Genomic DNA, 134,713 nt, shown 5'->3' on the forward strand with positions numbered 1-134,713 from the left:
TGGCCGTTGACGTTTTATATCTATTTTTCAGTGGTGGGGCGGGGGAACGACAGTAAATGTCATATCATTGTTGTCTTATCCTGATAGAATAACAGGCGGTATACAAGTGTCAGCATCATCCAACGAACAATTGTTTCGTCGATAGTCAACAGTAGCTTTGTTCCTGGAAATGGCCATCGAATTTATTTATTTTATTCTATTTTCGATAAACTAAAACTCCCGAGTTACGCTATCTAGCTCGCTACAAATTTCAATCCGTTTCTATGGTGTCCTGTTTGAGGCAGTTATAATATCAACTGTCAAGTTTAAAGATTGACTAAATCTCTTGTGATTGGTCGACTAGAAGACTAGGTAGCGCTTTTTTAATTTCTCAGGCGTCGGTGTAGACGGCACACTTTGGTTAAGTATTTGCGTGCAAGTTGGTATCTCTAAAACTACTAAGAGGAAGGATTGAAACGTATTTGGAAGCATTATGTGTTATATCCAAAACCCGTTACTCTAATATGGATTTTGAAAGAACTAAGGCCCTATTTGACCCAAGAAAATTCCACATTTTCCAGACTCTTGTTTTCCTACCAAGCACTAAGAATGATCGAGTGCACTCCTCTTGTTAATAGTAGTACTTGTAAAGTAGCTATATAATACATTCTCATAAAAAAACTACATCCTTTATTGTAGTCACTGGTACTGTAAACAAGTAACATGCGAGAATTAATGTTTATCTTCGCGAATGATTTAACATCTTGATTCTCACAAGGATTTAGTTAAGCATGCGACAATATTAACGTTGAATGGCGCCAAAATTTTCATTTGACAATGCAGAAATCTCGCTATTCTTATTTATAAAATACAAAAGGGCGACAAAAGACTTCAAGTGAAAAAATCTTGCATTTTAATACATGTAATATAACTGGCAAAAAACAGGACACCGTATAATGCAGCTGCACTAAATCTACATGGAAGGTAACAGTTATTTACAAACGTAAGAAGACAATTTTTGAATAGTTATGCTGAGGGTAAAGTCGTATTTTAATCTATTGTTAAACAAAGTGTCACCTTGCTGGATGTAGATAAACAATATAAACAATTTTCGTGAAATTTACTTTAATTTGCACAAATCCTGAAAATAAAAACAAACATAACAAATTAAGGAACAAAAGAAGAAATATGGCTTGATGGTATAATCGCTCAACATCTGTCATTTATTTCAATGCCTGGGGATTAATAAATTAAGATTGTATGATCAAGTATTAAAATCCATACAAGTAGAGGTTACCATGACCAAAATCAAAAATAAGACAAAACTAAAAATGTGTCTATAGGACACAGATACCCCCATTCATCCAATGCTGATATATACAATTATATGCCTAGACACTACATTTCTCAAGTGCTACTTTTCAAGTATATCTCTTTTATATTGATATAAAATGACAAACCCAATGATAAATGAACACTTCAATAGTTCAATTGTACAGACATGAGCTACAAGAGAGAATAAAAACAAAATGAACCAATGGAGAAAGGTAAAAGTTTATCAAAGACGCAAGTGTGTAAAAGGGAATTATAAAATAATGATTTCAGAAAATATAATTTGTAATAACAGAGTGAAGGTAAAAATAGAAATAGAGAATTGTTGATGAAAATCTGATGTATTACCTAGGTGCACATGCTCATAAACATTCATGTAAAGTTTTTTGACTAGCACCAGGGCTTTTTGAGTTAAATGCGGCACAATTCAAGGACCATAACTCTAACAATTCTATATAAATCTACACGCGAAAGCTCAGGTGCTTAGCTTAACATGCTGATCAACATGCATGTGAAGTTTTCTTTTACACTAGCTCCAGCAGTTTTAAAGATAAGGCGACACAAGTTGAAAATTGCAAATTTTGACTACTACGTGAGAGGCCATTACCCTAACAATTCCAAATTAATCCACATTTGAAACCCCGGATGCACCACAACACCACACGCTGATCAACATTCCTGTGAAGTTTCTTGACTTTAGCTTCAGTACTTCAGATATAGGCGACACAAAATTTTTGGACGGACGGGCAGACAGCTAGACGAACAAGTGCAAATATAAATGCCCCCACTCTGAGAGGCATAATTAAAGGACAATCAACGAGGTATATGTAAAATGTTTGATTTACATTAACAATAAATAAAATTTATGAACAAAATTGAAAAATAAATCCATTTAATTATTACAAGGGGGGGCGGGGGACAATTTGAAAACTTAAACAAAGAAGAGTTATAGTTCTCGGTTACTGCAATTCCTCTGAGTGATTCAGGTAAATTAAATTATTTTCCCTTTATCTCGGAATATGAGTGACAGATAAATGGACAAGGTGACCAGTATGTTCACCCTATCTCTATAATAATATACATGTCTAAAACAAGTGTCTTTGTTCTTTTCTACATTCTACTTTTGTAAGTAGTCAATAATTTTTAAAAGATAAGTATCTTGTACAATAGGATGCACTTTTGCACATGCGTCTATAATAAAGAATAATTTCTTACATATGAAATAATTTATGTGACGTATTTAATATAAATAATATTCAAAATTTCCACTGATGGTGATTTATACTCTCACACACTTTCAACTATTTGAAAATGGAGTTTTCGGATGTCAAAATTGATCCAAACCTATATTTCATTGTGTTTCATCAGTGAACCAATAATAATTACAATTAATTGCCTTGATAAAGGAAGAGTTTAATAATATGCCAAACATAATTTTGGTAAACACAAAAGGGCAGATACTTAAAAGAACAAAAATCTTCTGACGCCAAATTGAATAAAAAGACCAAATAGACTTAGACTACCTATCAAGAGTTATAAAACTTAAAAAACACAGTGCAGCGTTACATTGTATTGATATTTCAAGTTCATGTTAATTTTTCTACCGGTTCTTAAAACGGAATGAGATTGAGTAGGACATACAATATATGCAATAATTAACTTGTAGCAATTCACATCAATTTTGTTTAGAAAAAAAAGATGACTGGACCGGAAAAAAGTCATTTATGAAGCAGGGTTAACTTGAAAGTATATCCTCAAAGAATGTTGTGTCCATGTATATAGACAAATTCATTTATAGATAACTTAGCTAAAGCCACTTAGGTACATTTTTTTGTGATATTTTCTACCCTATATAATTCATATAATTAACAAACTAACTTAAACTGTCAGAGTTATGAAACTTTACACGCATACGCACATACGCATACGCACGGACACGCACACACACACACACACACACACACACGCAGATGCATTGTTATATTATATTGAAATGCCATTTCTGTCCAGGTATTTATAATTTCCATATACATGTTTACTAGTTTCACAGTTTTATGTCTATCACAGCAAAAAAAGTGAGAATGACAAGTCAAAGTTAGTTTGATCGTCATAAATGTTTTGTCCTAAAAGATTTTGAGTCTAAATATGAAGACAGTCCATTTATTAACTAGAGCTGCCACAGGAGTGACGAATACCCCCACATGATCTCTTTGACACAGCCTATTTGGTGATTTTCTTAAATGAAAACATTTACTTCAAAGGTGACTTTAATTTTGCACAGAAATGGCATGGGATCTGCACATTGCCTTATTAATGTAAACATTAAAATGAAGTTTAAAAAATTCTTCAGAATAAAAGGATTTCTACAGTAATTGTCTGATAATTGAACTTTGCGTTTACATTAAGCCTGCAAAGCCATGGCATAGGTTCTACTCATTGCAATGCATGGATATGATCCAAATTTTATGGAAACACATGAAGGGGTAAGAGACTTTTAGAGCAAAAACAAAATTGAATGATATTTGACCTTTGACCTGTAAGGGTGACATTGACCCAAAGTCAGCACAAAGTGGTATGAGTTTTGTATAGCACCTTATCAATTTGAGCATTTATGTCAAGGTTGAAGACAATTTTCGAATTGTAAAAGAAGTACTGAAGAGCATAAAACTTGTTTGATCTCAAATTGTAAACTTGACTTTGAACCAGCAGTTCTCTCCGCTGCATGGCCGACGACATATCCTTATCTATAGTTCTCCGCGTTACATCGTATAGCGGAGAAATATTGTCTCAACATAGCGTGACCAAAACCGGTTTTGTCCGTTATTAGGTCTATAAATAACTAGTTATGTGATATATTGGTCACTTCTACGAGGTTTCTCTTACGGGTTACATCTTACATTCTAATTCAATTATATATTTTGTGAAAGTTTTATATTTCTGAGTTTTTTCTTTGAAAAAATAGAGATAGCACGTCTGGACAGAATTCCGTTAAGTCGAGGAACAGTCTGAGAAATGTGCCGATCACCGGTATATTTTGTGCATGCTACGGATACACGTTTCCTCTCGCCTAAAAAAAAGGCGACGGGTTTTTTCGTGGGCGGCCAGTATTCCGATGACAAAAATACAGTCAATGATATTTTCGTTAATTCTGTTAGAATGTTTACAAGCTACAGTTATAATATATAACCATTGATTGTGACGTGTATTTCAAAAAGTAATAGCTGATACATGTATATCTATATGACATTACTCTTTTACTATTGTATGGGACATGTTTTCCCACAGTTAATTCAAGTTTATATATACATGTATAGTTCACAAGTAGCAGATAACATAATACATTACCATTACGAATGAATTTAGTTTTATTGCAATATCAATGCATTGTGTTAAACAAAAATAAAATTAAAAGATTTTGTATTACTGCATAAATCTGTTTCCATGTTACCTAAATAAATGCGCCTCGTCAACGCAAAACTGTTTGTTTGTTTTGGTTTTGGTTTAAGGTGGTGTTTGAGACCTGAAAAATATTTGTAGTTTGCGTACAGTGACATTTTCAGTTCCTCGATCACTCATAAATGTTGGAACGATCCTGCATAAGCTGGTTATGGTGTCCAAGCAGCATTTTTCAATAACCTGTGGATTATTATTACTGGACACAGAGACACAGAGTTTTACAGCTGTATTTTTCTACGGCCCCATGAATAGCAAAAGGTTTTTATCGTATCCATCGATGTGCCATACGCGGTTTGGACCTTGACACGAATACTTCCTCTGCAGACGCCGTTTAAGTTTTCTTCTTTCCATGTCATCTTGATCTGCTATCCGCATGAATCTTATCACTGCTGGACGATGTACATTGCTTTATAACCAAAACATTTACCACTCCCACATAGTTCTGCATGAATGACACGAAAAAATATCTTCATTATTCGATTCTACTGTTCGACTATGAAAAATTAGTTTCTTTATGATTACTTTTAAGTGACGATAACTTTTATTCCATGAATCAATAGAAGACTAGATTATATCTCTTAATATTTATATCTCATGAATTTATATCTTAATGAACTATCAAATCCATCATCGTTTTTTATTTACAATACGTTCTCCTATGGCTAATGCAGTCAACGCCTTAGAAATAATGATGAAAGAGATAACACCAGCATCTGCAATTAGATGAAAAAATACAATAACCTACTATATTATATCTTGTACACGCAATTGCAATTCTGACAAACAGATGCGCAGATTAAACCCTGATGTATATTTTTGGAGTATTTTAAACATGTTAAAATAACAACGTTTGGTTTAGACCCCGGGTTCCAATTCAGGATATAGCCAGATTTATGTATTCTAGATCCCCATATTTTTTCTTTTTAAACCAACTTATATGAATATATTTCCTACTAATACTTTTAACCGATTTATAATGAAAATAATGATATATTAAAAACTTATATAAGTAAAAGGTCACTAACATTTTTTTCACGCAACTTCTAAGCTATCTTATATGGAAACAAATGACGTCACGATAACGTGGATTATACCTTGAAGTTAACCTCGTGAATATCGTGAATTCATGAAGTTGAAATCGTGAATTCATGAAGTTTAAATCGTGAATTTGTGAAGTTGAAATCGTGAATTCATGAAGTTGAAATCATGAATTCATGAAGTTAAAATTGAGAATTCACAAAAATGAATTCGTGAAGTTGAAATCGTGAATTCATGAAGTTGAAATCGTGAATTCATGAAGTTTAAATCGTGAATTCGGAAATCGTGAATTCATGAAGTTGAAATCATGAATTCATGAAATTAAAATTGAGAATTCACAAAAATGAATTCGTTAAGTTGAAATCGTGAATTCATAAAGTTGAAATCGAGAATTCATGAAGTTGAAATCGGGAATTCATGAAGTCGATATGGCCCTACCGGTCTTTCGTAATAATCGAGTCATAATTATTAAATAGTGACGAATGATTATTTCAATATGAATTTTTTAAAGATAATTAAAATACCTTTAAACATCTATTTCTTCAGAACTAATTGATGGATTATCATCAAACTTTGTCTGTAGCATTCTTAGGTAGTATTTTATCAAGTTTGCTCATATTAATTTGTTTGACCCCTTTAAGTGGTCTCTAGAGCTAAAAATATAAAAACCTTTAAACGTCTTCTTCTGGAGACTTAATTGATGGATGATCACCAAACTCTGTCTGCAGCATTCTTGGATATACTTATAATAAATTTGCTCATATAATTCTGATAAACCCCTTTAAGGGGCCGCTAAAGCTAAAACTTGAAATACCTTTTAACGTCTATTTCTACAGAACTAATTGATGGATTATCACCAAACTGTGTATGTAGCATTTTTTGGTAGTCTTTTATCAAGTTTGCTCATATTAATTTGATTGTCCTCTTTCAGGGGCAGCTAAAGCTAAAAAAAGAAATACCTTTAACGTCTATTTTTACATACCTAATTGATGGATGATCCGTAGCATTCTTAGGTAGTCTTATATCAAGTTTGCTTATATTAAATTGATTGTCCCAAATTAGGGGTCTCTAGAGTTAGAAATAGAAAAACCTTAAGACGTCTTCTCCTACATAACTAATTGATGAATGATCACCAAATTTGGTCTGAAGAATTCCTGGGGAGTGTTTTATCAAGTTTGCTCATATTAATTTGATTTGCCCCCTTTAGGGGCCTCTTAAGCTAAAAAAAGAAATAACTTTTATATTTCTTTTTCTACAGAACTAATTGATGGATGATCACCATATTTCGTCTGTAGCATTCTTGGGTAATCTTTTATCAAGTCTCATATAGCCTCTTTCAGGGACCGCTTAAGCTAAAAATAGAAAAACCTTTAAACGTCTATTTCTACAGAACTAATTGATGGATGATCGCCAAGCTTTGTCTGTAGCATTCTTAAGTAGTTTTTTTATCAAGTTTGCTCATATTAATTTGATTGACCCCTTTCAGAGGTCTCTAGAGCTAAAAATAGAAGAACCTTTTAAAGTCTTTTTCTACAGATCAAATTGATGGATGATCACCAAACTTTGTCTGTAGCATTCTTGGGTAGTCTTTTATAAAGTTTGCTCATATTATTTTGATTGTCCTCTTTCAGGGGCAGCTAAAGCTAAAAACAGAAAAACCTTTAAACGTTTATTTCTACAAACCCAATTGATGGATGATCGCCAAACTTTGTCTATAGCATTCTTGGGTATTCTCTTATCAAGCTTATATTAATTTGATTAGCCCCCTTTAGGGACCACTTAAGCTTAAAATAGAAAACCTTTGAACATCATTTTCTACTGAAATAATTGACAGATAATCACCAAACTTTGTAGCATCATAAAGTAGTCTTTTATCAAGTTTGCTAATATTAATTTGATTGGCCCTTGTTTAGCTAAAGCTTTACTGCCCTAGGTCATGGCATTTCTTCAAATTATTGTTTGAACATATTCTATGCTCAAATCTAATATTAGAAAATATTGACAATGGATAATTTCCAACATTGAAAAGCAGTTATTTCTGGTGAGCGACTCAGATACACCATAGCCCTATTGTTTAATATGCAGGATTCATAACCTTTTACCGCCTTTCAAATTATATCTTATTTAGGTTCGTCATCGTTTTTTCCTCTAGGGCATATATTAGGGTTCATTTGACGCTTTTTATAGATTGACACTATTGTCTCACATTGAGATCACCTGATGAACTAAATGACCACATCTTTGGATGTTTCTGAATTCAAAATTGTACTATTAAATGTTAATGTTGAGTTCTGCTTAAGCCGGTGCTGGAGGGTTGGGGACGTGGACGGTAGCTTGCACTGTCCAGTACCGTCTATGAACAGGCAAATGAAAGCGAGCCAGCAAAATTTAAAATTTATCCGTTTAATGCGTTCTTTAGGGGTTCAGTTTGTTTTATAGTTTGTAAACAAATAAACAGTAATTGTTATCAACACGTAAAAGAAAAAATTTGATTGGGATTGCTTTGTATGGGTTTTTTATGTTGTTGTTTTTATGTGTTCTTTTCTCTACGCGTTTTTTTTGTTAATTGTTGTTTTAACTTAATTATTTATGATAAGTACAATTGTCTTTTTAGAGGTTATCTCTGTCTTCGTAAACAAGTTGCCCTTTTTGAAGAAATAGTAAATACAAAAGATGTCTTTAAACAAGTACGCAGTCATTACATAAATTAAAAATCTGAAATATTTTCTACCACCGAGAAAATAAAATGTTCCTAAAAATTGAAGAAGTGTATGGCCTTTTAGAGAATCGGTTGCTTATTTGAGTGCCCGTTTGCTTCAATTAATAAAGTTTCGCATATTAAGTGCGTTATGAAATAAAACCACGTTGCAGTAATGTTGTGTTAAAAAGTCGTGTAATAAACCACAATAATTAAATTGCAGTATCTATGCAAATGAAGAGCCTATTAACAGTATTCCATGTCATCAAAATAAACAGAAATGACGGCAGTCGACAACAGAGCTGAGTACTTTTCTGTTCAAATTAATTTCGAATCTGACCTGATCTATGATCACATATCCAATGCCTGTAGAGACGGCAATAACACTGTCACGTGTATTTGATCACAAAACGCCGTATTCGTACATGTACTAGGATCCCCGATGTGTTTTTAGACAAAATTTCAAATTTCAGATACTCGTCATACCAGCGTCCTAATTTGAGCGTTTCCAGATCTTTTCTGAGTTTGTACTGTGTTTTCTCAGTGTTTAAAGGGCGTTTATATGGTTTTCTAATGACGTCAATATGTTATATGATCTAAAGGGGGCTTTAATGCATTCGCAGGGTGTCTACTACTAATCAACTAATCAATGTTGTTTTACTTGACCGTTTTAATTTAGATAAGATGTTATGTAATAGACTTAGACAAAAATGTGTAACTGAAAAATTCTACAGCTAAATGCTTTATATATAGCTCAATATAAAATAGCTAAATTTAAAACTCCAAGGACCACCGAACACAACAAAATTTGGACAAATGCTTAATATTACACCAGCAACCTTAGCCGATTCATCAGTCTAATAACTCACATAGGTGAAGTCTTCAAATGATACCATATAAAATACAAGAGCAATCAGACGAGTGATCACTTGTCGCCTGGTGACAGCCATTTAAGTAGTTATATTGAGGGATAATTCGACAGTTTGTTCCACATATATCGCGGATACTTTGAAGCAGCTACTGTGAATCAGACGACACAAAATCATTAAAAATACCAAAACGGCTTTTTATTCAAGGGCTATAACTCAGCAAATAATCGGGGGAAAAAACAATTGAAAAAGTACTCGGGGTATCGATCTATCTAGTATAAGGAAAGTTGAAAAAAATCAATAACAGTAAAAGACCACAACTCATTAAACTGGAAAATACTGACTAGATTTAATACTGATACTTCCTGATATATTGGAAAAAAAGTTTTGTGTATGACAGACAGGTGGGCTTATATAGAGACAGACAACGGAAAAGCGAGTCCGATAAGTCATGGCTACATTGTTGCATGTAGTGTAGCTGCCACACAAAAAAATATTGATGGTTCATAACGATTTTTTTATTCAAGGGCCATAATTTATGCAACAATAATTCAACCAGAAAACCGGTTTAACAGTTATAAGGTTTGTTAATAGAAATAAATTAGTATTGAAAAACGATTTAACGATACGTGTAGATGAAGTTGAAATATTACATACCATATCAAATAGGTCAAATGTGCATCAGATTTTACACCTCGTGCTGAGACTTACTTTCCGTATTTATTATAATATGATAATCTAATTACTATTCAACTGAAAGATTAAGGACAAACAGACGCAATCTTTTAGGTATATGCAGTACAAAATGAATAATCTGTAGATGCATATAAGTAACATGCGATAGATAAGGTAATAAATAAAAAGTCTAATAATTTATAATTATGATGGTTTGAAATGAATAAATTTTATATAACAGATAAATAACCGCTCATGTACCTCCGTCCTTTATTCGTACAAATATTCAAATGAAACAGTCGACATACAGGATATATAGCAACAGCTCTTATGATTGGGGTTTTAACACTACATATATTGAACGGAATGCACAAAACGTGCCATTTAGTTTGATGTTAAAATAATACAAAATATACTCGATTTGATATAAAGCGTTTATCATATACTAAAGTAAACAAAATATGCACGATCTGAGTTAAAAGCGTTATAACGCTTTTAATGTTTGAACATTTTTACAGTCAGTTAAAGTAATTATCCTGGAATAAGCAAATTATTTAAAATTTTGCAGACTAGTATTTGGCATAGATCCAAACAAAACTAAAAACTCCAGTCCATGTCACAAAAACAGCAACAAAAAATAACTGGAGTCGCTGTAAAAACGTCTGCCTGTCTCAATATGAGATGTTTATTTTCAAAAATAAATTATTAGATTTAGAGCGCAAATGCTATATTCATGCAAAATGTTAGAGGATAACCATTACAGTATGGAACCGTGAAACGGAAAAAAGTCATGAAAGAATCGGTATCTCAAATTATTTCTCGGGTTTGATTTCAAACATACAAGATAAAATACTTGAAGTGCAGAACTATTCTAATAACGATCCGATGTTACTTTGTAAAACTGTATTGCTGCTCAAGAGAAAAATTGGTGCCTAAAATTATATGTTCACTTTTAATAAAATTGTCCGTACTAAACAAAACAATTATGGGTATATTTTAAAGACTCTTATGTATTCACAATCCTAAGCTATTATCGCATGGGAACAGTATACAATTACAAACTTGTTGTACTTCTAAGTGGATTTTTGAACTTGATTCTTTATCTAAAGCTACAGGGCTATATTTCAAGTATTTGATAAAAATGATTTCAGTGGTGTTCATCCATACACGTGAATGGTTGATTCGTGAAGTTTAAATCGTGAATTCACGAAGTTGAAATATCGTGAATCCATCAAGTTGAATTCATTTCGTTGAAATCGTGAATTCATGAAGTTAAAATCGTGAAGCCAGGAATTTCAAAAGTTGTCGCCGAAAGGTTGATACCCGAGGGACGAATATTCCGGTCGGAACAATAGACGCATGTCATATATCTTTTCCTGTATATCGGTATTATACTAGTTTATTTCATTTATTGATATGCGTTTACCATTTTTCATATTCATGCATGTAAATATTTGTTGTATATGAAGATGAGCTGTTTATGCTTAGTTCAAAATAAAATATATGTTCTGTTCTGTTCTTGTATTATACCATACTTTAAATAGTTGACGTAAACAAATTATTATTCTTAGAAATTATTGTAATTTTATCTTTTCAATAATTACAGCATCCTATACACGCAATTTTAGAAAAACACTGCAATAACGACATTTGATAAATGTACGCATCACATCTGGCGACCAAAAATGTCTTAAATTCATTTATTACGTTATGTAATTTCCATCCAAAATTGATATGTAAGGAAAAGAATCAAACATTGGCAAAGCAACACTGGTAAGCATAAATTAAATCACAGTATTTTACTTTAGCAGCAATTGAAAAGAATTCCACTGGTCAAAAAAGAATTAAACTTTTCGTTGTTTGTGTAATCTTGAAATAGAATACTAACCTGTCGCACATTCAAACATTATTGGCGACGCCGGTGAACGGCGTCGTCTCTTATGTAATGCTTTTTATTTTGGCCTATGGAAGGAGCTGTTATCATTAGCAGTTAATGTCATGTTATGTTAATTAGTTTTATTTAGATTCGTAAAAATCAAGTAAACAAATATGTTGTTATATTTGTATTTAATAACTTTATGTAAAAAGCATGTGCATTGTGATATTATTTTCACGAAATTGCAGGCTCAGTTTAACAGCTTGTCCCTTAGCTTTATTTGCGATTCTAAAATCCTGATTTCGAATATCGTTGTGGTCTACATTGATGCCGTATTCTTTTTCATTCATTTATATTTTTTTTAAATTTTCCTACAAGAAAACAAAGGATTATTAAGATTGGTTATGGAACTGTTGTAAACGATTATCCTATTGATTTTATCCATATTACGTTTATCTATTGCACAGAATGATTATTTTTACAGTGTACCTGTATCCGGATGTTGAAAGCTATCCGATTTTCTGCAATTACTGCTGTCACATGGCCATCTAACTTTTTATGAATACTTTACCATTACTTTGCATGGCTTATAAAACTGAGCTTGCATCTCATAATTTTGCTGTTTAGGGTGTTCATTTGGGTTTAAGGTTTTCTCTATTTCAAGGGGAAGTAACTCATGTTTACTAAATTATTTGTTCTTTTCTGTCTATCTTAGATATTACTTACTATTTTTGTTGTATCAAATTTACCAGTTGTAAGGTCATCAAAGGCATAGAGGCCCTGAGGAGTGAATATTAATAGATTTTTTTACCAGTTGTAAGGTCATCAAAGGCATAGAGGCCCTGAGGAGTGAATATTAATAGATTTTTTTACTGGCTTTATTTATATACCGTATAGACTGGATTTTTCTAGTTTGTTTAGTTAGTACATGCCTACAGGTATTCTGCTACAGGAATCTTCTAATCACTATGTGAAACTAATTATTATTTTCTTGTGTTTGTATATAAATTGTTAATAAAATAACCTTTGGTAAAAATGAAAGTCGGAAAATTAAAGCTATGCATTTAGATACTCATGTCCATATATTGAAACAGAGAAAGGATAACCACCTGAAGTTATCAATTTTAAACACGTGATTTACAATGTATATGCAGTTAGTTATATAGTTAAGTCTAATAGAACAGTATTTGTTACTGTAAGAGATATGCATTTAATGTTTAGACACTCACACAACTCAATCTCTATTAAATGATATAGACTATTTTGAGTTTTTTTTTTACTTTTATATTATACATAATAGTTTTCTTTCAACAAGATTATGCATTTCCATCCAAGTACCAATGCTAATAGGATGTTATATTTATTTTTAATGGAAAATGGGATTACTTATGTAATGTGCATATATGTACGAGTATATCTTAGTATATGGATATAATGTGACTTACAATATTTCTGTATTTAAAGACTTACAGTTATGATGGATGAGACTTGCACTTAAATTTATATAAAATAATTATACAGGTTTTGATTGGTCTACAGGTTAAAGGTGTTTATACCCAGTGTTAGCTGGCTAATAATAGTATCTATAATAGAGTTTATACATTATAGTTTTCTTTCTACTAGATTTTGAATTCCATCCATTAGTACCAATGTTAATGTTAGGATTTCATATTTATTTAATAGAAACTGGGAATTGTTAATGTTACGTGCATACATGAATATCTTAGTATATGGATATGATGAGACTTTTAATATTTCTGTATTTAAAGAGTTACAGTTATGACACTATTATTAAAGTGATGGAGGACTTTCATTTAAAGTTATAAATGATAATACAGGTATTGCTTAGTATACAGGTTAAAGGTTTATACCAGTGTTAGATGGCTAATAATAATATATATAATACAGTTAAAGGAATCTTAGCCAGGATGTTGTGGTTTATCTTCTGAACTTGTGAGATTTGGTAGGTTAAAAAATGACCTATACAGAATTGAGGTTAATTAGTGTCCATTACTAGTCACGGCAGGGTCCATGGTGCAATTCCACCGGACAGTTGCATGGCAATATAGATATATATTCCACACTCTCTGTGCTACTGGGTCAGTACTGGTCCTTTAAGGGAAGAAAATGTCCTTAAATTTCGATCAAGCAATTTTTAAAGTCTCAAACAATCGTATTCTGAATTGTTATTCTTTTTTTTCTAACATGTGCATAGTTTGAAAAGGACGGCTTCTGTCTTATCTATTTGTAATGGAGGGACACCGGTCTCAAACTCCAGGTCTCAAGAGTCAACCCAACTATAAACTTTTCATAGAGTAAATTGTAACTTGCACTTGAATAAACTTGTGCACTAAATTTTATAGTGGGTGATTTGTGCCACATGAAAATAGACAAAGTACAAAAAGTAACCGGGCGCCAGATGAAAACATGAAAATACAATCTACCACAAAATGGTTCGTTTGTTGTATTTTCTTGTTTTCGCCCGGTGCCTCCTGATGCAAAATACAAATCAACCTCCATAAAATTTCTTATCAAAGAAAAAAGTTTGTTTTTTATCTTCAAAAAAATAGATATTGTATATGTATTAGTACAATTATGTTTACTTTCAAATTGACCTGTTATGAATAATGGCACAACCAATAAATGTATGAGCCGTTTTTTAGTAAAAATAATTATACAATATATAAATTGTTATTTTGATTAAGACTATGAGTATGTAAGTTTTTTTTCTTATTTGTTTAATTAAGAATTAATCTACCTGTTAATTAAAAAATCTAAAAGTATCTGTCATGGTTAAAAAATGTTCACAATTTAGGGGAGAAAATGTGTAAGCGGCCAGATAGCTCAATCGCTACAGCTGCGGTCCATTATTCTGTGGGTCACATACTCGATTTCAGGTCAAGCTGAAAGTTTTACTTATCCTGTGACTGCATATAACCCTGAGTTTTATTCACTATGCTCTGCAAACATCAGAATTTCAAGGACACAAATCAATAAAGTGGGGAAATATGTTGTGGTTTAGAACTGTTCATTATTAAAGAGAAAATTTGTAGCTGGCCGGATAGCTCAATTGATCTTCTGACAGTCATGGGTTTGAGTCATGGTCAAGCAGTTTCAGTCAGGGTTTAGAAATGGTTTTTCAACTGACACATGTTTGATTCATTTACCAGATTGTATTTAATTTGAAATGGACAAAGGCAGCCTTGTATGCATGATACTTTTAGATCTACAAAAGGCATTTGATACAGTTGATCACACTATACTGCACATGAAGAAGTTTTTCTTCTTCTTCATGAAACTTCTAGCATCTGCTATAGGTAATGATATTCTTACATGGTTAAATGCTTATTTGTGATGGACAGCAGCTAGTGGATGTGGCTGGTACTCATTCTACTACTGTTCCGAGTACCTATGGTGTTCCCCTGAGGTTCATGTAAAGTCCTATTTTATGTCTAATGTATGTCAGTGACATGTCTTCAACCCTAAGCAATAAGCTTTTATTATATGCCGATGACTCAGGTATCCTTGTATCTGGTAAAACAAATCTGAAGAAATTCTCTCTTATGGCATGACTCTTATTAGTGATTTGTTTATTGGCTAAAAATTGTCTTTGCATCTTGGCAAGACAGGGTCTATCCCTTTTGGTTTAAGTTTCAACTTAAACTGAGCCTAGCCTCCAGGTCACGTAGTACTGCTATAAAGTACACATCTTTTGTTAATTGTTTAGGTGCAAAACTTGATCCTTTTTTTTTGGCGTCGCCTTTGATGCTTTACATCAATGCTTTTCTTGTGTACATTATTGTTTACTCCACTTAATCATCAGATGCCCCTGTGATATAACTGAAAAACTGTTTTTCACAAGAAAGTCATCGACATGACTAAACGTGTATGTAAATGTAAATATATAACATTTAGTTAAAGTTGTATAATGATTTACAAGCATATTTAGATACTTACGCAACCGCTATATCATTAAAACACTTGACATTTTATCACGTTGTCAATTGACCTTCATAATAAGGAAGCAACTTTCACTTAACTTGACAAGGAGACAATATAAATATTTAACCCCTAACTGAAGTTTATAAAATATGTTCAACTGAAATGGGGACTTTTTCAAGCAATAAACTAAAGATTGATCAATCGAAAAAAATATCAAATATTGCTGTCGGTAAATTGTTTGATGGCAGTAAACTGAAAATATTTAATATTCATCGATATCTATTCACTATATCTATGACAAAATCAATAAAAATGCGCGTTCAAGTGATAAATTTGATTAGGTTTGAAACCTTCCCCATTAGACTACCTTTTCACAGAACAAAATAAATTGTACTTTTACCGAACTAAATAACCAGCTTGCGGAAGAACCTTTCACCGTATACAAAAAAAATTAGATTGTAATTATGCCTTATTTACCACATTACAACGGCAACAATACTTCAGCATATGTAGAAGCTTAATTCAAAATCATGAAAAAGCTGAATCGTTACAGTAGATCAATCAATATTCGACAATGGCGCTTAATGCTATTAATTATATAAATTATAATTTACATGGTGTTTAATATAACGAAAATGTCGGAAATAATACTTTGAAACTTGTGTGTGTATTATGTGTGTTCTGTTTAATGTATTCGTATAAACGATTTTTTTATCGAACCAGAGTACCACGATTACCCGACCTCTTACAAAACCTATTGCGATCATTGCAATCACTTCCCCATCTTCTTTAAAAATATCTTTGTTGTTTTTAAGTTCATAAAGATAGGTTGCTTTTTGTTCTAAATTATTATATTTAGATAATTTGATTAATAAACGACAAACAGACTGTTGAACAAAGGAATACATTTAGAATTCAGGCAAACATAATGGTTAGCATTTTATTTACATATTTGCAGATTATTGAAAGCGCACAATCATGGATAATAAACAAAAAGAACTCATCGTTGAAGCCTCACTTAATTTGTTAAAATTATCTACAGAACACCTTTCACTATGAATGTACTGTATGGAAAGTAAATATCAGCGTTCAATCTGACTTTTTTGAACTCCAACGCCTTAAACTTAACGAACATATCTAGATCAACAAACAGCGTACTTTATTTGCTTCAACAATGTTATCACGATATTGATCGACCTACTTAACCAGGAAGTACTCCAAATTTAATTTAAGACGTAGGCAACATGAATTTTAAATGCCTAACCGAAGCTTTTAAATTGTGATCAAACTAATCAGGGACCTTCTCAAGCAATACTATTTGTATTATCAATAACCAAATGACAAAATACCGGGGTTGTAATAATGTTTAATGCAAGTAATTTGCAAATAACCAATGACTTTGTATATGGTTGCAATATATTCATGTTTATTTAGTTCAAAATGCATGTGCAAAAAAATAAAGTTCAGCTACTGTGATAACTTCCCTCCTACCTAACTATACACTCATAACCCGGATGAATTGAAATTATGTACCTAACTATTGAAAAGAAGATAACTTTCCCTCTTCCTTTTTCAACTGCAAAAAGAGTTAAAATTTTGTTGAGATGCGTAATTCACTTAAACGAGCGCATGAGGTCAAAAGGAAATAGATTAAGGGAGTATCAAATTGAATATCATAAAGGATAGTCAATATAATAATCAATGATTAATGTATTTATCATTACCAGACAATAACGGTCTGGTCTGTAGTGATTATAATAATAATGATGATAATAATAATAATAAAAATAATAATAAAAATAATAGTAATTATAATAATACTACTAATAATAAAAAATAATAATAATATTAAAAGTAGCATAAATAAAAACAATAATAATTATAATAATCATCATCATCATCATAATTATAATTATAAAGGTAATAATAATAATAATAATAATGAAGGTAACAATAATATTATTATTATTATTATTATTATTATTATTATTATTATTATTATTTATAATAATAATAATATTAATAAAGGTAATAATAATAATAATAACATAAACCAAGAAGAAAGAAAGCATATTTAAAAAAATCTTTAACTGAAATAGATATCTTACAGATTTGAATAAATAGAATAATAACGAAAAATGACTAAAAAAATCAAGATTTGGAAATGCTGAACAAAAAATAATATCTTAAGTTCTGAGTTGATTGAGTGATTTTATTCAGGTTAAAAAACACTCTGATACAGTTCTATGATAACTAGGAATCCAAATTCATATTTAAAAAAAATATATAGAACTTATCTATGGATACATGCCACCTGTACAACATATTTTTACCCAAAAGACAATTTTATATTTTTAGCCATGTTGACTTCTTTGCGACGTCGATGAACTGCGTTGTCGCTTATTAAATGGCACGTGGTAATTCGCCACAAAACACAAAGTCTCTGTTAGTCATTGTTGAATATGAATCATGAATATTTTTAAATACACAACATTTCGTCTCATATAAATGACAAATATAATTGACAGTATTCAAAGGCCTATTATGCCTCAGGTATGCTATCATTTCATTTTTTTAAATATTTTGTTGTTGGTATTTTCCTACTCATGTTTGCTATATAGGTTAAGTATATTTTGCTTTCGTTCCTCTGTTAGCAATTGGTATAATTTTGGTGAAATAGTGTTTGTATGGAAAAAATAGAGTATGGTTATTGAGGCATAATGTGCCTTAAATACATGAATCAAACATATTTGTACCTTACTTGCTAGGAACAGCAAAATCGACAGAACATAACAAATCGTTGTTACGCAGTTAGATACAAGCTCATATATTAGAGTTAGCATTAATACTAAAAAACTGGACACACTCGCGCATAACATTTAAAAAAAGCAAATAGTACAAATGTGCAGTTCATACTTTCCAACGTTTACCAATTTATTTAGAACATTGTATTGTATTCATCAGAAGCAAGCCAATCTGGATAAAGAAAGTCATTTCAATGTGTTTATCCTCTTGTCGAAGGGAAACTATCAAATAGGTATAGCAACTAGAGGTAACTTGGATTACCTTCCTTTGGTCAACCAAAAACGTTTCATAATTTTGAGATTAAAACAAACCCTGAAACATTAGCAATTCTGTTGAACAGTTTAAAATATGCAATATCACTATTTGAAACGAAACAAAACACATGCTTTGAATATAAAAAATCGACACACATGACACATAGCATCCCGTCAACATAAACTATAATCAAGGTTTTACGAACGCGTAAAGTGACTGCGAAGGAATGGCAGCTGTACATTCCTTACGTAAAGAGGAATAAAATACCTACGTTCAGATCTGCGCAGTTGTGAAAATTGAAATTAAAGGGGGAGCTTTATGACATAGACATATGACATTACGTCGTACACGTGGTATACTGTGACAGAACGTGCACGCTTTAATCAATGTTGTAAGATGAGTTAACCAACAATTGTGCCAGGAATCCGACATAAGAAGTCCTATCTATATAATAATAAATATAAAAAGAGTTCGATTACAATCGTAATAGTTTATCATTAATATGTCTTGGACTTTAATTAAAAATTTTCTGCTCAAACGATGGATAAACTTTAATAAGCAAATGATCATCAAAAAAGCCATAGATTCGAGAATAAACGTATTTGAAAAGCCATAAAAGGCATCAGGCCCGTTACAAAATCTAACAAAATGTGTGACCATGCTTATCTTTTTTAAAAGGTGGTTATAAAAGTTATGAAACCGAAAACAATGTCTGCACATCACTATCTCAAGCATTTTACAAGAAAAATACAATATTATTGAAGATTTATACATTTAAATTTCTTGAAAACGAAATTTTTTTCTTGTTTTTTGTTTAAGGTAAAAAACCAAAAGATTGAAAATAATACAGATATTTTATGACATTGCAATCCATTATATAACGATACTTTTGTCCAATGCAAAATTTTTCATATTTAGATGGAGACAACGCGTTAACGCATGATTTGAGCCTAGTTCTATGATATCAAGTGTTGGTAAACTACCATCATTACTACATCAGACATTTGTACAGTCCATTATTTGTATACGGAGATAAGAGAAAATTGTTCTTCCAGTTAGCGAAAATGGAAAAATAATTTTCCTATTCAATTTTGTAAGCGTTCATATGTTGTCCTTTCATTGGAATAATGTGCCAACTCTGTATATAGTGGTGAAGGTAATGATGTTGATTCATTTGCATCATGTTGTGCCATTCTTACATCAGAGATATTTCCCAAGTTTTCATTCCTGATAAAACAATGTGACTTTATATTTCATGTCTCGATGCTAAAATATCAAAGGTAACTGTTTATTGATTTGTTAACATGTAGAAATATTGTCGTTTCGTTTAGACAAACAAATATTCGTATCTTGACACGATTTCATTAACTCTATATGTATATCGGGCACTGATAAAATAAATTTCTTCTAGGCGCATTATCCCTCAGAGACGAATTTTGAAAAAAAGTGCAAAGATAAATAAGGTAATGGGTCACTTTTTTAACTATAACAGGTCACTAAGATAAAAAAAAAATGTTTTAAGAAATATAATTTAATGCATTTCTGAGACATCATGGGCCTTTAAGAAATTGTAATTAAAAGGTCATTACATATCACCTTTGTAGACATTTCAGGAAAGTTTAACAACAATATATATATAAATGGCAATTATTAGTCAAATATATATATACTAGAGTATTCAATAATCGTCTCAGTGTACATGGGCTGAAAACTATGAGGTTAACACTGAGGCTCAAACGGGATTTCGAACAGGTATGGGTAGAACAGACAATGTTTTTGCACTTAATAGTCTATTTAATCATGTCATGGATATTGGAATAAAATTATATTGTGATTTTATAGACTTCAGCAAAGCTTTTGATTATTTTAGCAGGGACTGTCTTTGGACCAAACTTATAGAATTAGTTATTAGTGGTAATATTTATAATAAGATATAATGCGTTCGATGTATCAAAGTGTTAAAGCTTAAAATACATGAATTAAATGATAGTTTCGAATGTATCTTAGGTGTGAGACAAGAAGAATGTGAAACCCCATTTTTATTTTCTATGTTCTTAGTTTTCTTATGTTCTTTCTATGAAAACCAATTTTAGTGTGCTTTTATAGTGTGCTTTTATAGACTTCAGCAAAGCTTTTAATTATGTTATCAGGGACCAAACTTATAAAATTTGTTATTAGGGGTAATATTTGAAATATAATGCGGAAATATAATATGTTCGATGTATCAAAGTGTTAAAGCTGAAATACATGAATTAAATGATACTTATGAATGTATCTTAGGTGTGAAACAAGAAGAATGTGAAACCCCATTTTTATTTTCTATGTTCTTAAATGATATCGAACACATCTTTGTTCATAGTAACCTTAATGGCATTAGTTTAAAATGTCCCTTATTTTATATGCAGATGATATTGTTATATCTGCTGATAGCGAAATAGATTTGCAGTCTAGTTTACACTTACTATATGATAACTGTTATAGACGGAAGTTATTAGTAAATACACCAAAGACTAAAATACTCATATTTAGAAAGGGTGGGTGCCTTCGTGCAAATTTGCAGTTTAAATATGGTGAAAATAACACTGACATCGTAAATCGTTTGTATATTTAGGTATTGTATTTACGACATCTGGTTGTTTTGCTGATCCACAAAATACTGTAGCTTGCTAATGGTTAAAAGCAATATTTAAAATTAACAAATACATTTACTTATATATACATACATTTACTAATGTGTATGTAAAATATAGATTATTATTGTTTGATAAGTTAGTCTTACCTACTTTTAATTATTGTTCTGAGGTCTTGGGATTTTACCCCGGTGCTGCTATTGACAGAGTTCACACACAATTTTGTAAACGTTTACAATATATTGGGTGTAAAGAAATCCACTCAAAACGATTTAGTTTATGGAGAATTAGGTCGCATGTCGTTACAAAACTTTTTTATTATTTAAAAAAAGAAGATTTTATTACATTATTAATACTGGATAAAACTTGTGTATATGTCCCATCGCAAGTATGTTAAAAAAGTATATAATATATTATACAATGATGTTCTGTATAATCCCAATATGAGGCATTGGTGATTATTAGTTAAAAACTTACTTTGTGAATTGGGTTTAATAGACACATGGATTTTTCAAACAGTTGGTGATGTTGATTTGTTTTTATAAAATGTCAGACAAAGAATAAGAGACCAGTTTGCTCAAAAGTGGATTGGTAGACTAAACAATTCCAGTAGAGCAATCTTGTTTAGAGACATAATTAATTTCTGCTTGCAACCATACATAAATATTTTTAATTTTAAAAAGTTACGTGTATCTTTGTTATGATTACGTATGCCATCACACAGATTATTAAAACAGGGAGATCATACCGGCTCAGTGCTATTCCTAATGATGATCGCAATTGCTCTGAATATAATGTTTTAAAGGACGAGTTTCACCTTGTTTTACAATATAATAGATATATTAACCTAAGAAACAAGATTATATCGCCATATTATTTGAAACATCCAAATATGATACAATTTATTGCTCTTATGAACTCTGAAAATGATACTATTATAAAAACGTCTTGCATGTTATATTGAAAAAGCTTTAAATGTTAGGACCGACACTTTTTTCATTCAACGTAATTAAGGTGCTGTCAACTGTGCAACGTAAGTAATTGTAAAATGAAATATATATATATATATATATATATATATATATATATATATATATATATATATATATATATATATATATATATATATATATATATATATATATATATATATATATATATATATATATTATCATTAAAACGTGATAAATGTTATTGTGCTGCGTTGAAATAGATAAGTAGATAATATAATAATGTTTATGAAATAACAATAACCGAATATAAATAGAGTTTGTTATTTCTTAACATTATATATATACTGAAACAAAAAAGAAACTTTCTCCAAGTTTGAATGTAGATATGTGAGTACAGTTTTTCAATCCTTTTGAAACTCGATTTTTACGTTGAATAAACATATCGGGCTTTTATACGGGGATTAGCTGACCGATTTTGCAAACAAAACGAGTTTTACAAGCTACTACATGTATATAAGTGTGTTCATCTAAGTGGTACCCTTGAACAACTGGCACATACTTTGCGAAAGTTTCTTTTTTGGTTCAGTATATAATTATATATACAATGTAGATATTGAAAAAAGTAAAACTTCTTACACGTAGGTTCCATTTGCAGAATTTGATGTAGTTCCTGAAATAGGATTATATTTATAACTTTTAAAAAGCAAATTATTGTTAGTATGAGATGGTTTATAGATTATTACGATTTTAGTACAAATAGTCGTCACATAGAAAATAAAGACATCAGCCAAAATGGAGTAAAATGTGTACCTTCTTTTTTGGTTTTCCGTTTATACATAATTGTTACACCTGTTGCATAGATCAACACGGCAATGCATACAGCCCCAAGAATTATTGCCATTGTATAATTTGTCTTTGTTGTACTTGTGTACATGTCAGATCTGAAATCTTTTAAAAAGAAAATATAACGTGTAATAAACATTTTAGCTTGCTTTGTTTATTATTGGTTTTGTTAAGTGCTGCTGAAATATTTAAGTATTTGTTGCAATTGGTCACTTCACATATGAATTCATTGCTAACAAAAAAGGAGTGTGATCTATGATGTATATTGATGTTTTATTATCTTTAGATAATCTACCAACACGTTAAATTCTTATGAAAATTCGTAATGTTTTATATTATACTAGCAGATACAATAGAAAAGACCAAATAAGCAAAATGTAAAACATTCTGGTGAAATATCAACGACATGTGTCGAAGAGGTACGAGTATTAATTTTATAAAAATAGAAAGGTGACCATAGCGTTTTCAAATCTATTGTTTTATGTCAAAGTTAAATGTTTTATAATATGACATCAGATCGTCTGAACATTTAAAACAAGAAAGTGTTTCGAAAACGAAAATCGTAAAAGTTTCGCCGTGCACTGGTTGGCCATTCAGCGAATCTTTAAATAAAAATTATTTTTAACATATTTTCCCGAAAGATTGGTCTGAAGACAGATATTTCAATAGCAATTACTTACATCTTTTCAAAAATAAAAGTACTGCGTTATATTTAAAAAAAATGGAATTTTCATGCGTTTTTTGGAAAACCCTCGTATAATTCGGGTCAACCCTGAATGTTTCCTGTTTTTAAACCATTCTTACTATTAAATTCCCCCGACACGACCTTTCAAAACATGCATGTCAGTTGTTTTTTTTTTAAATCCTGTAGGATAAACAACTTATTTTGTTTAAAAATTGATGAATGGTATCTGTGATCTTTTGTACCTGAAGAAAATACAATCAATGATGTTGAATATCGACTGTTTTGTTATGAAACAACATTGCATAATTATACAAATATGTTGGCAAAGAATCTTTGAATTTAATTTTAATTCATTTTTTACAGATCTGATTGTTGTCTAGTGCAAAGCATAAATGTATTTTAAATTAACCATTCTATGTAACAATGGTCTTTTAATCTGTAAAATTGTTCAAAGAGTTACAGCTAAATTATGACATGATATTAAAACTATACTGAAAGTATATATCATACACTATACGATAAATATGTATATTTGTTGGTTGTTCTTGACAAAACTGTAATGAAAAATATAACATACAATACACGGTTAGCTGCATGTACATTTGCTGGTTATTCACGACACAAGTCCAATATTTCTTGTCGTCAGAGCTATGAAGATTAGTGATTTTAATTGTAACGCCACTGTTGCTAGAGCTGAATTTATGTCTGGGTTGTGTTCCAAAACAACTTGTTGGGTAACAATTGGCTAAGGATTGAGCAGTTGTTAAATCTGAAGTGGGGATGGAGTCAGTCTTATACACCCTGACAGTGTCTGCATCGCTAAAGTGTACAATGTCACAACCAATTTGGATTTCTCCACCTTTAACAGGTACCTTGTTGTCTTTAATATAAATTTGTTTCAGAATACCTGCATAGAACAAATCAAAAATATTTTAGGTACGGAATTGGCCATAAATATTTCATACTATAACTCTAAAAATGTATAATTTGGATATTATTTAAATAAAATATTGCTTGAGAGAAAAATGGTGATAATACGAGGGATGTCCCAAAATATCGTAGACAAAGTCTGTTACTCTATCAATTATAACACAATAGAGTCTTCCAGCTAGGGAAAAGTCAATATACCTTTTATGTGTGTCTATGCGAAATAAAATCAAAATACCTCCAAGGTTGACCAAGTTATCAAAATTTAAAGAATGCTACCTATAAATACCCGGCGCACGCCGTCATAAACGTCATGACGTTATAAGATTTTTATAAATGTTTTTCAAAGTATTCTCCGTGTTTCTCGATCCACTGTCGGTGTCGGACGACCCATTTATCATAAACATTTTCAAAATAGTCCTGCTTCAATATTCTCAATAGAGTCAATGCTCTCGTAGATTTTCCTGGCTGAGTTTGCTGAAGTATTCGAACATGTGACCTCGTAACTGTGATTTCAATGCAAAGTCTAAGGGCGTATGGAAGTCTCTGAAAACCTATCACATCAAGTTCAATCTGTGTCTCCTTAGATCTATGGGAAGGTGCATTATCTTGATAAATCAAATGTTCTCCATATTGTCAATTAACGCTGGACGCTTCTTGAACTGAACACAGTATTTTCATCTGACGTCGCCATTTTGGGCATTTTCAAAATAGCACTGCTGTTACATATTATGCTACAGATTTTTTCAAAGTAACATTACATAAACGTCTGTTGGTGATATGACGTCAAAATGAATAACGTCATTCCACAGGAATGTATTTCCCATAATTATTATTATGCTGGAAGTTAAAGGCATGTTTTTTAAGAAGCATGCTCTCAACAGTGACTAATATTTTATCGTGCTCTGGGTATGTTGTACTGTTAAATATAAAACCCTGATAAAAAGCGTTACCTAATATATTGGCTATTGACTTTAAGTAGGTAAATTAACGAATGACTAAGGAAGATATCTGGTAAATTTTATTAAGTTATGACCTCAGGTTGAAGAGAAAATAATGTAGTTTACGACATTTTTGGACAACCCTCGTACTCAAAATGATTTTAAAAATAGGTATATAATGAGCGTAAGTTTAATACTGAATTTTATGAACAATTTCAATAAATTTAGTATGTAACTTACACTCTTTTAATATTCTTCATGTATTTATCACATACCCAAAACAAAAATGGTTTAACGTGAAAAGTAACTTTTTCAGTGACGCACCTATAATGTAACGCTTACATTTTGCGCTTCTTTACACTATGTTTGTATAACGGAAAAGACGTCATGTCAAAATAAATGCACAGTCTTGCATCACCGTTGTAACGGAGTCGCAAAAGCGGCCCGCGTATGTGATATGCATGTACGAGTATATTGTATTTAAGTCCTGGACATAAATCACATTACGCAATCAAATTACATACCAAACGAATTTAACAAGCCAATGGTTGATATATTTTCATATTATTTTTTCTTGAGATTCGAAGACTTGTGTAATAGTGCATATTACCACCGTAGGGAACGTGTTACAGTATCGCGTTTTCCAGTTACAGTATAGAATTTTAAAGATGGAGGATTATTTGTTGGGAGGACAGGTAGGTGATTTTTATTCAGGTCCATTCTACAAGTAGTTTAGTTTTTAATCTGAAAGATGTTTTTGTGCTTTGCTTGTAAGGAACTGAATCCGGTATCTAGTCATATATTTCTTCAGACCCTGCGCCGCAGATTTATCGCTATAATGTCTCATAAATATGCAGATTTGACGGTTTGAAAATTTGAATCGAGAGACCAACGCATTTTTCTCCAATTTCGACATTATTTATGCATGCCTAGAAAAAGTTAATCTGCAAAACATTAGTCCTTCATGTTAGGAAACGTTTATAAAAGTAAATGACCAGTTAAACCTATTTTTCTGTTCCTAAAATGCGTTTGAAAAAATAAACAATGTTACAGTATAGAGCGAGTTGATTTGTGCAGGGTTACAGCATAGACTTAGCGATTTGTATCCAATTTTGTTACAGTTTATACCCAGATTTCGGTTACAGTTTAGATTTTGAAAAAGATTTTGAAGTTACGATTTTTTTGTCATTATTAAATTAAAAGTCGTTTTTTTTATTTCAGACATCCTGTATAGCAGTTTTCATGTTTCTGAAAAAGAAAATAATATTGAAAGTTATAGAGTATAAATTAAGGTCAGACAATTACAATATCTTCTCTAGTGAGCCTGATGGAGGTACATAATAGTGGCAGAGTCGGGATAATGCCGTCGACTTCAAATCATCTTTCATTTACTGCTGTAGTTGAAATCCAATCATTGGGATTCTGTTTTTCTCTATTTAATTGTCACATCCATGTTATTTGTGACGTGTGGCGGCTGTACAAAGTCTCCCCGTACTTTCAATTAATGATGTTATATTTTCGATCCTTGAAGATAGTTCAGCACGACATGCACTTTCCAGTACCGTCCATGAACAGGCTCAATCAAACCGAGCCTGCAACATTTTCAATTTTGGCGTGTTGGACTTTCTGTAGGGATTCTGTTTTTCTCTATTTTTTTGGATTCTTTGTATGTGAGAAATCTATCAAGCTAATTTACGGAAGGTCAGTGGTACTAGTCAGGTGCCCGCTCGTGTCTGAAATGTTTCACAAAGGGTATCTGGGGTCTTTCTTTACACTAAAGCAGGAATGTTTTCACATGACCTCAGTGTCGTTGAAACTTAAAATCCAAGAAAGCCAAACGTAACAAACCCTTTTAAATACTAATAAAATACTTTATGGTAGATGGAAATTCCAACTTAAAATAAAATTCAAGGTTGCAGTGTTGCTCACTTAAATACTGTTTAATCATTCTTAGGGTATTGCCTGCTTGTTAATTGTGACTTTTGACAGCTTATCTATGGTACGCAGGATTCATTACCTCCGATCCCTTCTCAAAATTTCATTTTGTTTAGTTTCACTCATTGTATTCTCGTTTAGGGCACACGCAATTTTTAACCTGGGGGTAATATGCCGCTTTTCATAGAATGGCACATGGCAATAACGTGTCACATTGAAGGTTTCATGAAAACCGCCATATGAACAGTCCACAGATGTTAAAAAAAATCTGAAGTGTACCAGTTACCACTACCGTCCATGAACAAGTTTAATCAAACTGATCCTGCAACATTTTCATGTTTTCCGTGTTGGACTTTTGTTAAGGATTCTTTTTTTTTCTCTATTTTATTACTAATAGGCATTATTATAATGTATAATGAAATCAGGCAATAATCTTTCTTCTCTCAATACAATTCGATAAAAGTAACTGTTGTTGTCGTGAAAACAGTCCTTACTTGGGACATTACTTATTCTGCAAAAAGTCTCAATTTGAAACTTAAAGTAAGAAAAATAGCAAACTATAACTTTTCTGCTGAAGAAAAAAGTAATACAACCTTTCAAGAATGTATTAAATAGAAAGGTATGAGTTATTTCATAAAAATAATGGATACACGAACTTTGTTTGAAATTTGGCAAGAATCTAAACTGTAATAGAAATCTGGGTATAAACTGTAACAAAATTGGATCAAAAACGTGAGGTCTATGCTGTAACCCTTCAAAATTAACCTCGCTCTATACTGTAACATTGTTTATTTTTTCAAACGCATTTTACCAACAGGAAAATAGGTTCAACTGGTCATTTACTTTTATAAATGTTTCTTAACTCAAAGGACTAACGTTTTGTATATTTACTTTATCTAGGCGTGCTTAAATAATGTCGGAATTGGAGAAAAATGCGTTGGTCTCTCGATTCAAATTTTCAAACCGTCAAATCTGCACATTTATGAGACAATATAGAGATAAATCTGCGGTGCAAGGTCTGAAGAAATATATTGCTAGATACCGAAATCTGTTCCTTAAAGGCAAAGCACAAAAACATCTTTTAGAAACTAAACTACTAGTAGTATGGACCTGAATAAAAATCACCTATCTCTCTTCCCATAAATAATCCTCCATCTTGAAAATTCTATACTGTAACCGAAAAACGCGATACTGTAACAGGTTCCCTACGGTGATTACATATATATCTATATATTTGCTTTTTTGTGTAATTAATTATCAATAAATCTTGAGAAAATGACAGGTACAGAATGTTATGCAAATATATGTTTAAGGCTTAACTCTTACCATGACCCCACGTTGAAGATATTGTAGTTGTTTCAGTTATTGTATCTGTCAAAAGAAATAAAATTTATAAACATCAATCAGAGTCTCATTATGTAGACAATTATCAGAAAAGTTCCGGTATCGAACTTATATTGAATGTCATGTAACCTTTGTATTCTCAACTCCTAGCATTAAAAATCTAAAAAGAAAGAAAATGATAAATGTATGAAATTATATTTGATACAAAACAAACATGTATAAATGCAAACAATGGACACATGAATATTTCTGTATGACTAGAATGCGTGCAAGTGAAAACTATTTTGAATTAAATCTTAATTGTAAACAATACGTAAGGTAGCAAACTGTTTTATTATGTCAGTTTTCGCCCTCGCATTATACAACTCAGTGTCTTTATTCATACGAGCTCAATGTTGCTACAGATACACAAAATATGCGCGATACAAGATGGTGCTTACGATACCAGCATGTTAAGTCAGTGAGATCCAGCGTCGGCGTTGGTTTGATTAAAGAACTACATAGTACAGTTGTTCAACGTTTCCTGTAAACTTTATTATTCAAAGTTTCAAAATTATGTTGTCATGATTGTTTGAATATTCGCCTTCTGTTTTCTTCTCCGATTTTCAGCTATAAAGCCATTATGTTAACGGACTTTTCAATCAGTCTTTGTGTAAATATAATACTTGTATTATAACGAATAAGTTTTATCAGCCTATGTGTTCTTTTGTAGATTATTTTATGCGTGACATTGAACTTAAAATATCTACTTCAATCTCCTGGTCATGAATATTCTAAATAATAATCTTTGGTCTGGAAGCGCACATGTTTTAAGGTAGTGGGCGGAAAAACTCTCAGTACTTAGGACCACTGAACTACTTACCTAAAAATCGATAGGTCATTTTACGAGGGGTTATCAAGAATTACGTAGACTGGTTCAATATCTTTAAAACGGACCCATATAAAATATTTTTATTTATATCACTGTCGTGACCTATCTCTTTGCCATTTACAAAGAGCTGTAAATCAGTCATGCATTATTCAGAGCAGAATAACTAGCATAATTGTAACTATAGTAACGCGTTACCGGCCCAGGTGCTATTTTTATATATATGATTGCTTTATTCAATGCATTAAAATTTCGACCCTGTTTATCAAAATAACAGAAAAATGCGGGAATATGATTAAGGACGTTTGTATGACGTCATTTGACGTTAGATAAGGAAAATAAGCAACGTTTAAACCATAGTAGTCCGTTACGCAGCTACGTTAAAAATGATATCACAAGACCGCTTTGAATTGCGTGCCCACATAAAGTTCTGCATGGAATTATGTGAGACACATATAAAAAGCTGCAGAGGACCAGAGAAGAGAATGCTGTTTCTCAAGCACTCGTTTTTAGGTGGTTCCGGCAATTCTCTGAAGGGCAGAAGTCACTTGAAGATGATGAAGGGCGTGGATGAAGGTCGAGCGTCAAGCCGTCAGATGTGACGTCAATTGAAGATATTATTAAGGAGGTCGCAAGAGTGACCGTTCGAGAGATATCAGAAGTAACTGGGATGAGCTATTGAACCACGCACACAATTATCACGTAGAAATTGGACATGCGAAAGGTATTTTATGTGCATTTAGTTATGATTTTTTTGGTTTTAATCACCATACAACCTATTCAGTTTCGAATATAAAAATTTTAATTTTTCGCGCTAATTTATGATTTCTAAATAATAAAATGCACGGAAACACATTCATTTCAAACATCCTGCGTATTTCAAATTTATAAACAATGTATCAAAAACTTAAACAATTTTACAAAATACCTTAATATTTGCTTATCAAGGAAGGGCCAGCGCTTTGAGAATTTGGAGGAGTTACAGTCAGCGAGAAACACTATAATACGTTAGTATCCAGCAGAGTATTACATGAAAATATACTCTCAGTGGCCTAAGAGGCACGAACGTTGCATTGCATGTTCTGGCCCGTACTTTGAAAAAGAGTGAATGTCATATGCCAGTTGATGCTTTTCCTTAAACACTGACTACGCTGCGACGTCGCTGACGTCGATAGTTTTTTGACGACGTGGGCCGGTACCGCGATAGGGACACATTTTCATGGTTTGTTATTCCGAATTATGATAACATATTGTGAAACAAAATTGCATGTTGTTTGCTGATAAAATGTACTTTCATGTGATATAAATTTTATGTACGCCTGTCAAACAATAAAGGAGACATTGAGCTGTCTACGTAATTCTTGATCATCCCTCGTAGTCATATTCAACTTCCGAATCAATTTGCAAATTCATTACCATATTATTCTTTACCTTTAATCTTCAGAGTGTAAAGTCATCTAATATTCAATACATACCAATATCTACACACAATTCTGAAACGTTTTGAAGCCTTCACTTATTAATTTGTTGGATGAGTTTTTAGTGGCTAATGGCATGATGACCTTTGAACTATAAACCGTTAATCAATATGGTTTGTGTTATGACACTGTGAAAATGTGACCCTGACCTTTAATCTACTGACTCTCTCAAATGTAATTGATGCCATATTGTCACGGTCTAGGCCGTGAGGTAAAAACCTTTGGTAGTGTGGTCTGTCAGTAGAGATTTATTTATGTAGTCTGTAAAGGGAGTTGGCTGGCTTCTATAGTGATTACTATTCTTTTATCATTCAGCAACAGATTCTATACGATAATGTATTAATAAGTAAAAGTTTGTAGTAGAAATCATCAGAGTTTCAAGTCCTATTTATGTTTAAACCGTTTTCTAAATGATATATCTCCTTTAATGTAATGCATCTTAATGTCTAACGCGTGTACCTTCTTTAATAGTCAACACGGAATATAGCGTACCAGTGAACCGTGACTAAATTCAACAAGCAGTTAAATAATCTATTTCAAGCAGTAAAGTGTTAATAAAAACGTGTAATAAAGATTAAATATCTAGAAAATAGCTCAGAACTGTTTAGTCTGAATAAATAAATCGTTATTTATCAAGAATAGTTTAATTAATTTAAAACGTATTTAGTTGCAGACGGCATTTATAAAAAATTTCCGCCCAAATTTGTAACTCAGCAAAACGGGGTTTTGCCTCTGAAGTTCTGGTCAAGACTGAGCTGTTCAACCAAAAATCTGGGCCCTTTTATACCCAGACAAATCCCAACCAAAATAAAGTGGTTGAAGTGGTTGGTTTACCAAAGTGGTTGTGGTTGGAGCCAAAAAGTGGTTGGTCCGACCAAGAAATATTGGTTGATTTACCAAAAAGGTTAGAAATGTAAACATAGACTCTTAGACCTATGAAATAATAAAAATGGACATAGAACATATTGTTACAAATATTATGGCATTATCTTAAACATGTTATACATTTTCAATGAAGAAAATACACAAAAATCAGATCGCAGAATTTCGTCAATAAATTAGCTGTAGCCGGTCGTCCCTAGTAACGTACCGGAAACAGTTCAAAATGGCATCATGAAGCGAAAGTGGACGCACGTTTTTCTAAGAAAATGGATCATAACTACAAAAATACATGGAATTAAACATTGTTACTTGGCAAAACAGTAGCTTAATTAATTTACAAACAATAACAATAGGATTTATAATCACAGGTAACGAGTGAAAGTGACAATTCCCCTAAGAAGTTAGATTGAGCTGCACATCGTGAAAATGGAGGATAAACAAGGAAACATGTTGGATAAAATAGGATAGATTAAATCTGGCTCATAACCCGTATACATGCGTTGGTGTTTTGATTTCTAGTAAAACACAGCTCATTATAAGTTTTATGGCTAGAAAATGTCAACATATCCTCACTATTAAAGATTAGAAGAAAAGTAATTTCTCAAGTTCAAGTCAATTAAGGTAAGGAGTTGAGTTCATGCAGTTCAGTTATATTACAGTTATAGTTGCAAATTTCAGATCACTACAATATTCTAGCCATGGCCAACTTCCATAGCAAATAAAAGGACTGTGACAATAAGCGTCCAAAAGAGGAAAATGGAACATTTGCTAGTTATGACCAAATTTAGCGCAAAACTGCAGGCCTGTAGGATAAAGTGCCTACTAGTTACACGTAGGGAAACATTTAGAACTCAAGGCCATGGTGTTTTGATCCTTAATCCATTGGCTACACCATCAATGGATCATTTTTTTAATGTTTGACTTCATTTTTGGCTATGATTATTTTATAATGAACGAAATTCGATGTTCTACCACAAGTTAAAATTGCACTCTTTCCTGCAAAGGGTAAAATTTGACACTAGTTTTTGTTTGTTAATCGAACAGAAAGAAGGGAAAACAATCTAAAATAATGTTAAGAAGTTATTGGCCTGTATAAAGATGACAGCCATCGTGTACATTGTGTATCATTTCCAGCACATCAGTGGGTTAAAACATTTGTAAATATCATCGTTTGTGATTAAACAGTGTCCGCTTTTATCTATCACATATTCAGAATACGTTGTTTTTTACGACTTTGTAATATCCAAAAGAGTATTCATTAACTAATAATTTCATCTATCCCATATTCAAAACAAGTTGTTCTTACGACTTTTTGATGTCCAAAAGAGTATGTCTTATTTAAGAATTAAAGAAAAATTGTGTTTATATACTTTTTGATTCTTCAAATGCGTGCTATGTTTCATGTTCTCAATTAAATGTATTTTGCAATGTTTTAATGAACCAATACAACAAATATAAAATTGTGTGTTTTGTTGTTTGTCTACATTGTTGCTGTTGTTTTTTTTTCGCCGATTTAAACACATTTATCTATATTTCGGCGTATGGTCACTTAACCGACTTTCAGTGACCAATATTTCCATGACCAACTGTTAATTGCACACTATTTCTGAATCAGTACATGACCATTAGATGCGGTGTTCGAGGTCAATGTCTCCTCTCTTTAAACAAGGTAAGAGACCCATAAAAAACAAATCCTATCTTTTCCTTATTGAGTTTGGCGGCGTAAAACACTTTCAAAAATGTGAAAGAATAAATCAGTTTAAATCGAAATATGTTTAAAACCGAAAGAGAATTAAAAGAACAATCAAATATGCAACCAGCTCATTGTAGTATATTTAGAATTATTATGTATTAGAAGTTATGCCTACGAGTATTGTTGTTTACTGTATTTAAACGTTAAAAGCAATATTTTGAACATCGCTTATACTAATGCAAACTATTAATGCACAATGTACATCATTTTTGTGTCGCCTCTACGGAGTAGTGGCGACATATAGGGATCACTTCTCCGTCGTCTGTCTGTCCGTCTGTCCGTTTGTCTGTTTGTCTGTCCGTCACAGAACTTGTCAGGACTACTCCTCATAAACTACTGGTGCAATTTCATCTAAACTTTACAGGAATAATCAGTATTAAGTCCAGTTGTGCATATATTCAGCATTTTCCGGTTCAATGATTTTGTCAGAGTTATGGCCCTTTAATAATTTTTATTTTTAAAGTTTGTCCGGACTACTTCTCTTATACCACTAATGCAATTTTAAGGAAACTTTACAGGATTGATCTGTAGCTCAAGTCTTTGCGCATATTGCACGGGTTTTCCGGGTGAATGATTTTTGGCTGAGTAATGGCTCTTTGATAAAAAGGTGATATTTTCTGTGTGTTGCCAGATACACAAAAGCTTGTCCGGACTATTCCTCATAAACTACTGGTGCAATTTCATCCAAACTTTACAGAAATGATAAGTACCAAGTTTAGTTGTGCATATTGTCAGCATTTTCCGGTTCAATAATTTGTGTCAGAGTTATGGCCCTTTAATATTTTTTTATTTTTAAAGTTTGTCCGGACTACTTCTCTTATACCACTATTGCAATTTCAATGAAACTGTATAGGATTGATCTGTGGCTCAAGCCCTTGCGCATATTGCACGGGTTTTCCGGTTGAATGATTTTTGGCCGAGTTATGGCCCTTTGATAAAAAAGGTTTTTTTTCTGTGTGTTGCCAGATACATAAAAGCTTGTCCAGACTACTCCTCATAAACTACTGGTGCAATTTTATCCAAACTTTACAGAAATGGTCAGTACTAAGTCTAGTTATGCACTGTCTGTCTGTCTGTCCGTCTGTCCGTCTGTCACAGAACTTTTCCCAACATGAAATAGGCCATCATGAGGCGACACATGTGATCACTTATCGCTCTTGTTATACATAATACTTATGTTTCTAGAAATGTCTAAAATATATCATCACTAGTCTCAAACCTAAGGTATGACACTTACTATCAATTCACATAAATATAAATAATCATTCTACTTTTTCAGACTGTTTTATGTCTTTTAAATATTAAATGTAGAGTACGTCATTGCTAGATCAAAGTATTCAAGCATTACGTAATATTCCTGTTGGTAAAACATCCCATATTTTCTCGGTGTTTACATATTTAAACAAAATCAAGAATGCGATCCATAAATGTTTTCTTCCACAATGTTTTAAAAGGATTTCAAAGAAGACCGAAAGAAAAAACCTATGATTTTGACACTAATCTGACTACATAATATTTGTTTGATTAAAAGGCCCACTATGCCTCAGAAATAATGTCATTTTATTCTTATTTTGGCTCTAATTTTGGTATCTTGTTATCCTTCTTTTGCTCTTTTTGTCTAATATATTGATTTAAGTAATTTAAAAATAAGTATTTAGTATGGAAATCAAATGATACAGTAACTGTAATTACATTTTGCTACCTTTACGACACTTTACCGCATATCCAGCGCTATTTTTTCAGCTGATAAACATAAAACATGATTTAAAGCAATTATCAAAATGTCATTTAACAAATGTTGGCATTTCTTAAGTTTTATATATGTATTGATTCCTGAAGCATTGTGTACCTTCTGTACATTTACAATATTTCCTATATGATAATTCATGCATGTAAAACAGACTTCCGCATTATTTGATGTGCATTTCCATTTCTAAGATAAAGACACCGTGTGTGAATCGCCGATAAAAGGTTCAAGTATTTATCGTTTGAAAATTATAGGACAACACTTATTTTAAAAATGAGGGTTGGAAAATGAAAGATATTAAAATAAATAAACAAACATATTTATTTCTATTACATTTGAGTTCATTTATATTGAATTCAAAATGATATTGTCATACAAACTCATGAAGGTAGTTACATATGGTTTTAAACTTACCTAAGATATACACATCTACACATCCTTCCAACTGCTGTATACCCTGAGTCACCGAATGTTTGTATCTTCCTCCATCTGATTTTTGCAAGTTGTAAAGTCTGATAGAGAGGTCTCCTGTTTCAGCATTGCCGGTAAATGTACAATTGTTACAGGCACTTATGAAAGTATTTGCACCATTTTTATAAAGCGCTGATAGTAATGGAAAGTTTTTATTAGACAGTATTTGGTTGGTTACAACTACAGATGAATCTAAAGAGTTAACTGTCCTTGCTTGAAACTGTAACGTGACATTATTTCCAGGTATTACATACTTAGTTGTTATTGAAGTACAACCAGATACTGAAACAGAACGTTGCATTCATTAAGATGACTCTTGCAAAACATTTCCTTCACATTTTTATCAAAATAAATGCATCCTTATTAAACTTTCATCAAACTTGTTCTTTAGCAACAACATTACAAATTGATTATCGGTTAAATATTCTCTTTTTATCATACAATATTGTAACATATGACAAAATATTATATCAAGATATTTGAAAACGACTTCAAAGGCATTTGAACAATTTCGAGCAATTAAATTATGCAATGCATCATATATATTTATGAGAAAATATAAAACAAATTTGAAATGAATAATACCAGATAGATTTATTTTCTCCAGAATTGAAGAGCATGAACATATATACAAATTATACTACAACCATATATGCCGGTTCAAATAAATGCAGCTACATTATAAATTATATGACATTGAAATTCAATGCATTTAAAATATCACTTGTACATGTATACAGACACATTAACTCGTAATCGCAATATCAACATTCCTATAAGTTAACAAAGACATGTATATGTACATATATGACGAAATCTCTTGCAATAAGTAAGAAATATCAATGCCAATAAATTATATCACTTGTGACGATAAACATGAACTAAACATAACACTGTATGTTTATCATATACAGTGCTAAAATAGTTTGACTTAAATCAGATCAACTTAAGTCTTTCATGTAAATCCCTTACAAACACTTTGAAACTGAATAATTTAGCAGCATTTGATCGTCATCTTTTATAGCAAGCTGAATAAAACGCTCAAAAAGTTCATAATGCAATTAATGTTATAAATGTTTCTATACAGCAAGTATCTAAAACTGATTTCAAAAGACAGAACATGTTTTTTTTTCATTCACCGCATAAAACACATAACGTGGGTGATAATATTATCACAAAATAATTTACACTCCTTGCATTTGAACATAAGATGGCGCAAAACAATATCTTATTGTCTCTATCAAGAGAGGGCATACATATCCAATTTTTTCTTTCTTTAAATGATATTTACCATAGAAACGCCGGCTTAATACAACGTATGACATCACGTTTTTCTGGTCGTATTAAAATATCTATCAACTCTTTCTGTGCTTGCGTTAATACCAACAACATTCTAAAGTGTCAATTTCCAAGAAAATTTGAACGGAAAAATTCAAAATCCAGTGTAATACTGTGAGTTTAATGTTTCTTCAATAATCTGAAAATATCGGGTATGAATCCTGTGCTCTATTTGTTAACATGTAAATAGCACATCAGTATATGAACAAATATAGTCCTTGCTAGATATTATCCCGGTAAACGACACAATTGCCTAAAGAATTGTATGTTCCGGTATACTTAATGTTCTCTACATTGTTAATGCATAATGCACTTAAAGCAAAGTCCATTACGGTATTGCTACACAATAATTTTGCAAATCTAGGAGATGTTGCTAATTTCCGTATCTCTGTTGGTGAGTATTTTTTGCATAATTCACAGCCGTATAAGGCTTTTAGTATCACAATTGAGAAATAAATAGTTCGGGATGTTATCAAATTAAGTTGGTGTGAATGCCACTGTAAATTATTGATAAAAAGGTCCCTGCTTCAGTTAGGGGTTGCCTTGTTGATAAATACTTGTCATATGCAAGACTTAAATGAGTGTATGATTCTGTCTCTTTTATGATTTCTTGGCCTTGTAAAAACGTCTTATGGTTGAGTCCAATGATACATTTTCATTAACACAGTAACACTTATCAGCATTATACCTGTACCTTCAGTGCCGGGAATACGTATTAATGTCAAGTAATTTATCCATGCCTGACGTCAGAAAGGAGATAAGGACCATATCATCAGAAACAATAGGGGAGCAAATATTCATATTATACATACAAAAATCATGAATTTACTTTTCTAGCTGTTTTATCAAATTATTTATGAATATATTATACTGTAGGGGTGTGCTCTTCCCGCCTTGTCTTGTCCCTTAGATAACAGGGAAAATGTTTGATGTTACGCCCTGACATTACACTTAGCGTGTTGCGTTTAGAAATATTACTCGAAAAGCAATGAGTGGTATGATCAATGTTAGATTTCATTAATTTATAGATTAATCCATTATGCTTAATATTGTCAAAGACTTGTTGTCGTCCACCAAAGAAACATACAAAACAGTATAGATGAATTTTTACAAGCGTACTATATGCATTCTCGAAGAACAAATGACGTCATCAAACGTCCTAGCTGTTCTGGAACTCCAACCCCTTGCTGAAAACTTAATGACTGACGTAATACATCTTTACACCTTGATAATAATGTGTATTTACTTTAAAAAATAACTGATGATAATGTAATTGTCCGATAGTAGTTCGGATTGGCTCTACGTTTTGTAACTTTTGTTGTGATTAATGCTTCAAATGGATTACGTTTTCTAACGAACTTTACACATCACAGCAGCATGTGTCAAGTGCCATGCGACAGCTGTAAAGAGCTTGTCCTTCACATTAGTAATATTATATTTTTTTGTACTTCGATTGATTCCGGCTCTTTTCAGTCGCTCAAGCCGGTGCTAGGAATTTGAGGGATGTTGCACGTATATTATAATCTTCATGTACAGATCCAATTAAACAAAGAGTGAAAATTGCATGCATTATCTTGCGATTAATGCTTCCAAGGGATCACATTTCTTCTGGATCTTGATGTGTAGATTTAACATGTCAAAACTGGTGTTATATAATTGTATTTGATTTTATAAAAAGGTAACATAGCTTTAACAATGTCGTATTGGTAAAACGAGTCCTCCAAAATCTCAAATACTTATACTCTTCATGGGGACTCGACAATAACGTCTAACAGTTGGCGAATATAAATCAATTCAAATACAACAAAGAAAGTCTAAAATGTTGTTGACTGGATTATCAGTATATTCAAGAATTTTCTTTTAACTGCTTGCCTTTATTGAATAGCACTGCTTTAATACGAGGGAGAAAATACATATATACAAATTTAAAATTTGGCATTATGAGTCATAAAAATTACTCATATTTTTTCTTCTGATACTAAATGATTAATTACAAAATATTGCTAATTTGTTCAAAGTAGTACATGGTTTAAAAGAACATTCTAACATGTCTCGTGATTTAGTCACTATACACAAAGAAGAACAAAACGTTGTAAAACTGCCAATAAACACTGGTTAGGGAATACATGTTACAAATAAAGCTGTTATATAATCTCCTTCTATAAAATACTTAACAAAGTATATTTTAAGGCAAAAATAATAACGTATTTTTACTGATATTTTCCGTCTTTTTGATGCAAAAATAGCATCTCACATTCAGTGAAACCACAGGTTTGACCTATAACAGTTGATTTTATAAGATAAGTCGGCGCAAACTCATAAGCAGTGTAATGACGTCGTCCTAAGTATGCAATCGTTTAGGCACCATAATGACGCCATTTTAAACTGACATCAATGTGGGATTTGAGAATGATAAAAAAGCACCGATGTAAACAAAATACAATCAAACCTGACGCGCAAGTTTAATAATGTAATACGTTACGTTTCATTTCTTTTGTTGTACAATTTAGCAGCAACAGCGTACGAAACAAAACAGCGCTATACGAAAAAGTGGCAGCTGAAGTAATCTCTGCTTGAAAAAAAAGTGATCTCCCTTATTTTGTTTTGTTAGAATCGAAATATTATTGGTATAAGCTGTTTTCGCTGTTTCGCTGTTTTCGTCGTTTTGTTGCAAAAATTAAGCACGGGCTTCGTGGAAAATTCCTAAGCATAAAAAATCCAAACCGTAATTAAATTACCGATAAACACCGCTGATACCGATATTATTTCTAAAATAAATATAACAGATCTGGGATGCATTTATTTCTTAAATAAATATAATAAATCAAGGATGCATTTAGTGATAACGCGATATATGCAATTTTGTTTATCAGAGTAATCATGACATATATTAAAACAAAATGAAATAAGCAAGACTAGTGGGTGTTTTGGTTTGTTTTATTTTTGCTCTCTTTTTTGTTGTTCATTGGGAGTATATGGAGTAATATTTATTCTTCATCATTAAATTGATACATACATATTGATATGAGTAAGTTTGCAGTATGGAACAATCATATGCAAAAAGGGTAAAACCAAACAAATAAACACACCAATATACTCATACAGTCATAAGACGAAGGTTATACGCTTTAAAATTATAATCAAATTTTGTAGGAATATCTCTAACATAACCGGATAAACCGTATAAAACATTGTACTTCATTCAAACTACACAATGTTAAGTTTATACTTAAACTCGTGTGTCTATATTGAATGACTTTTTCAGTTTATTTCAGTCAAATATTTATATTGAATAACTTTATATACAACGCTTTTATGATTGCGTTTATGCTCGACTTCCCTTCCTTTTTAAACGAAAACTATAAATTACTTTTTTTTTACTTTTTAAGGCATTTTTGAAAATTTGAATACATAACTCTAAGTGGGGTGAAATGCTCTTCTCTAGCACTTTTTTGTGTTAAAGACAAGTTGACATTCGCATGTCAATATTATCCACCTTATATAAAAGTTATTTCCGCAGGAATTTATTATATAATCCCATTTTAAAGTACTTGGTGTAGGTGATATTAATCAAAAATTCATATATGATCAAGTAAAGTTTCGCATAATACTGAGCACTTTTGACAATGTTCGGTATATCTTCCTTATTGTTGACGCTACTACATAGCACATGGGACTTTGGTACACTTACAGCAATTAACGAATATCATGGTGTTGGTAAGTAATTCTCTGCGCCCGGTCTTTGGCGTAATATAGCCTCCGTTAAATTTCAACGATACTATGTGTTGTTTATTTTACATGTTTTTTGCAAGTATTCCTTGACGGAAATTAACCAGTTCTTACAAAGTTATTTTACGCAGTCAAGAGGTTAGACTTCTGTAACAATCTGTATGAATCTGGTATAAAGCCAATGTATAGCTTGTCATTGGTTTAAAAGCAAAATAATCGATTGAGGAACACTTTTTGGCACGTATCTACATGGAATGCCGCATAGCCGCCCGAGAATTGTCAATTTCCGAAAAGTCTACATTTATTTGTATTAAATAGAGAGAAATAATACATATTTCGTTTCTGTTCAACCACTACCAACATATTTCACAATCGTTCATTTCGTGTTATTTCTTTGTTAGGTAGATTTATTTTCTTCAAATCAAAAGAAAAATTATTTGTCAATAAACAAATTCACCGATTATTATTACGTTTGTATATTATAGCGTGATGCAACATTTAAATAATATATAACTATCAAGCCATAGCATGTTGCTATAACATGTAATATATTTCTTAACAATCCTTGTGCATTAGCTACAAACTTGTATGACCCAACGAGTCGGTACTGACAACATGGCAACATTTTTTGAAAACGATGTTGATTAATAGATAAGTCGAAAAGGTTTATACTCAGTAATAAAATATTTTACAACTACCTTTATAACTACAGAAAAATATCCAGCAAAGCACATTGAGTTTATTTTCCAAAATAACACACATTTTTTTATGTTTATATGTTACGGTTAATGCTATCCGTGCAATTTATCTAACACACTTCAAAAGGAAGTAAAGGAAGCTTATTTTAATATCTATGATATAAACTGTATCGGTTAAACCCAACGTGGGAAAACCGTATGAAAATACAAGTACGAATATTTTTGACTAAATTACAACACGTATATAGGTAAATTATAAATTAAATATCCAGTATGTTGTCCAACATTATCGATGTACAAGAATAATTTAGGGCTGATAAATCCTTTACTTTGAACAGGGAAAATCCTAAGGTGTGTTTGGGTAACATCACTTAAATAGCATTGACCAAATTAATGGCTCCCTCACAAAATCGTATCGTTATTACTTTGTTTGATAACACGTGCATTTCAACGACACACATATTTTTTGCTATCCTTTTCAGTATAGTTTCAACCACGAATAAGAAACAAAACTATGGTATTTGCACTGAAGTTTAATAATCATGAAGAATATTGTCTAGATGTGGGTACAACTCTGAAATATTATACCAAAAATCCAAATAAAACAGTATTACGTGTTTAAAGCCATTTTGATAGTTTTATCTTTAAAACAATCTAATAATGTCCATTATGTAATAATACGTCATCATATTTTATTGCTTCATAACTTTAACATACGTAAAATAAGTAAATTAAATAGAAACAAATAATACTACAAAGGATAAATGAATGTCAACATAGTAATGTGTTTGCAGAACGCGGGTTTGGCCTTAATGTTTACCAATATTAATGATGGCCTTTACCAAAACAAATTAATTAGAATTGACCCAAACTTATTTGCGTTACTGTCCATTCTAACTCCTGAAATTATTTCAGTGAATATGAAATATATAACAATCTATAGATAAAAAATAAGATTTGCCAATATGCAAATTACATTTATTTGGCAACGATGTCGTCTCTCTTGGAAGGATCTATTATGTCATGTTTTGTTAATGATTTTTTATTTTCAAGTAAACAAATATGTTGCTATAATATTTGTAGTTGGTTAGTGCATTGTAATATTTATCTTTTTGAAATGAAGGGGTCAGTTTCACAACTGATCCCTTATATTTGCTACATTTGTAGGGTTAGAATCGATGACCTCTAATCCAGTTACCTTTCTGGTGTGGGTTCGATCCCCGGGAGATGCTTTGGTCTGCGTCTACCTCTTGCACTACAAGCAAACATTCTATTTTATTGACGTCTTGTCTGATTGTCATTAAAACACATGTAATTAGTTAATCTATCCCAGTTAATTAGATTCGTTAGGGCTTGTAGCCATGTAAAAGATTTTAACGAACGGACTATTTTCAGTACTAGCAAACTTCTCGAACAGGGCTATCACTATCACTTATAAATAACGGAAATATTTTACTAAATCTTATCATCGTAATTTCAATTTAATTTCAAAATTCAATAGCAATTTCAAAACTCATCTGCGACTGAGGATCAGCAAGCCCGATTTCTATTGAGATGTGATTTGTATACTTCGCTTGGGTCATGGTAATTTTTCTGCTGCCTTTTCTCAATATATAATCAAACGTTTTATTAAAAGAGGTTATGACCATACTATTTTAAGACATACTTCATGTTAAGTGTTCAACGCTTTTACAGTTATACACTACGCTTTTTCCTTTTGATTACATCTGATAGGCAAAGTGGGACACCCGTCTTAATTTGCGTATTCTGTCTTGCTTCGTCGGGCATTTGTAGGTGATAGTCTTGCTGATCTGTCTTCTTTTAAGACACTGATTATTTTTGTTATGGTCATTGGTTTACTTTTAAACGTATCCACATGATCATTTCTGTGTTTTACTAATTTCAGCTTTTGTAACCATACGACTTTGAGAATTCAGTTTGACGGGGATTCATTTCATTTGCGTTGTCTCGTATTAAAGGAACATGGTGGGGCTAAGGGTAGGGTTTGTAATACCAATAACAGTTTTAAACTCCCCAGCAGTGCATTTGCTGCTGACCGGTCCAAGGCGGTGTCCCTATGTACTACTTATACATATGTCTTGTTTTTTTGTTATATACAATGTTTGTGGCACTATTGTGTCACTTATGTTTTTCGTCCACGGTAAGTATCTCACCTTCCCTTAAGATGTTTTTTTTCTATTTAACTGCAACCCGTCCTAGTGCCACCTTCCCATTCGCCCTTATCATTTTGTAAGTCTTTAGATTAATTTTGATTAATTAATTTTCGTCTTTAATTACCATGTAGCCTTTTATGAATTTCTGTTTTATAATAGCACCCAGCCTGTATGTTTGCCTGTGTGCATTGTGCTATTTGGATTCTTTCTTCGATTATAACAATTTTAATATGCTAAAAAAAATCTGGAAACAAAGTGATCCCTCGGAAGTATTAATCATTACAAAATTACATGAAAATTGCAGACTCAGTTTTATTGAATAATACATAAGAATAAGAATGTATAGAATCTCAGGTCTTAATATTAAAATGAACAAACCAAGATGTATCTAGTTAGGTAAGAAATAGTGATATATTTCTTTGACCAGATAATAATCTGTCAGGGAATGATGCATTTTTTTCCAGTCTTTTTTACTACAGATTTATCTGAAATAATATACAAAATCCCTTGTCGTTGTTTTGGTAAAAGAATAAACTAAACTGTGCTTTTATAGATAACGAGAAATATTTTGACCTTATTACCTGTGATTCATTGTGGACAAAGTAAGTAGAAATTGGTGTAAGTTGTAAATGTTTGAATATTGTTAAATCACTATATGAGAGAGTCACGTCATGTGTTAAAATACCATCTACATCTTAATTGTCTGATTTTTTTTTTAATTTCACTGGTTTAAAGCTAGGGGAACACCTCTCACCGTTGCTTTTTATACAGTTTGTTAATGATGTAAGTGATTCACTAAATTTTGATAATTTGACAGATAATGACTCACAGCAACTTTCAGTATAACGTTTGCTTTTTGCCGATGATATAGCATTTTACAACGGACAAACACAGTTTACAAGCCCAATTAGATAGTATTTACTTGTATTTACTCAAATAGAAATTAAAAATGAATGTGAATAAGACAATAATATGTGTATTTTAAAAAAAGAAAACAAAGACATGGTTTTAAATGGTTTCTTAATAGTGAAAATATTGAAGAAGTTGACAGTTTTGTTATTTAGGCATTAAACTTGTTAAAAAAGGAAATCTTTGATTTGCTGTTAAGGCCCTATGTGACCAGGCGCTTAAAGCCATGAATAGTTTATTATCTCTTTTTAAGAAGATAGGCATTGATTTTTAGACCAAACTAGTATTATTTGATAATCTTATTGTCCCATTTTCTGTATGGTTCAGAGCTTTGGGGAATATACAATTATAAAGAGATTGACAAGTTAAATATAAGGTTTTGTAAAATTGCCATGGGTGTTAGGAAACAAACTACAAATGCTGCTGTACTATGAGAACTCGGGAGATTCCCGTTATCTATTATAAGTGTTTAACATTCATTAAGGTGACAACGGAGTCAATTATCACTGAAAATACCTAAAATGAGATTTTTTGCTTAGTAGATTTATCAACCTTTTCTGAACACATTCGTGATTTAATTTTGGAAGCAGTTAGTCCAATAAATGTGTTTTTAAACGTTTTAAAACGGTACCTGTACCATTTTATCTGCTATTCGCGTAACCTGTCAATTATCGATAACGCTCCGCCCCCTGTTGAGGCATCAATGAGGGAAATCGGTAGTTCCATATATCCGTGAATTACCGATCCATACTGGTCCATACTACTCGTAATGCATGTATCGTACAAATACCGTACATCTTTTATGAATATCGTCTACCTTTTATTTCGCATTTTTTATAAAATAAGAAATTGTCGGCCAATGTACGTAACATGATGTATGAAACATAAATAATTAAGCATAGCGGCAAATCGCACGACCACGGGGTTGATTAAAAATATAGTTGCTAAAATATCCATAATGTGTGAAAATAATTTGTCTGTCCCGTTAATCGGATAGATATTACATTGAGTTTATGGACTTTTGTACGGATTCAACGGCTTGCTTTACATTCAACCTCGTTTTCTAACAATGTCAAGTTTCAAGTAAAACAACAACAAAAACAGACAACATTTTTTTATGTGAACGCCTATATGACTTGTGGTAAGGTGTCCCTGACAAATTTCTAAACCATTTTAGATTGTTTAAGGATGATTATTTCTCTATGAATCAATACAAAAAGATATTAATATAAATTATCAGTGAATGCTTTGAATAAATTGTTCGCCAGTAAATCGAACACAGTACTAATAAACCTGGGACAAAGCATGGAATTTATTGTATATCCCAGTAGAAACTGGATCTCTATGCCGTGCATAAATGATTTTCATGATAATAGAAGTCAAGAAGGTCAGATCATAATGATCGAGTGATACCTTTTTTTTGTATTAAAATATGTGAAGCATTCATATCAATTTGGAGGAAAAAATATATAATATCCCGTTCTTATTTGTACATCTACCATGGCCTTTTAAATACCGTCAGAAGCTCAGTTTTTTGTTATTTTAATTTATATTTTAACGGAATTTCATACACGAATACACAGACAGAGTGACACTGGTATAATATAATAATGCTGATGATAATAATAATAAACTTCAAAAGTGAAACAATTAAATACCCCGCTAGCGGTGCGCAAATACGTTCCATTTCCCCCCACCGAGTGCCTCAAATTTTACCGAAAGTCACGTGACATGTGCGACCGATACCACTGTAACCTCAAGCAAAAATGTGGACTGTAAATCACGTTAAGATTTGAAGAAATTTCTGTTATAAACAGATATTAATCAGCAACTTTTTAATTGGTCAGATTGCACTGGGTCATAAAATGTTGTTAGAGTATGTTACCGCAACTTGTGACCCTCTCTGGTGCGATATTTGTGTATTATGCAATTATTTAGCGTGAAACGTAGGGGTCCGAGAGAGAACAGCCGATTTAAGACACTTCGTTTGATGCGGGTCGGACTAACTTTGAATCGGCATAACTTTTTTAATAATCAAGCAATTAACATGCAGTTTAAAGCACATGAAAGGGAATTCATTTACGGAGGGAACAGTGTCAGGGATTTTTGTTTGCTCAATCAGCGACTTAATTATCTTTAATTACGTAATATGTATGGTGAAAAAAGTCGCATACAATGTTTGACGTTACGTAATATTTTTTTGAGAAAAGATAAAAAATATTTGAGACACGGTTCCCCAGATATTATAAGTATGTTCATTTTCCAAAAGTTTGATAACAAAAAAAATTAAAAATGACTTTGATATGACGATTTAAAATTTTAGGATTTTTATTAAAAATCAATCATTTACAAAGGCATTTTTTTCAAATATGTTATTTTTTATGATGATCAGCGACATTTAATGCACAAAGATTAAATAAATAACAATTATTACTAAAATAAGTTGGTTTAAATGACATTTATGTGAGTACCACGGAAAGTGTCTGTTGTCACCTTAAAGTATTTGATTAAACTTAAGAACAATAATAATAATTCTGTTTTGTGTGACATTTTTCTACAATGTACATTGTCACAATTAAATGATAATAATTTGGTATTTAGGATTAAACAAACTCTTGACAATCTAGGTATTTCACAGTTATTGGATATATTTCATCCTGATTTGAATTATTTTTCTATTATACAAAGACGATTGTATGGAAACGTCCTAGTGCCAATTTAACATGTTCTATAGAAACATAAATCCTACGTAAGAGATAAAAAAGCCTAATTAGGAGTTTATAACTCCCACTTAGGACTTTATAAGTCCTACGTAGGACTTTTAAACTTCTACGTAGAACTTTATAAGTCCTACGTAGGAGTAAAAAATATAATTAGGAGTTTACAACTCCTACGTAGGACTTTAAAACTCAAACGTGGGACTTTTTAACTCCTACATACGTAGGAGATCAAAAAAACCTTATTAGGAGTATATAACTCCTACGTAGGACTTTTAAACTCCTACGTAGGACTTTTTAACTCCTACGGAGAACTTTTTAGCTCCTACGTAGGAGATAAAATAGCCTAGTTAGGACTTTATAAGAAATCTGTCTGTAAGCAGGTATCCCGAAAAATTGCTTCACAGCTCTTCGAAATATTTACTCGGCAACAAGCATTTAAGTGTCTAAGATATTAATACACATACATCAAAAATTTAAAAGCCTTTAAAGATAACAATTTTTCATTTGAACTAGCTGAATTAAACGAGAAATTTATCCATTTTCAGCCGTTTCGAATAATTTAATCCTTATAGGGGCGGGGGTGACGTGTCTTGTTCCAGCTCCGAAAAGAGTCGATTTAAGTAACGTACTTAATACAGAATCATCATTTAATATATATAGAAAATGACATCTTTAGTAAGTTCAATTTTCGGAACAAGTTGTATTGCTCGAAATAATTCAGATTATTGAGTTCTTGTTATTTCGCACAAGATCATCTCTGGCTACAGAATAAGAGTATTTACTAAAGTGGCTTGCCACAATTACAATTTGCCACATATAATTTATTTTCCTACATAATATGCTATCCTAGGTTATACTCTAGCATACATTTGTAACATTTCAATCGCACTCAGCTTTCAGCACTTTGATATGTATCCTACGTAGGAGTTATAAAGTCCTACGTAGGAGTTATAAACTCCTAATAAGGCTTTTTTTATCTCTTACGTAGGAGATATAAAGATCTACGTAGGACTTTTAAAGTCCTACGTAGGACTAATAAAGTCCTACATAGGACTTATAAAGTCCTACGTGGGAGTTATAAACTCTTAATTAGGTTTTTTATCTCCTACGTAGGAGTTATAAAGTTCTGCGTAGGAGTTATAAACTCCTAGTTATGCTTCTTTTTATCTCTCAGTTCTAAATGTAAATCTATTTACATTGTATTGTAATGTTTATATGTTATGTGTTTGATAAATCATATGCATTTGAATTATTATTGTACATTGATATGTTATTTGGTCTTGACAATATTCTAAAATTATTTACTTGTAAATGGCCAAAGGCATATTTATGCCAATTGCTTAATAAAGATTGAATTAAAATTTGTTGTAAAATTAAATCATTATTTTTTAGTTTACCAAGTCTACTCTTGGCCAAAACTAACACTATATAAAACTTTTTTTAAATTCATGTCGCATAATTCTAGATAAAAAGTCGAAATTAATATTAAAACCCCAACGTCTGGAAAAGGTGTGATCCATCAGAAACATTAAATACAACACAATTAGATGACTTCAAGTTTGGAGAACTTAATAGTTTAAAAGTTACTTCGACACGAAGGCTTAGTTGTTTAGACAAGCAATTTTCATAGTACTATTAGCATTACAAAAGAACCGCATAAAATATGTCGGCAATATTCTGAAGGGCCATGATCATTCAATTTTGCCATTTTGGAAGATATGATTCTTACTTTTTTAGTGTTTAGTTTGTCTGTATCATAGTAATGTTTTTAACATATACTATGCTCAAATTTGATATTAGAAAATATTTATGACTGCTACACAATCTCATTGTTAATTAAAATAGTTATATTTTGCATGAAGAAGATATGTCATGTTTAAAATTCTATATGTGGTCACAATATGAATTCAAAAAGACACTGACAATTTTTTATTTAACTTTACTTGACTTGACTTTTAATAAGGAACGCAGCCAGCTTCCCTTACATTGTTGATTCGTTCTTTTAATCAAATTAGACATATTCAGTAAGCATTTCATACATTTCAATAATTTTCTGTGATTAAAATAGTTAACCCAATGATAAGCATATTATATTAATTATTTAAGTTTCCCTGCCCAAGAAAACAGTTTTTAAACATTAAATTTTTAAAAATGTTTTTACAACAGATGATCAAATGATTCAATTTTCTCAGGATGAATTCGTATATTTTATGTTTCAACAATTTTCTCTATTTAAACTAAATGTGTTGGAAATGTTTCAACATAAACTTCAAATTTTAAGGTAGATACTTTAAGAAAGACAGAAATATTTTTAAAAAAATACAATTTTCATGGACATTCCAAGGATGAAAATTCTGAGAATAAAGGTGCTAGAGTTATTAACCGTGGCACATATAACATGGGCGATGATAAAAAATATATTTGAAAAAAAAATCCGGAAACAAAGTGATCCCTCGGAAGCATTAATCACAACAAAATTACAAGAGAATTAAAGTTTAATGTAGATACATTAAGGTATCATAAAACAATACAGTTTTGCTCAACTTCTTTTTTTCGAAGAAATAAAATAGAAATATGTTTTTACACTCATGGCGGCGTCCCGTTGCCGTCCGAAAACATTGACTTTCATCATAATGTTTTAAGTTGTGTGTGTACTGTCTTCTTACATGCTTATAAGTCATAGGCACAATACTTTTAACTAGACCTGACTAAACTATTATTCATTTAATTTTTGCTTGAGGTTGCTGATTCACCTGTTATATTTAAATTTCGAGGTAAAGTAATTGAATGCTAGTTAAGTTGTCATAATATTGCTACCTACGTCTGATTCATTTTCAACATAAGGAGTAAAAAGATGTACAAAATCTCCAGACTGTCATTCACCCGCGTTTTAAGTTTTATGAAAACAATTTCAGTACTTTTTCCGTTATTATGTGATCTAATTTCATGGACGGATTGACAGACTGACATAGGTAAACCTTAGGTCTCCTCCGGTTAAACCGGAAAGAGAATTATAGTAAATTCAGTCTGTTATTGGATAGCGTATGTCCACATGTAAACCATATCTCCAAGTATGGATCTGATTATTGCTCCTCGCCCACAGGCGCTGAGCTATTTGTGTTTACTATTTTTTTGGCCATGGGCCCGGATTTTATCAATAAATCCCTTCGATTTACAGCTAAAAATAAATTCAATTTAATAACTCCTTTCGATTATATTGGTTCCCCCTTCGGTGATTCGCAGCGTGTCGTATTAATAAATGAAAACCGGAAAGCAGTTCTGCTGTACATGATTTCGAAAGCTATAAATAGCTATTAATGTTCTGATTTTTGACACTTAGTAATAAATTTGTTATTTCCCTTTTTTAGTGGTACATGAAATTATAATTAAAATTTTATTACATTTTGAATTACATTTACACACAGCATATCAAGTATATGTTAGTGATTGAATTTGTTAATATAAAGAAGATTTCAGGCATAAGACTTTAATAATTTTGCTTTTGATAATTATTCTTAATTTATATTTATGAAACTAAATGTTTAATAATAACATGTTGATATATTGGTTGTTTTGAAATAATTATAACTTTAGTATATAAGGTTACATTTCTGTGATGGTCTCATTGGCTTCTCACTTCCCCTCGGAGCATGCACGTCGATGAGAAGGCACAGGGCATCGGCAGAAGATTTACAGCTTGGTTATCGACAACGTAAACTTTGCCTTAAACCGTGGGCGTTAACTACGGAATTCCTACTTCGTCAACAACTGCGGAACAGCTGCCGGTGTCCTGACTAATGCCGAGGGGATTGGCCCTACAAAGTAGGCGCTTGGGTCGACGAGGATGGTGTACATACATACATACATACATACACACAACACACACACACACACACACACACACACACACACACACACACACACACACACACACACACACACACACACACACACACACACACACACACACACACACACACACACACACACACACACACACACACACACACACACACACACACACACACACACACACACACACACACACACACACACACACACACACACACACACACACACACACACACACACACACACATACATACATACATACATACATACATACATACATACATACATACATACGTAACATTGGTAATGCACGCCATTGCACGCAGGTTAATTATCAACACTCTGTGCTTCAAAATTAACTCTTTAAGGGCATGACTGGTGACATGTCCGGGGTCCGTTCTCGACAGCGAAAGCTGCATTTTGTGCCCTTAAGGGCGGAAGGACCCTCATTAAGCATAAACTATAGATAGATAGATCAGAAACTTTGATATGCAGTTTCAACATGAGGTGTATTGGTTTTTTATGAATGGTTCAATTCCCAATAAATCAATTAACAATAGCTTTTTATGATTCACCAATGTCAAGTAGCTTTTATATCTTTGATTCGCATAGTGAATTTCCTCATACCTGCCTAAAATTCAGGTAACAGTCTTCTATCAGTATTGAAAGAAACCATTTTTTTTTTAATTTGACATAACAAAATGCATGTAATATAACTATATTATAATATAAGTCCCTTTTGTTACTATTTGTATATTTGTTACAATTATGATAATAATAAAAACAGACTTTTATATTTTTATCATCTTATGTTACTGACTACAGTAGTGACACAAATAGAACACAGTACAGTCATGTCACATAACATTTAGTCTTGTAAGTCTTGTTTGTATTCAGTGGAATAACTTTCCTTTCCAGGTAGGCATCAGTGAAAGCATTTTTTTCAAATTAAATATCTGGCCCCTCTTTTTAATTATAGACAGTGTATAAGATAAGTATAGTTATGCAAAAAATGGTTTACAAAACATTCGGAAAAAATCTACAATAGTACTTACTCTGAATATAACATGACCTGTGCGTAGGAATAATTTGGTAAGTTATCTGTAATGAGCGCATTTTTTGCGCGGAGCTTCTCAATTGCTGCATTGCAGCAACATTTGTACTTGTATAAAATCGAAACGGCATTTAATATTAACCCATTCTGAAAACACGTTCTTTTCAGATATTATGTTCTGTCTCTTAACGTAGAAACCATGCAAATGGCACAATCTTATTCAATTCATGTATGACTAAACCCTGGAATCAAAGTTGGAAAAAAGTATAAACAGATGTATCTACAAGTGGAGGTCTCTTTTTAGTTGATCAATTAAATCAAAATCGAAACTTTTACACGAGAGTTGTACGGATATGTAAAATACTACTTCATTTTTAGTCTAAAACAATACATACGTTTTACAAATTTTGCCAGCAAAATTATACATATCTAACAAACACACTTTACAAAAAATGCTGTGATCAACGTTTGCATTCAAGCATACATACACTGTGACAACATCAACGGAGTCAAATGAACGTCACGTTCTCTCTCCTTAAAGCAATACGTGCACACATAAACACCAATCTCTCCCGTGAACATAATAAGTGTTAGCCCTTCACCCCTACTCATTTCTGATATCAAGTGTTGGACGTGCACACATAAACACCAATATCTCCCTTGAAGAGCATAAGTGTTAACCGCTCAACTGTTAAACGGCAAGCAAAATAAGAATCATGTGTACATATTTCAGGAATGTGACATTGTTAAGATGTTTATGTAATAAGTAATTGTTACAGTAAAATACTGTCATTTTGAAATGCATGTATATCGCCTAATGTAAATAGTAAAATGAATCAAAAATACCATCAGAAAGCATCTACTTAAATGCTAACAAATCCAATTATTAAAAAACTGTTTATAGAAATACAGCAGTCAAATAATACAAACATACCATAGTAACCCACAATTTAATAAAACTTATTCAACTAAATAAAAAAAAATCTTCCTCAAGTGTATGAAAATCGCGCTTTTCCTGGCTGAGGGATGTTATCCACCAATCAGAATAGAAATAAAACCAAGGTTAAATATATCTTCATTACAGGACTGTAACCACTCAGTAAGATCCTGATTAAAACTTTTGATGTTTGCCGTAACGAACAGCGGAATATGCAGGGATTATATGCCCCCGCCCTTATTTGGTTGTATTTATTTATATTTGATATAGGCTGCTTATAATATCTTAACTAATTAAATTTTATTATAACCTTATCATTTGTGACATTCACTCTTTTGGAATGCTTATAATGCATGTACATATTTTGATATAACAAGTTGATTTTGTTTATTTTTCCGTTGCTGACATGATTTTGATTTGTTTTGCACCGGATTGATTCAACATCAGTGATCCAAAGAGGTTAGAGTAACTCGTTACCCTTTCTTAAATAATCAATGATTTAGTCATTTTGATAGAATGATAGATGAGAACATGGTACAACTGCCATCGCAGAAATAACAGTGTTTATTTTATCTTTTAACACCGATATTTTGCTATTTACTAGTTTAATTTGAAAGATTTAGATGATATTGTCAGAATATGAGATGTAAATCATGTGTAGTTAATTTTATCCTGATTTCTGAAGAAAGGAAATATACCAGTAGGCAATTATTTATATGACCAGGTAAGTAAATCAAATCAAAGCGAGGCATAAAACCAAAACAGTATTAAAGAAACTGGAATCAATGTGATTTTCTTAGTAGAAACGGGTGACCAGAGGATCAGAAAACGGGTTGATTCAATAAAAGATCCAATTCACTGAGTCAATTCGTAAATTATTTTTGTTATATGGATTGTAGTTGTACATGTATTAGATATGACAAAATAAACATATGAAAATTTAATAAAATGTATAGTATGCTTCATGATTAAGAAATCGACAATTGGTCACTTAAATGCTTTCATTGCAGAAGTATTTGTTTCGTAAAAACGAAATCTTTAATCGATCCTGATTCCAATTTTGCTTGTGAACAGTTTAATGCTATATATTGTTTTGATTATTTGTTGGAGTAGAACATTAGGATGACTGATGACGTTGTAATCTTATAATATTAATTATTCCAGATAAAATAATTTTCCTGTTTATGTCTATAAGATCTTGTCAAACTAAAAAATTAAAATGATAGGTTATGTATAAAGCAAGAGAGTATGTTGTTTTGTTTTTTTTGAAACCATAACAAGATACAAAAATAAACAATTTTTAAGAAATCTAAATGATAGCATTTCTGTGGCATAATGGGCATTAAAAATGTCAGTTTATTAGCGAGAAACCATCGTCTTACCTACTAAAATAAAATATTAATGTTTCTTCCTAAACATTCTATTTCTGTTTACGTAAAATAATCATGTTTATCACATGTCATAGTCGTTTCGTGTTACAAATCTTTTAATCAATGATCATAAAGTGATGAAAACAACACGATTTTATTAATATTTGTGTGTGTTTTTCTTCTGTGTTGATTTTTTTTCTTTCTGCTTTTTTCATTTTTTATCAAAAATTTCATTCGATAAAGCTTGAAAAAAACAACAATTCATATGTCATCCAATAAATACATTTTTCATCTTAGGCAGAATCAGTTAAGACAGACATCTTAAAATCAAATGTCGTCTACATAATCGAAGTAACACATTGTTTCAGAACAACAGCGAGAGGTAAATAATTATCGAAGATAAAGAACGTAATAGGACACAGGTCATATGAGCCGAAAACTACGGTAGCCTTTTTCGTCCACAAAATTTCACTTGAATGTAAACACGCGATATATATCGCGTTGAAGGGAGCTAAGTCTCGAACGAGAGACTAGCAAAATTTAAAATATGCCAAATTTAGTCCAAGATGCGATAATTATCGCGTGTATGAATTTCGCTAGTCACTTATGCGATAATTAGCGCCCTTCGAAGCAATATTTCTCGCATGAAGAAGACACAACATACGAAAATTCAGACAATAATTATCGAGGCGAAATTGTTCGCTTGTATAAGTGTCCCTGGTCTATAGAAAGGGCTAAAATGATCGCCAGAGAGACTAGCGAAATTTACAACATGCGCAATTTAGTTCTAAATTTCGCCCATTAGCGGCGATAATTATCACGTGTTTACGAAACGTTTATGTTCACTCCGACCAATTTGATTTCACACGCTTTAAATATGTTGTCCAAGTGTTAAGGCCCGGTCACACAGCCCTCCACGGGCGTATCGCGGCCGAATAACGGCCAAGACTTACTGCCCGTAAAGCAGACGCTATTGGACGCTTTCAGGTCGCGATAAAGACGCGATACAGCCGTACTTTACCCGTCGTTGCACGCGGTAAGAAATACACACGCGGTTGGCCGCGCGAAAAAGTTTTGGACTGCCCAAAGATTTAGACCGAGGGCAATCGCGGGCGGTACACGTGGTACACACGCGGTAAAGACGCGGTACAGACGCGGAACGAACGTGCTAGGACATGCTACGGCGGCGGTTAAGACGTGGTTACACGTGGTAGGACGCGAAATTTAAGCGGGTAATCGCGGGTGCAGCACGGTCATAGCACGTTTGTTCCGCGTCTGTACCGCGTTGTTATCACGTGCATTAGCGTGTGTTCCGCGTGTAAGCACGGACAAACGCCTTTCTCCGCGTAAACAGCGCGCCCAAATTCCGGCCTAATCACGTTCAATTGCGTCTTGTACAAGTCCCAAATACGATTGTCCATGGCCTTATCGCGTCCGTACAACGTCTGATTTTAGGTATATAAAAAGCGCGATTAGCCGAGCATTCGTCAGTTGTGCTCCAGACGTCAAGGGGTGAACATGGATCCCCGTCACCGTAATGACCTCGTCTTGCTGCTCCAGCAGCATCAGAACCAAGTTGTACAGGTCCATCAGCTCCTCATTGACAGAAGAAGACGAAGGAGGAGGAGAAGGGTGGTCCGGAACATCTGGGTGCGCGACTGGATTGGCCGGAGACCTGAGCTCCGTAATGAAGATCCAAGGGCCTTCCAGAACTTCATGAGAATGCCACCTGCCATGTTATCCCTTTTCGATTTGACTGTGATGCCAAACATCTTGAGAAGTTAAGAGCATTTCCCAGATGAATTTCAAGCACTCTTCTGCTTCAAACATTACTATGACAAGGGTAGATTTGTACTTGGAATTTGGATGAGGTGAAAACTTACATGAAATCAATCTTCACAGATAAATGTATGGTATTCGTCCTATGTAGAATGAGCTTATGGGTGCTATCAATATACTAAGAAAGCAATGGAAGGCAACATATACAATCAAGAATATAAGAGCCTGGTTAAATTTATAAAGGTGTTGATTTAAATAATTAAAATTAAAATACGTGCGTTCTCCCAATATTCTTTAATAAGAGTGTTCAAAAGCTTAATTAAATAGGTACGAATTAGATGTTTTAATATGTTTCACTGTAATACAACAAACGAAAACAACAAAATTATTACATAAATACTATGGCAACACTTCCAGTCGCGGCGCGCACCAAATGTATAGCCTAGATTTAACATTCCTTTTGACATTCAATGCAAAAACAGTATCACTTTTCGCCAAGTAATATCGCCGATTATAGACGTTCACCATGTGGTTGTTAGTCACTGTTGAATTGCAGACATTAATTTCTCGCTAGAACTGTACTTACGGCCTTGTTACAGTTGCTCTAGCATTGAGATATCGGTTTTCCTGTTTTGTTTCCTTTTTTTCACTATCGGTAATGCAAAACCTTATTTTCATTCAATTGTCATGTCGGACTATACTGCTAAACTGTATTAGATGTAACGATTTGACAGTTGTCATTCTCAAATACTCACAGACCCGGATAAATGTTCTCTGCTTTTCAGAATAATTTGACAAATATTGAATGAAATACTAATAGATTTTATATGCGTTCGCATTCAAAGGTAAAATTCTTACCATGCATTGTTGTAGCTAGTGTAGTTGTAGCTGGTAGTGATCTTGTTGTTGTTGGCAGTGGTGTTGTAGTTGTTGTTGTATCTGTCAAGAGAATATTCACAAACAATATTTAAATATATAGCATTTACTTACAAGTGTTCCAAAATGTAGAAAATTAAGGGATCAACAGGGAAGTTTAAATAAAATCAGTTGATAACTTCAACATTTACATGACATAGTTATTTGTTGTTAGTATAAGGTACCGTTTACATTGATTAAGAAGATGAAAACGATATAGTAAATAAATGAATGTTTGACGATATGTTAAAGAAACAGTATAACCTAGTTCACCTCTTTAACATTGAAGAAACATTGAGTTATTTTCACATTTGAATTGGTTACGAGAGTGATCGAAACGTCTCGACACTTCGTTAACATAAGATACTAGTTATGTAGGAACGCAGTCTGGCGTTCGCGTCCGTTCGTTGTGATGGCAGGTCGTTCTTGCATTAACATCCGGTCTCCAAAGAGATTTTCATAGCTTTGAAGCTAATATGTTTCGTTACAGCCTTTAAACATTATTCCGTAAGTATTTATTATTACGTGTTATTTCACAAAGTAAACCTTCAATTATATCATTTAAGATTGTACCCAATTTGTTAGGCAATATGCTAGGTTGAGTTCAACTGCCAGCAGTAGCCAAGAGCTTTTTCTGCAAGTAGTTACCCGCTTTTAAGTTTTATGACATCTAAGCCCAGATTGTAATGTTGTATAACTAGCAAAATACTGGTAGACAAATCTCCTAGGAATCAATCTTCGATTGTAGTACAGGATATATACAAAGCACATCGCTCATGTCTCTGTTTACATTACATGGCTGAGATGAGAGATGACTTTAAAATTAAACTGTAAAGATTGAAGCGAACTAACTTTGGTATGTCTTTGATTTAAACTTTGACAAAATTTATAATTAAACTGAAACGTTCAGTAATTCAAATATGGCTTTGACCGATTAATCACCACAACAATCAAGGGCAAATGTTGAATTTAGCTTAGAATGTCATAGGTTTGTAATTTATTTAGGGGTTAGATTTAAACTAGGACACAATTACCCTTATGACATAACCCACATATTGAATTATCTAACAAACATGACCTTTATTTGACCATGATCGTCAAGGTCAGTTTATCAATATCAATTTGTTATTTGATGTATATTTTGACAAAATACACATTGCAAAACCAACCTGTCCAATTATTCTGATATGACCCTGACCTTTAATTGGTTTTGCTTTATACAAATTGTTTTAGCTTTATTGTGTAGGAGGCTTTTAACCAACCAGCACTGTGCTAACGCCGATAGAGATACTTAGAATACCAGTCCTTTGCTTAAACTGCTCGCCCATGCCGCCAAAGTAAAATGATTTTGAATTGGAAATAGCCTTTACCTTTAAGGTAAAAATAATAAAACAAATGTGAAACTTATACAAATGCGTTATGCGCAGTGTATAGCCAAAACGGACAAAGGCTTTAAAACAGCACTGTTATAACCTTCGTTCCGGCAACAGACAAAGTGTGTTTCAATTTTGGTTGAAGAGACCGACACCACAAAAGATGAATATAAAAAGTAACTTTTTGAAATTAAAAATAAAAATGCTACAGATCTTCTGCTGTATTGGTCTAAAATACATATAAAATATATTTCTTCACCAGGAAACGATAAAACAGAAATGCATACTTTTTAGATTGATATGATTGATAAAATTTCTTTAAAGACTTATTGTTAACGATTTAGCCTGCCGAAGTCAATGTTTGTCATTGTTTAAATATAACGTAATGTTTTATCAGGTATCTCCGGCCGTCTGTGTGTTATATTTGAAACGGCTCATTATTTTATGATAGAAATTTTTGAATATGTTTTGAAACTAGATGTATCTCGTCAATGTAGTATGTAAAGGTACGTTTACAGACAAATTGTCATATATTCTAACACTCACGTGATTTTGTCACTATAGACAAAGAAGGAAAATAACTGGTGTTAAACTGCCAATAAACACCGGTTAGGGACTACTTGAATATGCGCTATTATGTTTTCACCCTCGATTGTATAGTTTACAAAGCAGTTTAAAGCAACAATAAAAAGCATTTTTATTTATATTTTCAGTTCGTATAATGTTTTCTTTTCATACAATACCGAAATAATATCTCACATACACTAACGCCACATATTAGATCCATATCAGTTAATGAAATATTTTGACAAAACGGCGCCAATCCGTAAGCAGCGTAATGACGTCATCCTAAGTAAACAACTCATTCATAAACAAGCTGACGTTATTTCATACATACAAGAATGACAAATGGGGCACTGATGTTAACACAATACGACGTAAGTTTTTATTGTTGAAAACTTTATAAAATAATGTTTTTTTCTTATTATTTCTTTTGTTTAATAGTTTCTAAATCTTCGCAACAGTAGGATGCGAAAATCAAACAGCGTTATACGAAAATCGACACCGGAAGTTATTTCCGCTTGAAAGATAACATTAGTGATTTTCCTTATTTTATCGTGTTAGAATCGAAATAACATCGGCCGGAGAGGTGTATATCGGCTATTTAACACCGGTTTTGTCGTTTTGATGCGACAAAATTAACCACTCAGCCTACGGCCTTCGTGGCCAATTCCTACGCATCAAAATTCCAAACCGGTGTTAAATAGCCGATATACACCTCTCAGGCCGATGTTATTTCTTAAATATATATATATGTTTCATTTCTTCTTTTTTGTGTTCAAAATGAAAGATTTGTACGCAAAATGACCGTGCTCATTGCTAATATTTTAGCTCAACTGAGCATACAGTGCTGAAGTAGAGTTGTGTGATAGCGCTTTATACGTTCATCTTAGAATAATATTGTATACTAGAAATCCCTTGCAAATTAAGTATAAATATCATGACCTTGAGAAAAAAAGCCCGGCCTAAGGTCGCTGTCTTTACAAAGACCTAAACGGAATATGATTTTAGAAAAACTCTTCTTCTTTTACATTACGGGCCTTGAAATGAGCTTATTTTTACTGTAAAAATTATGCAACAACAATAATTATAATGTCACTCGTAAGAATGCTTGTTTTTAAAGCTCACTCGATGAAATAAAACATTTTCTTTTCATAATGCTTTAAACACAATCTGATCAAAATCAGCTACTGAATAAAGTTATGCATTAAGATCTGACGATCATCAGGAATAGAGTGTCAACTTCTCGTGATTTATCAAACAACTGAAATAGTTTTCTCGGGAAATCCGAATCATTATGAAGGCGAAACATATACAGTATCAGATCTACTTGTAAGAAATAAGTAGGTCTGAATTTTGGTCAGATTGGCCTAAATAAAATTGAAATGCAATTCCCTCGTTATCAACTTGAATAATAAATTTGTTTTCCCCACTGGTAGCCCTCAATTCCAGAAGTATTCCTCCTCAATAAATAACGTATTGAGCAAAGCAATAAGATTTAAAAAAAAAAACATTAAATGGTGATATTAACTATTTTACATAATAGAAATAGAAAAAACAGAATACCCAAAGAAAGCCCAACACGGCAAAATTGAAAATGTTGCAAGCTCGGTTTGACTCAGCCTGTTTATGGACGGTACTGGATAGTGCAAGTTACCGTCCACGCCACCTAGCACCGGCTTAAGCAGGATTCAACGTTTAAACAAACAATGGTGAAATTTTGAATTTAGAAACATCTGCAGATGTGTTCATACGGCGGTTATCATGGTACCTTTAATGTGACACAGTACTGTCATTCCATGAAAAGCGGCGTATGGCCCCCAAGTAAAAGAATGCGTGTGCACTAAACGAGAAAACAATGGGAGGAACTAAATAAAATGGAATTATGAAATTAGATTGGAGGTTATGAAGCTTGCATATCACCGACAAGACGCCAAAAGACAAATATAAAAAGCATGAATGATCGCTTGGTTTAATAGTTAAAATAAACAACTTTAAAAGAAGAATAAGTTACACCAAGCCGAGCTTATTTCCGTTATATATCGTGGAAGCTGATATTAGACTAGGCTTTGAAATATAATTGCCATTTTAAATTTGTTCATTAATTTGGATTTGTTAATTTTACATACATTCATAAGACTGAAGGAATACTAAACTTATTTAAGTATTATTTACAGTTAATATATGTTGTTGACAGATGAGTTATCATTATCGAAGCCAAAAGGAATTTAGAAAACATGGTCTTTTTGAAAAGCTGTATTACGAACACTCGGTTGATTACTTATCCGTCGGGCTGATGACTGTTATTGCTCTAACATATTGTATCATATTTATTGCTATATATTAGATATGCCCACATGTCGTCAAAAACGATTTTGCATGTGGAAGAAAGTGAAATTTTCAGACTGTTAAAACACCGTGCATATCCAGTAACGCCGGAATTTCAAAATAACGCACGATTCGTGCAGTAAGTATCGCCGAATTGTGCAATAAATGGCGGATACCTGACAGGATTTCCAACACGGTAAGAATACTGGCCAATATATTCTTTATTTAACCGAACTATAAAAAAAACAATAGTCGCATACGGCTGCGGAGACATAACTCTTTATCCCTCATTAAGATTATTTCCACGACTTTTTTTTGCTTTTCAAGATAGTTCGTGAAAATGATAGCTTGACCATCGTTTTAAGCGAAATTTTGGCTTTTTGTAGGCCCTTGTAGGTACAACAATGCATATTATTCCGTATGATTTAGATTTTCAGTAGGCAAGTGACATAAACTTATAAACTCTTGTGATATAGAAAATTGAAACTAAAATGATAAAATATGATTCAATCCGTTTTTATGAGATCACGCCGATGTACGTGAATTGTGCTTTGCGGTAACGTCGGAAAATGTGATTTTTTTTCTTTTACGGTACTGGGTGTCGTTTTATCAACGGTCGTACGCCCGGTCGTAGCTAATATTTGGTCGTACGACCGACCTTACGGCTACGTCGCGTTTTATCAACATGGTCGTAGCTAAGACGTCGTAGATTAACGTCGTAACTTTAAGGCTGCTTCAGACCAGTCGTAGGTAGGCTAAAGATCTTAAAAATGGCGGCCATTTTTGCATAATTCCCGATAGGAACTTTCAACACAAATATTTGAACAATTGACGTTTTCAACTAACGTAGGTTTTCCGCGTACATGTTTATGTACAGTGCTGATCCTATTTTAACATCCCAGGGACGCAACTATCACTTCCAGTTTAATCTCTGGATAATTTCCACGAAGAAGCTATGGTTAGTTATATTACTTTCATTTAAGTACAACCGACGTTTAATATTACTCCTGTCACATCTGTAGCCAGATTAGCAAATAATTCTTACAATATTCTATACCATTTTCTACTTTTCATTTCGAAATATTTTAGTACAGAAATTTCGGACAGTGCAGATTTCGGACAGAACATAGATCTAACAATTGTCAATAATAATTGTGTAATTGTCAAGATATAAAACCAATTTGATTGTTATAATTAGTCAAGTATCTTCTTTTGTAGACCTTTCAATGATGTTGCTACAGTATCTAGGTGAAAGACATGTATTAATAATGTGAAATCAACATGGCAACATTATGTTAACCTACAGTACAGTGCTGTTATGGGAATGCAAATGAAACTGGAGCACTGTTGTTTGGTAAAGCATGTAAGTGAATGCGAAATTAGCATCTTATATCCAATTTGGTGTATCACATGAAAAGAGGATTGTAAACAAAGGACAAGTAACTTGTGCAGACAGGTGAGTTTGAAATAAAGACAGTTTTAGAGTTCACTTCACCTTAGAGTTCACTTCACCCCTCTTTATATGAAATCTGATTAAAAGCACTACACCTCCCTTTTTAGTTATGTGTTGATTTGTGCTTTACACAAATTAAGGTGGAACATGTGAAATGCAATCAATTATAGTGATTAAAATATTCATTGTTTTAACACATTTCTTGTTATATAATAAGTATGGACCAAATCAAAATACTGTAGAGATATTACTTTTCCCCTATTATATTTATATGGTATTAATGATAATCAGTTAAGTACATTATATTTTTTTCTAAAATATAATTATCAAAATAAGTTTGACTATTTAAATAAGTTATTTTGTATTAGTCATTTAAAGTTGGTGACCTACTATCGTAGATATGAGATATATCTTTCACCTCTCATTTGTTCTAACATTGATACTGGGAAATACATGCATGTCCCAGTTTGACAGTACATTGATAGTTATGTTGAAAATCACACATAATATTTTTTATCAACAATTATATAGCAGATTTTTCTTTATTTTATGTCACATTGATACTTAAAAATTGTCTTTCATGTAATGTTTCAGAAAATGGTGTAATATATCAAAGTTCCATGTTGCAAGTTACGGTAACTTGTCAGTGTTAAAAATATTGAAAATTGCCTTGAGTTAAACATTTTATAAAAAAATATACTAAAAAAAGAAAATTAACAAACAAAAAGTTTATTTGTTGATGAAATATTTATTCTAGAAATAATCAGGGATGATGGGTGAAGTGTCTTAATGATTTTGGGATGTGAAGTGTCTTCAGAGGTTAAGTGTCTTGTTTCCACATTTAAACAAATACTATTGTAATAATTATATTGTAGTAATGTTAGATTTGTGGAAATCATTATCATATTTACTAATAGGTTTGTTAAAGTTTATGTAGATATTATCCTAGTAGGCTTCTTTTCAGGTATCACTTGATTTTCTTTTATACATGTACATGCTATATAGAGTCTATGAAATTGTAGCTGAATTTTTATCTGATTTTCCTTACAGATATAAGGCAGCATGAATAGTTAGAACTTGGTGCATCTGCTGATCAATGTGTTTGTAAAAGAGGTCATTAACAATGATGAGGCTGTATATCACCAGGGTCAGTAGTGACAAACTTATTTTAGAAACAGTATTATAAAAGTAAAATTACCTTACTCTGTCAGAAAACTGACAGTTATAGAGGAATATAAAAAAAAATAAACAGTAAGAACCTATTTAAAAGCTCAATGACTGTGACTGACAAATATTATTACAAAAACATACAGAATTATTGAATAAAAACTATTAACATTTTGTTATAAGGATTTCATTTGAATTATACATTTTCATATTTATCTGTTCATGACATTTCATATGAGATAGTTTGTAAAAAAAATATTGTATCAAATGACAATGTTTATTATTTGATTTTAAGTCAGATTATTCTCTGTAATGTTTCAGACCACTGCTGAATTATGGAAGATTTACAGCTAAACAATCCAATGGTTGGAATCAATATCCAGGGACAGCTCTCCCAAGTGTTGTGACCTTGTTATATGGCCAACAAAGGACATAAAAGTCCTAAAGATAGTTAAGAAGAAAGTTATATAGACTATTAAACATTTCATCAATTTATATTGAATAAAGTACATTATGTATAATTTAATACATTCTATAATAACTTTGTTTCTACATGCACATGAATAAAAATAACACTTAAGTATGGTCACAAAGGGACAGTCAGTGATCTACAATTATTACCCTGAATGCATGTAAGAAGCTTTTGTGAATGCTTTTTTTTATTAATGATTAATGAAAACATATACATAGGTTAAGGTCTTTCAGTTGTTTCTGAATGTATACCTTGGATGGTACATGTTTGTACTGACTGTATATTCACTTGTCTTAAGTGTCAAAACTATAGCTAGTAATGTATGTCAAAATCAAATATTTATATTTCTTGAAGTGATAACTTTACTGAATCATTCTCTTGAACATTATAAAATGTTTGATTCATGTTCAAAACTTGAAAGGAATACACAGCAAAATGATGTTTTTCTCTGTATTCAATTTAATTAAAGTGACTTTACAAAAACAAAGATTTATGTGTTACAATTCATCTTAAAGTAAAATGACATGAGATAAATCAATGTAACATATGTGTTTATATTGATATTTATTGATTTATTGTTACTTGAATGCATTAAAAATTGTTGTGATGAATATTAAAACACAAAGAAAATAACACAAGAGGGACAATAATGAAAATAAACAATCTTAATGTAAAGCTGTGAAACGTTCTACAGAATTCCCTGGAAGTGACATTTTATATTTAATGTGCTAAATTTATTCTTTGTCTTAACTGCTCTTGTCTGAATAGTACCCTGTGTCTGTTAAAACATATTGTTTTATATTGTTATCTAGCTTCAAGATTGTTTTCTAGCAGATATGTACATCAATTCTAAACAGGTATTAATTTTTATTAGAAAAAGTTTTAACCTGCCATTTCAATGTCATAATTTTCTGTGCAATATGTATTCTTTGTCATACTGGAATAATAATAAAAGACTTTGTAACATTCTAACACTTACTGTTCTGTAAATACTTTTACAAATAAGCCAGCCAGATTGTTTTCAACTTTTCCTTAATCTTAGCTGAAACTGCTAAGAATAATAATATCTGTCATATTTTGCGGTTCGGATCGGAATATCCGTCCCGAGGTGATCCGCCCATTGGGCGGTAACGAGGCTTGCCGAGTTACCGCCCATGGGCGGGTGACCGAGGGACGGATATTCCGATCCGAACTGCAAACATATGTCAGATATTTTTTCTTGCATATTCTACCATATTCCATTATTTTTTAAATTATTTATCTTTATTTTCAATGAAAATTTATATCATTACAACCGTAACTACTTTCATTCAACAGCGTATGAATTACAAAATCATTCATAACGGTAAAATGACGTCATCTTTATCGTGCCATTGTACAGCACGCGACTCATCTGGAACCCCCCATGCCAGATGAAATTTCTGGCATGGGTAAAACTAACGGAAACGCCAGTCTGATATGCAAGAAAGACTCTTCTAATGTTTGCAGATGTTGTTTAGCATTTTACCTCAGAGCCCTGTACATATATTTTTCATTCAAGCTGTGCCACCTGTTACTTATTCAATGTCGTCTCTGTATTCAAGCATCAACAGCGCTTTGGTCGAAGTAAAAAAATCTTAAAACACTAGCTATGCTTTGGAAGCCTTTTGCTTTACTCACACAGTTAGGACAAGATACTTTACAGTTGACAGATCATAATGATGTATACTATCACGTTCTTTGACTTTTATTTAGAATATTCTTATAAATACAAAATACAGGGATGTAAGTAATATATTTACATAGTCATTGGTGATATTCAATTGTATCCTTAGCCGTTCTTAGGATGACCAGAATGACGCTACCGCTTTTATTGGAAATAATGTGCCTAACATGCAGAAGGGATTTAAAAAATTTGACATCGTCTATAACATGTTTTGTAGACGGATTTATGTCCTCCTTTTGATGCATCTATATATTTTGATCCGCATTTAAGTATTTATTTGTATTTATCAATGATTTACTGTTTTTTTGCATTTAATAAAGATCAATATACAATGTACTCCATGTATTTTTTTAAATCTTCTATAAGAAAAGAAATCGCATTCTAACACAAAAAGACTTATCGTTTTTTTGTACTTTATTCAGTTAATTTGGAAAACAAAGTATCCCCTCGGAAGCATTAGTGACAACAAAATTACATTAGAATTGCAGACCCGATTTGGTTGAGTCTGTACATGAGGGATAATGAATACGTGCAACATCCCTCACGCCCTTAAACGTATTTAAATGTCCTTTTTGATCCTCCCCCATGCTTTGCCTTTATTAAAGCTACTTCGACGAGGCATACACGGTATTCAGTTTATGCAAAGGTTTTTTTATAGTATATATATATATGGGATTTTTTTTAAATCGTTATTTCTTTGTTTTGGATAGAATTTCTGGGTCCTGTGGTTTATCATCTTTATGCAGTCGTGTTTACATTGACAGGTGCGCGGGAAATCACGTGACCCGGAAACGTACTTTCGACTGTATGGTTACTGTTTATACGGTCGTACGACCGAAAATGGTCTTAGCTGCGACTGAGGGCGTACGACTGTGTTCATAAAACGGTCATGAGGAAATCGTAAGCTCCGTCGTAAGTATCGGTCGTAAGATAAGATCGCAGTTACGACCGTCTTTGTTGATAAAACGGCACCCTGGATTATTACACAAGTTTAACGCCGTTTATTGCCTTAGTTATTTGCGACCTATAGTCAATATGTTTCTTCCTAACACATTAAGAAATATATGATAATTAGATCTTGACAAACTTTCAACATTTTGATTCCATATTGAAACTTAGTACAATTTGACAATTGTTTCCTGAAATAAAATTATTATTTTTGAACATGCTGCCAACGTCGTTCTTGTTAGAAAATAAGAACAATAAACTTAGTTTGCAAATAAATTGAATATAAAAATTATAAAAAACAATCAAGAGAAAAAGTGTCTGTATATTTTCAGCCTGAAATAATGCACTAGTAAAGCTTGAAAATCTACATATGTCATTTTTAATGTTGGTGTGATGTGAAACCCAACCAAAACAAATATTTGGCTGTACCAATTTGTCTGTGAAAATGGATTATTTATTTAATTTATTTTTTCTCTTATATAAGAAAGCAACTTGTATTTTAAAGATATTTTACTTAGAAACTATAATGACCAAAGCTTGTAAAAGCATAACCTTATTGTCCTCTGCTAAGGTTAAATAAATTATAACCCTTGAGGCAAAGATTTACCTTACCTATATAATTTCTTTATATATGGTAACTTGTCTGGGAAAATCAAATGAATCTACCGAAAGAGTTTATGGTAGGCATTACTATAGACGTTTACAAAACAGAGGCAGTTCACATCAATACAGAGTGACCATTTGCTAACTTACATAGTTCATTTGTACAAATACCTTAAATATCTAATACCAATCTCTCAGACTTTGAATGAACTGTTCCAATGTCACAGCTGAGCAAATCCATTTAATACGTTTACCAGGTAAAAGGTCAGATAGACTAAAGATACGTTGAATATATTTTGGTTTCTTAACTCAATGTGCATGCATATGGAGAGCTATTAGAGATGTGTTTGTGGAAGAGTTAATCCATCCAGGCCATGAAGGTCTGTTTTAAAGTGGCCTTCTTCATATCAAATAATTAATGAAGAGTTAGAACAATGAAAAATTATATAATTTTACAAAGCCCATTTTCATAACTACCATCTCAATAGGTATGGAGAAATTGTTACCCCGTTGTTTCTTGAGTAAGAAATTTTTCACGCTTTGCTTCTTACTCACTTCAACAAAGACTTTAATTACCAAGCTTATAGCTATGTTGTTTCAGGGACGCAATCAAACTAGACTAAATTCTGTATAAAATGATTTAAAGTTTCCCTCACAAAACATATTTGAAAAAGTGCTGATACTCGCCGATTAATGGCGTTAAACCTGTGTAACAGTTCAGTACCATAACTATATGAAAAAAATCACATTTCCCGGCGTTACCGTGAACCACTATTCACGTACATTGGCGTTACATAATAAAAGAGACTTTGATCCAATTTTATTAACTTTTTTCAAATTTTTATATCACCAGAAAGTTAGTAAATGTCACTTGCCTTCCTAAAATCGAAATTATACGGTATAATATGCATTGTTGTACTTCAAATAGTCGACAAAAAGCCAAAATCTCGCTCAAAATGGTAGTCAAGTCATCATTTTCACGAATTATCTTGAAAGTAAACAATTTCGTGAAAATGATCATGATGAGGGATAAAGAGTAATGTCTTTGCAGCCGTATGCAGCTATTCATTTTGTACATTTCGGTCGCATAAAAATATATATTGACCAGTTTACTTACCGTGTTGGAAATCTTGTCATGTATCCGCCATTCATTGCACAATTCTGTGTTACTTATTGCACGAATCGTGCGTTATTTTCACATTCCGGCGTTACTGGATAAACACGGTGTAAAATGAGATATAAATGATGTTTGTGTTATTGGTAAGCTAAAAGAATTGAGGTAGATTGTTGTTTTTGTTTGTTTGTTTTTTCAATTTCAGTTTCGGTTTGCAATGTTGGAAGTATAAGCAAACATAAAATTGAGGTATCACATGTGGACAAATTGTGAAATCTTATTTTGATATTTTTCACTGTGAAATTATCAAATATAACATTCACGGCTAAAAAAGTATTCCACTCATAAGCATAAAATAAATTGTATCTTCCAAGCAGAAACAAACAAATATTCTCTATGAATGTATTGCTCTTATAATCACACAAACACAAACAGTGCAAGAGCTTGTGTCAGTATTCAAATTATATTATCCTAAATCATTCAGTTATGTTATGAATAATTTGTTTGAAAGGAATTTAATAAAAAAAAATATGGCTATATAAGAAGCAATTATAATTACTTACAGCTGCAGTCTGAAAAATAAAAAGAGAGAGGGGAGTTAATTTTAACGTTTATTGCTTATAATATAATTCCCAAATTAAGATATATCTTATATTGTTGATATATCATTATAAAATGTACCGGTCTATTTTTCGCCGTTCTTGTAGGTTTTGTTCAGGTTTACTCTTACATGTAAGATCAAAATTTCATTTAATCTATGTTGCACATATCAGAAGCCGATTTCTAAAAAACAATCTCTTGCAAACAATCTCTAACAAAAATTAACAATTCTTATTGGTCGTTTATATCTCTTTATATTTTGTTTTCATTTTCATTTTTCACTTTTTATAACGTTTTTATATATTTACATATATGATAATTGGTATATAAATAATGTTAGATTTAGATTATGTGCTTATCAAATAAGTATATGCACATATAAACGTGTGAAGCATAAGAAAACTAATTCTTACATTATTAAATTTTTACGTATTTTTCTGCTAGTTTCCTTTAAAAAATGAATTTAGTTCTATTGACATCTCTTACAGGGTATAAATTTATATCCAATGATAATAGATAAATACACGTCAGAGTAGGGCCGGAAGGTGATAATCGACCCGCAAAATGAATAATGGCCCCGAGGGCTTCAGCCCGAAATACGCTTCAGCTCTCATAATAAAATCATGCGATTCATTTTCAATATTACTATTACTATTTCACATATTTAACTACAGTTAACTGTTTGATGACGTAAAATGTACGTCATTGTTTCAGTTTGTGCACGTGCACATGTTCAGCGGGCCCCGGGCCGCAAACTCATAATAGGTCACTTGACACTCATAATCAGTCGAAATCACATGCTATTTTGTTACCATATATAGTAACAAGTGTATTAAGATATTTTAATAAAAAGTTATCAACAGTAAAATTATATTAGTTCCATTATTATATGGTTAATTCCCGAAAAAGTTGTAACATATAATATTTCTGTTATTTCATGCACATAAATAATGTACGTAAACAGAATAAAATAATCCGGAACAAAATTTTATTTTGCAATTTAAAGTATTGTTCATCCCTTTAGCTCTAATTTTGTGTATATTCACTTTTATGGAAATAAATTATAATATTTATTTCATACAAGCATTTTGGAAAGTATACTTATTTTAAATTCAAACAATTATCCTTGCATCAGATATAAATCCTTATACACTTTAATGGATTTTTCCTCTGCAGCTTTTCAGAACGTTTAATATAATATAAATATATTCTCATTATCATTTGAGTATGTATTAACAACACGAAATTTAGGCTATGTGCTCGACAAATAAGTATTGTAACATATGAAATGTAAAACATACGGAAACTGTAGCAAATTTCACAAAGAAAACTTACGACATATTTTAATCGTAAGTGAAATCTTGCGATTCACCTCCTTTTCACAAAATATCTTGAGAAAATCTTAAATGCAAAATCTGTTTTTAGTGCTGTGTGGCAGCTATGTAAAAAGTTGCCCCGTACTTCACTTCAGTGTTGTTATATTTTTCTGGGCCTTCGGGATCATTGATGCTATCACTATTGAGAATTGAGAATTGAGTACCGTTCAAGCCGGTGCTATGGGGCATAAGGGATGTTGCACTTTTTGAGTATCTCTCATGTGCAGACTCAATAAAACCGAGTCTGCAATGTTCAAGTGATTTTGTTGTGATTAATGCTTCCGACGGATAACTTTGTTTCCAGATTTTGATGACGTCATGGTGGAGAGGGTTATGAATAATTTAAAATTATGTGAACTATATAGAATTGTTTGATGACAAATGTTTTGTACAATTTGGTTGGTTCCATCATGTATTTGTGACCCCAAAATCAATAGAGGTCTTCCACCCAATATGGACAATCATCTTATGATCTTTGAGTATTTTGGGCCAAATGGAACTTAAGTTATGCTCCGGCAGCTGTTTTCAGTTTTAATGTAATGGTGACCTTGACCTTTGACCTGGTGACCCAAAATCAATAGGGGTCTTCTACCCAATATGTACAATCATCCTATCAAGTTTGAATATTGTTGGCCAAATGGAACTTAAAGTATGCTCCGGAAACCAAATTTTTAACAGTCGGACAGACAGACGGACGGACGCCAGGGGGTATAACAAAATATGCCCGAAATTCTTTCTGGCATATAAAAAGTAAGCAAAATTTTGTATACCAAGGAGTAGGAGAAGAAAAGAAAGATAGCTGAAAAGAAATGGAGATATATTGTCTCACAATCATGTGAAAGTTGTTTTGGTGTTCAGACATATGTATGAACGTGTTTGAAAATTAAAGCATTATCAATGTTGAGTGTTATGTTGAAATTTCCAAATTTTGTGGAAGCATTTTAAAGCGTCATCATTCAAAAATATATCATGACTTTGTATCTATTTGACCGCATAAACGTATTTGGCATATATTGCTTATTACATGCCAGATTATTTTTGACCATTGAAAGGTTGGCATACTTTGTATATTTAAGGGTAAATTGTGCCGTTGTATTGCAGTTGGGAAAAAGATTTTAAATATAAAGAAAATCTAGCTATAATATATAGTATGCTGGCTGTATCGTTTCACTTCCTTTTCAGCCTATGATTGTAATGTCACAACTGTTCAAATGGCTACATATTTTAAAAGATTAAGTATTGAAATTAATATTGACCAAACAATGATATCGGAAATGTCGGGGATAAAATTTGAATAATTAAGTTAAAGATATACTTTGCTCAAATTTGATACTTAAAATATTGATAAGTTAATTAATATGAAATAAACATGTTTCGACTTCATACAAAGAAGATATGTTATGTTTTAACTTCTGCACACTTAAGGGGTCACTATATGAATATACAGTGACATTAAAAAACTGGGAATTTCTTTTTAAGAAAATACCAACTTTACTTGAGCTGTTATATGGAATGCAGCCTCCAGTACATAGTTTATAAGTTATGTTATTCGTTTGTTTGTTTGTTTTTTGTTTCATTTTACGCCTTTTCCCAACAGCACTTACAAACTTGCTTGCATAATTTCAGTCGGCCATATTCCCTAGCCATGAAAGATAACTCCCTGTTTTCCCTGTCTAAAATTCCACCAAATTATTCCCCTTTCAAATGAACTCGAAGAAGGGACTTTTTAAAAAGACTTTGTATTTATTTATTCGATTTTTTGTTCAGAAACGGACAATTTTTTCTTTACCTTTGTTTAATTTGCTTTCTATCAATATATGGTTCCTATGGTAAACATATGAGTTTTGATGGTAAACAAATGAATTTTCTGAACCGAAAGTAATCTAACACACAGCGTTGCTGTCATCACATGTAAACAATACATTAAATCAGTAAAAATATTGAGATATTTGTTTGACTATCAGTTTCAAATGCAAAATATTAATATTGAAAACAACTATGTGTAGTCTATGTGTATTGTTTTTATGTGTTTGTCTGATATTTTAGTTGTAAAAGCCATGTACACTTAGTGTCGCTTCATAGCAACCGATTAAAAACGTGAGCGGTAACTGAACGAGATATGGCAAAGCGCATGCTCGCGCACTGACTTCCGCTCTATCGAAATATTGCATAGACGTATAGCGAAAGTTCGTAAGTGAACAGTGTTTCAGTCATATAGGCGGGTAGTTTCCTAACCATCGTTCCTGGAGAGTTACACCAGTACTAGACTCCCTTCCTCCGTGCTAAACTACCAAAGCATCTCGCGGGGATCGAACCAACGCCAGAGAGGTAACTCGATTAGAAGTCATCGACTCTAACCCCTCGATCACGGAGGCGGTTTTATGTTATTCAAATTAGACACATCCAGTAATAAATTCATGTATTTCAATAAATTTCTGTGATTAAAATATTTAACTCAAAGTTGAGCATAGTATATCTTTAACCCATTGTTTTTGAAAATTGAACATTACAATACAGTAAATTTTGATGGATGTTTACAGAACCCACTTCGGGTCACGCGAGATTATATCGAATAAATGCGAAATAAATTACAAAATTTACCTGTTTACTCATAACATACCATTTCATGGACATAATTCCATTTCAATTTTTTACGTTTATTTTATATTCTTATCGTTTGCTTTTATTCATTAAATTAAAAGAAAACACAATTAAATCTGACTAGTACCTTTGACAGCTACGGAAACAGTATCATTATCTGATGAAGCAGATAAGTAATTTACGATAATAATATAAGTTCCCGAGTTTGCTCTTGTCACCGATGCCAAAGTAACACCACCATTAGTCTTATAAAAAATATTGAAATTGTTATGCACTTCCGTATCTCCACCAAGTTCTTGAGACATAATCTGTGTCAAAGTTGAAGACTTTTGAATGAAACTCCAAGCAACCGACAGAATGTCATCAGCGTCACCGTATACCCAATCTAGATCCACATCTTCCCCCACGCATACTACTTGTGGACCGGGCGAACTCAATATCTGACATTCTGAAATGAAAATTAGTTAGGAAACATTCAATATTGATGCAAACTATTCACCATTTTCTTATACATGGAATATTGCAATTCAGTTTTATGTCCCAAACTGAATCAACTGTATGCATAGGAATAAAATAAAAATGATAAAATAAAAATGAACTTTAAAAGGGATAATTATGGAATTTCAAGAATAACAATATTCTTATCATAGAGTCGATGTATATTACCGCGCAATTCATAACAAACCTCAGTATCTATGAAGTACAATGTGACGTCGCAACAACTCGCCGCACGACAAAGCGCCGTTTGGCTTGCATCGTTAGCGACAGGACGACAAGACGAAAGTCTGACAACGCCGTTTGGCACTTTGTCGTGCTGCCGCTAGCAACAACACGACGGACAAAAGTTTTCTAAATCAGCCATCATAGCTGAGTGAGCTTGAATGATGAGGTTTGTGGTCACATATTTTCAATTAATTTCTCGGTAGAGACACTGATGGTTTAAATCACATTACCATACACTCTTAACGAATGGATCAAACATTGATTGATCATTTTCTCTTTCTATCAAACAAAATTATACAATCTTCTTCTTAAAAGTAAGGTTATAAAAACAAACGTTAATTTAGTCTTGAAATTAATCAACGACAAATTACATGTAAATAATTCATAGTCAGTTACTCAGATTTGAAAATCTATGGTATTTTTCAGAAATATTTTTTTTAGTTATACAATTTAGTTTATATACAACATATATGCAATATAAATAAACATCATTTAAAAAAAAAACATTTTGAGCGATAGTGTTTAAGCTAAACACAAAGTTGAATTGGGTTTATACGCGCTTATTGTACGACGATGTAAATACGTGGTTAAGATACAATAACATTTATATGATATATATTCGTCAGTTCAGCATGACCAGACCAATATTACATGTAATACTTAAATTATATAAACATCATGGTGTTACTAAAAAATAAATCTGTTTTAGTGACTTTCAACTTCATGATCGAATTGTGTGCATCTAGTATAATCCTTATTTGAAGTTAAAACGGATTGAAAAATATATTGAATTTCATAAAACGTATGTCATTAAACTTATCTTTTAAAACGACAATTATGATTAAAACTTTGCACTTACCAGCCATGAACAAATGACCCAAAAGAAAAATCCGACAAAATAATTTGATATCCTTCTCCATTTTTATCTCAGATATTTAAAAGTGTAATACATTGAGGAGGCGAATTGTTCAGTCTATGCGAGAGGTAATGATGCGTGATATAAACTTTGTTTGGCTATATTTGCTATCGTTTTTATAACTCTTTTATGACTAAGCAATGTTTTAAAGTACAAGAGACCTATTATCAAATTGTCAGGAAAGTTACAGTGTTAATGCAAGACAAAGGCTGCAAGAAAGGAAGAAGAAAAACAAAACAATACAGAAAAGTTAACAGTGGTTTTGACCAAATTATATTCTTATTTGACACTAATTTTATCAAGAAAATGTTGAAAATGACATGAGCATAATTTTACATTACAATAATTGTTTTAAAATATTGTGAGGTCTGACGCAGCATCGATATAAAAAATAAAGTACATATACCTTTAGGTTGTGTCCTAAACTATAACATAAAATACTGTGACTTATATAGTCTTGTTACTTCCTTGAACTCTTTTATATTTCAATGAAATCAAAAACCTAAACAAATATATTAGATATAATGTATATTATCTTATGTGCTTAACATCAAACAACACCAAGTTGCGAGATCGTAAAAAGCGTAGTTAACTTACAGTTCATTAAAATGCTTCAACGTGTTTATAACAGAAATGCAGGCCAGGACAAGGGTGGTCCAGGACTACCTAGAGACATAGTCTAATGAGCGCATGTATTGGCCAGCTCGATCACCTGACTTTAATCCCATAAAACAAATGTGTAATGAGCTGCAAATGTGGAATGAGCTGCTGGTTAGAATTTCGTCAGCTACAACCCAGAACCATCCAGGAGATTGGAGTCATGTTGTTCCAAGAATGGCCAGTCATACCCGTTAGAACGATCAAAAACCTAATGGAGTATAAGAAGGCACTGCCAAGCTGTCATTGATAGTCACGGTTCAAACACTTCGTATTAAGTCTAAAACTGTAAAGATATGGTGCTTAGCAAAGGTTGAGTAGTATATCTTTTTATTTTATTAATTTCATTTTTCCGCTTATGTTGTTATGCTTCATTGAAAGTTATAATTGCAGATATTTATATTTTGTTTCGCTTTCAACATTGTTCTTAAATCAACTGTGTTACATTGCAAATAATGTTTGTCTAATACATATGTTATTGATACTTTGGCTGACATAACTACACGGCCCAGACAAACATGCATGTACTTAGTGCAGTGCTTTAGTAATCAAAGTTATGAGTTACTTTCTTTTTAAAAGTCTTTTTTATAATTGATAATTATCACTTTGTCGCCCTATTCTAAAAATGGTGTATCTACAATTTCCTCTTTTTTGGGAAAAAGGGGTTAAAGGTTCAAAACTTTGTAACTTTTATTTAATAACTCCTAACAGTGTGGACTTCTGGATTGGTATTATTTATGTCAACATGTGATGAAAGCACTTTGTTATATACCTTTATAATTTGCACTAATTGAAAAAATAAAAAAAATATTTGGAGATAGACCAAAAATGTTTATTTTTAGATAAAAAAATTACTCTAAAAATGAGTTTGCGGAGATATGACAAAGTAAGGCTAAAATTGTAAATACTTTTTGAGTTAGCATTTTTTAAGAGTAATAATTTTAATATAGAATATTAGTAGATTTTTATATTCTAAAGAACATTTTCAGCCAGAGTGGTTGAACCGCTGACACTGAATCACTTTATCTTTGTAAATTACTATGTCAAAGTATAAATTCGTTGACGTGATCTCCAACTTGGGCCTTTCTCGATAATGACAATATAAAAGTGTGTTATAAAAAAAGAAAAACAACAAACATTTCATAAAATTTTTAATCAATGAACTTGCTAAAACAAACTGACATATTTTGTACCATTATGAAAAATGAAATCATTGTAACCATCTCTAATATTGTGATTAAATGAATACATATCCAAATTATATTAACAAGAACACTTTTTTTTAATTCACACAATTAAAGTCAACACCACATGCATTTATACCGCCTCTCAAAAGTCTCAAGTATTGTTTGTGGTTTAATATCAGCGTATGAAAAAATATCTGCTCAAGTTCTTAACAATCTTTCAAGATTGCAAAATCGTCGTTTTCAAGATTTTACATCCAGTGAATTTTGCGATCTCACATTTTGGTGTTTGTCGCACAACGTAGATTTTAACTGGACATTCTAATCACAGGCTAAATCAAACCGAGCCGGCAACATTTTAGATCATGCCGTATTGTGCTTTAAGAATTCTGCTATTATCTAATAAATATAATCATTGATGACCCGCTCGCATGCAAACTTAAAATCTATGTTTGGACAAGACAGTGGTATTCCGATCCTATTGGAATGTTAAATATCTAAATCTTTTGTGAATATTTTAAGACTTGAAACAATGATTTATCCTAAACTGATGGCAAGTCAAAATTTCCCCACAGACTTGATGTTGTTGATATAAAATTCCATAGTTTTGTGGAAGTTCTACTAACTGCAGTCACAAGTTCTAAGAGACACCATTTCTTTAAGGACAACGTCTGATAATATAAGTAAGTCTGACCTGAAATGGACAAAATAATAGCATTAACAATTAAACAACAACAATGGTCGATACTCCAAATAGTTCCAAATAGTTCATACGAATATCCGAATATGGTTATCCGAAATTATGTGATTGTCAAACTTTGAGAAATATATATAAAAGAGTCATAATACGATGAAACAAATACTAATGCAAAATATAAGTTCACTTATAAAACGTATAAAAGCTAAAATATATTACTTACATTCTTCAGAAATCATTTTTAACTGTTACTTTCCTAGTTAGCTGGCTGATTTAGATACGATTGTTGTTGTTATCACTGGAGTTAGAACAATTATATTGTCAGGCCCCTTCAGGTCACATGACATATATTTTTCAACTTGATTGGCTGGCACGAAAGACTAGCCTAAAAGTGTTACATGTGTTGGAGATACGACGAAAAAAGGCTAACAGCGCTTTCCATTGGACATAGAACAAAATACAGACGCTATATCTACAAAAGTATGACGTAAATCTTTACATGTTTTGTTTTGGAGATAGAACAAACTAATACTAAAATAAATGTGCAGTTATCTCATTTTTGGTAAAAATGGAGTTAGGACATTTTTAGAATAAGGCGACGGGTTAATATTTCGTTCTATCACCACCATCTATGGGATGTGACATTAATATTCTGTCACTCTCAGCGCACTTATTGTTGTTTCACGCCGCCTTTCCTTGTTAATCTTGTTTATCATATTTCATAGTTTTAAGATATTTCCATAGGTAAATCGTATACCCATACATGCACAGTACGTCGGTAATCAAAATAAAGAATACTCATTGATTTTTTATTTGGTTTACTTATTCAGATGCTCGTACATTGGTTACTTTTTGTCTGGGGTTTCATATTGTGACGACAGGGATCGTGTTTTTATTTTTTTTCCTGTGATGCATTTATATTTACTTCTAAGTAATAGAAAGAGAATTGAAACACGAGGTTATCTGAGTTGTACAAGGGGGAGATCCCCCTAGTATAAATCAGAATGTCGAGTGTTTAATGTATTTTCTCGAATGCAAAAAAGAATAAAAGTAATAGACTTGGTTTTACTTTACCTTATATTCATTACTGTTTCTTTTCATAAATTCTGTATGAATATTAAAGTACAAGGCTTTTTACACACATGGATAACCATGTAAAGCAAAACTTAAATTGATCATTTGTGTAATAAGAGGACACAGCTCAACAAGGAAGAGCGATTTTCAATGAAGTCGGTCACGCCTGTTCATAGGAAGCACATTTTGTATGTTCTAGTGACCTCAATACATCCTCGATATATATGCAATTAATACAGTTTTGTTGTTAATGTTTGGAATTGTTAACTTTTATAACCATTAAATAACGTTTTTTGCGCATTATATTTATTCGTTGTCTATGTTAAAAGCATCTTATAATTTTATAATAATTATTATGCACATCAGTTTAAATACTAGTATAATATTTTGCAAAATATAAGTTAATCATCCACACGTATATAAATATTCTTTAGATCTACTCCCTCTTCCAACACACACTTTAAACATGATGACTGATAAATATCATATATATTTCCATACATTTCATTCATTTTTTTTTTGGCAGGAGGACATACATATAATATTTGAATAGTTGATATGCATGTTATTTTATCCAACCATTTGTATCACATAAGATATGTATCTAATGTCAACACTCTTTCGTTGTTTTATTTATTTATTTATTTATTTATTTATTCATTTATTTATTTATTTATTTATTTATTTATTAATTTATTTATATATTTATTTTTTTTCATTTTATAAATAATACGAGGGCTGTTCAAAAAGTTCGTGGACTGCAGCTCTATTGTTCACATTTTTTTAATTTGCGTACACGATTTTACAAGAGACAAATAATGGAACATGTCTTTAACATATAGTGAATAAATCAAAACAATATGTTTACAAATAACAATTATGTGAACATTTGCAAGGGTTATGCGATCCGGCGCACGATAATGGTAAAACAAAATAACGTTCATGACGTCGAAATTTAAATTAAAAATGTCACCAGCGACATTGCTGCTGAAAGTACATTTTCGAGTGTTCAATGTCTCCGGATCATAAAACCATAATTATTTTCCTGTGTATTATGAGAAGCGAGAAAGACAACTGTCACCTTCTCGGTCCATTTTTCGTATAAGGGCCCGAGAGTCAAAAGTTTGCGCTCTTTATTGCATTTTTTTAGTAATCTCGACACTTAACGGACAAGGTTCTCAAGTTGATTCATTTATCAATTGGTGGTCTATAACACTAATTTAAAACGACAATCGTTTGATCCTTAAACAGTATGATTCTCAACAGAAAAGAAAAATATTGTATCAACTGACGATTATTATCTGCGGTAAATCACCGGTTTAGATAGCATTTATTATAAACAAATCAGTGAAAAATACATGTAATATAAATTGTAATTACATTTATTTGTTGTAAATAAGCATATATCCTGATGAATAAAGTAAAATATTACTCCGATGCAGAAATATGCAGAACATGCCGGACAGCTCGTAAACATTTCATACTGTACATCCTCCTGTAGAACTTTTACAATTGACGTTACATGTACAACATCCTGACAATTCGCTGCTGTCTCTCTCGCCTCTATCTGTCTTCGACCATGAATTTGCCGTTTTTGAATCGCTTGCGCCAGTTAAAACCAAATGACTTGCTCGCTGACTCATTGCCCTTTGTATAAAAAAAAAAACGCCTCATATGAAAGTGAATGAGTTCCCGCAGTTTGATGGTAAAATATTCCGAAAATGCGAATTTCTGGTTTTTAAATGGGCTTTTTATTTCGCATTTCACGTTTCTGACTACTGCCGCTCAAAACAAAAAGTCTTGTTTGTTTAGTCATTCAACGTCGAACTTCAGATTTATGTCAATTAAATATTAATAAATGTTTACCCCGATTTTACCTGGTAAAATAGCCGTTCTATTTATTTTAACATTTGTTTAAATTTAAACATAGTATGGAAATTTCGACGACGTGCGCCGAAGTTGCGTTGCCATGGTTATTAAAGTGCACACAATTCGTAACGGTAAAGTAAATGTTTATGATAAAAGTAAAACTTACTTTAAAAGTAAAGATACTCTTTCCAGTCATATAACTCATGTTGTTTTTATGAACCAAGTAAAAAATGACAGCAAAAGTCCACGAACATTCTGATCATAACTCGAATGTGTTGCCGCGCAGTAAAAATCCAAACAAACAAATTATAAATATTATTTTATCATTACATTTATCATGATTTTTATAATTTGGACAGATTAAATGTTTTGCTTATTTTGTTGAATTGAATGTAGGTAAAACAATGAAAATATATTAAAAGGGCCATACATCTCTTTCTACATTTTCTAGAATAATAGGTAAGAACAAAGCGTCTTGATTTCGATCTATCCTTGGCGACGCCGGTGAGCGGCGTCGTCTCTTATGGAATGCTTTTTATTTTGGCCTATGGACGGAGCTGTTATTATTAGCAGTTAATGTCATGCTGTGTTAATTAGTTTTATTTTGATTCGTAAAAATCAAGTAAACAAATACATGTATGTTGCTTTATTTGTAATTAATAACTTTATGTTAATAGCATGTGCATTGTGATATTAATTTCACGAAAGTGCAGGCTCAGTTTAGCAGCTTGTCCCTTTGCTTTATTGGCAATACTAAATCCCGGATTTCGAGTATCGTTGTGGTCTACATTGATGCCGTATTCTTTTTCATTCATTTATTTATTTTCAAAATTGTCCTGCAAGAAGAACGTTCACCTGCAAATGAGTATTAGGATAGGTAATAGAACTGTTTTAAATGATTATCCTACTGATTGGAGAGGTCATCAGACCTCTCCAGTGATCAGACTAATTGCTGGCGGCATCCATTTTTGCGTATCTGATTGTAGTGAATGAATCTCTTTTAAAGCGTAAAATCATTAGGAGCAGTCTACAAGTAATGTTTTGCGCATGCTCCGTTTCAAAATACGACTTAACTTAAACGAAAAATTAACATCAGTGTGAACAAATCGGTACATAGAAAAATCGGAAAATATCATTTACGTTACTTAGTGCTACGTGGATGTTTCATTCCGTTTTAATCTTTTAAACTGTATAAATCGATTACCGTATTGTTTTCTGAATAGCGTTTTACTATTTCATGTTCCGATAAATAGTAACAGTGAACATTATAGCTACAATATCACCATGCACTATTATATGACCGAGTGAACCGTGTACCGAAACTTTGCTGCTCCTTAAACTTTTGAACCGGTATGACTAAATAACGCAACGGAGATTATTTGGCGCAAAGAGTACAAATTTTACTCAAGTTTGATTTTCTTTTGGAGGCATGCAGCTTTATAAACTGTTCATTCCAATCAAATGATATAAACATTTTTTTATGTAAATCCTGGACTTAAAATTGTTTGATTAACACACTTTATGCCCGTTTTGGAAAATGTAGAGGAAATGTTTCCATATACTTACCAAAACATTAACTGAAAACTTGCTTATTGAATTTTGCAAGAAACTGTTATTTTTATACTACTTTTAATATATGCGAGTATATATATCGTTTATTTTAATTTTAATTCCCTTTGTTGAAAACTTATTCCTAATGCGCCAAGAAAAAAGTTCATTTCTCCGGCATATAATCTTTCAAAACATGTAGAAAACAAACTTTCATTATGATACTATATTCAATATATATAATAATTTCTTTTTTGTTAAATATTTGTAATTTATAACCATTCATTGTGTCTTTTATGCAAAAATATCCTTTTTTCCGCATTAAATAAATCTTCCACAGCAGCAAAAAGACCTCTCGCATGCTTCTTTTTAAAGAAGCAAACTTGTTTTATCTATATTACGTTTATCTATTGCACAGAAAGATTGTTTTTACAAAGTGTGCCAGTATTCGGATGTTGAAAGCTATCCGATTTTCTGTATAAAATAACCTTTGGTAGAAATAAAAGGTAGAAAATTAAAGCTATGCATATAGGTGCTCATGTCCATATATTAAAACAGAAAAAGGATAACATCATGAAGTTATCAATTTTAAACACTTCATATATATGCAGTTAGTTATACAGTAAAGTCTAATGAAAGGTTATAAGAGGGACAGTATTTCTTACTGTCTGAGATATGTATATGTATGTTAATGTTTAGACACTCACAACAATCAACCTTTATTATATGATATAGACTATTTAAAAAAAATACTTTTATACTATACATTCTGGTTTTCTTTCTACAAGATTATGAATTCCACCCAAGTACCAATGTTAACAGGATGTAATATTTATTTTTAAAGGAAACTGGCAATTATTAATGTAATGGGCACACATGTGTATCTTAGTATATGGATATAATGTGTATTTCTGTATTTAAAGACTTACAGTTATGATGTATGAGACTTGCATTAAAATTTATAAATGATATTACATGTATCGGTTAGTCTGCAGGTAATAGGTGTTTATACCCAGTGAAAGCTGGCTAATAATAGTATCCATACTAGAGTCTATACATTATAGTTTTCTTTCTACTAAATTTTGAATTCCATCCATTAGTACAAATGTTAATTTTAAAAGTAGGATTTCATATTCATTTAATAGAAATTTGGAATTATTAATGTTATGTGCATACATGAATATGTTAGTATATTGATATGATGAGACTTATAATATTTCTGTATTTAAAGAGTTACAGTTATGTCATTATTATTAAAGGGATGAGACTTTCATTTCAAGTTATAAATGATAATACACGTATTGATTGAAAAAGTCCTTGTATCAAGCAATATAATTCATAAAGTCTCAAAAAATCATATCCTCAATAGTTATTCTAATTTATTTTCTAACATGTGCATAGTTTGAAAAGGACAGCTTCTGTCTTATCTATTCGTAATGGAGGGACACTGGTCTCAACCTACAGGTCTCCAAAGTCAACCCGACAACAGACTTTTCATAGAGTAGATTGTTACTTGCCCTTGAATAAATTTGTGCACTAAATTATATAGTGGGTGATTTGTGCCACATGAAAACCAACAAAGTGCAAAAAGTAACCGGGCGCCAGATGAAAACATGAAAATACAATCTATCTCAAAGTAGTTCATTTGTTGCATTTTTTGTTTACTCCCGCTGCCCGTGATGGAAAATACAAATCAGCCTTCATAAAATTACCATAGAAAAAGGTTAGTTTTTTATCTGTACAAAAAGAGATATTTCACTAATTAGGGGAGAAAATGTGTAGGCGGCCAGATAGCTCAATCGCTACAGCCGCGGTATATTATCATGTGGGTCACAGGTTCGAGTTCTGGTCAAGCTGAAAGTTTTTCTCATCCTGTGACTGCATATAAACCTGAGTTTAATTTACTTTTCTCAGTAAACATCAGAAATTCAAGGACACAAATCAATATAATGGGGAAATATGTTGTTGTTTAGAACAATTTCATTATTAAAGAGAAAATGTGCAGCCGGCCGGATAGCTCAGTTGGTCTTCTGACAGTCATAAGTTCGAGTCATGGTCAGGCAGTTTCAGTTAGGGTTTAGAAGTGTTTTTTTAATTGACACATGTTTGATTCATTTAACAGATTGTATTAAATTTGAAATGGAAAAAGGCAGTATTGCATGATACCTTAAGATCTACAAAAGGCATTTGCTACAGTTGATCACACTTGCACTGCACATGAAGAAGTTTTTCTTCTTCATGAAACTTCAAGCAGAAGAAATGACATTCTTACATGGTTCAAGTCTTATCTCTGATAGACAGCAGCTGGTGGATGTGGCTGGTACCCATTCTTCTACTGCGCAGAGTACCTATAGTGACCCCCTAAGGTTCATTTCCGGTCCATTTTATGTCTAATATATTTCATTGACATATCTGCAACCCTGAGCAATACGATTTTATTATATGCTGATGACTCAGGTATCCTTGTATCTGGTAAAATAAATCTGAAGAAATTCTCTTGTATGGCATGAGTCTTTTAAGATTGGTTTTTTATTGACTATAAATTGTCTTTGCATCTTGGCCACACAGAGTCTATTCTTTTTGGTTTAAGTTTTAACTTAAACAGGGCCTATCCTCCAGGTCTCATGTAATGGTACTGCTATAAAGTACACCTCTTTTGTTAAGTATTTAGGTGCAAAACTTGATCAAATTTTTTTGGCGTCGCCTTTGATGCTTTGCATGAATGTTTTTCTTGCATGTTTTTAGACCAACTGCTAAATATTCATTTCTATCATATATTCCATTACTAAGTCCACTTCTGCTAATGACGTAAGAACTGTCAATCCTTGCCTTGTGTACACAGTCTTTCCGCTCAATAAATGATTTAATGTAGAACTTACATTTTTTGAAAGTGCATATGACAATTTAACGAATATTTTAGCGAAACTCTTTATAAAATAATAAATGTAAATCACGTCAAGTCATGAGTTAAAGATAGTAAATGCGAAGGACTGCGATAATCTGCAAGGATAATTCTTTGGATATGTTACGTACCGCTAGAGTTTTAAAATAGGAAACATCACTGTCAAGCATGGTTATGTGTTTGACTTAATTATATATCATTATGCTGTATGCAAATATCTTAATTAGGTATTCACTTGTCCCGTATATATTTCTACGCCCATGACACTTTGTCACTAGGAAGTAGTCGTCCGGTTTTAAGTAGCGACAACACTGTAAATGGCGATTTCCCAATGTACTGATGGAGGATGGCGCAATGTCCTACTCCCTGCATTATTTCAGACACAAGCCGACACCTAACTAGAACCACTGACGTCACGCGAGCTAGCTGGATAGCATCACGCCATGTCTGCATTATTATATTTTTCGTTTACTCAAACTATGTGTATACTTATAGGTAAGCTGTTTGTGTTCTTTTTTAGGGCATACTAAATTAGCACACAATTTGTTAAGCACATTTGTAAAATGTATATGCGCATAACCACTTTACGCTTTTTCTACTAATAGTGGCCAGACAGCTTGTGGAAAAAATGTTTACTTAATATACACTTGCAACCTGAATTACATATGGGCGAAAATACTCCAGATTTTAAATAGCTAAATATCTGGGTACTTTGTTCACGTTATTCATGTCCGTATATGTATTTACATTAAAGATGGATTTTCATGTTTGACCGTAAATGGAAGTTTGCATGCATATACTTCGCTGTTCGTCAGAACTTTCAGTTTCTTTTTGTCTTACCATAACAGTGGATTCTCTTTTGTCATAAAGCTGGCCTTGGTATTGCCTTTGACATACTTTCTTAATTTGACATTCGAGTAACTTTTTGATTAAGTATGTCAGGACTTAAAATTTATAAATTTTCGAACTGCCAATTATTAAGTCTCTTTCTTTTCAAATGTTAAAGCAGTAACACAAATACTGGTGAAACATAAATAAAGTCAAATATTACGAATGGGTGTTGCATTTTGCTATTGTTACTGTGCATCTCATATTCAATTATTCTTTTATTAAGATGAAAAGTGTGCGGAGGTGTTGTCTAGCGTGTTTGTAGATGTTATTGTCTCTTCCAAAAATCGCAATTCGCACAATATATATAATTATTTCGCTAAGTTCTTTTCTATAAACTAAATGTCCGAAATATTTCAATATTTGAATGCTTTATCGTACTCTGCCATAGCATGTCCTAAATTGGTCTGGTACAATGAACAGAGATATATGTTTATATTAACTTAAGAACACGACGCTAATAAATGTTATCATAGTCAGGAAACATGATATCTTAATATCATGTTTTCATAGTGAATTTACATATTATTGTAAAACGTTCAACAAAATGCCGCAATATGTAGAATTATATACACGGTTCATATCCATATCGGTACCCTCTTTGCGAAATCTGCTCAAACGGTACCCTCTTTGAACATGCATAGGTCATTCTCTGCTAAAAACAAACCAGCGATGGATAAAAATCCAGTAAAATTTCATTAATCGTTAAGTATGTATGTCATATTTCTTACTTTTATGTGAATATAACATACTTAGCGATTAACGCACATAAAAGCATATGTCGTGCTTTGAGGGTACCTATGTGTTAAAAATGAGAGTGTACCTGTGATATAAAGATTCAAATGAAGAGAGGTAGCCTGTGCCGCTGCAAAACCGAAAGTTATTATTTTTTCATTTATTTTTGACAATATACTGCTATTTGTCCGAAGATTATATGTATATGAACATATTAGAAATGTATGATGTATATATAATCAAGCCATAGGTTCATTTCAGCCCGAACAATATGTCGAAGTGATGCGCGAGGCAAGACATGTCGATTTTTTGTAGCTTATTGTGAAGTTGCAGTACATGAAAAACGGGCACATCAGCACATAAACAAAACGTTCTAGTGTTACGTGGTATACATCTTTTCTACGTGGCATACCTCCTTTCATTATTACAATGAAATTTTACTGGATTGTTATCCATCGCTGGTTTGTTTTTAGCAGAGAATGACCTGTGCATGTTCAAAGAGGGTACCGTTTGAGCAGATTTCGCAAAGAGGGTACCGATATGGATACGCACCGTGATATAAAGACACTTTAAAAGAAACACAAGTATTTTGTTCAACGGGTTTCAACTGGATATTTATACAAGAAGAACAAAAATACCAATGTTAAATACGTTTAGATGATTTTATGAATTAATCATACATTGTATGGCCTGATATCTTTTGATAATATCCGGTGAAAATATGGTTAATTATTCAGAACGTCAAGTTGTATGAAAGGAAACCGATCCTATTTATCTCTCTGCTTATGAATGATTTGCGTTTATTCAAATGTAAAACAAACTGATCTTTTATTTCATTTTAGAAGGAAAAACAGCTTATGATTTCAAATAAATGATTTAAAGCCCCCGAAATGCTTTCATTTTTTTTTTTTTAAATCTTTCTATTTTTGGTATATTGTTGCAGTTTCGAAAAACTTACTCATTCACCTTACAAAATAAATATATTTTGCTTCTTTGCCCCTGCGACAATTAGTATAATCATAGTCATTCAGTAGTTTGAATGTAGATAAAATACCACTTTGTTTACATTTTCCTACGTTTCCTGCATGTTCAGCGCTGCTTTCTGCAATATCTAGGCAGCTAGCATACCCTTATTATATTGTTATTACATTGTTTAGCACACGTTTGACCTTTTATTAACAATTAAAAGTTATGAATTGCTGAGGCATAATGTGTCTTTAAATGACCAATGGATTTTTCTCCTGCATTTAATAACTTGTTTAAGAATATTAATTTCAAAGTCTTATTCGGCTATATTTCTAATTTAAGATTAGTTGCATTGTGCAAAACAGCATTACCTTTTAAGTGACATTATGTCCATCCATGGGTAGATATAGAGAAAACTGGTGAAAGTCAAAATAAGTTAACATTTTCTCAAAATTCCTTTCAATTTTATAATTTACTTCACATAAATGATAAATAACTCGCTTGGCCCTGTGAAATGTGTGTAATTATCTGTCGGAATGTATCTGTATCTTTCAATTTATAAAAAGAGTGGGGCAGCCTTTTTAAGTAGTGAGGTAGATTTATTTTTTATCCTAAACATTTTAAAATATGTGTTGGTCAATCACTATTATAACGACCAGTTTTAAACAAGAATGTCGAACGACACATATACCCCCCTTTCTAGCCATTGACTCACATAATTGGTAATTTTATTACAGAAACTTGCCAAAAATGGGTACATGGAAGTGCTGAATTATGGAAAAATCAACAGAAACCATTTTGACATTTAAGGCCCATGTGACATTGACCTATGACCTAATGACCCCTAAATCAATAGGAGTCATCTACTACTTATGACCAATAACTAAGTGAAATATGAAGACTTTGTGATGAATACTTTTCAAGATAATCAGCGGAAACCCTTTTGACACATTTAAGTCCCCTGTGACCTTGACCTTTGACCTAGTGACCCCATAATCAATAGGGGTCATCTACTAGTTATGGCAAATCACTATGTGAAATATGAAGACTTTGTGATGAATACTTTTCAAGACAATCAGCGGAAACTATTTTGACATTCAAGGCCCCTGTGACCTTGACCCCTGACCTAGTGACCCTAAAATCAATAGGGGTCATCTACTAGTTATGACCAATCACTATGCGAAATATCAAGACTTTGTGATACATACTTTTCCAAGATAATCAGCGGAAACCATTTTGACATTTTAAGGTCCCTGTGACCTTGACCTTTGACCTAGTGACCCCAAAATCAATAGGGGACATCTAGTAGTTATAACCAATCAATGTGTGAAATATGAAGACTTTGTGATAACACACTTTTCAAGATAATCAGCGGAAACCATTTTGACATTTAAGGCCCCTATGACCTTGACCTTTAACCTAGTGACCCCAAAATCAATAGGGGTCATCTACTAGTTATGACCAATCACTATGTGAAATATGAAGACTTTGTAATAAATACTTTTCAAGATAATCAGCGGAAACCATTTTGATATTTTAAGGTCCCTGTGATCTTGACCTTTGACCTAGTGACCCCAAAATCAATAGGGGTCATCTACTAGTGATGATCAATCACTATGTGAAACATAAAGACTTTCAGATACATACTTTTCAAGATAATCAGCGGAAGCCATTTTGACATTTAAGGCCCCTGTGACCTTGACCTTTGACCTAGTGACCCCAAAATCAAAAGGGGTCATCTACTAGTGATGACCAATCACTATGTGAAATATGAATACTTTGTGATACATACTTTTCAAGATAATCAGCGGAAACCATTTTAACATTTAAGGCCGCTGTGACCTTGGCCTTTGACCTAGTGACCCCAAAATCAAAGGGGTCATCTACTAGTTATGACCAATCACTGTGTGAAATATGAAGACTTTTTGATACATACTTTTCAAGATAATCAGCGGAAACCATTTTGATATTTAAGGTCCCTGTGACCTTGACCTTTGACCTAGTAACCTCAAAATCAATAGGGGTCATCTACTAGTGATGACCAATCACTATGTGAAATATGAAGACTTTGTAAAAAATACTTTTCAAGATAATCAGCGGAAACCATGTGGTCTACCGACGGACAGACCGACAGACCGACAGACAGACAGACAGACCGACCGACCGACAGACAGACAGACAGACAGACAGACCGACAGACAGCAGACAGACCGACATACATACCCCCTCTTCTTCGAAGGGGGGCATAATTATTGAAATATATAATCAATTAAAGTCGATTTGACAATGAAAAAATGATCATAATGTCACTTTAAAGTACACACATATAAACTTTTGTCATTTTATTTATTTATTTTCATCCTTTGGTTTTGTTGACAGTGACTAAAACTTCGAATGTTAAAATAAGCTTGTACGGCAGTGGGCAATTGAAATGAATAAGATTCGGTTTTATGAGTCTGTTAATGGACAACAGCTCCCCTTGCACACACCCTTTTCCACAAAAAACTTCACAATAAGACATAATGGTCAATAACAGCGGAATAAAAAGTTCAGAATTACAGTTATGTGTTGTTTAATCAAATCACTGGTGTTTTATGTCCCGGTGACATCAATAAATAGAGTTAATGAAACGAACATTATGATTGACATAACTGATTTATATAAGCGTTTTAAATCAACCGGGAACTGCCAAACGGTATTAACGTTTGTCATTTTGATAAAAAGAAGGTTTGTTGTAAACACAAAATGTTGTTGCCGATAGAGTGCAGCAAATGTTGATTTTATCTTCAATTCATAGATATGAATTCCAACAGAAATGCATTCAACTCTGACAAATAATGTCCTTCATACTGAATGAAATCAAAATATAATAGCTTCTTTACAATTTAACTATTCCCTACTTCACAAACACAATACCGTTATGAAAAATGTCAGATGAAGATTAACCTATATAATCAGGAAGTAATCGATATCAAAGTTGAGCGGGATGTTTATGTATATTTTAAATGCCTAACTTTAGCTTTCAAGACATGTTCAACCTAAACAGGGAACCTCTCAAGAAAAAAAAACACACATTTGTTTTGTTTGTGACATTTTTAAAGGAATATATTTGCAAATAATCAAAGTCCACTGACAAATACATTATTATAAATGTCCTATATTGTTTAAACAGAGAATAAATAATTTATTATTTTTTAAAAGCTTGAATATTCTCTTCTTGGGCTAAGGGAGTTTAAAAAGTGTATAATATCACGTTTTGTCTACTTTGACAACATCACAAATCCTACTAATCTTCTTATTTTAGGGTTATATTAATGTTCGAAACGAAAGTGCTTTTTTGTGTAAAATTTGTGAGAGAGCTATAATCACATCATAAATATATTCTGAGCACGGACGAATGTTATTAATTATTTAAATTGTTGGGACGAAAATTTTTATTAACGTTTCACTGATATAAAATTAGATGAAAATGCAAAAATGATAATTGTCAAACGAGAAAAAAATGGGTTTATACATGCCCTTCCATAAAAAATTTTTTAAATGTTGTATTTTATTAGCTACATTGATTTCAAAAGTGTCTCCATTTGGAGTTATTTATAAAAGAGAATAATTTGGAGGTGTAAAATTGGTAACATAAATTATATTTATTTATGCAAAAGCATCATGGTTGACATTTTTATTTACATATTTGTAGATTATTGCATTTCGCACAATCATGGATAATAAACTACTAGTAGTGATCATTTAAGCGTCATTTAGTCCGTTGTTATTATATACAGAAGACGTTTCACTGTAAATGTTTTGTATGGGAAGTTAATACGAACGTACAAACTGAATAATTTAAATAATCTAAATAATAATTAAAACTCCACAGCTATTAATCTAAACGAACATATCTAGATCAACAAAGAGCATTTTATTTTTCCTGCAACAATGTTATCACGATGATGATCGACCAACTTAATCAGGAAGTAACAAAAATTCAATTTATCACGTAGTCAGAATAACATTCTAACGCCTTACCATGTTCAAACTAATGAGGGACCTTGTAAAGCAATTCGGTTTGTATTATGAATTACAAAAAAACAGGTGTTTTTAATATATTGTTTACGGCATGTGAATTGCCAGTAACAAATGACTTTTTATATGGTTACTTAATATACATGTTTATTTTGTTAAAAATGTATGAGTAAATTATAAAGTTTAGCTACTATGACAACTATGTAAGCACTTGATAAAACGGAGACAGAAAATTAAAGGATTATTAAATTAAATACATTGTATCAGCAACGATAGTCTATATAATTATCACTATTTTGCATATATCATCGTCAGTTTATCAGGACGTGGTTTGATATAATAGTAGAAGAATATTATAATTATGTGAAAAACATATACAAATGAAATACGTATCTGTCAGTAAAGTTTGACAAATTTCCACATAATCTCATTGTAAGTTTTCAAGGATATCATTTCTTTATTTTCATGTCACTTTTGACATCCCGTTTCTTATTCATAAATAATAAATAAAAAAACTTGTGAAAAGCAGTATGTGCAAAGGTTAAAAGACCAATATATACAAAATTGGACTGCACGATGCCGATCGTTATATAAATTTTTAACAGAACTATAATCTAGAAAACAGTATTGCAATGCTTGATGTTGAAAAGTTTAGATCTAGTATGGCTGAATTTTGTAGTTCGTGTTTCAATTTAATAGGAGGACTTTCATTTTGTTCTTACATGTCCTCTTTACTCTGAAAATAGGGGGAAATTCATACCATCAAGGTTTATATATAATCCTACTTTGGATACATAATACAGGCTGATGTCATGTGACAAGAAACTTAGCCATGTTTACAAATTACTCCTTTTACATAAAATTTCTGTCAGTGTTTTGATTTGTTGATTTTCAAATGGGTTCATTATGTTCTCTCATTGTGAGTTAGTGAGAATATTGGTTTATGTAAAGTGTTATATTTTATGGAGATGTACAAATGCTTATATGATATTATACGTTATACATTATAAGGCAAAGCTGGTGTTGAGTTGTAAGTATCAGATACTATTTAATAATAGTTAATGTTGTTGACTCTATTTGACATTGTTAATCCTTGACTTCGCACTTTATATCTAAATGTAAATTATGCCTGATTATGCAAATAAATAATTAAACTTGAATTCAAGATTTATTCACTCTTATGTACGGAAGAGCATATTGACCCCCTTATATATTTTATATGTTTTTAAGAGAAACTACTTTGTATAATACATATCTTTAAAAACATATGACAGGTTATATGATATATAAAATAGATCTTAAAGAGTTTTAACTTTTATTATACACCATAAAATCACAAATATGCATAGTTTCGTCGATGATAGTTGGAAATTTAAGAGAACAGAATGTTCTTCTTAACAGACAGTAGATTCGCACTTTAGCCTTTATCACATGAATCTCATGAAAAAAAATGAAATTATTAATTGAATTAAATTCTCTTGGTATAATTAGTCGCTTCTACTATAATAGAATTTAAAGGACCTTTTCTGGTTTTTATCTAAAAACCAAGTAAATGAAAATGACTGATGTGCTAAATCGACCTTTCGTTATTATTCATGTTATACGTTAAGTAGACTTTATCTTAGATTCATTTACACCGACTTTGATATTTATTTCTAAACTACCTTGTGAAACACATAAAACTAAGCTATATATTATATGATTATATCATCTCTAAATCTGACGAACAAATAATGTCCCGAAAACATACTTTCTTATAATAAATAAAAGCGGTAAACCCTAACGAAACTTCTGCTTTCCAAAGTATAATTTCAACAAGAAGAAAAAACATATTTCTTATAAATAATAAAAATAAGTTCTTAAGAAAGTCTTAAGTTTGAAAAACGTACCTTTAACAGTAAAGTAGCCGTAAAAGGGAAAACATTTATAGGAAATATATTTTAAAATTTTTAAAAAAACCAAAAAAGAAAATCTGTGTTATTTAAAAAGCATATAAAATTTTTAAAAAGGCGGGTCATTACTCTTTCCCTAATTAAACCCAAAAAACATCTTCCTTTAATATCATCATTGTAAAGTGTAGATAAGGGTTTAAATGTCCCAGTTTTGTTTTTAAAAGGGAAGTTTACGGTAATTTATGTTAAGTCCATACAAGATCTATTGTAGTGTTATGTGTTCATGTCCGTCTCTTGTCCTTCATGATATGAATGATTGAACTGGTTTTGCAAGTTCTGTGACGGATGATTGATTTTGTATAAAAGTTATTTTTAGTTGATTTGGTTTTTAAATGTAACATTTCTGAGTAACTATAACCACTCCTTGTCTTATTTTCAAAGTGAAAACACCTATAATATTAGTTTATTTTTATTCATTTATTAATAGAAATATTTGCTATTTATTTCAATTATTCAATGTTTTTGATTTCTTCTTACATATATATAATATGTAATAAATTGTATTATGTATTTTGTGATATGTACTTGTCTCGTAAAATATTTGTTTTGCAATGTGATGTTTTATTGTTATTTCATTTTATTTTATTTTTTTACAAGTTTTATTCTTTATAGAATAAATCTTTATAGAGCCTGAATACCAAACCCTTCCACTATAAGTGTATTAAAACATTTCTGCATATAATAATAAACCTACGGCTACAGAACAGTTAGATAAGCCTTGGTATGATTTTGTGGAGAGACTTTTGATAAAATGAATCTCGGTGATAATGTTACTATAGTCGAGGAAAATGTAAAGTCAGCCATTAAGACTCTAACGAGAGGTAAGGCAAGCGGACCGGATGGTATTGCCCACGAACACTTGTTATATGGTGCGGATATATTATCACCGGTATTAGCGATAATTCATTATATATTAAAAGGTAGTGTAATACCAGACTCGTTAAAAAGCGGTAAAATTATTACTCTTCATAAAGGGGGCAATAGGAAACAAGACGACTCCAATAATTATAGAGCCACTAATCTGACTTCATCACTACTTAAAATGTTTGAAATCATTTTGCTTAGGGAATGTAAAAATCAAATATTATCCTCAATTAGTTCTCAACAAGGTGGGTTTCAAGAGCACCGTGGGTGTTAAATGACCTGTTTTTCATTATGGAAGTGCGTACGTGAAAATCCTTCATCAGTCAACGTGTGTTTTCCAGACTGCAAACAGGCTTTCGACCGAGTCTGGGCAAATTGTTTATTTTATAAATTACTACATACTATTTCTAACAACGGAGAACACATTTTTACCAACATTTTAAAGTCATTTAACAATATGTATAAAAATGTATACAGCTATGTACAGTATAAAGGCACAGTTTCTAATTATTTCCAAATACTGCAAGGTAAATCAGTTTACTATCCATGTATCTTGTATTCATAAATGGATTGATTCGCGAGTATGAAGATAGCGCGAATGGCGTTTGCATTTAAACTGTAGGAAAACGATCAAAAAAATATAGCAAACAAACGTAGCTTGGATTACCTTGTTTTGTACAACAAACGATTTTATTTTCTTAAATAATGCAAAATTTAAACAAAATTTTACACCTCACTTGATCAGTGCAAAATGAACATTTGACAAAAAACAACGAAACACAGGCTTAAACAAGAATGATAGCATATACAATGCATGTATCGACACGCATAACGCACAATGATACATAAAATCCCGTCAACATAAACTTTAAGCCAAGCAATGGTCATCTGTGCATATCTTGAGAAGAACCGAATAAAATGCTACCTTGAGGAATGTCTGTCTAAATTTGCAAAGTTTTGAAAATTGAAATTAATGGCAAATCATTATGACATAGATTTCTTATTGCGTACTTTTGCATGTACTCGTTTTATACTGTGGTAATATGTGCATGTTTTAGTTGATGCTGTCGGAAAAGTTAATAGATATGTCCGGCAGGACTCCGACACCAAGTGTCTTATTTACATATAAAAATTGCTGAAGAATTTGTAATGGATCATCCTAATGCCTTGGACATTAATTAATAATTTCCCGAATAAACAATGGTTAAACTTTGAATAAGCAAACGATCGTCAATTAACCCTAAGATTTGAAAATTAAAGTATAAGAAAAGACTTAAAAGGCATCAGACCCGTTACAAAAACAAACCAAAATAAAAAAGCACACATGTGACCACGCTTTGCTTTATAAAAGTCGGCTATTAAAGTTTCGAAAGCAAAACAAAATACGGGCATCAATATCTCAGACGTCGTATCGGTTTCAAAGATTTATATATCTACATTTTTGAATTTCTTTTTCTAGTTTTTAAAGATAAACAAACCAATTGATTGAACAATTCAGATGTTTTATGACAATGTTATACAATCTATACTTATGTTTTTGTCAAATGCAAAACAGTTCACAATAAGATTGAGACAACGCGTTTACGCATGATTCAATTCGTTCCTGTTTCCATGATATCAAGTCCCGGTAAACTACGCTAATAATATTTGTACAGTCCATTATTTGTAGACAGAGATAAGAGAACATCGTCTTCAAGTTTAATAAAATTGAAATAGGAAATACTTTGTAACAAAGCAAGAAATTTAAAATATGTCTCGAAAGGTAAGCTGATGTATGTGGATATTTTATGTAATGGTATTTTTTTTTGACAACTCGCAAAATAAATCGTGTCATTCCGCAGTAAATTATGTGTCTTATTCAAAATCATATGAAACTGAACACCCAACAAACTACTTCTGAAATAAACACAATGAACCTGTTTCACATTCTTGAACAGACTATAAAATCTAAAGCAGTTCTTAATTCAATTTTGTAAGCGTTCATATGTTGTCCTTTCGTTAGTATAATGTGCCAATTCAGTATATTGTGGTGAAGGTAATACTGTAGCTTCATTTTCATAATGTTGTGCTACTGTTGCATCGGAAATATTTCCCAAGTTTTCATTCCTGTTAAAACAAATAATATACAGATAATACACAATGTAACTTTTAATTTTATGATGTTAATGTCTTGATGTTAAAATATCAAAGCCAATTAGGTGTTTCCCTATTTGTTTGTATCTAGAAATATTGTTGTTTCATAAAGACAAAGAAATATTCGAATCTGAACCCAATTTCATTAACCTTGACTGTCTTTCGGGGATTGCTTAAATACATTCCTTTAAAATGTAATTTAAATGCCAATACACAACACGACAATGGACATTTCAGGAAAATTTAAAAACAAAATGAATATATAAATGGCAATTGTAAGTCAAAGATACTTATTGAAAAGAGTAAACTTACGCGTAAGTTCCATTTGCAGAATTTGATGCAGAGCCTGAAATGGGAAGTGTTTTTTTTAAGTTTTGTAAAGCTGAACCTTACTTGTACAAATAAGATGGTTAATAAGAAACGATTAGTCAAAGTATTCGTCACATTGAACATAAAAACATAATCAAAATTGAATGGAATATTTACCTTCTTTTTTGGTTTTCCTTTTATACAAAATGGTTAAGCCTATTGCATAAATAAGCACAACAAAACATACAGCCCCGAGAACTATTGACATCGTATAACTTGCCTCTGTCTCTGTTGTACTTGTGTATATGTCAGATCTGGAATCTTTTAAAAAGAAAGTATAAGGTGTAAAGAACATTTCAGCTTGCTTTGTTTAAGACGGGCGGTGTTAAGTGCTGATGACATTTTCTTCAACAAAGGTAACGCAGAGTAATCTATAGTAATTGTAGTATTCGGTCATTTAACTTATGAGATACTTGCTTACAAAATAGGATTGTGCTTTATGATGTATGCTTTTATTATGTTTAGATGCAGCAATGTTGTTCAGTTTGTACCAATATGTTTGTTTAAATGTATTTGAATATATTCAAAGACATTACCAAACAGGTTTTCAAACATTATAAGAGAAACATCTCTATATTGTACAAGCTCAATCTTCAAGTCTGACCATAATGTACCATAGGGTTTCATTCTTAGAAAAATTTAAATAATGTAATATATTTTTAAAAGGGGGTACAATAGGAAAGCCCAAATGGGCAAAATGCCCCAAAATTTTTAACAAAGTAAATATTACCCCCTTTTCCAAAAAGGGGTTGTGCAAAATTAATTATAAAAAAATAAAAAAAGGTTTCCGGGTTTTTTTATGATGTAAATTCTTTTCCGCCCTTTAAAAAATGCTGGCCATACTACGCCCCAAAGATGCATTCGAATTTAAAAAATTTTGTGAAAAAAAATTTTTCCCCAAAAAGCCCTGAATATTTCTTTGTTTTAAAATTTTCAAACCCTTTAAAATTCCTCCAAACCGGGCCCTTCCCCTCCCTTTTGATTTATGTTTTTTTTTTTTAATTTTTTGGGATCAAAAAACTTATTATTTTTAAAAAAATTGAAAAATGGTATTGTATTTTCTTGTCCTGAGGGAAATAAAAATTTTTAAAAAATTGACAGTTTTGGGTTATGGAACAACATTGATTTACCCAAAAAATGTTGGAAATGGGATTTTTAAATTTTTTTCCCCTTAAATTTCCATTGCCTCCTGACTTTTTTTGGGTTTGAAATAGTGAAACAAAAAAGCCCCTTTAAATTTTTTATTTTTTTAAATTTTAAAATCCAAAAATTTTTTTTAATTGTTGTTTTTTTTGTCATAAGAGTTATTCTTGACAAAACTGTTATGAAAAAATATAACATACAATACACGGTTAGCTGCATGGATATTTGCTGGTTATTCATGACACAAGTCCAATATTTCTGGTCGTCTGAGCTATAAAGATTAGTGATTGTTATATAAACACCGCTGTAGCTTGAGCTGAATGTATGTCTTGGTTCTGTTCCAAAACACCTTGTTGGATTACAACTGGCTATGGATTGGGCAGTAGTTATATCTGCAGTGAGGGTGGAGTCAGTCTTATAACACCATGACAAAGTATCAGCATCGCTAAAGTGCACAATGTCAACAAACAATTTGTACTTCTCCCCCTTTAACAGGTACCCTTGTTGTCCTTGATATGAAATTTGTTGCAGAGTACCTGCATAAAAAATATTTAAAGTAAAGATAGTGTTCGTCTTAAAAACTGAAAAATGCATGATCCCTCGGCAGCAATGAATATGACATGAAAATTGCAGACCCGGTTTCATTGCGTTTGTTCATTAGAGATAAGGCAAAGTACAACGCCCCAACTAATAATCCTCAATAGTAACGTGCCGGAATCAACGCGAAGGACAGGAAATATAATGGAACTGAAGTGATGAACGGAGCAACTGTTTACAGCTGCAGCAAAGTACTTGATTAAGTTGCATATTAAAATCTATTATCAATAAGTCAATAAATCTGTTATGGATAATATAAAATGGTGTCTGGGAATCACTCGTAAAAACTTAGGAAGATAAACTGAGCAGTGATAAGCATTATATAAGCGTTAAATATTTGAAACACATTTTGGGTAATATAATGTTCTTAAATGAAATTGCTTTGTCAGATAACGCATAATTTCCTGAAATTATATTGAGATGTATGTAAAAGCATTCTTTTTTCTAATGGCAATGCAATTATTTGTATTTGTCTCTTTATGATGTATATTTTTTTTATAATTCCTTACCCTTTTAACAAACACGCCAGCGACTGTTATAGCTTTGGTATGATACATATAAATAATTAAGCGTTGCAAATGCAAGTGGGCGTATCCAATTGCATAAGTAGGGGGAAAAGAAACTCATATTAAAATAATTCAGTGTAAAGACATACAAATAAGGATTTACAGGTTAGATTGCTATAACATATTGCAACCTACAAAAAGCAAATAGAAATGGCAAAGAGTAGAGTTAGATTTCGCATCCAGATATTGTGCTAGTACAAATGTAGGAAAATGCATATTTAGTATAATATTGTCGTCGAACATATTGTGTTATCTTTTGAAATGCTGTTGGTTTTTTAAGATGCGAAAAAATGATAACGATGTTAAGAAAATAGGTTAACCAAATTATATTCATATTTAAAATAAATTTGTCTTCAATTGACACATTTTCCTTAAGTTGTTTTATATAGAGATAAAAACTATGGAAGTGTTTCATTTGGCAATTCTTAAAAATATTGCTTGAGAGAACATATGTCGATAACGCATCAAAATAAATGTTATCCTTAAAAACCAAGTAAAACCGTAGTAGAGGAACTTTTAATTATGATTTTATTGGCAATATGATGTAAGCCCTTACGCAGATATTTAGATTGTATATCTTTTGTACAATAACATAACCGGTAACTCTTCGGTAGTTTGCAAAACATGTGAAGCATCGTATAAAATGCAAGAGTTAATAATGCAACAAAGAAGATATAAGACTTACCGGGGAAGAGTGTTGTAATGGGTCTGTAAAAGAATATTTGTAAATAAATGTTAAGAAACATTCATTACTAAAATGCATTTAATTATTTCCGACAAAAGATCTACCAACATTCACTTCAATATCTTATTGACAAGAAAATCTTACATAAAAATTATGACAAGATATGCAAGATATAATAACTTGTACAAAAATGATTTAATCAGAAATATCATCGGGTTATTTAGGGATTTTCCGTGATGAGGAATATATTGACAAAAAATGTGCTGAAATGCCCAGATAAGTACAGAACATATACATTGTATATACAATACTGTACATGTATGTGCGATGCATTTATGTTTGCAAAGAGACAGCTATAATTAAATGACCAGGGAACAACAACTATTTACTATCACATGACTAGACAGATGTTTATATCTGAAGTATTTATATCAAGGATAAATTTGACATTTTTTGACAAGGGAAGCCGGCATTTTTTTAATTTGTCATCATAAAGTTCAAACTTCATAAATTATGTTTTTGAGAAAAACCATCTCATGAGGGGATATTCTTATTGAAATTACGAAACAAAAATATTAGTTGATCGATGTTTTAAACATTTTTATTGGGGTTGATAAATCTGAATGCCGATTTTTTATTAATGAATTAATACAGGTTTCAATTTGATTAGTGTAAGTATTGATAATCTTATCTATTCCATATATAAAATGTCCTTACTTAAAGTAACCAATTCCAAGTTTAGAAAAACAAATGTTATGTTATTAGGTAGTGGGTATTGATAAAATCTAACTCACTATTATATATAAATACGATGATAAAGTTGTTTTATAACAGCTTTAGCTGGCATCCAATAACTCGGATAAAAAATAAAATATGTTGTTAAATATAGGTTTTTTCTATGTCTAAGTACAATATTCTTATTCACCTTCTTATGCTTTAAAAGGAATTCATGCATTGAAACATAACTCCGTACTTTTGTTGTCTGCTAGAAAATTAGTAGCAACGTTAAATATGTATTGAAAACAGAATGAAACGATTAGCAGTGAGAATGTTTACCTACTATACATCAAGTGACTGCCTTCGTCGATTCAGTGAATAAAAAGTTCATGAGATCAATGATTAAATATTGAAATTAAATTTGATTACACTACACTACACTTTATATTGCTTTAAAAACATGTATAATTAACATCATTATTTACTTCACGCAGAAATGTTTATTTAATTTACCAAAGGAATTATAAATTTATTATAAAGCAAGCATATGGTTAATATTTTTATGAATTTAGCATAATTATATGAAGGCTTATTCAAATGTGTGTACGTATGCTTTCTTGTACAATATAACATGAAAATATAACAATAATAGAACGAAATGCAAATATTTGTTTGATGAGTTCGTAGGTAAAAGTTTTATCTCTTACCATGGTTCCATGATGAAATTGTTTTAGCTGAAGTTGTTGTAACTGTAAAAAAAATGATATTAAAAAAGCATGTAGATAATTTACTAAATGTTTCGGTACTTTACTGAAACTGAAGATAAATTTACTTTAATTTTCTCATCTCGGCTCATTTGAATTTTAAAATAATTAAATTATTTATAAGAAAAAAAATAAGAGTATGAAATGGTGTTTGATATGGACCGGACATGCAGACATACTTGTCAATGCATTCAATGGATATATGTATATTTCTGTATGACTAGAATCCAAGCAAGCGAAAACGAGATGTATCTTTAAAACAATACTCGGCCAAAGTTGCATAATAATATTTTTAAGTTTTCGGTACATCCGGGACAAAAAAAGGATACATATTAAATTCTACGCAAATCTTGCATAACAATTACTTAATAATTTCTTGTAGCTAAGAAAATAAAAACAACAATATTTTGTTAAAATAGAAATATAATTATAATAGTATTGATTTTGTTCCTTTTTATATTCTTAACATTTTATTTTAGAATTTCAAATGACATTTCCTGATTTCAGTTTCTAATTTTGATTGGCCAATAAAAATTCTTCTAATATTCAGTTCTTTCCTGTAAATTTTATAGGAAGGCAAACTGATTTCAGATGGCCTTCGGCATATCGGGCGTGTTACCCTCGGACTACGGGCTTCCATTATAGTAATATGAAAAAAAGTCAAAAGTATATAAAAAAAAAGATTTTAATCTTTAAGTGATCCTTTAAAGTTAAATATGAGCTTAAGAAAATAAATAGTGTTTGACTTAATAATGAACTTAATATGCATTTGAAATTTGCAAATCTGCGAAACTTGGTTACGTTGTTTAGATATAGCCTTTAAGATGCGTTATAATGATTAAGTATTGATATCAAATTTGATGACAATACATTTTATATTGCTTGTATATTAATCATCATCCTGTACTTCACGCAAAAATGTTAATTACCAAAATAATTTAGAACTCACTTAAACAAGCCTTATGATACGAAGGTTTATTCAAAGGTGTGTATATTTCTGGTACAATAAAACATGTAAATGTAACAACTATAGAATGAAATATAATATTTGTTTGATGAGTTCGAAGGTAAAAGGTTTATTTCTTACAATGGTTCCGTGTTGTAATTGTTGTACCTGTCAAAAGAAAAATCACAAATGAAATATATTTAATTCAAAGAAAACGTTAATACGTTCCGAGATGAAACTTTAACGTTTAGAATAGGCTAAAAGAAAATATTTAGTGCTTGATTTAATGAACATATGCATTTGAAATGGAAAATAAAAGAAACTTGTTGAATGCCTTCAAGATTTGTAATAATGATAAAGTGTTGATATTAAATTTGATCACACTACCTTTATATTCTTTGATGTAAATTATTATGTATATCGAATACTCTCATGGAATTTACACATTAAAGTCAAATACCAAAATAATTTTGAAGGAATTACCAAAGCAAGCCTATTGCTGATATTTTCATATATACGAGTATAGCCTTGATATTCAAAGGCTTTTGCAAAAATGTAAATGTATGCTTTCTTGTACAATAATTAATAAAACATAAACTGGTTGCATCAACAAATCTAACTGAAGAAAATAAATCTTTCAATACTGAAAACAAATTAATTTTACTTGGATAGATTTGATTTGAGTAACTCGTATACAGTAACATATATTTGCTTCCTTAAGAAAATTTTAACCAGAATTTTATTTTTTGTACACATAAGTCTTAAAACAGATTCAGTCTTATTTACCATAAATGAAGTCAATCTTTGTAGTTGTCTATACACTTCATTTTCTTTTACATAATCCGGATAGATAAATCATAGGCGAAACATACATATTCTTCGCCACAAGTATTCAATATTGCTTATATTTCCAGCTTATCAAACAATTCTGATTTATGTTTTTCGAGTATATAAGTAGGTTTCTGGGCTTGACCGAATAATGTTTTGTGCTATACTCAGTGACTATTCTTTTGGAAACATAATACAGTCGACTCCGCTTATAACGAACTCAATGGGACATTAAAATATCGTTCGTTATATCCGAAGTTCGCTAAAAATGAAAAAAACAACATCATATAAATAAAAAACATTTTAACAACCTCGATTGGTTTACGATTTTAATAATATGCAATATTTTGAGAATTATAACCACCTTACTTTGAATACTGTTAATTTTGTTACATTTATTTTGAGTTTCCTTGGAAACAGTAATCATAAATTAATACTAAATACATGCATTGCATTAAATGGACAAACGCTTTTTGCTTTATGGTTAGAATGTTGGAACCGAAACGATTATTGAAATATATCCATGGACACTTACGAATGTCTCCGCTAACACAGAGGCATATCAACAAAAATATGTATACTTTATAAATGTTAAGGTTCAAAACATAATAAATGTTTAAAACAAAGGCTATTTCGCGGAATTCTCCTGACAAAATAAATATTTTATACTTGTAAAACAACTTCTTTTGTCTTTCATTTGCAGATTGTTAATTACATGATTATACTAAAAACAATGAAAAGTGTCCATAGCAACCACTGTTTTGGAGACTTGAAGCACGATGTAATTTCACAAATTATAAATTCATTAAACATGCCAGAGCGCAGTAGAAGTTAACGAAAATTTGGTGCGAACGAACCTTACTACAGGGCGAAATTTCTACAACATTTATGTGAAAAAGGGAGATTTCGTGTTGGACGGTAATTTCGCAGTCATGGCTTAAAAACGGCACAAGACGATAACAAATGACATTATATCATGTAGGACTTTTCTATTATCCATAGAAATACTAAAATAAGTTCAAAAAGTTAGAAGATATTCGAAACCTGTGGAAAACCTTTTTTTGCAAATAATGCGCATGATTTGATGATGGAATAAATTGTTTGATAACATAAGTTCAAGTCGTACAGCATCGTTAGCTACAATTGGAACACGGCTTTAGTTAAGGAAATGTGTAATAATGGAAGTTGTCTCTCTCGCATAGCACAGCACAGTGTAATCATTCAAGCGACCTTTATATCACAACGAACACATAAAATTCTTATAAAATACTTAGAAGTCAAGGCAACTGTGACTTTACTTTTGATCTTCTTACCTCAAATCAATCCGGGTCTTTTTTTAGCTATTACAAATCTCGAAACCAAATTGATGGACAGTTTGCTTAAGCGTTCTTTAATTAATCGAATGACAAGCTTTCAGTGATTAAGACTGAGATGTTTTTGACCTTTGACATACATGCCTCAAAATCATTAAGGATTACCTACAAGGTAACCAGAACACAAATGCTTAGAAATGTAGGCCAAAGCATTCCGTAATAAGTGTAAGACAAACTTTGAATCGCCAAGACTACAGAATTCTTGACATTTATACTTCTGAGTTAAAAGTCATCGACGACTATACATACCAATAGCTACACCAATTTTCATACTACATATGTATAAGAGCTGTAGCATCAAGGTACAGGATTTGACGTAAATGGAAAACGATGTTTTAATCGTACAACCTAATTCTTTAACCCTTTTTATGAAGAAGAAATATATAATTAGGTCATTTTCATGTGTAACTTACTATGTTGAGTCTATGACTGGAAAATTATGACATTTTGGATAATTTAATTGCATCAAATAGATATTTCTATCAAAGTATGTTAGATACATATATATGCCGCTCAAAATCATGACTAATGGAATGTTTAAAATAATTGTTACACAGGGATACTAGTTTGTAATATCATCGTTAAAATGTATTAGTTTTTTGTTGGGAAATACCTTATTTGATAGGAACAAATTAACTTATTTTAACTTTTGCCATGATAGAAACCTTATACAGTAGGGTGAACGTTTCAGTTTACACGCAAAACGCACGTTCTGGAAATAACGCACGCACGTTACACGCTATACGAACGAACGTTATACGCACGCTATACGAAACGAAATACGCAGACGCACGCAAAACGATATACGCTAAACGAAATACGCTAAACGATATACGCACGCTAAAACGCACGCAAAATGAAAACGTTTCTAATCCTTTATTAAAATATCGTAATCATATTAACTTTTTAACAACTTTTGCTACATGTAGATCATTTAGCGATTAAGTTTGATTAAATGATAGCTAGAAATGTATTTTCAACGAGTTTATGTTTGAGCTTAAATGCATTCAACCTACATGTAGCACCAAAATTAATTTTTGTCACAGCCTCAACAAATGATTTTTAAAAAATATAAGCTATCATGCGCTAATAACGTAAGTAAAATAATTAAACGTGTTCCTTTTTATGCGCAATCGGATAAAGAACTATCCCTTGCATTCACTACGTAACCTGGCAACAGTATATAGGCCTACGTAACCTCTACGTAATAGTCCAACATGGCCGACATGGAAAAGTGCATTAATTATCATAAATATACAGTGCTTTCAATTAAATTCAGATGGATATTTTAGGCAAATCTATATATAAAGTGAGGCTGCATCATAAACAATCGAACATTAAAATCTTGAGTGTAAAATAAAGGAATTAACTATTTTGGGAAACAGATTAAAAACAAAGGATTCTATCACGGATAACATTAAGGGAAAAGCTTTCAGAATCAGGAAGGATTAAAGTGCTTGCACAATACGTAGATTTAAGTTGATGTCCTGTATGTTACATAAGGACACCGCATGATTTAATGTGTTGTTGCCAGTAAAAGCTTCTCAAAACGAAAGTGAAAGTAGAAATCAACAATACTGAAATCCAGTGAAATCTCAAAAAGGTAAAATTTCTAGGGCATTACAGTTTATGAGTCTATAAAAATATTAAGAATGTACTTTTATTTTAGGTCTGAAACTGTAATCGAGATGAATAAATGACGAAAATAAGGAAACCAGTCAACCTCATGCACCTCCATTAGTGCAAGATGGGGAGGACTAACGTGTGGGACTCCAAGAATTTGTGAATCATGTGTAAAATGTAAAGTTATTGGATTTACAAAGACAGTGCAACAGAAAATATTTTTCATATCACTTAAAATTGATATTTATTGACATGCGCTTAATATGTATTAATATGCTATATTATTACTAAGCATTATCAAATACATAATATTATTTATGTTACTGTCACAAGTTTGAAAAATATGCTGCCTTACCGAGACTTGCACCCCGGACCCTCGAAAACTATTCTGCAGCTCAACCACCTGAACTATTAGGCTGCTTACACATCACCTCCCTAAATAGTGGACAGTTTGGAACCATGACATATATCCCTGCTTTATTGAAATTCATCCTTGAATAGATACAATGTGAATAGGACTTTTATACCATCGTTTCATACCATCATAGTCCCTGTGGAATAGGTGATAGTATGAAACTCCAAGTAAAGTTCACATTGTTGTTTTAAATGTTACAGAGGAGAACTCTATATGGTTTCTGATTACACCCAGTTGAGGAAAATACTCCTGTGGTATTACAATAATCTAAGTGATTAATCCTTACAGGCTATCCTAAAAAAACTCACTGGTGAGGAGGCAATTAATTGAGGGCAACTGCCTAGGTCCACACAAGTCTATGCAAACTCAACCCCCTTATTCAAAAACTGTCAAATTTAGTACTGCTACAATGTCTTATAAACCATAAAATCACATTACTAGACAATAATTAAAAATTTCACAATATTGACGTAAGACATAATCGTTAATAAATGCAGGCAAGCAAATAATTAGCTGGAAATACTTATTAATCACAGAGTAAGAAAATAATTATGCAGCCTGACTGAGACTCAAAACAAAGACTCAGAATATCATGCCTCACCAGCACTACCGTATGAACCAAGAACCCTTTGAATACCGTACTGCAGCTCTACCGTATAAACATTTTTCTCTTAATATGCGGTCCGCGCTATACATGAACATAGTCCCTCCCCTTTATTGAAATATCTCCTTAAATAATTGATGAACTGACATAGTGAGATGTCTGTTTATACAGTCTTCATTGAACGCCGCCTTTCCTTGTTGATCTTGTTTATCATAGTTTGGCCCTGTGTTGGTTCCCGAAAGTAACTGTGCAGCCTGACTGGGGCTCAAACCTTGGGGGCTTGATGGACACTTTGAATACCATTCTGTAGCTCTACCAACTGAGCTATAAGGTTTCTTCGATATCCCCTTCCCCTTCCCTAATCATTGGACAGTTAGTACTGTGACATCCCTGCCATATTGAACTCCACAACTGTTTGGTGTTTAGAGAATATGTCTCATCTATATACCACCATGGCTCTACATTTTGCCCCGATATCAAACCCCGGACAATCAGAATACCATATGGGGGCTCTACTGACTAAGCTATCTCAGGCCATCTCACATTCCTACCCCATCAACAATTAGTACAGAAAAAAAGAATTATTAGCTCAAATATACCTTTAAAACCCAAAATGGTAAGTGCAGAACTCCTGGATTAAAGATGAGAGTGCGTCATAATTTTATTAACCTATCTAGCTCCAGTGAAGCAAGGGCACTCCCTAAAAATAAAAAATAAATATCCCTAGAAATATGTCAATCTCCCTATACTAAGTTATTCAAATTAATACAGTAAATACTAGACAGCTCATTGAGCTCAAGCATGTTACATGCATATATTTAATAATTAATTCCATTGTGTCTCTAATTTAAGGGGAAGCAACTCATGTTTACCACATTGTTTGTCCTTATATGTCTATCTCAGACAGACTATTCTAGCTGTTTATAAACAATTAAGTTATTGGCAGTGTGCTTATCAGGCTATACAGAAACTTTCTTATTATTTTTTATTATAAATAGAATGAAATAATGGATATTTTGTGTGACTGGCTGTATAATATACTTTAGATTTCAATTTCAAAAGGCCATACCTAAAGGTATCCTGCAGCAGGACTCATCCAATTATATTTTTTTTTTTGATATTCAGATTGTTAATAGAATAAGCTTTGGTGATAGACTGTGGCGTCATGACCTCATGCTGATAACAGGCAATTTATAGAACTTGAAGTGCTACTTTGGATAACTTTGTTAAGTGAAAACCAAGAATGGCCATTCATTGCTATTTCTTCTGAGGCGAGCTTTCCTGGCTGCCTTCAACCTCTGTAGGCATTGTATGCACAGTTTTCCTAAACTTTCTTCCCCTTTCCTTTCTATTGCAGCCCTCCCTCTTTTTACCAAATGACTGATGTAAATGTTGTCAAGCAGTTTTATTGTGTCGCCTCGAAAAAGGCAATATATAGGGGTTATTTTTGTCGGTGGCGGCGTCGTTGTTGGCGTCCGTGTCGGCGTCCCGATAAGCTTGTCCGGAGCACAAGTCAGTCATTATAAGTTAGATTGACTTCAAACTTGGTATGCATGCTTCTTATAATGACCCGAAGTGCTTTGAACAAGAACCGGTACTCTGCACTTCTTAATTTTTGAGTTATTGCCCTTTGTTAATTTTCATACTTTATTTTTGTCCGGGCCATTTCTCCTAATGTATAAAAGCTTTGGACTTGAAACTTCATAGGATGATAGATCTCATTAAGAAAAAGTGCAGTACCTAAGAACCGGTACTCTGCATTTCTTATTTTTTTAGTTATTGCCCTTTGTTGATTTTCATACTTTCACTTTGCTCTGTAACTCTGGGAAATTCAAGAAAATATTTGCATATATAGTAGGGAAGTATTTTACGGTTTAGAACTATTCAGTATTTAGAGGAATAAAGGGTAAGCGGCCGAATATCTCAGCGGAAAGAGCCGCGGAATGGCAAATGTACATGTATACCGAGTGTCAGGGCTTCGAGTCCCTGCCAGGCTGTTACATATCAATAAAAATCTGTAAATAAGAAAAAGAAATATGAAAAACGGTAAGGAATTGTCTAAATTTAATATCACCCTAAATAGGATTTGGACAGTCTGTGTAAAAATGTCAGAAGATGAACTGGTAAAGGGGGAGGGGGCGGACTAGTCTGATTACCATCATATAATGTCTGATGAACCTGATATCTGATATATTGGTACGCATATAGATGTCTACATATGTTTGCTGAATTGAATATCAAACATGTTGCAATTAAATAGTGATTAAATCCTAAGTGTATGTAAAAAAGAATTTAAACTAAACTTCGGCGTAAAGCACGTCGAAATCCGGTATTCACCATTAGGTCAGAAACTTTTAAAAACGAAAATATCACAATTAAAAATATTTCTTTATATAATATTTTTATTCCTTGAAAGAGACACTGAACATCTTTAAGAAACCCGAAATTTACAAAACAGATCTGTTTAAGATATTTTTAAGTTCTGAATAGTAACAGACACTTAACACGGTACTTAAACGTTTAGACGAACGCAGACGCACGGTAAACGTTTCTGGGGAAATCAAACGCACGCTTTCAAACGCACAATAAACGAAAAACGATACACGAAAAACGATAAAAGTTAAACGCTTGTAAACGATGCACGCTTGAGAAAGCGTTTCACCAAACGCACGTTGCACGATATACGCACGCACGTTACACGGAAAACGGACGCACGAAATACGCTGTTTTTGACAACCGAAACGTTCACCCTACTGTATCTTACCACTTCTACAGTATATAATGAATTGTTTAACTACAGGAGGGCTCAATCCTGCAAATAAGTGGAATGTTGCTCCCCAAGATTTGTCGAGCTCATCACTCAGTAACTCAGCAACTGTAAGTGTAAATGAATTTATTGTCGGAGAGCAGGTGAATGACATTCTTGATTCGTCAGGGTACCCCGCGTCTAGCGCTCCAAAAATCCTGCAAGTGCTGGCTATAATGATCAAATTGCTATCCTCTTTACCACTATAATACCACTCAACAGCAGTAACCGACCCATTTCCGGTGTAAAAAGCTGTAAGTTTCATTGTTTCCGAGACGGAGTAGCATGTCTTATCATACGATAAAGCTACACCATATACTGCAATAAGAAAAATCAAAACACTTTTCCAGTTTGTAAACTGTAAAAATATATTATAGTGATAATGAGAATAATGTTTCTGATAACAAAATACCATCAAATCAAAATATAAATGTAGTTAATTAATTTATTTAATTCGAATTCTTATTATTAATACTTAAACTATTTTATTCTTATTTCATGGATAACTCTCATTTCATTTTCTTCAAAATGATTTAATACTATAAAAAAATTTATATAGCTTAATAGGTCTCTTAAGCTCATGATAAGTCTGAACATCATCAGACGAATAGATCAGATCAATTGTCAAGGTGTGTATTAAATTTCAAACAAGAAAACAATAAATCGTTGATAGAATGTGTGATATCTTAGTTTGATTTAATGGATTCATTCTTTCACAGTTCTTATATAATTTAATATAATTAGCAATACAGATTTTGGCAGATTATATGACCCTATATACACTGCGAAAAAGACATGGATATACGGAAGTGTACGGAATTCCGTATATCATTAATATACGTGTAAGAATACGGGAAACTTGAAATACGGAGATGTACGGGACCGTATATTATATCAGTCCGTATATGACACATATACGAACTCTGTACACTCGTAATATACGGGAACTTTGATGTACGAAGTCCGTATTTTACTAATATACGGAATTTTTATAACAAGTCCGTATATTACTAAAATACGAAATTCCGTATTCGTGCAAATACGGATTCTGTATAAAGAAATAGCGAATGAAAATTTACTTCTGAATAGCCTTACTCCTGAAAGAGTAAAGAAATAGTCTGATCATATATTTGTCAGACATTTGACAATTAACACAATGCAAAATTTCCTGGAGTTATTAACGCGTCAATTGCGTACAAATAATATCGTCAGTGCACAGAACGTGTAAGACATCCACCTGTAACATGAAGACGCGGTATTCTAACTCAATACCGCTTGGTTTGCTTTTTAGCATACACCCGCAGATAAATAGCGAATACTTTACAATTGCGATTCACGATTAGATAGTACTGTTTTGCATTTTGCATCTATGGTGAACCATGTTATTTTGTAATTTCCTTTTCATTATCATTATAATAGTTTATAATGATAAGCCAAACATGAGAAAATGATAAAGTTGAAATTGTGATGTTCAATTTGCAAAACATTAATTAATTATAATAAAATCGTGGATCTGTGAAGTTGAAATCGTGAAAGTTAAAATAATTGTGAAATCACGAAGATGAAATCGGGATTGTCCACACAGCAATTAAATTTTACGTTGATATATGTCCTATAAAAAAGGCTATACATAATATAATACATGTACTTGCATATGTAAAAAAAAACATCAATGATATCTCATTCATTCATTCATTCATTCATTCATTCATTCATTCATTCATTCATTCATTCATTCATTCATTCATTCATTCATTCATTGAATCAATCAACCAATCATTCATTCATTTATTTATTTATTCATTCATTCATTCATTCATTTCATTTATTCATTTATTTATTTATTTATTTATTTATTTATTTATTTAATCTTTTATTTCAGGAAACAAAGATTTGCGTTTCTGTACACAAGTTTTGAATAGAAATTTTATGAAGTTCCGAATTCCCCAATTTTGATTTCTTTTCGCGCGGTCTCATTTATGACATAATATTGTGTAATAGCCACGTGCTGTACTGCCATAATCGAAGACAATACTGATTAAGCCGGATATTGATCCGGATATTGATCATAAACGCAGCAGGGTATATCGAGTGTCGGTTTTCTCCGATTAGGTAAGTTAGCGCGATTGGTGTTGAATGTCTTAACGGTATTTTTACTGTCAATTTCTAATATAATTCATGTACGAAATAAGTGAATTAAATTGTAATCCTATGTGATTTTGTTCTAGATATTATAAAGACTCTAACCCGACATATTAAAATGAAACAGACATAGCTGCTGTATTCTTTCCAATGCTTTTGCAGCGTCGTGTTGTTGTTATCCTTTAATTCGGCAGAATTCGTCATTTAAACAAGACACAATTAAGATTTATCTTAAAGTAAACTTTGAAGTACCCTGCCGCCAGGTCCAATTATATATTAGTTCACAAGCTAGAATCAGATGGATGTCACTGGGGTGTATGTACATGTATTGTTGATAGATGATGTCAAATTATTCGAAATAGCATTTCTTGAAAAATATCATCATCATCTCCTCCCATCAGCCGTGTTTCTGCATAATTCGGTGACTTGAACATTGTTCAGGACAGGGGAACATGACCGTGCTATGTAAATTAACATTTGTTACCTGGTTAAAATAAAATTATGTATCTTGGAAACAGTTTTTGTAAAAGTAAGTTTCTGTTTAAAAAAATAAAAATTGTCGTAGTTTGATTTAAAAACTCAAGTTAAGAACATACTAAATTATATATTGATAGTAAAATCACTTTTTAAATTGGACTTTCGAATTTTTACCGATACTCCAAATATTTTTATACTAATAAAGTTTTATTTTAAATTTAAATATGAAATCTGCAGATAATGTGAAAGCATCTTTATACTTCATTTATGTGTATAAGTAAGTAATTTATTTATTTTAATAGGGATACGGACAAAAGCCCCCCTCCCATCTAAAAATGACAAGGTGGACAAAAGCTTCCCCATGAAATTTACACGTAGGACAAAAGCCCCATCCCCCATCAAAAAATACAGGTAGGACAAAAGCCCCCCCCCCCCCCAGTCCATCAAACAATTGTTATTGAGAATCACGTCAGTTTAAATCTGGAACTTGATGTATTTTAACAAATAAATGCAATTGTTTTAAAAGATAATTTACATTAAGATTTAAATTTAAAGGTACAAAAGTTCTAATTTGATTTATTGTGTAATTCGTACTAATAATTCATTGATGATATGAATGTTTTTATGTTTACTTTATTATATATTGTGCAGAACAAATGTAAATGAATATTTTCAGAGAATCGCTTTTCAAAGCTTATCAAGAAAATAAAAGTGAAAGGCGCATACTTGTCTAGATTTATTTGAAGTATAACCCAAGTTCCCGAACACTGGGCGTGCAAAAATAGATAGTAATCAGTCTGGTCTATAAACCTTAGGGAGGCTTTTGTTTGATGGACTGGGGGGGGGGGCTTTTGTCCTATGTTTTAAATTTAATGTGGGTCTTTTGTTTTACCCGCTTATTGTTGTTGTCACAAAAATTTGTGTTATTTATTAATTTATAAATATTTCTTAGCGCTTCTGAAACGTCTTTTATTACTATTATTATTATTATTATTATTATTATTATTATTATTATTATTATTATTATTATTATTATTATTATTATTATTATTAAAATTATTATTATTATCATTATCATTATCATCATCATCATTATCATCATTATATTATTATTATCACTATTATCATCATCCTCATCATCATCATCATAAGTATTATTATTATTATCATTTATTATTAATATTATTATTATAATAATTATTATCAAAAAAATAAATAACCGATTGAGCATTAGAATCAAAGTTTTGCCTATGAAAAAGTATCAATGGTTATGTTATACATGTATGCAAAGTTATCGTTTATGGATACATGATATTTCCAATTTAATACATGTAATATTGCATCATTTTGGATCGAATAAAGGTCTTAGTATGCTGCTTTCTTCCGCGTTATCACCGACCTTAATATAAATCAGTGGCATTATTAATGCTACAAACGTATCTAGGCATATCACGCGTTTTTAAAACAGCCAATGAGTTTAAAGCGTTGGTTTTGTATCACGTGAATCCTATCAACCAATCAGAAATAGCGCGGGCGAAATGAAAAAAGAAAAAACGTGATTGGAAATGGATAGTAAATAAAATTCAGAATATTGCAAAACAAGGTAGGTTAAAGTTATTTTTTATCGTTGCAATATCAATATGGGATCAATAGAATAGTTGCATTTTGTGAACAACAGCTTATTTCAGGGTTAAACTGATTTGTTTTTAGAAAACTTTAACACTGTTTAATCTAATGTTTCGCTATCCAATATGGCCGCCGGATTAGATAATTAAAGCAGGGATATATCCCTAAATTTAGACTGGGAGGTTACGAGTTTGATTTTGATTTCTAAACTGTATCTTGTTTATTTAATAATTTGTATGAAAAATGCAAAAACAAAAAAAATGAAAAGGGCATTTGTTAAATGCGTTAATCATAACTTCCCTTCAGGGTAAAAAAGACACCGAGTTAAAAATAACGACATTTAAACACCGAATATGTCAAGGTATTACAGCCCCTGGACATGGTAGTACAAAAGGATTAATCAGTGTGTGTGACACGACCTATGTATGCTTGATTGGTCAACTAATTGGACTTTATAATCTTGAGCGATCTCAATTATCACTTAACAGCAGGGGTGCGAATCAAATTATTTATTATGTGCAAGAAAGATCATATCGAAAAGAGACACTCAAATTCTATTTATTTTAATAGTAATTTATTAAATTGATAGTCGAAAAATAGGTTATGGTTTATCTATTCAATATAATAACAAAAATTATCAGAGTTAACAGATTAACATAATTATTTGAAAAGAAAATTGGTTAGTACTTCTAAAAAATAGGTTTATAAATTTTAAGATAAAATTGTTTCTCAGTCTTGATAATTTAACGAGCAGAAATACTTGTTTTATGTTCGCAGTTTTTATTTTTATACAAATCCCCATTATTTGATGCAAACATAAGTCAATTTAAAGACTCCGCTCTTTTCAATAATTTACTTTTTTTTAAGTTTCTGTACACATGTTATATTTCTTATTTATATTAACCTATTCTTAAATGAATACAAATCTTAAACAAAAATAGGAAACAAACATTTCTTTTTTTATTTAAATCATTATACATTTAGACGAATAAATAAAATGAAAATAATTGTCAGAATGTTTTATTTACATTAATACAAAGAATGTGTATGATTGCATGTAATATGACCGACAGGTGTTAAGTTAAACGGTTAACTGTTAATTCACTTACCCTTGGTGTCAAAATATATGAGCCGCGTCACGCAAAAACCAACATAATGGGTTTGCGACCTGCATGGATCCAGACCAGCCTGCGCATCTGCGCAGTCTGATCAGGATCCACGCTATTCGCTAACGGTTTCTCTACTTGTTATAGAGTTTGTAAGCGAACAGCATGGGTCCTGATCAGACTACGCGATGCGCAGGCTGGTCTGGCCATGCTGGTCGCAAACCCATTATGTTGGTTTTGTCGTGACGCGGCTCATATGTTTATTTTTACATTGATACGAAGCTTAGATCAGGAGCCTGTTTGTCGGTGTAAGAATTTTAAAAACTTGAATATAAAATATCGCAACGAACCAGAAGTTTTGAAACGGTTTTGTTTGTATTGTTTTAGCATTAATAGTAATTAGCAAGATCGAGTTTACTCGCAATTCAGGACAGACAACTCTTGGTTTTCATTCGATATTTTTAGTTATTTACCTACGTTATTCAGGATTACCCAGATTTTAAATTGTATATACATGAACTGAGTTTTCGACATTTACAATGGATTTTTTTTATTGGACAAATGAAAATTTAAATATTTTTTTTTCTTATTATAATTAAAACTCTTTGTTTAGTTATTAAGATAAGCATTACGCATAAGGTGATATCGCATGGGTCAGTCACAAACACGCGCCTGTTTGCGGAAACAGTTATTTAATATTTCATTATACATAAATTTAAACGCTTGAAAAAGTGTATTGAGCCTTTGTACATCACACATTTTTCGACATTCCATATTTTGACTTATATTTCACATAAAGCGATATGGTAACACACGCACGCACGCACGAACACACAAACATACATAACTACACATGTACATAAAAGTGAACACGTTTCCTACAGTATTAACACTTTCTCACATGTGATCACTTATGAAATATTTTCAATGTGCTCTTTATCATTTTATGCTGAAGTTATATTATGATTTTTCAGGACAGTTAAATCTTCTAGAAATGCAGCTGTGCCCTCTTTACAGCAACTGTAGATGAAGCAAAGTATGGTAGCAAGTTATATAGATGTAAGTTCACGTATATACATTGTTGTGTTTTGTGAATAAAATAAGACATTTACACGGACGTACTGTCTGTAAAGAAGAGTTACCCAGACTCATATATTCCACTCTGTACTGACATCATGTGTTTTATTCTTTCTCAAGGCAAAGTCAAATTTCCTTAATTACACGCATTTATTTTGACAAGAATAAATATGCTTAGTTATAAATACATTGGTTCTCTTTTATATCTTGTTAGAATCAATTCTTAGGCGGAATGATTTCACACTTCATAAAATGATGTCAATTAAGGCATATATGATATAAGCGTTTTGCCGCGCATTTGAAAATGCTAAACCATACTTGCTTTTAATATGCAAAAATCAAATATATAAAATATAAGAATTAATTCGAACACACACAATGGTTTGATATAGATGCACTGTGCATACGACTTTATTTTATTAAAGTAGTTTTCTTTTCTTAAACATATTACTGTATCAAAAAATATGTATTTCTTTACAGTTCAATCACTTTTATATATGTTAATGATAGTAATTTTTTTAGTTACTACGTGCGTAAAGCGATAACTTAAGTACGCCGCTTTGATAATGTTAGAGTGACGTTACATTTTCTTTTGTACATGTACACTAAAGTAAACAACATTTGTCTTAAATAGGTAAAACAGGGTTTTCAAAGCGAATATAATGTCAGATAAGAAACAGAATTTGAAATGTCTTGATGGAAAAGTTATAATGTCATACACATTAAATTTTATCACAAGTTCGAGCCTCACAAGTTGTCTTACTTTTTTGCGTTTTTCTTTCCATACATATATTTTTTTAATTTTACATTAGAAAAATAAATTGGGATAGAAAGGCAGTTTTGTTATGATATTTGATAATGTAGATATACATGCACGGATGATAGTGATTTTTATCCTGTATAGTGTGTAGTATGTAGTAGTCATAGTACTTTTGCAGTGCAATAGTATTTTCGTGCAAACTTAACTATAGTTGAAACAGTCTGTGTACAGTATCCATGCATTCCGTATAAGTTTGCACCAACTTGCTAAATAGGGCTAAATATAGCTACATTTAAAACAAAATGAGAAGTTAATAGAAAATATCACAGCATTTATAATCTTTACAATAAATGATACAAAACTTCCATTACCTGATCGATAATTATAAAGCAATATTTTTGGGGAAAAGGTGCAATCCGAGCCTAGCTGTCTTGCATTGATATTTACCACAACCTTACCTACTGCATTACGCTGAGAGTTGGTTAATTTGTTGATAATTAAATTTATATAGCTAGCCTGTTTGAAGATAATAAACACAATATGGTAGCTGTTTTACACCTGGATAGTGGACTTGACCACCTCGTCACTTAATTATCATACTAAACGCACAGTACTTGTGCGCACGTGAAACATATTGTGTTGATACGTAAATGTTCACGTGCGCACGTAATAGTCGCATTCGCATGTATTAACTAAAATATTTCCTATGTTATTTTATGTAATTGTCACATATGATACGTATATTTATTATCTGAATTTGATTTCATACTATCAGATTAATGCTATAGCAAGGGAGGATATTTTGATTTATATTTCGTGAGAATTATCACTTTATTTTTAGAGATTGCACACTGTAAGAGATTCTATTGTCAACTTACCTAGTTAAACAGTCTTAACAATAAAAAAATATTAATCTACACTATTGTTTATTGAAGGTATTCATTCGTTGCTGAGTTTTTGAAACAATTGAAATTGAAACAAACAATAATCCAAATTTGTTAAGATTAACGTTTTGTTATATAAATGAGAAGTATAGCTGAGTATTCCGCCTTTTACTTAACTGGATATCATTGTGCAAACACGGATCTACATCTGAGTAACGAATATCTGTACTTTTTAAGCCTTTTTTCAAAACGAATTGACTCATACTAACGATGCTAATATACATCGTAAAACGATCAAAAAGATTATGTCAGCACTTTTTTCCCAATACAATGTTATTTTTGTATTAATATATTTTTAATCAATAAAACACTCTTTACATAGAACAAAGATACCATTATCATTTATATTACAGGTGTGAAATAAATATATTCGTAAAGGTTTTTTAACAAAACATATAACTTATCACCCGTCATAGATTAATCATTTCATTTAAATCCTGTGTAAATGGTTGCTTATAAATGACATCTTTATCCTAATAATATAAAATAATTTTGAAATTTGCGTTAGAAAAAAAAATGTATATATATGTATACGCTTAAAAAATGCTTGTGTATAGTCTTTTTGAAAGTTGTGATAACTATTTCACGACACTATTTAAACAGGATTTTGAACTCTCTTTTTCAGATACACACATGCCGAAGAAGATTGTAATATCTGGAGATAACATTTCCTACGTCACGAAATAGACACCGTCACACTGGTCCACGTAACATTCCTATAGATGATTGATATATTTAAGTGCTTTTAAAGAACTGTGTTTGAATGACGAATTTCTGTGAATACGGATTTTTAGTTTTGATGATTATTATTAAAAACTTTCTGTAATAATCAATTTGTGCTATGGACTCATTTTCCTAAAAAAATAATATGTGAATATTAACACGAACAAATGATATGAATATCTTTAAAATATTTTATGGGTGTAATACAAGTGGCTCATAAAAATCATTGTTAAGATAAATAGAATCGAACTTTCAAGTTGGTATAGTTTTTTCTACATTTAAACAGCATGCAATTCATAAAGGTTACGGCTTGAAAATATCGAAACATGTACATGTATAACTCGATCTCTAAAGAAAATATCGCAGTGCGGATTTTCTCCACTGTGATACGTATTTCATGACTCTGTATCGCACCATACCGGTATATCGCCGTTCCGTTGCAACGCTACATTAATTTGTCCCTCTGGAATAAGGCTTGCAACAATATATGACTGTTGTAGCGAAGACATGTTTATTTTGTTTAATATATGTATACATATTGAATATATGTTTATGAAGTAATAAATATTTAAGAGTGACTCGATTTGGTTTTTACTTTATTATTTGAAATACTCCAATTGTGAAGATAACGTTCTTAAGCATATGACTTTACAGTTCCCATTCAAAATGTGTAATAAAACATGTTCTATTGTACAAGTCTGCATTTTGGTCATGTATACGTGTCACTTATATGTAAATACATGCTTTTGATATTATCTGTATCTTCTTTTATCAAGAAAGTACAGTTCTGTATTCCCTGTGGACAACTAAAAAATGCAATTCCGTATATCCCCTGTATATATTGAAAATACGATTCCGTATATCCCCTGTATAGGTAGAAAATATCATTCCGTATATCTTCTGTATATGTAGAAAATACGATTCCGTATATCACCTGTATATGTGGAAAATACGAGTCCGTATATCCTCTGTATATGTAGAATATACGGTTCCGTATATCCTCTGTATACGTAGAAAATACGAGTCCGTATATCCTCTGTATATGTAGAAAATACGGTCCCGTATATCCTTGGTATATTTATAGTATACTAGGGATAGCAACCTTAATATAGTCCGTATACGGGATTTTATTCTCCGTATACTTCAAAAGTACGAACAAATATACGTACATGTATATGGGGCAAATACGGAATTCCGTATATGCCTGATGCATATACGGACTTCCCGTATACCCGGTGTTCCCTATACGGACTCGTATACTTGGTCCGTATATTCGACGAATACATCCCGTACACGCCCGTATATGTCAAAAATACGGGATCGTATATTCCCGTATATCAGTATATTTTTCGCAGTGATAAACGCCACCAGGGCAGGGTTATATTGCAAACAATCGTTTATATAATGCCATATAACCTATCAGGAATATTTATAACGAATTAATAACACGACAAACATCCATTTGTATATGATGAACTGAAATTTCTTAATAAATTGACAGCAGTCGTGTGAATAAAACTATATGCACAACATGATTACCCAATGAAAAACGACCTAACAAACGTTCAAACGTTTGAAGCATACATGCTAAAGTCCAAAGCATGCTTGTCGATGAAATGAATATGTAATTATACTCGGTATAGTTGCTTATATATCACGAAAACAGAAGAAATAGTCCAACTTTAAAGGTACATGAACACAATGTTATAATCCAGGAACTGTCTTTACGGAAATATAGCAAAATAATAAAGATTTTACTCGATATGTTGGAATAAATTTAGTCAACAAGTCCTAGCAATTAATCACTATTTGTTTACATGTTTAGTTCCTTAGCGTATGTTAGACAGAAAAAACCGTTTCCGTTTTGTGAATAGTATGATCACAATGAAGCAAATGAACATACTTAGACTTTTGAAAAACTGTGGCGGTGCGGAAATTTAATGGTATATTCGGATAATTTGGTAGTGTTCTACCGTATCACAAAAAAATATATAAGAAGGTGATTTCACGTAGTGCTTCATTCTCTTTCCGGTTAGGCTGTGAGATAGATTCTATGATAGGTAGGTATTTTGTATTTTTATCTAGCCATCCTTCTAAATAGTCAAATGTATTTAGTTTAATTTTGGTTAATTTCTATCCTTGAGTATTTGGTTATTATTTCACTTGTATTCAGATTATTTACATCGATATTCGGGCTGTTAAACTACTTTTGCTAAAGTAAACTAAACAAATTTTCTTTTTATTGTATGCAAGTGTTGACTTGAATTATTATTATTTATTAAACTAATCTTTGTTAAATACTTGTTTAGAATTAATAAGTTGATAAGATGCTGTTTCAGCTATCTATTGATATTGTTTGAACCATTGATATTGTTTGAACCATTGTGTGAAATGTTGAATATGAGAAATGTTGTAATGCTGTATTAATAATTATTTTTGTAATGAGTTGATGCTTTTTATTAACAAATTCTTCTTTGTTTCTGGACGTTATAGACTAGTATTAACTTGGTCATGAAGAATTGAAAGAAAGACACCAAACGTCAAATTTATATGTATAACAGAAAACTGAGTATCAATCAAGATGAAGCTGAAACCATGTTAGTTGTTGTTCAACCATCCGTTTCCATCTCACACAAGAAAACCCACCGGTAACAAAAGGATCAGGTGTTATGTCAGCAATACGATGCAATGAGATAAGATCTTAAAAGACATCTTTAAAAAGCGGACGACATATATAAAAGGTGATTATACAGTATTCAAATAGAAATGCTTGAACCACCAAACTAGGAAATGATCATTGACAGGTAGAAAAAAAATACATGTACAATACAACAAACATGCACACACAACAAAAATGACGTACTGAAAGATCTTAAATGTCTTTTTAGAACGTTTCTTTGCATGTAATAAAAAGAAAATTTGTTTAGTTTAGTGTAAGATTGAAATATATTTCACCTTGTGAACACCAAAAGTTCATATTTCACTCGTGGCTGCGCCACTCGTGAAATATACCTTTTGGTGCTCTCTCGGTGAAATATATTCCGATCTTACACTGAACTAAACAAATATCCTCTATCTTATCACTGATATATTTCTATAAACGACCGAAAAGCATGTAATAAAATAGTTTTATTAGTTATAGGTTTCTTTTAGTATCTGGTTGAATAAATAGAGAAAAGATCTTCCGCTGTTGTTCTATAAAAAACACTTCAATCATTATGTATTCATTAACCCTCGTTATGTAATTATGATGAAGTATCGTTTTCTTAAGAATTGTCTGCATATTTTTTTTTTAAAAATAATCGTATGATTTGTTAAACTCTTTTATTGATAATATTGATAATATTTTCATTGTAATAATAGCAAAGCAATAAAGCGACTAATTATAATAAGTTTTGAATTATGTATTTATTTCATTACGGTCTGAAATGCCAGATTAATAGTTGATGATTTGATATTAGAAGAGAATAGATATGTACTACACTTAAAAGCAAAGGTAAAACGAAAGTGCGAAAAAAACAACAACACCAACTTATGTCAAATTGGAAAATTCGTTCAAGATAAACGTAAATCATCTCCGTAGGTTGTAATTTCAATGTCATTGTAAAATCAAAGAAATATCGGCCTTATAGGTGTGTTTTTTATTTATTTTTTTATAAGTCGTGTTAAAAGAAGAGGTTAATACCTCAGGCTCACGGTATCTGTGGTGAATTCCGATGCAGTTAAACTAAAGAGCAGCTGAATAACGATCAGGCCTCTATTATTATTTTGCCTATTTAAAAATTAGTTCATTATAAAACTTGAATCGAAACGGTAAACTCAAGAAGAAGTTTATATTTTTGCCCTTAGTTGTTAGTATATATTAAACTCACCAGTATTCAGAACAGCTACAAATCCAAGGAAAAACACATATATAATATGAAATCTCCCCATTTTCCGTCCTGAATGTTTTTGATAAAATTGATAAAAAGGAAGCTGAAATAGTTTTTCTATCAGAGCGATTAAAAGTTTACACCATTTTCGTATCACGTCATGCTAAAAAATGTTATTAGATATGCTGTTCAAGTAGATGTTACGCATGAGGAAATATTAGAGAATCTTGCAAGAGTAAAACATTAGTAACAGGTTGGTTAGCGATTTTCAATTCGTGAATTCGCAGATATTTCCGCCTTGCTTACCAATAGTTGAGAACAATAAATAAATAAATAAATAAATTAAAAACATTAAATAAATAAATATATAAACAAAATTTTTTTGTAATTATGTTAACAATTATAATTTTATTTGATTGAAAATGCTGTGCAATTTATATTATTAGGTATAAAGATTATTCACAGGTTATATGACCATATATAAACGGCTATTTTTAAATATGACCCGAGCCACTCTTTTTAACGAATCTATAATACAGCAAGCATCATTCATTAGAGAAAAAAGTAAGATTTCTCCATGAATCGACAGCAGCCATGTATATAAAATTATATAAAGGTCACGATTATCCAATGAAAAGCGAGGTTACAAACGTGCAGTATTATAATGAAACATAAAGTCAATTCAGGTCACCTTGGCAATATGTTTTTTTTTTTTTTTTCAAATTTAATTTAATCAAAAATGATATGTTATAAGTAATACATTTTCCCCAAACTCATTTTTATTCGTTACATGTCAAACCAGTTATAATGGTCAGGATTAATCTATATAATCAGGAAGTATCCGAAACCGAAGTGGAGCAAAATATTTATGATATATTATGCAAATGCCGAACTGAAAATTTTAAACTATGTTCGGCAAAAACAATAGCAATATAAAAATGCATTAAGTGAAACATTGTTAACAATGGAACGGACCAGAACAGGGGTTTGCAAATGATCTAAGTCCATGGACACAGCCATTTAGTTTATATGTGTCTAACTTGTTAAAAACACAGAATATACATAGTATCTTTACCTAACTTGACTTGTTTCCTCTCTCTCAGACTAACATTGTATTGTCAATATATCAAAACATTGCCGAACTTCGACAGAACAAAAATCTACACTTCCTCCGCCATCGAAAGGACAAAAGAAAATCATGTCATGATAAAACTATATATGTTATAAATGAATGCCATATAATATTCTATCATTGTTACAACTCGTATTATTAATTATTTGTAAAATCAATAAACAGTTGAGAGTTTTCTAGGTTAAATCGTGCTTACGTTTTACATTACTATGAAAAGGGAAATAATCAATGTAACTTTAATTTACATGTTAAGTTGACATTTGAGTTGACATGTTTAACACCCAAACGTTCAAAAACTTTCTGTACATTGTGAATTCATACATGTATTATTTACTTTACTGCTTATGAACGTCTTGTTAAAATAAACTTGTTAAATAGAATATTAAAATAATAAAACATGCCTGCATGCATAATGATTAAAATAACTTTTTATAAACATACTAGCACCCAAGTTATTCAGACTGGTTTATTTGTAATATTTATAACGCGACAAAAATAAAACAAATACAACAAAGACGAAAGCGGTGTTATATTTAAAAACATGTAATGCTTTATAAAAATATTTCATGTAATAAAGTGGTGTTATTCTGCTATTGTTTCCGTATGTATGTCAGATTACCGCTTTGAAAAGATAATATCAATTGTGTTGTATAATTCAGGCTGTTGACAATAAACTTTCTTACTTGTACTTGTTTAAACTTTAACTCAAGTTTATTCATGAGGTCAATTGTTAGTTTTGTAAAGAAAAAGAAAGTCTACTTTGTTGAGGAGTTTAACTTTGATGTCGGTCGCAAGTTTCACATTTAGTTATCTATAATGCCATCAATGGTGAAATAGAAAAAACAAACGATGGTATAGTATATATTAAATCAGTAAACAGATATATAAAGTCCGGAAGACAGCAATGAATAATAGAATTATGATAGTTCAATATTTATGTAAATCAATCAACAAATGTGTGACAGCTACCTATTTAATATTGACAATTATTTAACACAATTTGTTTTGATATATCTTTTTATGATGGTTCGGTGAACTTTTTCGATAAACGCCATTCATGGCAAAATATATATTTAAGCTAGTTTGTAAGCAGGTTTAAAGACAACTCTCTTCAATATAAAATATGTTTTAACTTGTTCAAAATGTAACATACGGTTTAATGTTAATATAACAGCAGAAATATCGAAAAAATGAATAGTGTCAGGGTATGTAAAATATAATTTCTTAAGACCAAACAAATTATTTTCCGTACATTAATATCTGTTTATGAGAGTTAACTTTCTAAATTAATGCTCCATGCGTTCTTATTTGTACATCTATTTGTAAGCAGTAATAGCTCACGACTGTAAGCACATGTCATTGTAATAAAAAGTTCCCAATTTAAATGTAAATGATCCATATACAATGTCTAGACATGTGTAAAACGTAGTGAATTTTTGATAAAAATTGTACTTTTTGTTTGCAAAACCAAAAATGTTTTATTGAATTATTTATTTACGGAAGATACGAGTCCAATTTTTCTAAAGAAGATTTTGTGATATGTTGTCTGTTGTTAAATTTGCCTTTTGTAATATGTAGGCTTTCTAACATTCTACCCCTCTTCAAAGTTATACTTTATTTAGTTTCGTCATTGTTTTTCCCTCTTCCCCTCTAGGGAACACGTATTATAAGTAGAAGCCAATCGACGCTTTTTATGGAATGGCAGTATCGTTAGAAATTGAAGGTTTCGTAAAGAGATCATGTAATGAGTTGATGTTTTTTAATTCGAAATTGTACCACTTCATGTACATTTTTATGCCCCCACAAAGTGGGGAGCATATAGCGTTGCACTTGTCTGTCCGTCCGTACGTCCGTCTGTCCGTACGTCCAGAAATTTTGTGAACGCAACTCCTCTTAAACCGGATTATAGATTTTGCTTAAACTTCCAGGGATGAACAACCTTAATGTGTAGATGGTAGTGAGGGAAGGAATTTTTGCTGCGACCAAATTTAACAGAATTATGGTCCTTTGTTGATTTTTTCACTATATACCATATAGAAATTTTGTGAACGCAACTCCTCTTATTTAAACCGGATGGCAGATTTTGCTTAAACTTCCAGGGATGAACAACCTTATTGTGCAGATGGAAGTAAAGGAAGGAATTTTTGCTGCGATCATATTTAACAGAATTATGGCCAATGGTTTAATTTTTCACTATATACCATGCATATAGAAATTTTGTGAACGCAACTTCTCTTTAACCGGATGGCAGATTTTAATAAAAAGTTCCACATAAAAATCTTACATACAGATATGCATGCTCTTGTTTACGAGCACATATGCACAGTGGGTGCATCCATGTACTTTGGACACAGTTCTAGTTAATTCTACTAAAGCTAATACTGGGGGAGATGGGCGTGAACGGTAACATGAACTGCCCAGTACCGTCCATGAACAGGCTTAATTAAACCGAGCTTGCAACATTTACAATTTATCCGTTTTTTGTGTTTTTAGGGATTCTTTTCTCTCTCCCATTTTTATATAAAAAAACAACAATATTTTAAAAAAGAAACAATTCTTTGGGATATTTTACTGCTTATTATTTGGAAGGTTGGAATGTTTTAAGGTAGTAAACCACTTATTCACTATATCCACTTTGAAGAGTATTCAAATAGGCTAGAATCACTGTCAACTGCATTGAACCTGAGGGGCATGGGTTCAAACCAATTTTCAAATTTGAATAAGATTTTTTGCATAAGAAAATGGTCAAATAAATCTTTCAAGTGGGTGCGGTAGGGCTTCATTTTTTTACATATTAAAAACATTTTGTTTACAAACAATAATTTTGCTCGTTTAAGTGTTGTATCTAAATGTTATCATTTGTTTCTTAACAATGAATAATAGGAAAACATTTTCAAAATGATGATATTTTAGTTTATTCAAAGTTTCCTCATTTCTGAAAAATAACACTCCTTCTAATAGCAAGCTTTTAGTTCAGAAAATGTACATAATTCATAACCCACACGGTCAATTTTGTTTAGATTTTGAATTCAGGTGACATATAAGGCATACATGTATAACTGTCTTATGTTGTCAATTTAACAGTTCCTTACAGTGCTCATTAGGTATGTTCTAACTTAAGTCTTATTCGGTTTATGTAATAAAAAATCTACATGTGTGACTTTCTATATTGCATGTTGAAGGTATTGATTAAGACAGTGATAAAAAAAACTAATGAAAGATACTTTATGCATTCTTAATATCATTTTCTGTCACACAAGGTATTTACATGGAGTTATCAAATATATTTAAAAGTCAACGGGCAATATTCCGTTTTAGCCCTTGATCTATTTATATTTATTTCGTGACTACGTCAATTTCCTATAGTATTGAAACAATATCACATATATCATGACATGTCAGAAAAAAGATTTACTCCACTTCAGTAACCTTTATTTTTAAAAATGAAGGTTTATTTGTATGTTTAGATAAATGTACAGTTTAGCCCATAACATAAGTAGATTTAATCTTCCGGTTACATTACGATATATATATTTAAATGTGAACACACTTATTATCTTCGGTTTAAAAAGAAACATAACTTGATTGCAATGATTATTACTTTGGTTTTGGCTTACTTGGAATTAGCGTATGCAGGTACTGAAATTATGATTTCTGATTATACATTAATAAGAGATAATTGATTTAGAATAAACTAATAAGCCTTGTATTGTCATGTTTCCTTTTTGAAACATTACTTATATGTTTTGTTTAACACAGATCTTTCTTAATGTTATGAATTCAAATAGGGTTATAAAAACTATTTTTTAATCTTTAAGCATTCGAAAAAACAAATAGTTATTTGTTGCTAATGTATGACCATCATAATGCATTCAAATATTCAAATAGGCTAGAACTACTGTAAACTACATTGAAACATAGGACCATGTGTTCAAACCCCAGGAGGGTCAACTTTTTACTATACTTCTCACTGTGCGGATTTTCCGTGATACGGTGCTTCCATCCAATATGGAGGAAGGTAAACAACTAAAAGGTGCGTGTCATTTTATTTCCTTGCATTCAGGCGAATCCGTTTTATATAGAAAAGAAGAATATTTGCATGTAACGTAAAAATAAATTCAGTATAACATCTATAAGTTCACAATGTATGTTACATATGATATTATACTCGAACCTTTTAGTTGTTTAGATTGGATGGAAGCATCGTATCACGGAATATCTGCACCGTTTCACGTACCCGACAGTGAGAAGTATAGAAAAAGGTGTTGTTTTTTTTTTTTTTTTTTTCATCGTTTAACATTATTTATGTACTCTCATGACCCTTTTGGGAAGGAGAAATATTTGAATTTTAAATTCATTAATATGTGTGTTTATTGGCTAAAAAACGGGCACTCTTTAAAGTATGTTTCGGTCTTTTAAAATTAGGCTCTCCTAGAAGGAAATGGTCAAATACGTGTTAAAGTTTGTTGGGTATAAATGTCATAAGTTTTGGGTAGAATCAATTATTCTGCTTATGTCGATCGATAGCTGAATGTTACATTTTGTTTCTGACCAAAATTTAATGGAAAATCATTTTTCATAAAGATGATATTGTAGATTATTTAAAGGTTTCATATTTTCTGAAAAAGGGCCCTTTTTACATACAAGATTAAGATAAGTGACCTTAACACGATTTACGTACGGTCAAGTTTGTTTAGATTTTGCATACAGGTGTCATTTAAAGTAAATATCGACTTATAATGACAATTTTTCAGTTCCTTATAGTGTCCGTTATGGTAGTCATACCTTAATACGTTATAAAATCTTTGTAATATTAACTTTTAAAAAATCCTTGTATTACTTTAATTCGTGTACGTGTCGGTATTATTTTATATGTACATGTTTGTTACATTATTTTATATGTACATGTATGTTGCATTGTTTTATATGTACATGTATGTTACATTGGTTTATATGTGCATGTATGTTACAAAATTAACGTATCGCAACGTTTGTTACGCTATAATTATCACGTCATTGTTATTATTATCCTGATGAAGGTGTTGTTCATCGAAACGAGTCGAAAACGAAATAATAATATTTTGAAAAGCTGTACGTGTTGTTGTTGTTGTTGTTTAAGCGTCGTTTTAATATTAAATTTCAAATAGAAACATATCATTTGATTGATAAATAATTAAATATTGTGTCTTTTTCATAGTTAATAAGACAATGCATAAAAACACGCATAGCCATTCGTGTAAGAATCACAAGAGATTTTAAATATTAATTTATAAAATGAACAACTGAAAAGCCCGTAATTTACTAAGTCGGTTGTTTATACCCAATTCAGATTTTTCTCCCTTTTTATGAACACTTTAAAGGCGGGTTATAAAGTAAATGAAATACGTAATAATTCCTTACAGTTTATAAACATTTTAAATCAATATTATACGGATCATAGTTCATATAAAGATATATGTCCTGCCGCAATATTTCGATAATTTGATATTACCACATTTATTCAGAAAATCACGTATTTATATAAATCCGTAAGAAAATGCAAAAACAAACTAAATCAGATATAAAACAGTACACAAACAAAACAAAATGTTGTACTTCTAGTTTCATTAAAATAGTTTTACACTGTAAATTTCATAAATATTTACTCATTACTCGACAATTTTTTTATTTGTGTACGTTTCAGTTCGCGTGGTAAAGTTCGGTTTGTCTGAAGGCAATGTACCAGAGAAAGGCAGAGATATATCAATGCTATGTGAGGTTGAGATTTCAGCAGAGGATGGAATTCTAACATTAAACATATTGAAAGGAGACACAAAAATTGCTGACTGTTTTATGAATGCAGGAAATCTACCATGTAGTAAGGTACATGGTGTTTCAACAAGATACACATTCACAAACAATCAACCATCTGTGATTATCTCAATAACAAATTTACAAAAAGCAGATGGTGGAAACTGGTACTGTGGTTTTCAGACGACAGGCAATCAACTGTTCACCTTGATGGTCTATAGTAAGTACTGATTATTAAAACTTACAGCATGAACGAAACATTGGGGGAAAGGTTGAAATAGCAGGTTGAAAAAGGTGAAAAAGCAGGAATTTCAAAATTCTTTCAAATAATAATAAAAATCCTCATTGATTGTCTCGGAGATAACCAAAAGTAAGACCTTCAAATATTTCGTTACCTAAAACTTTTGGGATTACTTTCGAGATCATTATATTTTTCAACCTAGAGTGTACTTATTTACATTACGCATCATTACATTACGTTACTTTACCATCTTTTTACAGATCTTTTGTAAATATATATTGCGGCATCAGCGGCAATTCAATTCATAATTTTAGAGTGTAATATCTACAATTTCTAAATATATTTCTTGTGTTAAATAATGGTAAATAAATGTGTTTAACAATTTTGAATGATTAATGTTTGTTTATCTAAATTGTTTTAATTGTTTGACAGACTTTCTTCTAAGATTATTAAAAGAAAACGTCAGGGTTAAAAGAACAGAAGATACACACGGGTTATTTTAAGGTCCTTAAAGAAAAATGTATTATGGGTTTTTTTAATTGGGCCCAATTTTTTAAGTCACAATTTTAAATTTTTGAAAGAGTCGATATAATAAGATCAAACAAACAGTAAAATCAATTACAAATAAGCAGAAAATTAAAAACGAAAATTTTATTTGTAAAATGTTTAAATTTAAAACTGTATGTTAACCCCTTTTTGGGTATAAAGCAAAAAGCGGGTTTGTTAAACAAACTCAAATAAATTAAAACAAAATTTTGGGGTCACAAAGCGATTTATTTATTTTAAAATATTTACCTTTCTTTGAGTAATGTTTTTGGTAAAACTGTATAAACTTTGTCTTATTTATCGGACTGTTTTTTTAAAATGTGCTGTTAATTTTTGTTTAAAACGGGCTCCCGGGTGGTGGGTTTTATTGAGTGGAACACAAGGGCCAGAAGATCTATCTATAAAAGGAGTAGATTTTACTTGCCAAACCTCAAACTGTATTTATCCTGCGCCGTTAAACTACCAGTGGTTTTACAAAAGTGTGCGTATAAATATTATTTGACAAGAAAAATTTAGCCTTCAAATAGAATGCAATATTTCGCAAAAGTCTTATTAAACGATTAAATCAGCGGATATGTTTTTATGAGATTTTTATCGCAGCGTTATCTTTTTTTAATTTTATAGAACTTAAACTGTACAGTTTGTGAAATTTTTAGAAATAGATAGATTGAAAGTTCTGCTTGCAGACTTTATCATGATTCGGAATTTTTTCTTATTCTTACTAATATGGTAACAATCATACCAAAAACATAGATTAATTAGCTGCAATGTTTCATTTTTTCCAGGGTTTCTAGGATGTTTTTAATTTCAAAACTTTCCTTTTCATGTTAAAATGTTGAATTTTGCTAAAGCCGGTGCTAGGTGGCGTTGACGGAAACTTGCACTTTACAGTACTGTCCCTGATCAGGCACAATCAAACCGAGCCTGCAACATTTTCAATTTAGCCGTGTTGTGTTGTGCTTTTTCTAGGGGTTTTCTCCATTTTAACATTTGAAACGAAAGGGCTTAAAAGTGTGCAAAGCACTGAACTATATTTTCTTTGCTGATTTCTGCTAAAAATGAAATTGCGATAAAACAGTTATAATGTATGTTATAATTAGATAATGAAAATCGTTAGCTACGGGGGTACAACACTGGCTTGGGCGACATCTCGTGAAATTTATTAGCAGAAAATATGTTGATGTCGCCTCGGCTAGTGGTTTTTATCTTTTTTCGGGGTAAAACTGGGGGGGGGGGGGGGGGATTTTTTTTACGTTTTTTTTTTTTTTCTCTTTTTTTCATATACTATACCCAATTACTTATTAAAAAGTTTTTAGGTTTAGTACCCATGTTCTGTTTTTTGCTGCGGTTAAATTTGCCGGGAATAAATAAAAAATTTAGAAATTTTTTTTAATTAAAGGGGCCCTAAAAGCCAAAATTCAAGACAAAAAGTATTTCCCAAAAGTTTAAAATATCGTTTTTTATTTTGGGATGGATAGAAAGAAGTTTCTCTATTCCGGGTTTATCTTGGTTTGTATCAAATTCTTTCCTACACATTGCACAAAAAAGTAGTGGGAAAGAAAAAAGGTTTTCATTCCAAAACTAAATTTTTGGGAAAAAAACACCCTGTGGCCCTTAAACCGGGTTTTTCGCAGATATCCTGAAGTTTCCCGGGTAGGCTTGATTTTTTTTAAACCCCGACGCACCCGTTCAATCTGTGTTCCCTAGTTTTTCCGGGTATGGGGGTAAATTTAAAGGAAAAAATTAATGACAAAATAAATTTTTTTGGAAAAAATTTTTTTAAAAATTTTAAAGCGAAATTTTTGTGTTTCAATGGTACAGTTTTCATTTTTACGTTTTTTTGAAAATTTATTTAAAAAGGGAAATTTTTAAAACAGAAAAGTAAAAAATATAAAACAGTTCTTTTAAGGGAGTAACCCCATTAAAATATCGAGTAAGGGTTTGCCCTTTTTAACATGTAATGGGTTTTAAAATTTTTAAAAAAACCCTTTTTTTTGTCTGGAAATTTTTGGAACTAGGGCATCCCTATTAAACTGACTTTTCCAAAAACAGGAAATAAATTTTTATTTTAAACTAATTTCTGTCCGGGTTTTTTTTAAAATTTTTTTTTATCTTTTGTCAGAAACATATGTCAGAAAATTGTGCAAAAAGAGTTTCATATTGTCCCTGCACTTGTTTTGATAACGCGAATTTGATTTGCTAATTTTCTTAATCACAAGTTCTAACGTTTTGACATCGATAATAATTAAGTCTTTATTAAAAACTTTTGACTTTGAATTTCTTAGATTGCCTCTTGTTGTTACAAGGTGTAAATCTTTTTTTTTTTTCTTTTTTATATTTTGTTTTAATTTCGATTCCCATTTAATCTATAGACCTTTTTACGATACGATATTTCCATAGTAACAGATGTTTCATTTCGCATTCTGCGTAGGGCAGAGAGCAATAAAGAAAATAATATATTATATCAGTACTCGGTAATCAGTAATCAGTACAATTTAATGTAATCTAAAAGATCAACCATTAGTTTAGAATAGTTAATTGTGATAAATAACGGTAAATATGTACGAAGCATTCCTCGTGACATTATTATTGAAGCACTGAACTTCTTAATTAAATGTCGTGAATATGATATGTGTTGGCAATATTCTCTTTCTATTCTCATACTTGCATAAATTAAAGTTATGTCATCTGGGAGACAGTATTTTTTTGGATGACTTAAAGAGGTAAGTTAACCGTGCATTTATATTTATAACAGATAAGATAAAATATGCGGGACTAATATTTCAATTATCAAAAAGCGCATGCAAGCCTTCTGTTTAAAGATTAATTTGACGACTTTTTCATAGAAGCAGCAGGGTGTTAATGATAAAATTTTATTTGCCCTGTATTACATAATTTTACACAGTTGGTACTGGTTATGTGGATTGGCAAAGCGGTAAGTGTCAAACAAATTGACACATGACCTGTTGTTTATTCTGCTTAGTTTTGAAAGTCATTCAACCGGTACGTTTTAATACCATAACGTATCATTTAGAATTATGATCATCGTATTTTAAACCAATCTCATCAATTTTCGGAATTAATTTTGTGAAGTGACAAATAGTATGACGTGCATTTATGTTACTCTAAACCGGATAAAATGTGTGTTATTTCACTACGCAAGCGTTTGTAAAATTATTTGACTTATTCTTTTTATGTTTGGCATCGCAGTCAAATTTGATAAAGGATAAAGTTAAGTAAACTCTGTATTTATGGCAGCCTTGGCCACAAAGTTTTAAAGGCATCTTTGTGTAAAGTTTTATTTTATATATCAATGTATACATTTTACCTTTAACTTACTCAGAATTGTACATGAACTTTCTACTACATTTTTATTTAGTACTTTTTGCCCTGCGCAGATTGCGCATGCGCGAGAATATGCTACATCCGGTCGAATTTTGATAGCGTATAAAGGTCTATAGAAATAAATAATTGTATATTTTTACAATCAAGGACATGCTTTAAGTTGCACTTTGTTATGTGCTTTGCCCCTTATATGGTTTTGTGATTACGAAA

General features: G+C 31.6%; 4 protein-coding genes and 1 long non-coding RNA gene across 6 annotated transcripts; 2 read left to right on the forward strand and 3 right to left on the reverse strand.

Moving 5' to 3' along the window:
- Positions 1 to 18,072: 18,072 nt before the first annotated feature.
- Positions 18,073 to 75,876, reverse strand: LOC132753499 (uncharacterized). 2 transcript variants are annotated; one of them, XM_060743978.1, is made up of 9 exons: positions 75,741 to 75,876; positions 74,286 to 74,606; positions 57,801 to 57,881; positions 36,326 to 36,664; positions 29,166 to 29,210; positions 24,614 to 24,943; positions 23,319 to 23,456; positions 23,145 to 23,178; positions 18,073 to 20,152 (listed from the first exon to the last, which is right to left on the reverse strand). In XM_060743978.1, the coding sequence occupies exons 1-9, from the start codon at positions 75,799 to 75,801 to the stop codon at positions 20,011 to 20,013; spliced, it is 1,491 nt and encodes a 496-aa protein (XP_060599961.1). In that variant the 5' UTR covers positions 75,802 to 75,876; the 3' UTR covers positions 18,073 to 20,010. The 2 variants fall into 2 exon arrangements, with proteins under 2 accessions (XP_060599961.1, XP_060599962.1); XM_060743979.1 differs by lacking the exon at positions 23,145 to 23,178.
- Positions 62,778 to 64,752, forward strand: LOC132753507 (uncharacterized). The gene is made up of 3 exons (XR_009628970.1): positions 62,778 to 63,077; positions 63,338 to 63,575; positions 64,623 to 64,752. It is a non-coding gene; the product is annotated as an uncharacterized LOC132753507 (long non-coding RNA).
- Positions 75,877 to 95,816: 19,940 nt separating the features above from the next.
- On the reverse strand, positions 95,817 to 99,952 carry LOC132753496 (uncharacterized). The gene is made up of 5 exons (XM_060743976.1): positions 99,905 to 99,952; positions 98,999 to 99,284; positions 97,773 to 97,916; positions 97,599 to 97,632; positions 95,817 to 97,259 (listed from the first exon to the last, which is right to left on the reverse strand). The coding sequence occupies exons 1-5, from the start codon at positions 99,950 to 99,952 to the stop codon at positions 97,118 to 97,120; spliced, it is 654 nt and encodes a 217-aa protein (XP_060599959.1). The 3' UTR covers positions 95,817 to 97,117.
- A 28-nt stretch (positions 99,953 to 99,980) lies between these two features.
- Positions 99,981 to 123,600, reverse strand: LOC132753500 (uncharacterized). The gene is made up of 4 exons (XM_060743981.1): positions 123,450 to 123,600; positions 110,681 to 111,040; positions 103,215 to 103,241; positions 99,981 to 102,112 (listed from the first exon to the last, which is right to left on the reverse strand). Exons 1-4 carry the CDS (start codon positions 123,508 to 123,510, stop codon positions 102,060 to 102,062), a joined length of 501 nt encoding a protein of 166 aa, XP_060599964.1. The 5' UTR covers positions 123,511 to 123,600; the 3' UTR covers positions 99,981 to 102,059.
- A 4,517-nt stretch (positions 123,601 to 128,117) lies between these two features.
- LOC132753503 (uncharacterized) lies at positions 128,118 to 130,602 on the forward strand. Its single transcript, XM_060743985.1, has 2 exons — positions 128,118 to 128,217; positions 130,265 to 130,602. Exons 1-2 carry the CDS (start codon positions 128,172 to 128,174, stop codon positions 130,600 to 130,602), a joined length of 384 nt encoding a protein of 127 aa, XP_060599968.1. The 5' UTR covers positions 128,118 to 128,171.
- Positions 130,603 to 134,713: the final 4,111 nt, after the last annotated feature.

The sequence above is a fragment of the Ruditapes philippinarum genome, unplaced genomic scaffold (assembly GCF_026571515.1).
Source record: "Ruditapes philippinarum isolate M1 unplaced genomic scaffold, ASM2657151v2 ctg4834_1_1_1_1, whole genome shotgun sequence".
Lineage (NCBI taxonomy): Eukaryota > Metazoa > Mollusca > Bivalvia > Venerida > Veneridae > Ruditapes > Ruditapes philippinarum.

What these genes read in the sequence shown, in the direction of transcription:
- LOC132753499 (XM_060743978.1), bottom strand. Translation starts at nt 75,801, where the DNA reads ATGGAGAAGGATATCAAATTATTTTGTCGGATTTTTCTTTTGGGTCAT. An exon ending in TGTTTCCGTAGCTGTCAAAG is followed by an intron (nt 57,882 to 74,285) that starts GTACTAGTCAGA and finishes TTCTCTTGACAG; the next exon opens with ATACAACAACAACTACAACA. An exon ending in TGTAGATGTGTATATCTTAG is followed by an intron (nt 29,211 to 36,325) that starts GTAAGTTTAAAA and finishes TTCTTTTGACAG; the next exon opens with ATACAATAACTGAAACAACT.
- LOC132753496 (XM_060743976.1), bottom strand. Translation starts at nt 99,952, where the DNA reads ATGTATCATACCAAAGCTATAACAGTCGCTGGCGTGTTTGTTAAAAGG. An exon ending in CATGCAGCTAACCGTGTATT is followed by an intron (nt 97,917 to 98,998) that starts GTATGTTATATT and finishes TCTTTTTAAAAG; the next exon opens with ATTCCAGATCTGACATATAC. An exon ending in AAGGAAAACCAAAAAAGAAG is followed by an intron (nt 97,633 to 97,772) that starts GTAAATATTCCA and finishes TTCCCATTTCAG; the next exon opens with GCTCTGCATCAAATTCTGCA.
- LOC132753500 (XM_060743981.1), bottom strand. Translation starts at nt 123,510, where the DNA reads ATGGGGAGATTTCATATTATATATGTGTTTTTCCTTGGATTTGTAGCT. An exon ending in CATTATATACTGTAGAAGTG is followed by an intron (nt 103,242 to 110,680) that starts GTAAGATACAGT and finishes TTCTTTTGACAG; the next exon opens with GTACAACAATTACAACACGG. An exon ending in AATTACAACACGGAACCATT is followed by an intron (nt 102,113 to 103,214) that starts GTAAGAAATAAA and finishes TTTTTTTTACAG; the next exon opens with TTACAACAACTTCAGCTAAA.
- LOC132753503 (XM_060743985.1), top strand. Translation starts at nt 128,172, where the DNA reads ATGATTATTACTTTGGTTTTGGCTTACTTGGAATTAGCGTATGCAG. An exon ending in CTTGGAATTAGCGTATGCAG is followed by an intron (nt 128,218 to 130,264) that starts GTACTGAAATTA and finishes TGTACGTTTCAG; the next exon opens with TTCGCGTGGTAAAGTTCGGT.